Source organism: Rhipicephalus microplus, chromosome 10, assembly GCF_043290135.1.
Source record: "Rhipicephalus microplus isolate Deutch F79 chromosome 10, USDA_Rmic, whole genome shotgun sequence".
Taxonomy (NCBI): Eukaryota; Metazoa; Arthropoda; class Arachnida; order Ixodida; family Ixodidae; genus Rhipicephalus; species Rhipicephalus microplus.
In genome coordinates this window covers 103,862,708-104,006,886 of record NC_134709.1, presented here as the reverse complement: position 1 = coordinate 104,006,886, position 144,179 = coordinate 103,862,708, and the positions used below count along the sequence as shown (strand labels likewise).

General features: G+C 45.6%; 1 long non-coding RNA gene and 1 pseudogene across 1 annotated transcript; one reads left to right on the top strand and one right to left on the bottom strand.

The window, feature by feature from the left end:
* Window positions 1-46,078: 46,078 nt before the first annotated feature.
* On the bottom strand, window positions 46,079-92,667 carry LOC142774499 (uncharacterized). The gene is made up of 2 exons (XR_012886419.1): window positions 92,348-92,667; window positions 46,079-46,196 (listed from the first exon to the last, which is right to left on the bottom strand). It is a non-coding gene; the product is annotated as an uncharacterized LOC142774499 (long non-coding RNA).
* Window positions 92,668-143,711: 51,044 nt separating this feature from the next.
* Window positions 143,712-144,179, top strand: part of LOC142774352 (uncharacterized) — a 1,594-nt pseudogene continuing 1,126 nt past the window's right edge.

The following is a 144,179-nucleotide window of genomic DNA, read 5'->3' as shown; positions in this document are numbered from 1 at the left end:
GGTCATGTCCACCTGAGAGGCAGTTTATATGATGAGCCATTGAAGGTACAGGATTACAAGATGGGTACATTATACGTAATGCAGAGGAATATTTTTCCACCACACAAGGTTCCGCCTATATCACAGGTTATAAGTGCCCATGACCCATATTTAGGCATTTTGTCAAGGTTTATGAGATCTTATGTTTGCAAACGGGAGCTTTATTCAAAAGAAACAAATGTAACTCTTTAGCAGAAGTGGCTACATTTGCATACGCAATTTGTTTATGCTAGCTGTGTCAACTTGTGGCCAGAATAGAACAAAATACATAGTTCGTTAGATGAACTGAACATTCTTCCTAATCAATATGTCCTGACTTGACAATATTCTGCTGCATACGGCCGTAGCCGATCACTTCACTGAAGGAACTGCTATATTTGATGGTTTGTTTGAGTTGTGTTCTAGAACCCACGTTAAGTGTTGCTTTTCTTCTATCAGAATTATTCAATAAAGAGTAATTGTGCAGACATCAGGAGCTTATGATTTCATTTTTTATATAGAAACTAAACATAATTTACAACAAGATGAAGCATTTAGTGTCATAGAAATTGTAAAGGCTTTCTAACGCTCACACAAAAAAGCATATCATTTTCTTCCTTGGAAAGTAATATTCAGTGCCTTCTGATTGTGCTATACCAATGTGACACATTTATTGATAGTACACCATAGTTTCCACCTGAAGGGGCTACGAATACAGTGAGTGTTATTAGTACTCATCACATCTGATTTGCCAGTAAATGAAAGGAGAGGCCTAGTTTCTCGAGCTAGTAATACATACTGAGCACATCACCGCTGCAAAAATACACCAGCCGCAACCAAGACAAGGCACATCTGTAGTGATTAGTCTATACTTTTAGAATTTTCTGCTGTGCCAAAAGGGCTGGCACAGTGAGCACTGTATCAAGCACCAGGACGCAGCCACGACAAAAGTCTACTTACAAAACAATCACCGGCTAAGAAAAGCACTGACATGTCACCCATTCAAAACCTAAGACTAGAGAAAGGAGCGGCGATTACATTTAGATTGCATAAAAACCTGCTTAGGTTTCAAAGTTGTTATGCTGCTAATTTTCGAGTCAGAAAAGAAGGTAAGCTGTGAAAAATTGCTGAAGACATGCCACCAGCTAATGGCAAAGCAAGAACCTACAGAGGTTTATCTTCATCAAAAGAACAGTCTTCAACTGATAAGACGAGTAAATAACTGGCAAAAAGCGACTACATGAAAGAGAACTCTCACATGAAGTCTTAGCAATCAAATGACACATGCAGAAATCAGGGGTCATGCCAGCTGTAGGCACAGAGAGGCTGCAGCCCCCCTTCAAACTTTTACCTGTCCACCATGTTGTCTTATGACTAGGAGTTATGACTATTTTTTTCCAGAGGGAACGTGGTCATAACACAATTGTAAACTTCCCCTTCTCTTTGCTTCCCAGAAGGACCTCGCTTATCGTGGGTTCACCCCCAGTATAGAAGAATTGGCACCGGCCCTGGCTAAAATAAAGTAAGAACAACAGAAAACTCAAAGCAAATGTTACAACCAAACTTTGACTCTTTGCTTTGTGTGCAAATTCAACTGGCGAGAAGTAGGTGGAACTTCAGATGAAATCACCACAATCAACGCCTGCTAGTACCTGGTTTTATGATACCACGAACCACAGAAGAAGCATACAAAGAGCAATCCTACGAAGAGCAATATTATAACGCTACAGGAGGCTGTGTGACCATGACTGAGACAACAACACAACAAAAAGGAAAGCCTTTCGGCTATGTGAGCAGTTTATTTAGAGCACTGAAAAGTCATAAAAATTTATTTTCAATGCTTTTCTTGTGTATCCGCTACCACACATCAATGAGACTGTTTCTTTTTTGCACTCGGCCGCATATGTTTTGTCCGTCCACTTAAGGTCTGGATACTGGCAAATATAAATGCTTCTGTCTGACAGAGAGAAGACTCCTTTTTTCACGCCTGATGGGTTATTTGAATTTAAGTTAGACCGTTTGGCTTATGTAATGCCCCAGCGACCTTCAAAGGATTCATGGACTCCATCTTTCGTGGTCTCTAATGAGATATATGCATTTGTTGTCTCGATGATGTAATTATTTTTGATGACATTTTACGAGCATAACCATCATCTTAGCGTTGTTCTATATTGCGTCAAAGAAGCTGGCCTCATTTTAAACGCAAAGAAGTGTCATTTTGGCGAACGTCAAGGCCGTGTGCTCGGATATCTTGTCCACAGGGACGGTATACGGCCAGACTCGCCAAAGATCATTGCTGTGTGAGACTTCAAGCAACCAATGTCTGTGAAGGATCTCAGTAAATTTGTGGGCCTGTGTTCTTATTTTCGCCGGTTTATCAGACTTCGCCCAGCTTGCTCATTTTCTGACCGATTCACTCCCCGAAAACTCCCCATCCCGATAGACCTTTGAGTGTGAGGCTGCTTCAGAGAAGCTGAAGTATTTGGCTACTTGCAGGCCCCTCTTGCACCATTTCGACCCGCAGGCACTGACGGAACTGCTTACATATGCTAGTAGTATCGGTGTAGGTGCCGTGCTAGTTCATTAACGCGACAGCCGCCAGCACAACGTGGCGTATGCAAGTCGTACTTTGACTATAGCGGAGAGGAGCTGTATGGTCTCCGAACTAGACTATCTTGCGGTTCTTCTCGCCGCCCAAATTTCAGACTTTTTCAGCCGGCAACTTAGGATTGTCAAAGATCATCATTCTTTTTGTTGGCTCATCAGACTACTTAACTCAGCTGGCCGGTTGGCCTGTTTTGCCTTACGGCTTCAAGAATATAATTTTTCTGTGACCTAAAACAGCGGTCGATGTCACGCAGATGCCGATTGCTTATCTTGTCTTCCGTCGCCGACTGTGCTTGCTGATTGTAATGATTTCGATAACTACCTGGCTGCGAATCCCCTCACTTCCGAAATATGTACGTCTTCCGTCACGAGCAACAGCGTGAACCTTCGCTGAAAGCAATGATAGATATGGCTCGTAGCTCTAAACGCGCCACGCCATTCGTGATTCATGACGCCCTTATATGACAAATGAATTACTCCAGTCATGGTTCTACACTACTCCTCGTCGTGCCAGAATGCCTGCGTCTTGAGGTATTTGAAGCCATGCACGAAGATATCACGTCTGGGCACCTTAAATATGCTCGTGCGCTTTATCGTATTCGATAACAGTTTTAGTGTCCTCGACACTGCAAGACCACCCAGCACTATGTCGCAAGTTGTGATGTCCGCCGACGCCACAAACAGCCTACGATGTCATCGGACGGCCCACTGCAACCGCTGAAGCCACCGACATCAAGTTTTGAAAAAGTCGGCATAGAATTACTGGGCCCTTTCCCTATGTCTACCACCGACCGCCGCTGGATGATTGTGTGCTTACATTGCCTGATCCGGTATACTGAAACGATAGTGGTCGCTTCAGCCATATCATCTGATGTGTCATGGTTTCTTCCGTACTCGATTATATTCCATCACGGGAACCCTCGTTTTGTGATGAGTAATCGCAGCCGGCAGTTTACCACTGACGTTGTCGAATAGTTGCTACGGCTTTGTGGGTGCCAGTATCGGCATTTTACGCCATACCATCCTCAGACCAATTCCCTCACTGAGCGCACCAGTTGTACCACAATAAACGTGCTTTCAATGTACGTCGCGGCGGATCACAAGAATTGGGATGCCGTATTACCTTTTGTTACATACCCCTTTAACACTGCGAAACACGAGGTCACACGTTATACGTCCTTCTTTCTTCCCTAAGCTCATCATCCCCGAAGTTTTCATGACACCACACTTCCTTTTTCGACGAACGAAAACGCCAAAGATACGCAGATTTTATGTCGCGCACAAAAAGCTCGTCGACTTGCTCGGCTCCAAACTCTTTCGGCCCGCGCTCGCGTGAAAGACCATTAGGACGCAAAACACCCACCTTTGATTTTTGCTACGGGTGATTTCGTGAGGCTGTGAACGCCCTTTCAGAAGAAGTGACTTTGCAAGAAGCCTATTGAGACTACTCAGGACCATTTGTCATTACTCAGTGCCTGGGTGATGTCACTTACGTTGTTGTGGAAGTGAGAGCTCAGAACCGCCGTTCGCATAAGGCGCAAATTGTGCACATTGCCCGATTGAAGCCCTACAACAAACGATTGCTTTTACTCACTTGGTGAGCTTCATCTTGCCCAGAGGAAAATGTACCGCAGACTGAAAGAGCGAGAAAGCAGAATAGGTAGGATGCTCTCGAGCAATGGTTATTCAGCAGTGATGGTTCAGCACTGGCATTTTCAGTGTAAATAAATCCATCACATCCGTAACAATAATTTATTGAGCTTGAGCTCATGCGAATCTGGTTTAGGAAAATTTGTTGGGTCGGAATGAGGCACAGGCAAAATATGTCTCAGTGAGTTGCAGTGAGCTATAATTTTTTGCAAACTGATGTTTTACATGAACCGAAATTTGCATGACAGGATAAAGTATGTTATAAAAGTGTTTCATTAGACAGTTTGCTAAATTTTGGTTTCTACTTTATGCGAGATGTTTATTTACACTATTTGCAACTACGTTAGAAAGCCAAGAATCTGTGATTGACAATTTTCGGAAGGTCTCTTCTCGCTGTCTCTTCGACAACTGAGCCACCTTGCACCAGCCACTTCTCTACTGCTTGCTCAACCATTCAGTGTACCGAGGGCCGGTCATCTACTTCTCCTTACATATTGGGTGTGAGGCCCACCGCTAGAGGCGCGAATGCTGCAATCACTGTGCCGTGCAGGATCGGATCACGTGAACTTCCCTCGATTTGGCGTAGGGAAGCAGGCAGTTCATGCGTTGTTCATACCGTAGCTTTGTAGTGTTTTCAATTTTGAACAGCGCTGTTTTTCTCTGGCTTCATGTATGCGGACTAATGCAGACAACACAGTCCGGAAATTTGCAGCACCAGCGGCCGGCCACATTGCGCTATGTACGTGAGGGCGCTGTCACGGCCGCTGGCTTTGCCGCTGTCCCCTCTCTCTTTTCTGTTGTAGTTGTTGTTGGAGACTACGGGCATAAAACGAAAACCCACCATGAATACGGACATAAATGCCGAACGTTTCAGTTTCTGCGTGGGAGCCGCATTCACAACGCAAAATGACTGTGCCAGCTTCGAATTGTACAATCCCATATTTTAAAGTAAGATGTAAATGCGTACATCTAGAAGAAGTTGCTGTCATTATATGTAAGAACTTGCGCCGTTGCCTGAATTGTCAGAGAGCCCGAAAGTTCAATTATTTTCCCCTTATTTTCGACGATTTCGCGCTATTCTGGCCTATTTCGTGGCCAGTTACTTGTGCGTGTTAGGCCAGCACGTTGGACGAAACCTTCTTTCGTACATCATACATATGCAATTCTAGTCTGCTACTTCTCTCGCCAAGGTAACCTAATCTCCGTCTATGCCACTCCTAACTTCTTCACCAGCTCTCCTTCACCATTTGTGTATCCGACCACATGGGCTTTCTTCCAACAGTAGCGAAACCAGGGGTTGACACACCTAGCCCATGCCCTCCCCCTCCCCAAATTTTTCCGTGGTTTGTAGCGAAGAAACTTAAGCTTTACCACTTCTGCTTCCTCAGGCCCCATTCTAATCAATGTGGTGCCACTTTGGAAAAAAATTGCTGCCAATGCCTCTGCCGCCTGCGCCTTCAGTTCACAGGGTTTTTAGGTTATGCATAGCCACTGTCACTTCCCCACATGTTGTTTTGGTCTACAGGCAAAAACAAGGTCAGCTTTGAAGACTAATTGATCTTCTAAGAGCGACCATAAATTATCACACAGCATTTCATTGAAGCTTTAAAGAAAAGCTAGTCACCGGCAATTTCACCATTTTTTATGTCTTGAAGTTGTGCCGTCCCGGCCACAATCCTGGCAATGCACATCCGGTACCATCACCAGGACAACGAGTTCGCGCCATTGCTACTTTACCTGCCGAACTCGCCTTGCAAGAGAGAGCCGGAGCAGTACCTAACACAACGGTGAGAGAAAAAAAAACAAGGCGGGTAGTTTGGGGGGGGGGGTGAGGGATGTACAGTGGTTAGAAAATTCCTTGGCTTGGGATTCCAATCCGTGCAGAGAATACTGCGTAGGCCACTTTCACGATAATACAAGGTAGTTCAGCAAAAAAGTGTACTGAGATTTCGAAGGAGCTCTTCTCGATAGTCACAGGATACTGCACAATTTGTTCAGTTACTTATGCCTTTGTTCGCCGCCTAATTTTGAGTACCAGTATAATCACTGATATGTAAATATGCTACTGGCAATAATTCGTAACAGTGTATAACATTTTTGCTTCCCCGAAAGAACAAATTGTTGGCCAGTTTTTTTTAGCAGTCGTAAGTAAGTTTCACAAATCTGGCAAGTTTCATGGTCGTGAGCTTGGCAGATCTATATTGAAATTTGCACAGTCTGTCAATGATTTCACAGGCGCCGCAAATGCTAGAATTGACTTTCTCATTGTAGGCTCAGTGGGGCGGTTAAAAATAGCACTTTTATTGAAATAACAGTGCTCATGTTTACACTGCTCGATTTAGGTGATATCGAACGGTTTTCACACATTTTCGTTCCTAAATAAACCTCTTTTTACACTGCTCTAAATTTGGAAACTAGTGATAAAAAATGCACATTTTTTCTTCGTAACCTGCTAAACATTTTCATTTTGCTGCTCTAAAAAATGCTCCAACTGGTATTTCGGCTCTTGCACCCCCGATCTTGGTAAACAGTAGATTCTATTGACGTTCTGGACGATGAGCAAAGAAGTATGATTGTCGACCATTTTTTTCCATTTCTTCTGGTGCTCCGGTAATTTAACATTTACGCACGACAGAGTAATCTTGCACACCACCCCTGTAACACAAGGAAAGAAGGATCTTCCATGCTTCTGACCACATTAGCCTTCATTTTTTGCTTGGTATTTCGCACTGAGCTTAACCAGTGTGCAAGTGCTGCCCAGCTTCTTGAAAGCCGTACAAATCACTGCCACATCATATCTAAAGGCGACACCCTTAATTGTGCTCTGTGGTTTGGACATATGGCAGGAGGCTCAAGCGGCTTTTATTATCTTTCTCACAGACTGTGCGTTTCTTCAAATCTCTAATTCAACTCACCACCTTTTCGAAGGATACAGTGACCACACAATCTAGAAACCGTGCTCTTGGCAATCTTTGAATCTGAGCATGAACACTGCTTTGTACCGTGCGCACATTACCTACACACAGCCTCTGTAACAAAGATGCTGACAATTCATCTTTGATCACTTTGGAAATCGTTCATGTGTAAAGCAAAAGATGCTTTAGCTACCTGGGCTTGTACTGCCAACACACATGCTTTGGGCAGGGCTGAGACAGCTGCGCATCTTGCGCACTCTTGATACATTTCCGTTTTCTTGTGCCAAGTTGTTTCAAAAGCATAAAAATCAAAAAAATTGTGACAAGGTGCTCCGAAACAGACCCGAAAGTTAGAATTTTGATGTCAACCTTTGCTTCAGTGTGGAAAAAAAGAGAAATTTGAGTAACCAAACGCACCCAATTCTGTTTTTTACATGGCATCGACCTAGTGATAAAGGCTCCCATGGCTCCGCCGTAATCCTCACACCTTTGCAAATATGTGTGACTCCACAAAAATGTGCTGCCATCCATCGAGTGTGCTGCTTCTACTAGCAAGGCTATGTGTTCTGGTGCAACTCTCGGATAGCGAAAACAAGCCAGTCGAGTGGCAAGCGTAGCGGGATTCACCTTCACGCTCTATCTTGTGCGTAGCCCGTTCCTCCAGTCCCCATGGCTTTCATGTCAACGCTGCTGTGCACGGTCACCTACGAGTACGTGTTTGCCGTAAGCGAGTAACTGTAAAAGTGGAGTCATGAACCTGCATCCGACGCGTCTCCTGATTGCTCTGGCCCATGCAATTGTGTTCTCAAATAGGGTTCTTGTGTGGCAGAACGTGTGGAACCTTTTCCCAGTTTACACCTTCTTGCTAATAAGTTATTTACACAAGCGAGTTCTTTGAATTTTGCATTTAAAAGTCATCGCACATGAAATTCGCACATTGGTGTCTGCATATAGAGAGAAACATTTGGTTACATGCAAAGCCATGGTGACAAAACGACAGTTCAAACCATCATAAACGATATTACTGGCACCTCGTTGCTTTATTCGTGACTCATCACGCATCGGCAAACACTTGGCACAGTTTTCATTATTGGCGATTTGTCACTGCTCTGTTTTTAAATCGAAACTCGCAACAAGTGCTTAAATAGGCGTCACTGCATGCGTGCTGCCCTGTGCTACACGAGCGTTAGGCTCATCTTAATCAATGTTTCGGTCGGTGGCTCTGTTACTTAGTATTTTTTTTCATCTTTCTTGCAATAAAATCTGCCTCCCTACGCTCATCGGTTTGTTTGCGGGGACACGGATGTTTTTTTTTTACCTGCGCTGCGGGACCACTTTACGCGAGTCTTGGAGCGGCGTGGGCAGCAATGACAAGTCGATGCATTATCGAGAGTTCTACATCAACGATGATGACCTATAGAATAATAAACAAATATAGAACTGGCTAACTTGAGCTGTCCAGCTGCGGTGGCCTAATAGCTAAGGTACTCGGCTGCTGACCCGCAGTTCGCGGTATCAAACCCCGACTGCGGCGGCTGCATTTTCAATACAGGCGCAAATGTTGCAGACCAGTGTGCTCATCTTTGGGTGCACGTAAACAAGCCCAGATGGTCGAAATTACCGAAGCCTTCCACTTCAACGTCACTTATAATCATATGGTCGTTTAGGAGCCTTAAATCCCACAAGAAAAATCAAATTTTGCTGTATCATTGGCGCATGGTTGCCCGTGTGGAGAGCTGTTTTTAGTATTAGTCGCTGATCACTTAATGACATACGCACGCGCTTTAGAGTATAGTCGATGCAGGAAGGCTTTTAGGCTCTCGCGCTGCACTCTTAATGATGGTTTTGCACAATGTGGCTGCGAACGGCAGTGCAGTGTGCTTTTGTTGTCTGTTAAATGCTCTTGACGCTATCATGTCAGGCTTTTGTTTAAGCGAAAGACCAGTGTTTCACCACTAAGATACTTTTGCGATCACAATTTTCAAATTTCTTTTTGAGTGTGATGCGTTTTTAGGTCTTTTTGGGGAACCATGCTTCGACAAAATCTTTTTTAAATATTATTTCACGTGTTACGAGGGCTTGATTGGTCGGAAGGTATGTGAAAACGTAGTGCAGTTCATACCTAGCGATTATATTGTTAGGGGATTACAAACCCACGGAAGAAAAAAATGAGTGTATTACAATATTTACAAGTAGGTGAGAACCACCAGGGCTGCCAGCCTTTCGTGCGCTCAGTCCGCTTCTTCCTCTTCAATTAGTCTACGACGGTGGGGCCGTGCCCACTGCCTTGTGACATCACCCCCGGTGGACGACGCGCCGTCACGGCACCGCTAAGTCAATCAGGACTGGCAGTATAGTACAGTTTTAGTCGTGACACATGAACAACATAAGTAGGTGGTGTGGCAGAAGACGAGTGTGGTTGAACGGGAGTGATGAGGTAATCGACGTCGGTGACATTGCGGAGAACTTTGTAGGGCTCTGTGTATCGTGGGAGGAGCTTCTCGCACAAGCCTTCACGTCAATTAGGCGTCCAAAGTAGGACAAGAAAGTCAGCAGGATAGTCAACGTCACGGTGCCAGTTATCATTGCGTACATTTTGTGAGGCCTGAGAAGTAGTGAGCCTAGTGTGCGTGATTTGGCGAGTGAAGCGGGCTCGAGAAGTAACGTCCTGAGCATACACCGTTGGTTCGGTGGTATCTGAAGGAAGGAGTGTGCCGAATGGCAACGCAGGGTTGCGGCCGTACGGAAGAAAAAACAGATAATAGCTGGCGGTGTCATGCCTTGACGAATTGTATGCAAAGGTAACGTAGAGGAGCGTTGCGTCCCAGTCACGGTGGTCATAAGAGACGTACATGAACAACATGTCTGTAACAGTTCGGTTGAGGCGCTCCGTGAGACCCTTGGTCTGCGGATGGTAGGCAGTTGTAAGATGATGTTCGGTGGAGCAGCTACGGAGGATTTCGCCGATAACTATTGCGAGGAAGCAGTGGCCGCGATCCACCAGAAGCTGACGCGGAGCCCCATGCCGCAGAAGGACGTGATTAAGTACAAAGTCTGCGACGTCTGTAGCGCAGCTACTTGGCAAGGCACGAGTTATAGTGTATCTGGTCGCATAGTCAGTTCCGATAGCGATCCATTTGTTGCCTCACACGGACGTCGGGAAAGAATCGAGCAAGTCGAGACCGACGCGGAAGAATGGTTTCGGGGGATATGTCAATAGGTTGGAGCAGGCCAACCATTCGGAGAGCAGGACGTTTGCAACGCTGGCAGCGCTAGCAAGCAGCAATATAGCGGCGCACAAATTTATACAGGCCAGGCCAAAAGAACCGTTGCCGCACACAGTGATAGGTGCGTGAAAACCCCAGATGTCCGGCCGTTGGAGTATCATGCAGATGATAAAGAATGGTCGCACGTAGGTGTCGAGGAATAACTAGCGAAAATTCCGGGCCATCAGGCTTCATGTTGCGGCGATACAAAATTTCGTTACGTAGGACGCATTGATGGAGCAAAGGGTTGGAATATCATGAAGATATTTCGTCAATGACCGTCTTGAGTGTTGCGTCCCGGCGCTGCTCTGTACCGATGTCGCGCAAATCAAATATGGCGAGCACACAAGAATCGCTCTCATGGACAGCGAGGCTAGCAGGGTCCACCGGATAGCCCGAGAGATAATTGGCATCTTGGCGGAACCTGCCAGACTTATAAATTACGTCGAAGTTGTACTCCTGAAGACGTACAGCCCGGCGACCTAGGCAACCAGTTGGATCGTTGAGCGACAACAAGCACCACAGAGCGTGGTGGTCCGTAATAACTGAAAGCTCCCGGCCATACATGTAGGGGCAAAATTTCGCTACAACCCCGACCAGCGCAAGATACTGGCGCTGCGCGTTATCGAATAGTTTCACTCAGATGTGGAGAGAAGGTGGCTGGCATACGCAATAACACGCGTTTGGCCTCCCTGGTGTTGAGCGAGGACGGCGCCCATGCCGTGAGCACTGGCGTTTGTGTGAACTTCAGTCGTCGCAGAAGGGTCGAAGTGAGCCAGTATTGGTGGTAAAGTGAGCAGGTCGATCAGCGAGGCAAACGCAGCTGCTTGGTCTTGGCCTCACAAGAATGGCGCGTTCTTTTTGAGAAGATAATTTAGTGGTCATGTAACTGTAATGAAATTGCGTGTAATACGTCGAAAGTACGAGCATAAGCCCACAAAACAACGAACATCTTTGGTCGAAGAAGGCAGAGAAAAGTTATTCACAGCGCTAATCTTGTCAGGGTCCGGCTGGACTCGAGCACCACTCACGCGATGACCAAGAACCGTGATTTTTTGTCGGCCAAAATTGCACTTTTTCGAGTTCAGCTGGGGCCCCGCACGACAGAAAATAGGCTATATTGGCCGACAAACAAGTTAGGTGGCTTTCAAATGTTGGGGAAAACTATCACATTGTTGAGGTAGCAATGGCAGATGGACCATTTATAACCACGGAGAAGAGAGTCCATCATGTGTTCGAACGTTGCCGGGGCGTTGCACTGTCCAAAAGGCATGACCTTGAACTGATAAAGGCCATCCGGTGTGAAGAAAGCAGTCTTTTCTTGGTGTAAGTCGTCGACAGAAATTCGCCAATAGCCCGAACGCAGATCTATACAGCAAAAGTATCGCGTGCCATGAGGGCAGTCGAGGGCGTCGTCGATTTGTGGCAGCGAATATACGTCGTTGCAGGTTATCTTGTTCAAAGCACGGTAGTCAACGCAAAATCTCCAACTGCCAGCCTTCTTTTTGACTAAAACAACAAGTGACGCCCCAGGGCTGGAAGAGGCCTCTATGACTCCTTTGGAAAACATCTTCACGACTTCTCGTTGTATGACGTGGCGTTCGCACTGGGAAACATGATATGGTCGCCACCTAACAGGACTGGCATAGCCGGTATGTACTTGATGAAGCACGACGGACGTTTTACCGAAAGGGCAGTCATCGATGTCGAAAATATTTCGGTAGACGGTCAGAACGTCGTAGAGTTGCGCAGCTTGACAGGGCAGAAGATCAGGGGCAATCATCATTGTGATTTTGTTGGTAGGTGCCTTTGTTGGGCTGGCTGCAATAGAGGACGAGGAATCTTCAGGGTCTCATGCCACGATGCTACAAGCATCAAGTGGGGAAACATGGGCTAATGAAATACCTTGCGGGAGAACTTGGCTCAAACTACTAAAGTTGAGGAGCGGAATACTCACAATGGTATGCGGCACAGCAACACTTCAGGCCAAGAGTACATCCACTAATGGAGACACTATGTAGTCGCTGTCAGGAAGAGCTGGTGATATCGTTAAGGCCACAAACGTGGTGGCTTGCGGTGTAGGCCAAACATAATCAACATCGCACAAGCGGTGTGATGGTGAGGACGGCACAACCCTAATTCGAGGAAGTTCAAGGTGGAGAACGCTGGTTGCACAGTCGATGAGAGCGGCATGAGTGGACAAGAAATACAATCCAAGAATCAGGGCACTGCTCAATAACTGCAAAAAGAGCAGATGTGTGGTGATAGGCGATTGTGATGCGTGCGGTGCACATTCCTGTGATGGCAAGACTTCTTCCGTTGGCGACACGTATGATGCCAGGAGAAGCCTGTGTAAAATCTTTCTTCAGGCGGCGACGAAGTCGGACACTCATCACAGAAATATGCGCCCCGGTGTCAACAAGTGCAAAAACAGTCAGGCCGTCAACGTCTACGTCGACCAAATTTCGTCGTGTCGGCAGTACGAGGAGAGGATTTCAGGTCGGTGTCGAGGATGCAGCTTCATCTCTAAGAGCTGCACCGCTTAGTTTTCCTTGTGGGAATTGAGCGGGGAGTTCTGGCGTCGTCGTAGAGGATAAGTGGACGACGGGCGACGTCCAGGTGGCGAACTAGAGTGGTGACGTCGAGGTGACGGTGAGCGGGTGTGCTGCGTACCAGGGGCATCGAATGCGTAGGGTGGAGGGCGGCGGTAGTTCTTGATTGATTGATTGATATGTGGGGTTTAACGTCCCAAAACCACTATATGATTATGAGAGACGGCGTAGTGGAGGGCTCCGGAAATTTAGACCACCTGGGGTTCTTTAACGTGCACCCAAATCTGAGCACACGGGCCTACAACATTTCCGCCTCTATCGGAAATGCAGCCGCCGCAGCCGGGATTCGAACCCGCGCCCTGCGGGTCAGCAGCCGAGTACCTTAGGCACTAGACCACCGCGGCGGGGCCGGCGGTAGTTGTCGGCGATCGGCTCAGGGGGCTGGAAAAGGCAGTAACTGTTGGCGCGGCGAGCAGTGTTATAAGACCGATAGTTGTGGCAATACCGTGCGGCAATACTTATTCGGCGGCAGTTATAGCAGTTCGAACGATCGCCCGCAGTTATGTTATTCATTCGGCCGGATTGCGAGAGCGTGGATAAGACCGTTCCTGGGGCGGTGACTTGGGACGAGGCGGCGAGCTTGAGCGGAAGCTATTTGGTCGAGACAGAGCAACCGCGCACACATCGAAGCCCAAATTGCTGAGTTCTTCCCGCCCAATAGACTGTACCAAGCAAACCTGAAGTACTTGCGAATCGATGTGGCCGTTGGCGAGAAGAGCAGGTGTAATTGCTTCGATTTCCCGCCGGACGATTCGCGTAATTTCCGACGCCGGTGATGACTGCTGACGAGAGTTCAATCCATCTTCCCAGGAGGACATCGCAGCGGTGTTAGGCAGTCGAGTGAATGATCGTCAAATGCGCCTGCGTTTAGCCAGCCCAAAACGCCGGCATTCCTGAATAATTTCCTCGAAGGTCACCCAGTTCTGGCACATTAGTGGTTGAACACATCGTCCGCTATCCGCTCGAGGACATGGTCAACCTTATTAGACTTTGACATGTCGTTGTCGACTTTATGACATCGAGCCAGCACGTCCTGTATGTACAAAAAATACGGCTTTGCGGACGTCTGAGCACGTATAGGCATTTCCTTCTTCGCAGCCGCCTTTTGACCGATGGGCTTCCCAAATAGGTCGTGAAGCTTCTCCTTGAAGGCGTCCCAACTGCCGATCTTGTCCTCATGGTTCTCGTACCAGACTTTGGCGGTGCTTTTCAGGTAAAACAGCACGTTCACGTTAGCCATCATGAGAGTTGGGTCATACCGGTTGAGCACACTGGTACGTTCGTAGTCGGCTAAGCAGTCGTCGACATCAACTTCGTCCGTACCACAGAACGTTCCTGGATGCTTAGAATGCGTGAGCACGTAAGTGCGTGGGGGTGGGGCCGGTGGAGGCATCGCCGTGTACGGTGCAGGCGCTGCTGAGGCCAATGAAGAGGTGGCCGTGTTATCAGTCTCGTGTTTCTTCACGGAAACTCCAATTTGACGACCACTGCGGAGCTCCGTTGTATGGCGCTTTGTAACCCAGCACGTCCACTAATTTCTTACGGGGATTACAAACACACGGAAGAAAGAAATGAGTGTGTTACCAATATTTACAAGTAGGTGAGATCCACCAGGGCTGCCAACCTTTCACGCGCTCAGTCCGCTTTTTCCTCTCCAATTCATCTACGACGGTGGGGCCATGCCCACTGCCTCGTAACAATATGTTCAAAAACTTCATTAAAACAGTTTCATGGTTTTATATTATATTAGTCAAGTGAAATATGCACTGATGCTGCTGTTGTGAAAACTGGAATTTATAAGGTCACAGGACAATATAATAAATGCTTCTAACTACTCCAAAGCAAGATTCGGCTCCAAGAATGAAATTTTTTGCTCCAAAAACTGCTCCCGCTTTAGTTTCAACCGTCTCGCTCCTGTTTAAGTAAAACGTTAGCTTTAGGACTACAAAGTGAAGGTTTAATCCTTGCGGCAGTTCTGTCGTAGAGTCAAATACGCATTCAATCTCTTTAAAGGAACCCTAAAGAGTAAAACGATTATTCGCATACTTGTAACTGTAACTTCACGATCCCACAAACACCTTTCTTAAAGCGGCAGGATGCTTGGAAACGGAGAAAACATTGAAGAAGTAAATTCGGTTCGAGATTCAACTGAGCTTCCCGCGCGAAAAACAGTAACCTAAAAAACATTGAAGGCGTCTGCTGGGTCCTACATAGCTTCTACTCAATAAAAATGAAGTGCATTGCCTTCTGTGGGTGCCCTAGACCTAGCACACGAAGGTTTGGAAAATTTCATCGAGCCGATGCTGTGAAAATACTAAACGACATTTTCAAATTTCCTATGTGATGCCCAAATGCAGGGGTACAACAGCTGCGTCAATTCTCACAATTGGATGAAATTCCTTGTTTGTGCGCCAAGCTGCGCCTATATATTGAAATTTGCCAAAATTGCGCCGCCCTGCACTAAAATGCCCGCCCAGCCTAAATATCTTCTAAATTGCCCTAGTTTGAGTGAGAAATGGAGGCCACTTTGGCCACCTGTAGTTTGCATCATCTATCTATGCAAGCAGATTTTAACTCTAATTTACAATGTAAGATAGCTGCTCATTAGGCCAAGACACTCGTGAAATACCATCGACCCGATGAGGTAACAATGCCGCGCGCTCGTTGGTCCGCTGAACACACCAGATATTTACGGGAGGGCTGACGCAACTTCAAGACAAAAGTGTGTTATTGTAGCCAGCAGCGCTTCGAGGGAAATGTTATTTCCTAGTCAGCAAGCTTGGCGTTGGCATAATAATAACCATCAAGAACTAAAGCTGGAAGTGTAAAAACTCTGAGCACGTCGTGTTTGTACGCTTCCAGCTTTAAATCATGCTGTGACCACGTCAGTTAACATACCAACGCCACATGCTACAGATATCCGGTACTGCTGCCAGGCCGACGAGCCCATGCCGTTATTACTTTATGTGGTCCAACGCGCTTCCTAAGCAAGCCCAAAGTTGTGCCGTAAACTTATTCCTTTCAAAAAAAAACTGAGGGAAAGGGGTTGTGGTTCAAAAACTTCTTGGTCTTGTTCTAACCCGTGCAGAAACACCACTAAACCGTCTTCGTCACAGTACACTTGTCACCTGCGGAAATCATTAAAAGATTTGGAAAGGGCTCTTTGTAGTAGTCGTTAGACACACCACAGCTTGTTCAATGACTGACGTGTGTATGCACCAAACAATTGTGAGTACCAATATTCTCGCCAACGTCTAAACAGTTACTGACAAAATGATATGGAGTACAATATGACATTTCTGCAGCCGTAAAAATTCAAACCGTTTTTTACTTCAGTCTTACGAGTCTCGTGGTCACCATCTTGGGGAATCCACATTTGAATCCATAGACTTTGTCAAGCAGTTTTAAGGCGTGGCGACTTGTAATTTGGACCTCATCGTTGTTTGCTGAGTGGGGTGAGAAAGAAAGTACCTTTTGTTTAAATAACACTGCTCATATTCACTGTGCACCATTGAGGGAATGCTGAATGGCTTACACATATATTTTGTTTTCTAAATCTAGACATTCTTTCTCAAGCTGCTCGAAATTCAGTGTTTGGTGATGAAAAACTAATGTTTTTTGTAGCCTGCTCCAAAAATATATTTTGACGACTTTGGCATTGCTCCAAATTCTGTTTCGCGTGTTGCACCCGTGGCAAATTTTTCAGCATAAAATTAACATTGAAACTTTGATCTTGATTTTATCAACAATAATAAATTTATGACAGTGATACTTAAAGCATTAGAGTTCTCACACCTCAGTTTGTCAATCTAAACTAAGTCATTGTATCTCTTTATTCTCCCGAGTGTACATATTTGCGGCCGCGCTGCAGGTGCACGCTCGCTTCCTTTACAACATGGTACAGGAGGCTGCGCTTCTACCTAACGCTGCAGTCTAGCTCCAAGCCAATTGGGCACCATCCGTTGCAAAGAAAGGCCCACACGCTCAAACAATGCTCAGTTTCATTTCAGCTATTACACTTCCTGGTGGTACCAATGCAATATAAACGTGGTAGGAAGCATATGTGACAGCTCTTTTTGTAACTTTATGAAATGAGTAAATTGAAAAGTATGCCATTTTGCAACCATGTACCATCGTGGGTCGTGTTCAGAAGTTTCGGCCACATGATCCATAAATAACTGGCGGAGTATACTACAGAAAACGTAATCTCTGTCTCTTTTCTTAAAAAAAATAGTTTCGGAAACGTTTACTTCGAATCAATATTCCGGCAGCCACTGCCTTTGAAAATGATAACTTTGCACATTTTTGTTCAAGGTATCACATTTTGTGTTTATTAAAATTGTGCATGTGTCATTTATTATATTTTGCAATTCCTAGCCTTCGAGACACGCAAATGCTTTATCATGCAGCACAATCGTAGCTCGGCTAACGCAGTCACGTGCCCTCCTTCGGCTGTGGTAAGATTCTACTATCCCACCTGTTAACAGATCCTTGTGTTCAAATGCTATATCTGTTTCTTTAAACACAGGGTAACATCGCGTTTTTACAGTGATATGCAAGACGACTGTTGCCCGATGCCTTAACAGATGCCCCCTGAGTGTTTAGTTGTACACTTCAGGACCAAGAAAGTTTCCAAGCGTCCATTCATTTGACCACCACCGCCAAACTCCATCTGATGCCACCGCGTGAAGTGAACGATACTATAGGCAGGTAGTCGTTTTTTGTAAACAGTTGCGTCTAAGGGAAGCTGTCTTGTACAAGAGACCTGTGTGGGGCCACGTTAGTATGCCTATGAGCTGTTATAAAAGATGATCTCGTGGTGAGGACTCGACGCCGAGGTGCCTCTTTTTAACTAAATTTGTACAAAAGACAGGGTTCTTGTTGTGAACAAAGCAGGAGAATACTCGAAGGTTAGCTTCATTGAGCCAGCCGATGCGGTAAGAATTTTCCTCACTGGCTGTCGTGGCAAGTACCATCGAATATTATGTGTTGCCAGAGAAGGCATGCTGTACCGTGGGGATTATGAGTAACTGTGACTGCTTGGAATATTTCAATACGCTCATATATCTCCTTTTACAGTTGTTCTTTGTATTTAGCCCTTATCTAAATGCAGCCACAATTGTTGGAGACTTATCTCGCACAATGAAGGATGAAGCGCGACACCACCCGAGCAGTGCTGTCACGATAGGTAGGTTGATCAACAGTCACGTACATAATTACTGCAGGCAGGGCGTACATATGGCGCCGGGAAAACAGTGATGCAGCAGCTAATACTTCCTCCGTCTTTTTACGACAGAAGTGTGCAGTGTGGTATGGTAATCGCTCGGGCATATCAGCCGGTTCTGCCTTAGCACAAAATCTAGCATGCAACCAGAAATGATGCCGAGGGAGTCGCCATCATGACACGGCAACGTCCCTTTGATACTATATGCATAGACGAGTTCGTTGTGCAGAGGTTCTCCATTTTTGAGTGCTATTTATGTGAAAGTAGCCTTCGGTCAATTTTTATACGCCAGTGCAGTATTACTGGCGCAATCGCTTTTAGAGTTGTTAGTTCCAAAATTAGGCACAGCAGCAGCGCACGTGCGTGCTGTCCGTGCAGCTGGTCGTCTGGATGCGAGCGGCTGAGTTGTGTTGCGACTCTCAGCCAGTTGCTGTTTTTCGGCGAGCCACCTATGTAGTCCTGGTCTCCTATGAAACCAACACTTCGGATTGACGCAGGTCCTAAAATGCGCGTGAAACTCTTGAAGTTTACTTATTGCGAAAAGAATAACATTGCGCACCACATCAACACTACTTTCATACCATTTTAAAATTATCAGGGGAGCCTTGCAATAATCCACAAGTGTCAGTGATGAAATTTGATTTGCATAGTTACTTTTATCTTTTTTTTGTCTCTCTGGTGGTCAGACATTCTCTCGTGTAGTATTTTTGAGGTGTGCTCAACAATGCTCCAGAGTCGGAAGTTCGTGCGGTCGTGGGTCTTGCTATCCTGTTATAAATTTATACAGCCTTGGGGTTAAAGCTGCAGACTAGTACACCTGGCTTGCAACGCTGTAATTGTGTTTGGAAATCATTATTTACCTTATGTTTATTTGTAAACTAGTTAAACAAGCTTGTTTTTGAATACACTCTATTAAAACCTATTCCTAAATATTTTCGTCTACGGCAGGTTTTCTGTGCACAATGACTGTTGAAGTATTTGTTCGTTTCTTTTCGTAACGCTCATATTATATTTGATCTGGATAGTACAACTTAACGTTTTTTGTCATTGTTTTAGCTTGCATATTTTTTATACTTCAGTGCTTAGAAGTTATTTCGTGGTGTTTATTTCTATTCACGTATGCAGGTATCTGAAAAAGCTCAGTATTTCATCAAGACATGGCTGTTGGAGTTTGTTGACCTCAATGAAGGTCAGGAGGGGCAGTTAACAGATTGTTTAGAGTTTTGCAGCATGATCGGCACTGCCCCTCAGAGCAACATAGCCATGATCTGCGACAGCCCATGAACGGTAATTGCCTGCCCAATTGCTCCTTTCAGGACCCTGGGCAACCCACTGTTATCGCCTCATCTCCGGCTGCAGCCTCTAAATCATCACCACACCTCTGCTGCGCTTTGCAGCTCAATGCCCATAAAGTGTTGCTGTACTCGCCTCCTAGTTTGGGCTGTATTACTGAACAGTAGTAATTTGGAAAACTGAAATAAAAATAAATAACTTGACTTGGTATAGTTAAAAATAAAGGTATAAAATTTGGGCTCTTGTAGTGTTATATATAGTTTGCTTCTGTGCAGGATATTTGCGTCAAACAGATATTTTAGTTAGTGTTTTAGTTAATACACGATGGAACAGCCCAGAATACTATTTCTCGCAAAACTGAGAAGAAGTGTCAGGAGAAAACTCAACAGTAATTACACTTGTGCAGTCTTACGCCCTACACATGCGGAAAGTGATAGGCTGTTGAAGAATCATCAATGTTCAGAATCAACCAAATCTGCCAACTTTGCAACAGCCAAGAGCACAGCATTGCTCCCTGAGCAGCGAATAAGTCAGCGGACGAAATGCGAGTAGGGCTACGGAATACCAACCTAAGTTTTCACTGTGGTACTCGCAACCACATCGCAAGGGCATGCAAAAAGGCCACCAGTCTCACGTGCGGCTCCTGTCCTCGCCGCCACCTGACCGTTAAGTGTGACCTCTCCAGACCCTTCGTCCAAGACCCAGTGTCTGCTGCGGAATCTGTTGCATTGGGGAGACCCCTTTCGCCATGTCTTCGAGCCATTACAACCGCCCAAAGCACGCAGGTCGGATGCACAGCTGTACTATTGCAGACGGGGCGCATATGGGCAAGGTCGGGAAATAGACGCCTTGTTGTTCGGGTCCTATTGGACAGCGGTAGCCAGCGCAGGTATATTCGCGCAGACGCGCCCAGAATCCTTCAGTGTTCTGTCATTGGAAGGGAAGAACTTTCAGTAATGACATTTGGAAGCTCCAAGGCTCAGAAGTGATTTTGCGCTGACTGTTCGTCTGTGCGACTGCGCAGTCGATTTAGCGATGCTCAAGTGAAGTAAGAAGCCTCCACAATTCCAAAGATCTGCTCCGACACGAGTCCACCGCTAAAGCATCATATCTTGCAGGCGCTCCTCGAGAAAGAGTACCATGTGACTTACGCATTACAATCGAATACGTGGCAAGAAGGCGACATCACAATGCTGATAGGATCTGACGCCTATTTGAAGGTGACCACCGGCAATATTAACCGCATAAACAAGACGCTAACAGCAATTGAAACAACGTTTGGCTGGATGGTACAAGGTCCCTTGTCGTCTGAGAGCATCCAGCGCCCGTCTAGCACAATGTTGGTCTTAAGCCGCGATTCTTCTGCGACGCACACACATATCTTAGATGTGACGTTTGGGTACCACAAGGAGCGATATAGAGTCTTCACAAACCTTAAACAAGGACCACGATCTATCTGTAGGGGAGTAAGGTATCTCCTCAGGAAAGAAGGACCATCAGCCAGACTACGTGGTTCTGGCGGCAGGAACTTGGAAGACGCGGAGCCGCCAAGCAAGCACGTCAATTCTGGTCACTTCATGTGCGTCGATGTCGTCAGTGCTAGTGTGTCCATAATGACGTCATACTTGAATGACTAATCTCGGACCAGCCACATTTTGGGCAATGACCACGAGAGGCATCGCGTCTTCGTAATTCTGCATGCCAAGCACGTCAGCCTAACGTACATTAAGAACACCCTGCGTCTCATTAGCGTCGGTTCTGGAGACAGCAAGGGTGAAACAGCCACGAATCAATGGCAGTAGTGCACAAGCACTCCCAGTAGCAAAGCAATTGTATTTCAACACAAACTGCGTTTTCGGTGAGTTCGATTCTCCTTGGCCCCCCTGGGATGATGTTGAATAATATTCCCGGATCGGAGAAACCTGAAGTGGTCCAGACTTCATCGAAGCGTGCGAATCATCTTTCCGCACCCCCCCCCCCCCCCCCCCGAGAGGATGTTGCAGAATATTCTCTTGGAGCGAGCCAGACTATCGACGAGGACGACACGGGGACATGCACGCGCTAGAAGGGATGGCAAAACAGATAGTTCGCCATGACCACAGAATGAAGTCACGTTTTCTCTTACGGTTTAGGAGCCAGCCGCTTGGTAACAAGGCAGTGCAAAAATGACAGCAATGGACAATATAGTGAAATCGTGTAGTGTTTCTCTACTACTTCATCCAGTGGTGAGTCGCCTTGAAGCTGCTAGGTGAAGTTCTGGGGGTGTAATGTAAAGTCTACAAGCTAAGGATCGCCAGTTGTAAAAAGCCCATGTTAAGAATGGTGGGACATTAGAAAGCCAGTGGTAGTCAATATTCTTCGAAAAGGAAATGTCGGCGTAATAATGGTATTTCATTGGCAAAAACGTGGCCTGATAATGGTTTTGTGTGGGATGTATGTCAGCAAATAAGTAGGTGAAAGTACGGGCCTTCATTGGCATGTGTCCAGTGAGCCGGCGTTGGCTGAGTATAGTCAAATGCAACGTCAGAGCGTCATGCGCAGCTTGGCTTGAAAATTGCATCGACATCGGAAGAAGTTGCACTTGACCGAAAAGCCTACATCAGGTCGATATCGGTCCCGACGTTAATCGACATGCATCCAAGATTGGTTGAACGCCGGTGTGCTGCCTAGGAACCATAGAATATAGGGGCGAAGCTCTTTCGGGTGTGGGTTCATTCTTCCTCCATTTGTGTATGTAGCCACCTTGCAAACACCCCACTACAACCTATCACCAATCCACCACTTCAACGACCATAAAGCCAATACGGTTGAGAAGTAGACAATATGAAATGCAGGATGACCATGTACTACTTCTATCCAGGCGCGCGTTAAATATACATACAGTTTTCTACTGTGTCCAAGGCTTGTTTCTACGTGGCCGCCTGTAATTTCACTTTTGAAAACTGCCAATTTCTTTGTCCTCGCAAACATCCCTTTATGCCCCATCGTCGTCACTTCACCGATCATAAAGCTATTATACTGAAGGGAGAACAAAAGCGACACATAGCTATTACTTACCAATATAAAACTCTTGTATAAATATCTACAGTGTTTCTCATGTTTTTGATGATGTAGTGGGCCATATTCGCCGATGGTTCAAAGTTTATCGATGAAACCCTGCAGAACTTCGCCCCACTCATCATCGTTTACTCCGTTGATATGCTGTGTTTTCTTTCTCGCTTACAGTGCAATTATGACATAAAACGAATGTAAAGGCTGTTAACGCCGACCCACTGTTCGCTTTCAGCAGAGTGTTGGAAAAGATGCCTATTGCACTGTAGCATGCGAATGATTTGCGTGCCTTTGCTTTATTTATCTCTTTGCTTATTGCACAGTGCACTGTAGCAGGCCAGCCAGCACTTCATCGGACCTACTACCTATCTTCTTTCTGGTAAATGCCAGAAAATATAGTTAAATTCATTGCCTATGTGCCTGGATTGGTATGCGAAAATACCAGCAGTTCCGCAAGTGTGCTGTTCCGAAACTGTTCATATTGTTGATACAGTCACCTTCATTTGTGCTCTTAACCAGATATCATGCATACCAAAAAACTGGTGCATTACAAAACGATGCTTTTCTATACACCTTTTAAATGCTCAGCATTTCTTAGGGAACTTCGGACACTTTCATTCTATCTATCTATCTATCTATCTATCTGTCTATCTATCTATCTATCTATCTATCTATCTATCTATCTGTCTATCTATCTATGTACCTATCTATCTATCTATCTATCTATCTGTCCAGCTATTTATCAGTCAATCAATCTATCTATCTTTCTATCTGTCTGCCTGTCTGTTTGTCTGTCTGTCTAGCCACCTACGACATTTAGTTCTCCTGGCTGTTTCGATAATGGTATCAATACCAAAATTGGTGTGGTATAAGACGACTGTATGGCGAGCATAATTGACTAGGCATTACATACAAGTTTGGTTGTATATCATAATTGTTATGATTCACATTTGGTGGTCTTACTGCGCAAGCAGTGGTTGTGTGAACATGACATTTTGCGAAATTGGTATTGTATGTTATGACTGCAAAGTGCATATATGTATGCGTTAGGGTCGCTCACCTATAGGCAAAGGCAAAGCGCATATAGGCGCATACAGGTGACACCCTAACATGGAAATTAAGACATGCAGGCCATGATTTCTATGTTATGACTAGTCATGACTGCACGCCATGCTCAGGGTGCGCTCATGATCATTTCGCTAGCTTCACAATGATAAACTTAATATTAGAGGCCGTTAATAGGGATAAAGCTACAATTCTAGTGCAAACATCATAATCATAATATGCGGGTCAGGTAAAAGAACATGACGACAAACCAAACTTTTAATGTGCTCGCGGCCCTTTCGCCTGCTTCACATAAGCCAAATTTGATATTACGTGACATGAATGGATGACCAAGGCAAATGACACGTACATATAAGATAATCATGAAATGCGTGTCATATAAAAGATGACCACTTGTTATGTTTATAGCGCACTCGAAGCCATTTCGCTAGCTCCACATACACCAAATCTGGCATCAGATGACGTAAATGGTCGATAAAGGTAAATGGCACGTCTAAACAGGTTAATCACGATATGCGTATAATGTGAAACATCATTCCATAATACGCTCATAGCCGTTTCAGTAGCTCTACTTATACCAAATTTTGTATCAGATGATGTTAATTTACGACAAAGGTAAATTACACGTCCAAGCAAGACATTCATGACATACGTGTGATTTAAAACATTACTACATGCTACGCTCATAGCATGCTGGCATCCGCTTCGCTAAATCCATATACGAAGTCAACTGATATAAATCATATTTCACATGACGTTGATAGACAAACGCATATTGGATCTTGGGAGTCTTTTTGGGCCAAAAATTTCACATCCCACCTGCGCACTCACTGGGCTCTCATGAATGCGACGGTAGACCTGTAAAAAATCTGATCAGTTTGCGCACATGGTGCTGCAGATATTTTCACTTCAGTTTCAGAACAGAGAACAGTGGTGTGATATACGATGTGATCACACGAAACAACTGCTTCATTAGTGCTCACCTAAGTGAGTTCTCATAGCACTAGCATGTGATATTGTTATCGCGAAAACTTACACACAGTCTTTTTTTCAAGGTTCCATTACTTTTGTTTTAAACTTGAAATTGCCTTCTCCCCCTCCCAACCCCTTTGTGCTTTTACAATCTTGAGTGTCTGGACAGCACGCTAGCCCATTGGGACCCTTCGCTTAGTGAGTGGAAGCTGCAAAACCAGTCCAGGTATTGCATTTGTCATTTGGGAGGTACAGAGGAATAGGCGGCTCACACATTTCAGGCTGTACCCAGTGACCACTCGAAAAAGTTCATCGGAAAAATGCGCTTGAGTGCGTCTATGTTTTGTGCGAACCTCTCATTTTCTAGGTGTCTATGGTGGCCGATGCTGAGAGTAAATGCGTTATGTCCCGCTTTGGTCAGTGAAGGCAGGGTACCTAGAAAGTAAGATATAACATGACCTACATGAGCGAACAGATTATTTGCCAAAGATTAGTTTTGCTATAGGTGAATGGCAACCGGCTTGTCTATTTCGTGCAGTTCAAGCTTTATTCCTGCTACCTCTCTGCTGGACAAGCAGCTGCCCACTACAGCGCGCAGATGGCATCACATCAATAATCTTCGAGGACAAAAGGATCATACGCAATACATGTGTTACCGTGATGTGAGAGTAAGTATTATGCTAGCAAACACAATTTTATCAAGGAGTTGGCATACTGAAAACAGTATTTCCAAACTTCCGAGGCGTAAAGACTTTTGATGTTTCTTTTGCTGCGTGTGGCTGGGAAAGCTGTAGAGCTCACGCAGACATCCGCACATTTTGCTGCAGTCAGGGAAATATGGCTTTTTAACTCATAGTTTATAGTATGTTTACTGTGCACATGCAAGTTTCTTTCCACCGACTTGCCCACAAACTATCCACAAACTTGGGAATAGGCACTTCTCTAGTCTGAAAAGCCCCTCCATGGAGGTGACCAAAATCGAAACTGGGGTCCGTAGCCTCTGAAGTTTTTCGCAACGCACTGGTAAAAAAACTCGGTGGCTTAGTACTTTTCAGGAATCATTTGCAGTCCACTCAAGCTACCTTTCAATTAGCAACTGCCGCCACTCTGTGCAACGTTTATAAAGGCTGCTTGCCCTTGTGACCTCTCCTCCTCTCCTCAAAAAAACGTGATGCGCGTCATGTCACCCTTCCTTCACTTGTGCAGGCTAGTTTCTCAAGAAATGGTTTATTGTTTTACTACCCTTGAGCCAGTGTCACGTGGAACACACACTGCCAAACGTTTCTCAACTCTGGCGAAGGAAAGACCACCAGGTAATGTTTTACGAGTCTAGAAAATAAGAGAAGGCAAAATGGAATTTTCTGTGTACTTCAGAAATGCTTCTGCAGTCCCCTGCCTACAAAGGCAAGCAGCCAAGCAGGTTCTGAAATCCTCGGCACAATTGCCAAACCACCTGGTCAGGAATGGGGCCCGCTTTGTTCCCTTCTTTCTTTTTGTAACTCAGTCTCTTTCTTTCTTTTTAGCAGCCTCTTGGGGTTACATTGTGCATTGGAGATGTAGCGACAAAATTTACCCAGTGGGCTAGACATGAAGTCTGAAATCTAGACAAACGTCTGCACTGACAAGAGACAACTTCATAGTTCTTTCCACAGATAATGCAGCTACCATAAAATGTTTGCAATATTTATTATATGTAGAAACTGTCTTGAGTCAAGCACTGCTACACAAAGTTGGTGAGCACTGGTAACTACAAAACGTGACATTGTCTGCCAATGTGATATAATTGTTAAATAAAAATAAAAAAAAGTAAATTTGCGCAAACCTGGGAAGCAGAAAAAAGAGCTAATTAACTTTGTCTTACATTTTTCTAAATATCTTATGACAGTTTTTTCTGCAAGGAAAGGTTTGCTGCTTCTATATTGAAAATTTCAGATTTTTATCTTGGACAGTTTTTTCACCTCGTTGGTAATGCCTGAAGTGATTCTATAAATTTGTGAAATAAAGCAGCTAATATTTATGAACTATTAGCCACAACGCAAAACAGCTTCGCATAGACATTACGTACATTGTAGCCTGGAAACCCATTTAATACTGTTGTTTCACACAAAAAAGAAAAAAAAAACTTATTCACTCATAAACTTACAATGTTCTGCCCATTTAGATTGAAGCCTTCATGTCTTTTTTATTGCTTTACTGGCTAAATTTTTTCGTAAACCTTGCCTGATACCTATAAAGAGGCTCAGGAAATTTTATTTGATTATGTTGATCAGTTTTGCAGTACTGCCCTTTGCTCGCACTGTTTTGAGTGCTATGCAATATTGCTTCAGCCTAGGCGACAACACTAGCTGTCATTAAAAAGTGAAGCATGTAAGCTTTCTATTTCAATGCAATGCACGTCAATAGGCTGAATGTAGAACGTCAGAAAACAGTGAATAATGTGCAGAGCGGGCGCTGCCGAAGTGGGACCGCAACCTTGATAAATTATTCAGCTGGGCTAGTTGGTACATGCATACTTAATTCTGAAAAGATGCATGCTATCGGGAAAGAAAACCGAGAACAGAATAGAAAGGGTGCCACTCGCAACTAACTTTATTCTCGGTAAATCAGCAAAATATATAAGCATAGCAACCTGGTGCACGCACACTACCTCTCTTGCTAGGCAAAAACACGTGACAAGATTGCAAAAAGAATTATGACAAAAAGCCACTAAACAAAAGGAATTATAAAATGACATTCCCCACCACGCAGAGCAACAAATGCAGTACTAACATGCATAACTCTCTTTTTTTTAATGTAGTACGCTTTCATTATTTTGCGTGCTAAGGTGTCAATACTCTTTCAAAGGACGGATGCGATAAAAAACGTAGCCACACTTGCAATAACCGCATTGTGCAAGCAAATGTGCCGGTACATAAAATACAGAATTAGAGAGCAAGAACCTGCTGTAAAAAATGAACTTTCGGCATATTTGCCAATACATTTTGGTCCTTGCAAGTGTGATGCCAGGTTTTCCAGTGTATCCTTCCTTGAAAACAGTGATGCTACCTTGGCGCGTGAACGTATGGAAGAATGCTACATAAAAAGAAGAGTTTTACGCATGTTAGTATTACATCTGTTGCTCTGCGTGGCGGGGAATTTTCGTTTTTTGAAATTTGTTGTCGTTTAGTTGCTTTTTTTGTCATCACTGGTTTATTGTCAATCTCATTGCATGTTTTTTGACTAGCATAGGAGGCAATGTGCATGTGCTTGTTTGCTGCGCTTATAGATTTCTCTGATTTTCCGCGAATAAAGTTAGCTGCGAGTGACGCTTTTCTCTTCTCTCCTCAAATTTGTTTCCCGATGTTATGCATCATTCCATATTTCAGTAAGTACTGTGTTATTTTCTAATAACAAAATTTTTGCAACATCCAAATTTCTCTGCTCACTAGTCCATCTAGTTACAGCAAGGGTAAGCTGTACACAGATACAAATACGAGAAATAAAAGCATCAAACCATGCACCAGAATAAAAATATCAGGATAAGTGAAACAATAAAGATTCAGCCTAACTGCTCGCATCCCTAATTCCCACCAAAAGATAATGCTGTTTATCTCAAAGGTGCAACGATAGCATGCCTATACATGCGGCAATTGACCTTGCAATCTCCTCCACCTCTATTATCTCCCTGACCCTTTGACCTGTACTACGTGCCAGAAACACACTGTCTTCAAAAAAGAAACCTAACCCATCAACCCACGCAAGGACTCAGAGAAACCTTTAAACTGCTGTTTATAGACTGCAATGGCGCCCACAGAGTGTGTAATTATGTAAGGTTCCTGTCTGAGCCACTGACCTTCCGGCATGTCACAGAACAAAAGGAGCATTTAAGGGCTCGATTATCTTTCATAGACACAGCCTAAGCACTCACACAAAATTTTTGCATAGTGATTTTTCTGTGACATAAAGTAGTTTATAACACACTCACGTGGATGGAACAATTAGTTACCTAGAAAAAGGTTGTAGAGGGCTCAGTCACGATTTTGGTTTCAGGGGGCATAAAATAGTGAGATGGGACGTAATGTGGTTTTCATGCGAACATAGCTGGCTACATGAACACAAAATCGCATGAAGATGGTCACCGCACACACCACTTTCTTTAATTAAGGCTTTCTGGTTGTAGCGATAATTGATTCTGCCTAGTGAAACGCCAAAAAATCATCCACAAAGCAGGAGGATCTCACAGCACTAGAAGTCATCAACCTTTTATTAATATTTTACCTTTCAGCACAGGGCCAGTATGTCATTAAAAATCCATGCTATGATTAACCAAATATAAATAGCCTGCCAGCGCAAAGGATCTACTGCTCTGCGTCAAAGATGCTATCAAAATTTTTTGAGCAGTATATTTCCCTGGAAAGTGTTGAATGTTGAATGGCAGGTGTTTAGAAGTGTTCCTCACGCTGTTACTCGAGTCCATCTTTCCTGGCTAGGTCACGCAGGTGCATTTGTGATGGCAGGGTATTAGTATTGAATCAAGCACTGTATCAATTGTTAGAGACCTGCACTTGAGCAGTATTTGAAGGAATACTAATAATATATTCCTAGGTTTCTGTGCTGTAAATTTCCTGCTATGCGAATAATGTATTATTGTTTATTTCGGCTGAATCTGTCGACTGCAAGTAGGTGGTCAAGCCCAGTCTAAAGGTTTTGCCGCACAAGCTCCAGCAACTTGTGGCCACACATGCGATTTCCAAATGTTTCTCAATCGAATCCCTGTGCTTATTACCGCTTGTTACAAACTGGTACATAATTTGGCGGTATAAGTCTCGACCATGGAAGCCACTGCTGCCTTTCTTGTTGAGGCACACAAAAGGGGCCAAGAGGGCGGCCATGCACATGGCCTTGCAGAGTGCTCTGTGTGGATCACATTAACACAAGGTGGCAGAAGTAATTTCCATGTAAGTGCCTAGACTTCATATTGCATATTTCACTCAAGAAGAGTTGCCTCTAGCCGAGGATTTGCTTAGGCATGTGAGGTATTCAGGGCGTAGAAAGGAGCACAGATAATTTGAATGGTTGCAAGAAAAGAAGACAGCTGTCGCACTTAGCATGCACAGTTTGTCTCACAAACTCTACTAGAAAATATGGAGAAAGTGCTGGAGTTGAAGTAGCCCTTTTGGCCCCCAATACTTCCTAACCTACGCTGATTTATTGATCAGATGAAAGTAAGGAAACGCTGCAGCACTAATCATAGGCTGAAGTATGTAACCTGTGTTAAAGCACGATATGCACAATCACTGCCATGCAGCAGGAGGTACATGGATCAGATGAAACGCTGTCATCATTATAGACTCCGTGAAACCTTTATAGCATACAAACAACAGTGCAACGCATTTGCGAACTCATAGGTGGGATTGTAGGTCTTTGAAGACTGTGTATTACTTTCAAGTAGTGTTTATCAGGGGGTCATTCCACTCAGTTAATTTTTAAACATTAAATCATTCAGGTTATGGTGAACATTTGAGTGGATAGCATTCGAGTGTGGAGATTGGTTACCTGTAGACAAAGTGTAATTTTTAAAGATCAATACACAATTATTAACAAAGTTACATTCATTCATTCTTTTTAATTATTTACAAGTGGTTAGAGCAAATAAAAAGTTGTGCCGCATATCACCACGTCGATAGGCTTACGCTTTACAGGCTGCGATTGTATCGGCTGCCATAATAAAATCATACTTGTTCTCCTCACAAAATAATTGCAGTAAAATTATAATAAGGCTATAAAACGAAGAAATGTGTACAAATATAGTAACGCTCACTTTAGCCCAACGCAGATATCAGACGCAACGGAAGTGATTGCGGCAAAACTTGGGGTCCGGGAAAACATGGTAAAACTGTTATTTAAATGAACAAGGGGCTGGTAATCATTTAAAGAGTCAATTTTTTGTAGACATAATCACACAGAGCAACCTGACAATGATTCTCAGAATAGAATAGTTGATATTACTTTTACTTCATTTAGTGCATACATCGTTTACATAAATCGTGCACAGAGCGGGATATTCAAAGTCAGTGTACGCAAAAATGACAGATTTATTATTTTCGGTTGCATACAGTAGATTGCATCGGTGTCACACGAGCACTTTTGCTCGTCAAAAGGGTTGATTTGGAAGTGTGGCAGTTCGGACTAGTTATTATGACATGACGATAGGCATAGCGCGAGAACAGAACGACTACGGGTCTGATTTCTTGATCGCTATCAACAATGATCGTTGCTAAGCGATGCAAATATTTTGGATCAAGTTTGGCTGAAACGAGAGTCAAATCGCAATTCTAGAGCCTGATTCTGATCAAAAGTGCCCCTGTGACACCATCAGTGAACGTGACTTACGTCACAATTAGCGTGACGTTACATGTGATGGCAAAAAAGGCTACAAAAGAGAATACCCGCTACTTACCCGATCATGGAGCGTGAGGAGTGGCCAGGTGAAAGCCGTTGCCGCCACCGAACGCCTTGCTTAGTTGTACACGGACAGGAGGGGGCACCGGAGAACACAACGCCGATAAATGCAGCCACGCAGACTCTATATAAACTAAAATTTCATATTGGTAACTACTGATGAAAAGACCACGGCTGAACCCTCCATTATTTTGAGCGCTAAATGCTATCATATCACTATAACAGCCCATGATGCAAGGCGGGACGTGATGTTGACAATGTATAGCCTCCAAGACAAATAAAACCAGTGCTCATTTTAAAGGCTATTGCTTGTTTTGAACTAGGTAATTTTAGGTATTCTACGTGTATAATGTTTATTTTTATCTTGACTACATGAGTGCAACGTAGAAACCATCGTGAAAACACTTCATGAGGGAGAAAAAAAAAGCGAGTCACGAGTGCGTAAGTGAAACTTTTATTGCGCTGTACAATGCTGAATTCCACTTTTTTTCTGGTCTGGTTGAAATTTTTAAATTTTCGTGGTTTTTGCGGTGGGGCCTCTGCACAGGGTATTGATATACAAAGATGTGGATGTTTTTTGAATAAAGCCAATTAGTAGTTTGTGCCTGTCCTCGTGAGTCTCTTCCTGTTTGTTGTGTGTAGGTGCGCCCTTACGATGATTTTATTGGTCAAAGTACGAACTCCCCCGACAGCCAACTCTTATGATGAACGCGAATTTGAACGAATGAACGAATGTCTTGTGAAACAGGGTCAGCTGTAGAATATTAACAAGTAGCCATATTGTGACCATATGTTCTAGGTACATATATTTGCGGTGCGATTTCAAACAGGCTTTGTCGCTGTGAGCTTCCTTTTGTGCACTTTTCGGGGTATTCGGAATAGGACCCTCTCCGAAGCCCGCAGGTACAAATTTAGGCAACAATTGAGGTCAGTGAGAACGTGCACAGGGTCGGCAAACTCATTTGAGAGTCGACGAGGTTCAGAGTGAACTAGGGTGTGAGTCCGGGGGAATGGTATTCTTGCGAGTTTGAATCCGAGTCCGTCCAGTTAAAGAAAGTTTTCGCGAGGGTGAGATCAAAGTGCAAAACATATTTCTTGAGTGGTCCTATCGCTTTTTTTGCCCACCCCTATCGACTGATCCTTAGAATTACTGCCAGCCTTCTTTAGATTACCGTTTACAATCACCGTGACTCACGTCTACTAAACAGTATCGTTAACTTAAACCCGTAATAGAGGGTACAGTATCAAAAGGTGCCAAGAAGAGCACCAATGACGTGAGATATTCGTGTTAAAGAGCACCAACGCCTTGGTAGACTCATATTAGTCATGAGTCGATTAATTCTCTCAATTTCAGATCGAGCCGTGAGTGTGCGTATGAATGACTACGGTTGAGTAATATTTTGGGAAGATTGAGTCTGACTTATTCTGATTGAAGAATACTTTTGAGAGTGTGAGCCCGGCTCAGGAAAGTTTTGTTGAGTCCGAGTCCGAATGAGAGCTAAGCGCAAGGTATATTGCAGGGGTGAGTGTGAGCGAGCTTCTAAATTTTCGTGAACCTATGGTGAGGTAGATGACATATCAAAGAATACGCTAACAGCGCGCAATCTTGCTGCAGTTCAATCAACCGAGTTTAACACACTGCATTACACAGGCGTGCAAAGTCAACCACTTGCCTGCTAAACAATCCTCATTAAGTCATAGCGTTGTCCTTCGGATATTTTAGTGTATACAGTAATTCGGTCCTTTGCAAACAGCATTTGTCTCACTCTTTTATGCTGCCTTGACTATCTCTTTTTACTGTTACAAAACCACATTAAATATGAAGCGGAAATCAAAACTTGTGCAATTTCGATTTCGACTCTCTACTATCATCATCATTATCGTAACACAGTAGCATGGAGCGTCTTATTTTTATGTGTTTTTGTTCTGCATTCTCGGTCATCAGCGTCAAATTAGGGTGGCCTAGTCAAGCGTGAGGAGTCGTTCAAAAGTGACCAATAACGACAACCTCTAGTGAAAAAGCAGAGTACCTCCATGCAACAGCTAATCATCATAAGTGAGCTCACTTGATGAGAACCTTTCTACACAAAATAACGACTACAGCAGAGACATTTGAGTGCTTAAGTGCATGAGCGGCAATTTGTGGGCGAACTAGATGCTGTTCACACAGCGATTTCAGCTTTATTTCACTGTTGCAAGTCAAGAAACTGGATCTATCGCATGGATGGTGATCCTCCGTTTTAACGTAGCCGGTGTACCTGTTGCCCTTATCTACAACAGTTTAGATTTCAGTCCTCTAACGGAGGCGACTACGCAACCAGAAATAGACACTTCATGCACACTCTACGACGACACACAAAAAAAGGGTATAACCACTACACCCTTAGCTTCTTAAAGCGGCAAGCTAAATATCGTTTCGAATCTTCCCCCGCTGGCTCAATCCTAGAAGTGCATGAATGCAACAATCAGCAGCAGCACGACAAGATGATCAGACAATAGACACTCCCAGGTAAGAATCTCCATTTGTGCGAACTAGAGGCAATAGTCCACAATTGTCATGTACAGAGCCTGCCACGTTCACAAAGCAGTAACGGCCCGCACACGACTTCCAGCTCAAACAACCCTAGTTTAATTTAATGGTTGACAGTATGATAAATGCAGCTAAGCTTTCGTTGTGTTGGGACCAACTAGAAAAACGCTGCCATTGACCAAATGCATTAGTTGCCAGGCAGCTGCATAAACGTGGTGCTACTTATGCATGTACATCACGCTGGAACAGAAAGGGAAGCTCACCTAACTGCTGACAGGTTACCATACCAACGCCGTCGACAACAAACATGCTGCTTAAAACCCACTCTGCACTAGCAGACATAGTAGGAAAAATGGAATTAATAAGGAACTACTACAGAGACAAAACATCAAAGCTTCCTCTACTGAAGGAAGAAGACATCATTAAGACTGCAACCGTTCACGCCTCGAATTACATAAGAAAAAGATGTTGTTGCGGGACCAGGAATATCCAGAACTTAGAGCATTTAAGTTTGCGGTAGCATGTTAAGGAGAAAGGAACGCACCTGTTACATATACCCCAGCCGCTTGTGTAGATGGCCAAAACCTACAGCATTGAAGGGCGCGATAGCATGTTAAGGAGAAAGGAACACACCTGTTACATATGTCTCAGCCGTTTGTGTTGTGACCAACTAGAAAAACACTACAGTTGCCAAAATGTAACAGTCGTCTAGACAGCTGCATAAACGTGGTGCTACTGCTACATCTACTACATAGAACTTTGCGTGAAGTCATGTGAAGAAAGAATGGCATCTCATTAGCAGCTTTGCCTCAGATGTGTGTCTTCTCGCTCGACCTACTTGAGCAAGGGAATCACAATCGGTAGGTGCCTTTGTTCAAGCTGACATAATAAGCCTTACAGTCAAAGCCAAGCTGACGCCAGGCCTGGGACAAATGGAAAGATGAGTGCAGTGGTCTGGTGTTATTTGTGTGCTGCATAGCGTGTTGTGTAGCCTTGGCGTCTCCTTGTTGGCGTCTCCGAGATTTCCTGCGGGTGATATTGTTTGCATATTGATATTGTTTGCATATAATGATTGGTAATAATTGATTTGATTGATATTGTTTGCATATACTTATTGTTGCGCTAACCGAACAGCACACGTGTAGCATTTCCAGCTTGCAAATCTGTTAATTTCTTGTGTATTTCGTTGCTGCAGCCTTGTATTGGAACTATTCTTACCTTTTTGATGAACTTGTTTCTTTGGTTTATTTCTTCTTCTTGTTACTACAGCTTGTAATATAGGCGTGTTTATGCGTAAAGTTGTGCAATTATTCTGTCTTTGTGTGCATATGTTCTTTTTTGTTCTTCCTCATGAATCAAGCCTGCAGATTCACATGTTTCTTGTACACACATTCGTATGCCCTCCTGCTACGCTCTCGAATGAGAGTGGCAGTATTGTAAATAAATAAATAAATAAATATTACTGTGCACGCTTTCACGATACTGCAATTTGTGGTTTAGTTTTCCAACCAACAATATTGTGTTTTCAGCAGGCGTGCTTTCTCTATGTTGTTGTCTACTGTGTTTGTTGTGAGTGATCGTCCTTCTGTATTAGTGTGGCTTTTCATCGCAAAGCAATTCGATGTTTATATTTGCTTGCAGACAGTGTGTTCTGCAGGCCTGGTGTTTGCTGTCTGTGCCGCCAATGATAGCTTCGGCAGTAACAAATTAACACAATTTTTTACGATTGCTTAACTTTTAGTTGATGTTTACGTACACGCAGTTTTTAAGAAGTCATGAAATGCTTTCCTAACGATGCGAGTTCCCAACAAAGCTGTAAGAGCAGAGCACGTGAAATAGCAGCTCTATCGCATTTTGATCAGTCACAGACACTACCAGATACTTGAGTACTGCAAACAGTTGTCGAGGCAGTTTCTAATCAGAATGGGCACTCTTTTTTGTCCAAAAGCTAAGCATGCCTATACAATCATTGTGACTTCGACCATTCTCCTAAGATTTCGGCGATCGACCTGCCTCGTCGAATGTTTGTGACATTCCAGTGCGTGTGTGTGTTTTCGCTTCCTCCCGCTCTCTTTTTCTCGCTCATTCCATTTTTCTTACCTTTCTGTTCCCTTCCCAAGTGCAGGGTAGCAAACCAGATACTTGCTTTCCGGTGAACTTCCCTGCCTTTCTTCATATCATGCCTCTCTCTCTCTCTCACTCTGCCGTAATTTTATTTATTGCTATATACAGTTACTGATTTTCCTGTTTGCGTCTTGCTGAAAAAATTGCAATTATTTTTATGTTCGTTCCACAAGAGTAAGGGCTCTGTGACACAGCTGTTTTTCTAGCATCATGGTTCCTATTGGTTCCACTTCCATAATCCTTGCCAATAGTAGGGTTTGTTGTGGGTGTTACCTTGCATCATGCAAGCATATAGGTCCCGTTTTAGTAGATCTGTTTTTTGAGTGTGTAATCTGAAAGCAATCTTTGAAACATAATTGTGGTGATGCATCATATTGGAGCCACAGTTTTATTTGACTACTGCTTGCTCACCTAATAATGTAATAGTTCCCGTGCTATTTTCACAACCACACAATAATTACAATAGACAGGTAATTTATTTTTCAAGTCTGTTAAGATGTTAAGATGAAACCTGCCCACAGCAGGCTTATTGTAGCCTTGAAGCTTGGTGTCCTAAAAAGCCTGCTCTTGTACACATCTTTCTCACATATCCATTTACTGTGTTTACTGTATCTAGCTACAGATGTAGGAAGGCAACGCAATTGTATCCACAATGGGATTGCGTTCTCGTGTTTCTTTTTTATTTGTAAATGCAGTCACTTCGTGTGAAGAAAGTATGGTGTGGAGGTATAGAGTCCTAGCCAGGTGACTCATGATGGTGTTTTTTGTCTCCTGCACTACGGCAATCGTGTATTGTCAAATAAATAAATAAATAAATAAATACTCGGAGTGTAGCTGTATAAGAAAATCAGATTCATAGAATGATTATTGTGAAGAAGATAGGTGAACTAGTGTCTGTATTGTTCATGCTTCTTATATTGCTTACTCAACCACAATAACTAGCCACTGTCAGCCATCAATCAAATGGGTACACGAAGTTGAAAAGGTTGCCATGCGTGTTATTGAATGTTTCAGCGATTATCTGCTCTTTCTTGTGTCTACGTTTACTGTTAAACATGTGTCTTGATGTCTATATACAACGTTGCTGCAATGTGATTATTTGAATGTTGTTGCCCCAATAATACCATCATGTAAGGGCAACATGATAATTTGAATGTTGTTGCCTCGCTAAAAACAACACGTTAGGACTACGTCATTATTTGAACGTTGCTGCTGTTTGAAAACACTGTGTTATGGCAACGTAATACTATTGTGAGCGCTGATTGTGTTGCTCATCATTTTCACTTTCACCTGCGCATACAAAGCACCGTGATCATCATCATCGTAGCGGCTCGCTGCTTGTTCGGTTGCTGGCTCGCGCGTCTGGGTTGACAATAAAACGGTCGCTCCTTCGTACCTGACGTCGTCTCACAAGTGGTGGAGCGTGCTGTGATTCCCAAGTCCTCGTGCACTACCGGTCACCCCTGGAGCTCCGATCAGGTCGACGGCTGTGCTTGCCAACAGTGATGGCGCAAAACGACCCACCCCCTACCGCCTTCTTCGCACCACCCGCTCAGCCTGCTGGGCCTCACCACACCGTGAGTACCTCGCAACGAGACCCTCCAGTGTTTTCTGGCCTTCGCGGTGAGGACGTGGAAGAATGGCTGGACAGTTACGACCGTACCAGTGCTTGCAATTACTGGGATGAGGCACATAAGCTGCGCTATGTACCCTTTTATCTGAAGGAGGTTGCTAAGACGTGGTATCATAACCACGAACGCGACTTTCCTGATTGGTCAGCATTCACGGTGCAGCTGCGTCAAATATTCGGCACTTCTACAGGACGCTCTGAGGTAGCTAAACAGAAGCTCGCTACCCGCATCCAGGGGCCTGACGAATCGTACACATCGTACATTGAAGACGTTCTGGCCCTCTGCCGCCGCGCCCAAAAGGACATGCCGGAGGCCGATCGTATTCGGCAAGTAATGAAAGGCATCAACTCCGTCGCCTTTAATGCTCTTGTCATGCAGAGCCCGACAACAGTTCAGGACATTATTACCACCTGCCAGCGCCTGGACGCACTTTACTCAATGCGCCTTCCACACGCCTCCTATGACACTCGTCTTACTGGCGAGCATGAGCTGCGAGCCCTAATTCGTACCATAGTGAGAGAGGAACTTCACAGCCTTGTTCCTGCCAGCGCACCGACTTCACCTGCCCGCTCACCCCCTCCTAACCTGCGGGAAATTATAAAGGACGAATTGGCGTCGATGACGAGCGTCGCACGTGCCCCGCCTCCTGTGCCCTTACATGTGCCTACGTATGCCGAAGTCGTGTCACGGCCTCCTCCACCTACTCCACCTGTAACTACGGACGTCGTATACGACCATTTGGCTGCGATGGCAGCCAAGGCACCACCACAACCACACTTCCCTGCCTGGCGCCCTACGCGCCCCGTCTGTTACTACTGTGGCATAAGAGGACATATCTCCCGCTTTTGCCGTCGGCGCCAGCAAGATGAACGACGAGGTTATTCTTCGTACGAGAGTGACCGGGCTGCGAGGTCTGACCCCTACGTTCCAGGAACCTACATTCCCTCGTCACGACGTTCGCCTTCGCCTCCTTTGTCCCACGGTGAACCTCGTTCTTCCCGCTCACCCCGCCGTCGTTCACCATCGCCCTTCCGCCGTACTACTTCGCCTTTACGTTCTGCCCTGATGCCCCTCGACAGCCACTCGGAAAACTAGCAGCTGCAGTTTTTGGAGGAGAAACTGCCTGTCGTCGAAGTGTCCCAATTCCTCCTGCGCGCCCTGCAAATTTACTAACTGTTTGTGTAGAAGGCATTTCGGTTGACGCACTCGTGGACACTGGAGCAGCCATTTCGGTCATTGATCGCGAACTATGTCATCGTCTACGAAAAGTGCAAACTCCATATGTTGGTCCGGTGTTATGTGGTGCTAATGAAAATAGAATTTACCCTATTGGACAATGCACTGTTCGTGTTCTGATCGACGGAATTCGTCACCATATACAATTGGCTGTGCTTTCTTCATGTGCTCATCCGATTATATTGGGCTGGGACTTCCTGTCAGCCGCTTCCGCTGTCATTTCGTGTGGTCCGCCCGTTATTCGCATTACGGACACTGAAAATTCTAGTGCTTACGATTTTTCGTCGCCTCACCTTGTTGCAGCTGCAGACTTTGTACTGCCCCCGGCCCAAGAACGTATCCTCACCATTAGATCCAGCGATACCATTGACGGTGACGCAGTGGTTGTCCCCGATCAGCGCTGCATTTTCCGAGGAATCGCCATCGCATGTTGTCTAGTGCGGTTTTCGCGTGGTCATGCCAGTCTCACCGCCTACAACACGACAACAGAGCCACAACTACTGCCAGAGGGGTCCACTGTTGCCAGCCTTATCGACATAGCACCGGTATGTGTCGTCACTGTATCGTCTCCGCCGTCAGTCGCTAAGTCTACGCCACCAGGAGGCTCATCTAATGCGCTTAAAGCCACTTTGAGTCCATCTCTCACTCCAACACAAACTAATGACTTAATGGCCCTTTTAACAAAACACAAGACTTGTTTTGACGTTTGTTCGGATGGCTTAGGTCAAACTACGGTGACCTCTCATCACATCGCCACAGACGGTTCTCGTATTATCCGCCGTCGCCCTTACCGCGTGTCGTCTTCAGAACGCAAGGTCATCGAGGAACAAGTCAATGACATGCTCGCACGCAACGTTATCAGACCTTCCACAAGCCCTTGGTCTTCTCCTGTTGTCCTAGTTAAGAAAAGGGACGGATCAGTGCGATTTTGCGTTGATTACAGGGCACTAAACAAAATTACGCGCAAGGATGTATATCCTATGCCTCGAATTGACGATGCACTTGACACCTTACAGGGTGCAGAATATTTCTCAAGTCTCGACCTACGATCTGGGTATTGGCAGATCCCGATGCATGAGTCTGATAAAGAGAAGACAGCGTTTGCTACTCCTGATGGTCTCTTCGAATTCAATGTGATGCCTTTTGGGCTCTGCAATGCCCCAGCCACATTTGAGCGGATGATCGATACGGTGCTGCGTGGCCTAAAATGGAAGACCTGTCTTTGTTACCTGGATGACATCGTCATCTTTTCATCCAGCTTCTCGCAACACCTAGAACGTCTAGACGAGGTGCTCACATGTCTAGCCAAAGCCGGTCTCCAGCTAAATACCAAGAAGTGTCGGTTTGCGAGCCGCAGCATCAAAGTGTTAGGCCACGTTGTCAGCAAGCTTGGCATCGAACCTGATCCCGACAAAGTGGCCGCTGTGCTGCACTTTCCTAAGCCCACCACGCTCAAAGACCTTCGCAGCTTCCTCGGCTTAGCCTCTTACTTCCGCCGTTTTGTCCGTGATTTTGCCACTATCGCGGCTCCTCTTCACAAACTCCTGACCACAAGTGCATCATTTCTTTGGACAGATGACTGTGAAGCTGCTTTCCAGACCCTGAAGCGATGCCTCACGTCAGGGCCAGTTCTTCGCCATTTTGATCCCACAGCCCCTACTATATTACACACTGACGCAAGTGGGCACGGAATCGGCGCTGTTCTGCTGCAGCGTGACCAGGCTTCACAAGAGCAAGTCGTGGCTTACGCGAGCCGTACTCTCTCCCCAGCGGAACGCAATTACAGCATCACTGAACAGGAATGTCTCGCTATCGTATGGTCCGTGCAAAAATTTCGCCCCTATTTGTATGGCCGCCGCTTCACGATCGTCACGGATCATCATGCGCTCTGTTGGTTGTCATCATTAAAAAACTTGTCAGGACGCCTCGGTCGTTGGGTGCTCCGACTGCAGGAGTATGACTACAGTGTCACATACCGGTCGGGCCGCAAACACCAAGATGCCGACGCTTTGTCACGCTGTCCGCTGTTGCAAAATCATGACGCATCTACCTGCTGCGCAGCACCTCCCAGCCAAGAGACCACGCAGATGACCAGTCTTAGTCCCATCGAGCCCACTGCACCGGATGACTTCCTTCAATCCGCAGACCTCACCTCGCTCCAACGTGCAGACACATACTGCCGTACAATCATCGATCGGCTCACCGGCTCATCTCGTGCTCCCAACAGCCGCTTGCGACGACAACTCACGCGTTTCAAACTTCATGACGGAACGCTACTTCGACAAACTTACCATCCTCTCGGTAGCCGATGGGTCCCGGTCATACCTCGCTCACTTCGACTCCAAGTCTTAGAAGCCTTTCATGACGACCCGACGGCTGGCCACTTGGGTTTTCATAAAACCTACGATCGCATTAAGACTCGCTGCTTCTGGCCTGGCCTCTCCACTAGTGTTTCCAGGTACGTCACTTCCTGTTCATCATGTCAACACCGAAAACGTTCGACATCTCTTCCCGCCGGCCCTCTACAGCCTCTCCCGTGCCCATCCGCTCCCTTCGAGTTCGTCGGCATAGACTTATACGGACCCCTTCCGCTTACCGCCGCCGGTCACCGCTGGATTGTTACTGCCGTAGACCATCTTACTCGCTACGCTGAGACGGCAGCTCTTCCTACTGGAGCTGCCAGCGAAGTAGCCGACTTTGTTCTGCGTGCCATTATCCTGCGCCACGGCGCCCCTCGTGTTCTCCTGAGTGACCGTGGCAAGACATTTCTTTCTCGTGTGCTCGCTGAAGTTTTACAGGCCTCTGACACAATCCATAAGACCACCTCGGCATATCATCCGCAAACCAATGGTCTTACTGAGCGTTTTCATAGAACTTTGTCAGACATGATCTCTATGTATGTCCAACCCGATCACAAGAACTGGGACACAATACTACCTTTCGTCACGTTTGCCTATAACACTGCCATACAACGCACTACAAGTTACAGCCCGTTTTTTCTTGTGTATGGCCGTGCACCATCTTTTGTTCTAGACACCAGCTTTTTGTCCACGCCTTCTGTCCCATCTGCGTCCCTTCCGGAAGAATTCGCTGCCCGTGTCAACCACTGCCGCACAATCGCCCGCGCCAACACCTCTACCATTCAGGCCCAGCGAAAAGTTCGTTGTGATGCGACACGTCGAGTTGTGTCATTCTACCCAGGCGACGAAGTGCTCCTCTGGACACCTGTTCGCACACCCGGCCTCTGTGAAAAATTCATTCACAGATACCTGGGTCCTTACACCGTGCTTGAACGAACATCGGCCGTAAATTATCGCGTCGCGCCGGTTACTTCGGCTTCTGATCGCCGTCGTCGCGGGACCGTGATCGTCCATGTGTCTCGCCTGAAACCTTATATCCAGCGCTCATACACTTACTAAATGAACGTCTTGCAGACCGCTTTCGTGTAGGGGGGAAATAGTGTGAGCGCTGATTGTGTTGCTCATCATTTTCACTTTCACCTGCGCATACAAAGCACCGTGATCATCATCATCGTAGCGGCTCGCTGCTTGTTCGGTTGCTGGCTCGCGCGTCTGGGTTGACAATAAAACGGTCGCTCCTTCGTACCTGACGTCGTCTCACACTATAAACACCGCTGCAATGTTATATTTTACCGTCTAACGTTGCTTCATATTCGTTACATTCAAACCACGTTGACTCAGCGTTCTGAGTTACCTGAGTTCGGTGTTTTCTGGACTTCCCAGGTTGTGGCTTGGGTGTTGTTTGTGAAAAAAATGAAAAAAAAAATATTTTAAAAAGTTCTGCTTTTCACTAAATTTGGTCGAGATATTAAGTAAAGGTGCTGGTGCATATAGTGCTTGAATCTCAGTAAAATTAGCTATATTTTTTTGCCGCATCGAAAGCAAAAATGCAGTCCTCTTTATGTGTCAAGTTATGTCATCACAGTTTTTGTTTTAAAAAAGAAAATAATTTTTCAAGTTTTCCACTGATGGCTGTTTTCGCATTCGGTGTATACAGCTCCTCTCTGAAAGTTCCCCATGGCTATCAGTAAGAAACTTCAAAAATCATTTTCTTCATTGAAATAAAATGGTAATGATAAAATTCGCCATATCATAAGAAGTGTTTCTGTGGTTTCAACTTATGCATAAAAGTAGTTTCCAATTAAATGAACACATAGTGCAAAATGCATCTCAATATGCACAAAAATGATCATGAAGGGAGATTTGTGATCTGGATCTAAGAATACATTTTTCGCAAAATATATATTCTGTGGAGTAAGTATTTATTGTTCAAATATTGATAAAGTGCAGTATTGCCATAGAAAGTCGCTAACAATGAATAGTTTGGCTGAATTTTCCAAAGTCTGTGTGGCTAAAAAATGCACTAATATAGTCAGCTTCGAATACTTTACAAAAGCACCTCTACCTTATATGTATATCAAATTTATTATGACAAAAAAGTGCTACATTCAAAATTTTCTCTCAAGCAACATCCACACGACATTTTGCGAAGTTCTGAAGACACCCATGGAGCGAAAAATTTTTATCTTCAAAATATTTTAGCGATTAACTGTATTAAAAAGAGTAAATAGCACTATATTTTATACTATAAATCTGTGATAGTCGCCAGGCAGTATGGTCTCGATGTTTGGTGTAAAATGGCCTAGTGAGAAAAACAACAAATGCCCGCAAATCCTTTGACGCCCGAGCAATTTCAAAAGCATTTCATTGTTAGCAGCAATTGAACCATGCTTTTTTCTTCATGCTTAGGCCTATAAACAAACCAGAAGCAACCAAAGTAGTCTTAAGAGTCGTAATGTTTCGCTGTTCTAAGGCTTGTGCAGCCTAGTTTAGTGCAAGCTTCACCATTCTTTATTTATATTCTACCAACAGGTCTTGGAGGCACCTTGCAGTTTCTGCTAAATTGTTGCACACCAGTTACCAAGGTAAAGAGCGGCAAGTAGAGATAAAAATACCATTACAAAGGCAATGCAGATATTAATAAAGATGTCTATTTTCCTTTTCTTGTGGTGCTTTGCCTGAATGCTGTGCTTTTTATGGTATACTTCCTTGTCTATTCAACATAGGCCTTAAAAACTAACATTAGCCATGTTGAGCCCGATTATTTGGTTATAATCAAGGTAGCCATATTAAAAATTCTGAATTCAAACTTGATTGTTCTCTTAAAGATATTCTCTTGCCTAATGATATTTCAGAGTCTTAGTCGCTTTGCTTATACGAAAAGAGATGTCATCATAGGTCACTTTTTATAGAGTCCTTCAGTTTTACGCACCTTTACCATCCTTAATAGAGCAGTTATTTTCAATATCGGTATTTACAATACAATGAGCTTCCTGTTTGTACCAAGGTGTAAGCACTTGGAGATATCACATGTACCCAGCTCTTCGGTTGGCAGTTCATTTCTGATACTCTTGCTCCCCTATTTCTGTGCGCGTGGGCTATAGTAGTCTGGCTTGCACAGATTTGTAATGGCAGCTGCACAATCCTGCTTGCTTTCATGGTGATTTTCAACCCTCGTAAGTTGCATAGTTTCACGTCAAGAATTGTTCAATATGCCATTATTGCTCACAAACTGTGTAATTTAAAGGCAGCAAATGTACAAGTACGCAGTTATATGTACATCAAGGAAATGTACTCGCAGTTTCTAAAGCTTTAGTGTGCGGGAAGCATTTAAATTACGATTTTATACTGACATTTCAATGTATTAACTCTACCGTTGAAAATTGTTAGACCAATCGAGTTATTTTCACTTTGATATGCATGCTGAATTCTTGCATGTGGCAGAACTAATTTGTACACTTCATTTTTCTAATACCCACACATGCATAACATCAAATATTCTGTGCCTTTCTTTTCAGTTTAATGTGTGCGTTATAAATCTTGTGCTAGTGAAATAAGGTTTTACATGTGTGTCGGGCATCATTTGCTCCAATCATCACATTTTCAGGTGCCTATGAAGGACACATCAAGGTCTATAGCAGTGACCTACCATGCCCACAGTGGTGCCTGAGCCTCAACCAGCATTTCATTGATCTCCACAGGGTGTTGAAGAGATAAACACAGCAATACACTTTCATAGTGCTATGATTATTATTTATTTTTAAAAGTTTCGTTCAAAAATTGATGTTGTTACATTGTTTTGTGCACCACCCTGTGACATAAATGCAGCTCGTGAATTGACGGTGCAGTCACCTCATTTTCAAACCATCAACACTGCGATGTGGCTATTCACAGCTGGAGCATACAGACAAATAAGAAAAATTATTCGTTGTAGCAGGGATGCTTTTGATGTGCATATATATGAGCGTTTTTCTCAAGCAATTATTAACTTTATAGGTTTTTTTCAAGTCTTGCATAAAACACTGCATTATTTTGTTGCAATGTACCCACCAATTATGATCACCAGATTGTTAGACCATTAGCTTCATAACATAAGTTATTTTTGCTTCCGCATAGTGTGCACGACTTTTGCAAAGATACCGATGATCCATTCCCTCATCATGCTTCTTTAAGAAATATTGAAATTTGTACACAGTATTACATCTACACAAGATGTGAAGGTCTATTCAGTTTACAAATTATATTACTTTGCACCAGATTCAAGAGGTCAATTTATTTCTGCGTCATGGGGCTTTCCTTCTCTGCGGACCTTTCCGTATCATGCGGCTTTTCTTATCTGGAGACCTTTGCGCATTATGTGCCTGTCCTTATGTGTAGACCTTTTCGAAGCTTGTGCTTTCCTTATCTGCTGACCATTCCGTATTATACGGCTTTCCATAGTCCAATAATTACGTATGTGCGGAAGCCATAGATACGAAACGTTTCAGTAGGGTTCGGACAATTCTGAGTAGCCTCTACATCATTGTCTGATGAATTGATGCCGTCGAATAATCTACTAATAAAATACTAAAGGTAACAGCACAATTAGCGTGAACGCGTTGTGCGAACTTTTGAACTGCTTGCATATATTTGGCATTCGTCAATCAGGGTGATTAAACGTGAAGCTCAGGTTCATATATAGAAACGACTTCCGAGCAAAGATGACCTTCGGTAAGAGGAACCTCCATTAAAGTGCAATCCCAACGACCAGTTCCGGCGGAACAGGAGACGGAAAATAGAGTCCAGCCAGATTTTTTCCGACCGCAAATGGAACCAGTTCTCGCCGGGAATAGAAATAATTCTCGTTCAGAAATAATTAATAGTTCAGTTCTGTCCGGAAATAGGAGCCATTCTAGCTGAATACAGAAATCCTTTCAGCCAGAAACGAAAGTGGTTCTTGCTAGAAAGGGAAGTTGATCCATCCGGAAACATAAAATTTACATGTAAGAAATCACAGTTCTGGCAAGAAATTGCAGCAATCGATATCGGAAAGGATGATGTTTATAAAAACAAGGTGCCAGTTGTGACGCAATAAGAGGCCATGTTTAGCAAAATATTTATTGTCTTCGATATTAGTTTTCCGCCTGCTTCGTCTTCTGTAGCCGAGAGGCAGCCACCGTAACATTTCAGTGTTTCGTATTGCTCCACTAGGCCAGGGATTCCTCGAAAAGAGAAAGAAAGAACACGAAATCTCAAAAAAAAAACAAAACAAGATAAGAATGCACAAGATTCACTCAGAAATGAAAAAACTCAACCGCGGACATACGCAGAAATTATTTTTGAAGGAAGGGGGGTACCTCGTTCACTAAAAACGGAGGTGGGGCCTGATGACGTGGCTGAGTGTTATTTTGTGTCCTATATACCATGGCAAAACAAAAAAACGGGAGAGATGAAAGGGGCAAGAAGCACACCCTGGATACTACTGATGTTCGATGTTCCAAACTTGAATTTATTGTGGGTATCAGGCAAATAATGTATCGTGCCTAAACTATTCCGAATAGATGTCAAATAAATTCACTCTAAAATATGTATTTACTGGCATTTGTCGCGTAAATGCATGCATATTATAGGAATACTGCAGAAAAAGTCTACTTACACAAACCGATCGCTTATATCAAGAATGCGTACACTCTGGTAGCATGACAGCCCGTTTAATGAATCCCATAAATATTCATGCGTATTCCACTTATACTTGGAATATCTCAGTGCGACACCCTATCGAAAATACGTCTACCTTAGGAATGATGTATTCCACTATCCACCAATTTGGTGGATTATGGTGCTGGAAATGTTAGTGGCACATGGTTTATAGTGGCGTATGGTGAAGCGGAAGGTAGATAGCATGATCCAGCCGGCCGGCACTTCTGGAGCACGAAGCGGCTTCAGAACCACCGTGGCGAGCTTCCACTAAACAATAGTAAAAATAATTGTATAAAATTTAATGTAGAAAGCACTCGTGAAAAAAAGTGCGACAGCGTGGAATCAAATTCTCAAATTTCGGGTTTCTAACACAGCACACTAACCACTAAGCCACACCAAGAGATGGAAACCACGGTGTTAAAGAAATGGTCAACACACATACTTACTGTTTACCTTCAGTTCTGTTTGTCACTTACTCAAAATGGACGAAATCTGCACCTTCTACTAAAATTCGCACATGTCTTAAACACGAAACACTGCTGCCTGTAACAATTTCCACCGCGATAATGGCAACAGCGCTATGTTTTTGTTACATTTTACAACCGCAAGAAGAAAACACATCTCAGTGAACTGAGGAACCAATAGAGATTATCGGCGGTTACTGCGAACTTTATTATCCGTTTCTCGCTCCTTCCAAAAGGCGATATCTGTTCAGGATTTATTCCGCTTCTATGCTCATTCAATAGATACGCCCACACAATTGATTGTGGTGTTTTTCGCGCAACGCTGAGTGCAGTCGTGCCAGCGCACCACTGTTGCTCTGTCGTAATGAGCGACTACATAACGGCAAGGCCAAAACGAATACAGTGTGCCAGGGACATTATGCGGTCACATTGGTTCCGTAAGCACACGAATCGACGAGTCCATGTTCTCGCACAAGAGTCAGTGAAGTGTCCACTAGTGCGACCGGCGGCTGCCGGTGAGGGGAGGCGTACATTTGGTGGAAGTGCTGCAAGTGCGTCGCATCGATGTTTGTCTCTTTTTGCGTGGACACCGTAACAATAAATAGGCTTCATTTCGGTCAAATGATGCCACAGCTGTGCTGTATTGTCATTTTTACTCGTATAAATTGTGTATTCTGAAACCCAGAAGCGCCGACGACACTTGTAGGAACTTCGTCGGTAGGACTAAGCTTTGGTGGAAATCATGGTGGTAGAACAGAAGGGTGAAAGTCAAATTTGCTCTTGCTCGTCTCCATGCATGTCGAAAGTCAAAGTTTATGCAAGCTCGCACGCACTTTCTTAACTTAAAAATACGGCTCAAGGAATAAAGTGTGCAATATGTGCCAGAGTTGCGTTTCTATAGCGTGGCAACATCACGTCACTGCTCTGTTCTGCTCTCACATTGAAAGGAGCAATTGCGAACTGGAGCTTATTTATTTCTCGACAACTGCTCGCCGATGCCAAACATTTATTGTCACTGTTCACAGTGACATCTCTAGTCTTCTAAACATCACAACGAAAATGCACATCGTGGATGTCAAACTGATGTAAGTACGTGCGCGAAATGTAAAAAGATTCACGGCTGCATATTCTACTCTCCGAAAAAATAAGTGCGTAATTCATGGCAGATATGCGTAATTCAAGCAATGCGTAATTCATGCAGCGTCATCGGCGAAAGCAAGCTAGCAAATGCAGTGCTTATCGGCCATGGCAATGAATGCCAAACCTTGAAATAATTGAAGCTCTATTTCACGAAAAATTAACTGCTATTTCGAACAGAGTTGAGGAAATTACCATCTTGACGATCCACTTCCTGTTTGAAACATGGCTGCAAACTCTATTTTGAGCAGTATACTTAGGATCTTTAGAAAATTCGCCCGAGGACGCTTTAAGGGCACCTTGCAGAAGGCTACATTTTGTGTGCGACCACAGCCTGGTTTAACAATTATGGAAACGAAGGGACGTATGTTTTTGGGCTGGAATTAATCACCCATTTTTGTGCGTGTAGCTTTTTCCTAAACAAAACGGTAAAGTAACTGTGAATTTAGACCAGCTCCCTCCCCCCAAACACTAAAACCCGAGCCGGACTAGTGCCAGACAAAAAGTTCTCGCATTGCCGAGTTGCTGAACTTGAACTAAACTTTTTTTACGGCTCGACACAAGCTGTCACATAATGATGTTTGCCAAACTTCACGTCATTGCACTTGTCCACAAATGATGCCTATGATTGGGATAGGCTTTGTTCGGTACATTTAAATTTATGAGTGAAATATCAGTGAAAGACGTTGCGAACAGTCCCCGCCTTTAGTCTGAGAGCCTAGTAGTTGTTGTCATGCCTCGGAGTCCTAACGGAACGTTAATAATTCTGCAAAGGCAACTAGTGTCAAGGCCAGCGAGCGAGCGCGCCTGACGCCACCCTCTCAATGACGTCGTCTAGCCCGGCGGCGTCAGTGTTTCTTGTGCAACCCATGGCGAGCCTTCAACCCACGGGCCTGCTAGCAGCCCGATAATGTAATCGACACCATTCAGTCTGGCGATTATTACGCAATGCGTGGCAAAATTACTCGCCCATGGGTGCAACTCAGCGCGGCAGTTGCTGATTGGAGAATTCTGAAGCCACGGCAGCAGTGGTTCTTGTTGGGCGTTGCTGAAATAAAGGTTCACCAGGGGTCTATAAAGAACCAAGCGGCGCGCTGCCAAGGAGCCGACCGAGAAGACGACAGCATTAGAGCGTCCAAAGACACCTAAGCTCTTTGAGTCCCAAAGTTCTCGGCGGAAGCGCAAAATAAGTAACGCCCTTTTTCTAATCTGTACATAAACCTTGCCTTAACTCACCATCGTCTTGAAAGCTCGTCTATCAGATCGGCACAAAAGCAGTCGGGAGCTGAGAAACGTGTTATGGAAAAACGTTGGCGGCCCGCGACCTCTGTTCACTACGCAATAGTGTCGGCGGTGGTGGAATTCGTGACAGTAGATGGCAGCTGTGTCGATGCGGTGAGTGCCTGATGTTTCCCCTCAGTTGCCAGACTGCTCTAGCACAGGTTATAGTGAAGGGCTGTGGCAAGCAGTAGAGTGAGCTTTGTTTGTTTCAAGCGAAGTCGGGGTGCTTTGAAACCGAAGTTGATGCGGAGGTTGTAAACGCAGTAGTGTTGGAAAAGGATTGCGCGTATTGCCAGTAAATTTTCTAGTAGAGAGTGGGTCCGGCAAGTAGAGTCTTAACAAGGGCAAACAGGAAGAGGCTAGAGTATACGATAGAGAAACGTGAGGTGAAGGATATCATCGAAATTTGTGAGGAACTTGGCCTTACTTTGGGCCGTGCGAAACGAAAGCAAGGAATCCTTGAGATCATGAAGGATTAAGCAGTTACGGGCTAAGGAAGCGGATGAGGCATGGACGTATATCAAAGCATGCCGCGAGGTGGCTGAAATGCGAAAAGTTCGTGAACGCGAAGAAGCAGAAAAGCGCGAACGTCGCGAGCGTGAGGAGGCCGAGAGACAGGAGTACCTAAAGTTTAAAAGAATAGCATTGGCAATCCTATAGTGTTGGCAGGCGCCTAGCCTAGCTTCTGCGATGGTTCAGGTCAGTGGTCAGAGCATCCGGGAGCAACTGCTACCGTTCGTAGTTGGCAAGGGCATGGTTAAATATTTCGTGAAGTTCAAACACGTCTGTGAGCGAAATGCTTTATAGCGGTCTCTTTGAACGCGGCAGCTGTTAGCTCTTCTTCCCGGCGAAGTGTCCGACGCGAAAAGTTGCTTGTTGAGGGAAGCGTTTGAGAGCTATGACGAGGTTAAGGAGGTGTTCTTCAAAGGTTATACGTTGTCACGCGAGGTTTTCCGGCAAAGGTTCCGGTATTCAAATAAGGAGACTGAGTCACACGTTTACTTCGCGTTTCGTCTTGAAGGCAATTTATTTGAATAGCTCAAGGGCGAAGATGTTTATTACGATCGCGATAAAGTGGTAGAATGCATTGCATTGGAGCAATTCTATCGCTGCATCGAGGAAGACCTCAAGCTTTAGCTGCAGGAAAAATTTGGCGAATTGCAGCTAAAAAAGGCTGCAGAGTCAGCTGAGGAGTATTATATTCTTACATGCAATGTATATTGATATTCTAGGGGCGACGCGCGTGTGTAACTGACCAAGAAGACAAAGAGTTGTGTCCACTCGATTGCTGGTGAAGTGGTTACGCCATTACCGCTGGTTTTGAATATATTGAATCCCTAGCCTCATCGTTAAGGCGTCTCTTTTTTTCCGTAACATAATTGGTGAAGGTGGAACGTTCCCCGTCTTCACCATGAAGCTTCGCAGTGGCCGCGCCGTTCAGTCTCCGGCCATGGCTACCAATGACAACAGCCCGTCAGCGTCCACATGTGTAGCTCCAGCCACTACATACCTGACAATGCCCACCCCCCGAGATCTCGGTACATTCTCCACACAACCTGGGCTTGACGTTGACTACTGACTCTATATGTTTCAGTTTTCCGTTTCAGTTTTCAGTTTTATTGAGCATTTTCTTCAGAGTTGCGAAAAAGAAAACGCAAGGATAAGCGCAAAAAGCTGCTATGTTAGCAGCTTGACGAGGCTTCTACCCCTTTTCACTTGGCATGTGACGAGGCTTCTACCCCTTTTCACTTGGCAGCCAGAGACGCCGATGGGACTTTACCATGATGCTCGCCAATGTCAAATTTTACTTGGACGGCACCCCATGGGTCTGGATTGACGCCAATGAGACCGAGCTCACCAGCTGGGATACATTCAAGAAGCGAGTACCCTACATTTTCGGGGACCCATTCAGTTGCCAAAGGGAAGTGCGAAAAGAACGCGCCACTCGCTTGCAGTCCTCAACAGAGTCGTATGTCTCGTACATACAGGACGTGCTCGCGTTGTGCCGAAAAGTCGACGAGAAAATGACAGAGAGTGACAAGGTGGGCCACATACTAAAGGACATCATGAATGACGCCTTCAATTTGCTCGTCTACACTAACGTCACGCACGTAGATATGAATATCAAGGAATGCCGCCGTTTCGAAATGGCCAAAAGCCGCCGTGTTCTGCCTCAATTTCCGCGGCTACCAAACGCGGCTGTTACATCCACCTGCACCGATCTCGGTGCCGCACCACCTATGCAGGACAGTGTGACACGAATAGTTCGACGGGAGCTTGAGGCGTCAAGTCCGGCCCCATTTCCTCCACATCCGCTCGACCATGGCGCCGAACAAACGCTTCCAGTGGTCTCTAATAATCAAGCCGCCGTGAGGCGGGAAATTGCAAAGCTCAGTTTTCCCGTGGCCTGCTCTGTCTTCCGACCCATCTCCAACCAATGACAACAAATGCACCACGCCATAACTTACATTTTATTCGGCGATCCCGCAATCCGGCGGAATGGAGAACTGCAGATGACAAGCTGATCTGCTTCCACTGCCACCAAGTTGGCCATATATATCCCGCTGCTGCCGAAGCAATTGGACGCCCTTCAACTGGAGACCATTTTTCCCTACTTGACCATACGAGGATTCCCGTCGGTATTCGCCCAGTCGTGTGTACCCTTCTTCCGACGTGTCTAACAGCCACTTCACTGCTCGTTCGCCATCACCCACACGCTGCTGTTCGCCATCGCCCCAGCAACGCCACTATACGTCGCCGGTCAACTACGAATCCTCTCCGATGGAAAACTAGATTTTGTAGCTCTGGGAGGTAGTGCTGCATTACTTGCGACTGATCCAAATCCTCCGTAGACGCTACCCACTAATACTAACTTGATTGAGGCGTATGTGGACGGCATTTTTTTGACGGCGGTAGTCTATACCAGAGCTCAAGTGTCCATAATAACTGCTCATCCGTGTCGCCTGCTCAAAGACGTCCTCACGCCTGCAGCAAATAAAGCCCTCCGTGTCGCTGATGGTGGAACTGTGGCCATCACTAGAATGTGTACCGCTCGTGTTAGTATTGCCGGCCGCCATGTCCCCGTTTTATTTACGGAGCTAGAAAATTGCCCACACGACCTAATCTTCGGCATGGACTTCCTATTGACACATTCTGCCCGGATAGATTGTGCCGCCGGTACTCTCTGCCTAGAACTTCCTCTTCTCCCGGATTCTTACCCTGAACTGCCGAACAGCCTCTGTATCACTGACGTCTTCCGGATACCGCCTAAAGCTCTCACATCCGTGGCATTGGCAACACCCTCTCTCGAGCTCAACGTTGATTATATCGTGACGCTGATTACTGATGTTCTCCTGGCGCGTGACATTACTGTCCCACACTCCGTCGTAATCATGGCCTTTAACCGAACATAATTACCTGTTATCAATTTCGGTTTCATAAAACAAGTGCTACCCCAAGGAATTTCGGTCGCCACGCTAAGGCCCTTAATTGGCGACCACGTCACCTGTTTTACGGCAGACGTATGTCCCGAGCACCCACACCAATCGCAGGATGCCACGTCCCTCGATGGAATCTTATGCTCCAAGATCGCCCCGAACCTTAAACCTGAGAAGTCAACGGCGCTATGCCACCTTCTGGCTTCATACCGCGACATATTCGACATCGACAGCCGTCCACTCGGCCAGATTTCACTCGTCAAGCACCGCAATAACACAGGTGATTCTCATCCCATTCATCGGCGACCGTACCGGGTGTCTGCCGCCGAGCGTAAAGTAAGTCAACAAGAAGTCACCAAGCCGTTAGCCAAAGGAATTATGGAACCCTCTTCGAGCCCTTGGGCGTCCTCCGTTGTTCTCGTCAAAAAGAAAGATGGCACGTGGCGCTTCTGCGTGGATTATTGTCATCTGAATAGAATCACGAAAAAGGACGTTTACACTTTACCCCGTATCAATGACGCTCTCGATTGTCTCCACGGTGCCCGATACTTTTCTACAATAGACCTACGTTCTGGCTAATGGCAGATTGATGTCAACGAAAAAGACCAAGAGAAGACTGCATTTGTATCTCCGGACGCGCTATATCAGCTCAAGGTCATGCCATTTCGGCTATGCAACGCCCCAGCCACGTTCGAGTGCATGATGTACTTTCTGCTACAAGGGTTCAAATGTTCAACATGTCTTTATATTGACGATGTCGTTGTATATTCCCCAACATTTGAGACCCAGCTTCAGCGTTTGTCAGCTATTCTCGAGATGTTCCGCACTGCAGGCCTCCAATCGAACTCGTCGAAGTGCCGCTCCGGACGCCGGCAAATTGCAGTGTTGGACCACCTTGTCGACGCCTGGGGTGTGGAGCCGGACCCCGAGAAAATTCGTGCAGTCACTGGATTCCCTGTACGCCAGTCAGCCAAAGACGTCCGAAGTTTTGAAGGACTTTGCTCCTACTTTAGAATGTTTGTGAAAGATTTCGCAACCATCGCTCGACCGTCACATTTGCCTACAATTCTTCCCGCCATGACACTGCTGGTTACTCTTCATGTTTTCTGCTGTTTGGCCGAGAATCAACATTGCCTCTAGACACCGCCATACTGTCCCCTGGACTACCGACCAGTGAATATGCCATGGACGCTATCACTCGGTCCGCTCACGCACGCGAAATCACCCGTACTCGCCTTCTGACCTCTCAAAAGAAGCAACAGCGCTTGTATGACCAACGACACCGTCACGTACACTTTCCGCCCGGTTCTTTGATCCTGCTCTGGTCTCCGATCCATCAAGTTGGCTTGTCAGGAAAACTGCTTACTCGCTACACAGGCCCATACCGAGTCCTTCGTGTGGTTACTCCTGTAACATATGAAGTTGGTCTTGCCACCCCGTCGCCTTCATGCGCCCTACAGGCTACCGATATTTTACATGTTGCGCACTTGAAGCCCTACAAATCTCTTAGTAACGTTGACATTTAGATGCGCCAAGACGGCACTTGTACCGCCGGGTGTTATGCTACATCCATGTATATTGATATTCTAGGGGGCGACGCGCGTGTGTAGGAAGACAAAGAGTCTTCCTAGGGGGCGACGCGCGTGTGTAGGAAGACGAGGAAGACAAAGAGTTGTGTCCGCTCGATCGCTGGTGAACCGGTTACGCCATTACCGCTGGTTTTGAATATATCTAATCCCCAGCCTAGTCGTTACGGCGTCTCTTCTTTTCCGTAACAAAATTCGCCGAAAGTTGCAAAGCAGGTCAGTGCGCGTTAAAAGAGTGAATAAAAAGAGAGTTTTCCGAGCAAACTTGACAGACGCAAACCCACTCAGGACCTTAATTTCAGAAAGGACCCGTCTCTTGCGAAGGGCACTTTAGGAAAACAGCAAACGAAAGCGCAGAAATCACGTGAGGTTCCAAACAAACAGCGCACGGATACCACTCGGCGTTTGAGCAACAGAAGCTGCTAATCTGTTAAAACTGCAAAGAAGTCACTGCATACCCACGGAGTGAATAATAATTGGTGGGGCGAAGCGTTTGACAGTCTGTCTGTGCTTTGGTCCGTTCATTGGTTCTTGCTTCCGTCCATCCATGCGTCCACTCGTGCGTCCATGCGTGTGTTCGTCCATTTGTGTGACCGTTGGTACTTGCGTCCGTACGTCTCTATCAGAAAACACAGGGTTTTCAATGTCTCCTAGTGCGTTTCAGCACGCTGGATGACACTGGAAACGCTCTGCAGTGTTTTCCAGTGTACTACAGTGCACTGGGTGGCGCTGGAACACACTGTAGAGCGTGGACAGTGTCGCTCAGTGCGCTGAAACGCACTGCTCCTTACTGTTCAGCGTAGACCAGTGTCTTGAAGCGCGCTGCAAGGCACTTATCACGCTGTACAGTCTCTACCGCACACTGAGAATATTAGCGGCATGTTGCCACGCTGTGTTGGTGGCAGAAGACGAGAGCGAAGAAGTGAATGGCAGCTGTGGCTGAGTAAACAGTCCTCCAATTCAAGTTCCTGCCAATCGTTTCCTCTCGCGACAGACTGGTGGAAGTGCTGGGTACTGTACTGCAACGTCTTATGCCTGCTAATCTATAACCAGAAGCAACCACCGCCAGTGCACCAGGGTCTGCTGATATCTACCGAAACAGCCACCGCCTTCCAGGACTGCCACCACAGTACGGCCCCTTGGCAAGTTCCGTGAGGACAATGTTTGCCACATCCGCAACCCAAACCAAGCATGACCCACTCGCTAGCATACCCTGTGTCATCAACACGCCTCGCACACCCAACTCATTCCATGGTGATGCCGTTGAGGATGTCGAAGACTGGCTCGACCATTTCGACCGGTGTCGCTGCCATCAACGACTGGGACAATCGCTGTAAGTTGAAGAACGTGTATATCTCCCTCTTCAACGCGGTGAAAGTGTGGTATGAGAACCACGAAACTTCATTCACAAGATGGCAGGAATTCCATCGGCAGCGTCGCGAGACGTTCAGTAACCCCGAATGCAAAGAGAGATTGGAGCAGGCACTTTCTTCGTGATTTCAAATGCCGAACGAGAGCGTCGCCATATTTGTCGAATAAATGCCGCGATTGTTTCGGCGGGCTGACCCCCACATGCCAGAAGACAATAAAGTGCGCCTGCTAATGCGAGGCGTAAAGGAGCAACTTTTCGCGGGCCTTGTGCGCAACCCTCCTACGACTTTGTCCGACTTCATACGTGAGGCCACAATTATGAAGCGCATGCTTCGGCAGCGGGTGTCACAGTTTGAGCGTCAGACGGCCATGTCCGCTGCGTGCTCGCTTGTACCAGGAGGTGATAACAGGGAGGTCCTCACAGAACTCATACGGCAAGTTGTACGCGAAGAACTTCGGAAATTTCATGCAGCGTCCGATGATATGTGGGGTTTAACGTCCCACATGCAGCGTCCCCTCCCGGTAGGGCTGCTCGTACGGACGTCGTTCGTAACGAAATCAGGCCGTTCGTTAACCCCTCACCACCATCGCAAGTCGAACCTGCCGCGCTTTCCTACGCGGATGCCCTACGCGCCTCTACGCCGTCGGCGGCACATTTTGCTCATCAACTTACTGGAACCCCCAGACGCTTTCCCAGTCCAGCCCATCGCCTGCCTTCTCAGGCCGATTTTCGTCCTGGCCCGTGGAAGTCCACCGTGTGGCGTGCACTCGACAATTGTCCTTTGTGCTACCATTGGGGCGAAGTTGAACACATGTACCGCGACTGTTACTACCGACGAATAGGCCTACGCGGATTCCACCCAGGTGCACGTTGTCCCCACTATGGTGAGCGCCCACAAGAAATTGCGGATTACTTGGAATGTAGTCATCGCGCTCCTTTCCCGCCGCGACGACCATCATGGTCACCATCACCCCGTCCGTCCACATCAACGCATCGCGCCCGACCCGCCTTTTTGTCCCCTGGTGTCAGTGGCACAAGCCCACGCCTGGGAAACTGCAAACGGCGACCTCCGGAGGTGAGGCCGCTGTCACGCGAACCGACAAATACCCTCCGCTGCTGTCTTACGATGTGCCGTTAAAGCCTGTTTGTGAAACCGCCAACAGAACGTCCGTTGCCATTACCGTTTCCGTGAACTGTTATCCGGTGACTGCGCTTGTCGACACGGGAGCTGATTACTCGGTGATGAGTGCTTCATTGGCCCCCCGTCTACACAAGGTGCTGACAACGTGGGATGGCCCTCAACTAATCACCACTGGAGGACACCTCGCATCCCTTATAGGAAGGTGCACCGCCAGGCTTGAGATTTGTGCGTCGGCTTTTGTAGCATCATTCCTTGTACTGCCCAATTATTCTCGGCCGGTCATTTCGGGCATGGATTTTCTGCAAGAGTATGGAGCGATAATTAATCTGCGTGATTTGTTCGTCAGTTTTGGTAACTGTGTTTCTCCAGATTCCGACATCGAGAATGAACATTGTGGCGTGGCCTTACGCGTAGTCGATTATTGCGTCACGTTGCCACCTCGCAGTAGTATCTTCATGCTTGTTGAGTGTCCACGGGAGCAGTCGATTACGGGCATCGCCGAAAGTAACCTGACGTTATTGCTTGATCGGGAAGTGGCCATTGCTCGAAATCTCGTTCAACTGCGAAATGGCCAGACTACAGTTTTAGTTACGAACTTCGGTGGTGAACACAGGCATTTTGCGAAACGCACAACCATAGCTTACTTGGAGGCATTGGATGATTTGGACGCCTTCCCTTTGATTACGACGATCTCGACTAAGAACAGCTGCGATACTGACGTGACTTGTCGCCACAACGTCAATCGCCAGTTGGAAGAACCTAAGAGGGCAAGGCTCCTCCGTCTCCTCTCATCCTTTAGTGACTGTTTTGCCAATACTTTGAAAATCCGGCAGACTCCTCTAATGAAGCACAGAATTATCACTGAGCCCAACGTGCAACCCGTGCGCCAACATGCTCACCGCGTGTCGCAGAAGGAGGAAGATGCTATCCGTCATCAAGTGAAACAAACGCTCCACGATGACGTAATTCCACCATCGACTAGTCCTTGGGCGTCACCAGTTGTTCTGGTTTAAAAGAAAGATGGTTCATTGCAATTCTGCGTCGACTACCACAAACTGAACAAGATAACGAAAAAAGACGTATATCCTCTTCTTCGTATTGATGACTCCTTGGATCGCCTGCGACACCCCGTTACTTCTCTTCCATGGATCTCCGTAGCGGATATTGGCAGATTGAAGTAGATGAACGGGATCGAGAAAAAACAGCGTTTATTACACCGGACGGTATCTATGAATTTAAAGTTCTCCCTTTTGGCCTGTGCTCCGCTCAAACCACGTTCCAACAAATGATGAACACAGTTTTATGTGGCTTGAAGTGGTACTCTTGTTTAGTGTATTTAGACAACGTAGTCGTTTTTCTGCGACGTTTGAACAGCACATTGAGCGGCTTGAGGCGGTTCATCTGGCTATTCGCACTGCCAGCCTCTCTCTGAAACTGGAAAAGTATTACTTTGCACATGAGGAACTCATATTCCTTGGCCACATTGTCAGCAACAGTGGTGCTCGCCCCGATCCTGACAAGGCTATGGCAGTTGTTTTGTTCCCTATACTGAAAACAAAGCATGATGTACGCCGCTTTCTGGGACTTTGTGCTTATTACCACTGCGAAGTCATTGAGTGAGAGCGAGAGCGGTGCTTCGCTCTCACCTGTAGCGGAACGGGCGAGTGAGCTGTCGAGGTTTAATTGGGAAGAGCTCATTCGAAAGCAGCGTGGGGACCTGTCAAGTAAAGCGCTCAATGAAAAGTGTAAAATTGGGAACAAAGAACAAAAATGTTGCCTTTTTGAGAAGACAGGGCTCTTTTATTGTAGCTATGCAGATATCCAAGGTCGCAAGTATGAGCAGCTCTTGCTACCACAAAAGTATTGTCGCCAACTATTGGAACTAGCGCAAGAAAACGTGTGGCCAGGAGATCTCGGCATAAAGAAGACCGATGCTAGAATTTCCCTTGAGTTTTTTGGCCTAATTGCTGGAAGAAAATTGGAGACCTTGTACGCTCATGCAACAGTTGTCAGAGAGCGGAGAAATGCACGGAAAAACGAAAGGCAACCATGAAGCTTGTGCTTATTGGCACAAAACCTATTGCCGCCTAGTATTTGATATTGTCAGGTCATTGCCAGTCTCAAGGCAAGGTTGTAGGTACATCCTGATGGTCCTCTGTGTAGCCACGAAATTCTCAGAGGCGATCCCGTTTAAGGAGCTCTATTCTCCTCATGTCGTGGATGCTCTGCTCTCTTTAATTGCATTCGTCGGATTTCTATCTCAAAATCCAATGCGACAACGGAAGTGTCCTCACCAGCTGCCTTACCTCTACCTTTTTTAAAATAAATGCGGAAGAAAAAAGTGCACAGCTCGAACGATCACCCTCAATCTAATCCGGTAGAGCGTATGGATTCCGTTCTGAAACGGGTACTGAGAACTCTTCGCTACGAGCGCAAATGCGCACAAATGCACAAATGCGCTTTTGTGCACAAATGCACAAAAAATAAATTTGCCAACATCCAGGGAAATTTTTCGCTTTCACGTGAACCAAGCCAATCGACAGAGAGACCTCCCGCCCACAATCTGTTTTTGTTATTTCTTCCACCTTTTCTTTTTTATAACCCTCTACCCTCACCCAAATGCACTGTGTTATGCCGAGTAGTTGTTCCAAGTTGTGCAATGGGGTGACAGGGCCGGTTTCCACCCCCAACGCTGTGTCAGCGCTCTCCTCTTCCCCACTTTATTGCGGTTTATTCTGTACCTTTCATGTTCCACGTCGATAGCCTGAATCACAATTCGCACCAAAGAGAAGTGCAGAAATGTGCTTTTGTGCACAAATGCCCAAAAGCGTGTTTTTCTCCTGCTATGTTCGCTTTGAGATAAGCTCCTCAAAAGAGCACTGGATTCAGCCCTGCAGTGCTTGTATATTGTCAGAGTTTGAAAACACCATCACGAAGGCTACCCGAATCCTGTAAGCAATTTCATGAGGACCCTGATGTAGTTCCATATGTTCTTGACCTTCTTCAGAGGCTTGGAAAAACACCAAATTTTGTGGGAAGCCACATGGCGGCTGGACAAGTGTTGTCGAAGGAATACTACAACAAATCAGCGACGAAACGCACCTTTGAAGCGCAAAGTCAAGTAATGCTGCTGCGACCTTCCGAAAATAACAAGATTGAGGTTTATGGCAAAGGGCCTGCAAAAATAAAATTGAAGCTTCCCGATATCAGTTATTACGCGAAATCAGGAAGGCGGCCGAAGAAAGTTTTATGATTTATCTCACTAAGTTGCTGAAACCATACGTTCAAAGTCAAGTGGTCGTAAATCTGCATTTGAGTGCTTTAGAGAAAAAGGGAGAAGAAATTTTGACCTCTAGTGATGGAATCAAAAGTAGATTAGAGGTCATCTTGGAGCAGTTAAATATGTAGCTTAGGTAAAAAGAAGTCAAGAAGGAGGACTTCATAAGGATTGTTTTGGAGTTTAAAGAAGTGTTTTTGGACAGTTCCAAAAACACGACGGTGATTGAACACGATGTCGACCTATCTCGTGAGGATCCATTCAATAGCTAGCGTATCGATGTTCCCCTGTCTAAGCAGACTACGAAAGAGCACATCAATAAAATTCTGGATTTGGGAGTCATAGTACCGGGCAAGAGTAACTATACGTCTCCTCTAATATTGGTTCAAGTGCAGTGAGAAAATCCGAGGCCATGCATCAATTCTCAGCATATTAACGCCACAAATCTAGACCAAACTTATTCGATACCAAATCTAGAGGAGCGGTTAGAAAATACGTTACAGTCCAACTACATTTTCACGTTAGACCTCATGCGAAGGCATCGGCAGGTACTTCTTACGAAGTGTGCTAGCCGCTATGACGCATTTGTTTCTCCATTCGGAACGTATCGTCCACTTAAGAGGAGCTTTCAATTGAAAGTGCCTCTTTTGTTTTTCTGGCCTAATGGTCCACGTTTCTAATGGCCTCTCCGAGTTCGCTCTGTCGTATCTTGACGATGTCGTCATCGTTTCGAACCGCTGGGAAGAACACTTAGATCCTTCACGAGTCGAGCCGCACAAGTTTAAAGAAGCTTGTTTTACTTCGAAACCAGCTAAATGCCACCTAGTGTGCAGCAAGGTGTCTTACCTGGGACACGTTGTGTGGCGCGGCCGGTGTAGGCCTTCAGAAAAATAACGTAGCCTCCGTCGCGAACTACCCACGACCAACCACAATATCTCAGATAAGGACATTCTTCGGCCTAGCTGAATAGTATGAGCATTACGTGCCGAACTACTTGAGCATTGCTAGCCCTCTAACTGACGCCCCTCGAAAGTCCAAGCCAGGTAAAGTGGTTTTGGACTCAGAAAAAGAGAATGCGTTTTGCAAACTGAAATGAGCTCAAAGCGAAAACCCCGTTATTATGGCACCCGACTTTTCTAAGCTCTTTGCCATGCGATGTGAGTGATCACGGCATGGGAGCTATATTGTCACGTTTCTTAAGAGAAACTTGGTGTAATGAGTTCGTTGAGTCGACTAGCCAAGCAGCAGCTCAGTTAGACCATCTTTGACTTCTTACACTGCTGGATCTCACCCAAGCATACCATATGGCAAAGGTCCTCCCTTGAAAGCATCGACTCGATGCTCGTAAAGAAAAAAATGAAGGCATACGCACGCAGATATAGAGAACCAAAAGAGGGAGAGTGACAGTACTCACAGCGCAAATGAGGAAGTCTCGCCAATGCCTGCACCAAGTGCAAAAAGAAAAGGCATAAAAACGCAGGAGAACACAAACACCAGCAGCAGCGCAATGTCACGGCCTGTCGCAACACGTGAACCACAAGGGCTACTGTGTGAAGTTGGGCTTCAGCCGAACGACATGCATGGTTTCGGGCCGAAGCTGTCGACGAGAAGATGCTGCGCCGTCCGGAAATACCTCGTAGGTAATATCTGTGACACGTCTAAGAACCTTGCACGGTCCAAAATAACGGCTTAGGAGTTTTTTGATAAGCAAGGTCGCCGGACAGGGATCCACACCCACACTCGGTCCGCAGGGTGGTAGGTGACGTTTCGATGGCGGAAGTTGTAACATCGTGCGTCTGCATCTTGTTGGTGACTGGTGTTTATGCGAGCTAGCTGACGAGCTATTTCGGCGTATTTAGTGTATTGCTCAGCGTCTGGAGCGACTTCATTGCTTTGGTCGCACGGAAGCATAGCGTCGAGCATAGTTCGCACGTTGCGTCCGTAAACAAGTCGGTAAGGCGGAAATAGCGTTGTTTCTTGCGTTGCCGTACTGTATGAAACGTGATGTATGGAAGAATCTCGTTCCAGGTTTTGTGTTGTACGCCCGCGTACATTGACAGCATGTCCGCTATGGTCTTGTTAAGCCTCTCTGTCAGTCCATTTGATTGCGGGTGATAAGCCGTTGTTTTGCGATGACTTGTGCAGCTCAATTGAAAAATTTCCTCCATTATTCGTGCTGTATATGACGTCCCTCTGTCCGTAATAACACATGATGGGGCATCATGCCGTTGGACAATTTGGTGCACGAAAAACTGCGCGACTTCAGAGGACGTGCCACGGGGTAACGCTTTTGTTTCAGCATAACGAGTAAGATAATCTGTCGCAACTATAATTCATTTGTTCCCAGAGGACGACAAAGGGAAGGGTCCAATAAGGTCCATTCCCACAAGGTCAAATGGTGTCTGTGGTGATGCGATCGGCTGGGGCATGCCTGCGGGTCTCACAGGCTTAGTCTTGCGACGCTTGCACACACGGCAGCCTTTCACATATCGATGTACACTAGTTGATAGTCGCGGCCAGTGATACTGTTGGCGTACTCTGGCGAGAGTTCACGAACAGCCCAAATGTCCTGACGTTGGCTCGTCGTGGCACGCAAGGAGAATATCGTCACGCAAGGATCTCGTCAGGCATTTCTACTGAAATGCGTGACGAGATCCTTGTGACGAACAATTAGAAAGACTTTGTCGCTACCATGGGCGTTTTTCTTGTAAAGAATGCCTCTTGTTAGACTAAAAGAGGACAGTTCACGAGCAATGCGTTGAGGGACCTGAGAGTTTCGGCCTTCCAGAGAATCAATAGCTGGGCGTAATTCGGCGTCTACCCGCTGTTTTGACATAAATTCGGAATCGCTGACTGCGCCGAGAAAGGCATCTTCATCCTCGGAGCCCTTGACAGCGTGCCGCACAGGCGCTCGAGAAGACGCGCCGGCATCTTCGTGTTTGCGCCCTGACCTGCACACAATCGTTATATTGAACCCCTGCAAACGCAAACTCTACCGAGCGAGATGGCCGGATGGATCTCTGAGATTTGCAAGCCAGCAGAGCGAGTGGTGCTCAGTCACCACTTTGAAGGGATGACCGTAGAGGTAAGGCAAAAATTTGGTCGTCACCCACACGACTGCGAGGCATTTTTTTTTCGATGTAGAATAGTTGGTCTCGGCTCGAGAAAGAGTATGACTGGCGTAAGCTATTACATGTTTAACACCACTGTGTCGTTGTACAAGGACAGCGCCAAGTCCGACGTTGCTGGCATCTGTATGAATTCCTGTAGCAGCGTCCTCATCAAAATGGGCAAGAACAGGGGCTCTTTGCCTTCTCTGTCGTAGCTCTGTGAACGCTGCATCTTGTTCTGCGCTCCAAGTAACAGGCACGTCATCTCGGATGAGTCGCGTAAGAAATTCAGGTATCTTCGAGAAGTTGGCGATAAATCGGCGATAATACGCGCACAAGCCGAGGAAACGGCGTACTGCTCTTTTATCTGATGAAAAAGGGAAGGTGGCGACAGCAGCAGTTTTGTCTAGATCAGGTCGCACTCCATCCGCAGAAATTTCAGCTCTTCATAGCCGAAATGGCATTTTTAATATTTAAGCGTGAGTTTAGCTGTGCGAATGGCTTCCACAACCTTTCTCAGATCCTTCAGATGTTCTTCAAAACTCTCGAAAAAGATGACCACATCATCGAGGTAGACAAAGCAGCTTTGCCACTTCAACCCAGCGAGAACTGTGTCCATCATCCTCTGAAAAGTGGCTGGGGCTGAACAGAGGCCGAAGGGAAGAACTCGGAATTCGTAAAGTCTGTCTGGTGTCACAAACGCGGTTTTTTCTCGGTCTAGTTCATCCACTTCAATTTGCCAATAGCCACTCTTTAGATCGATGGAAGAAAAATACTTCGCGCGTCGTAACCTGACGAGAAGGTCGTCGACCCGTGGAAGCGGGTAAACGTCTTTTTTCGTGACACTATTAAGCTTCCGGTAGTCAATACAAAACCGCAGCGTTCCGTCTTTTTTCTTCATTAGAATGACTGGCGAGGACCAAGGGCTGCTGGATGGTTGAATAATCCCGTCATCGAGCACATATTTTACTTGTGTCTGAATAGCCGCACGTTCTTTGGAAGGAACGCGATAAGGCTGCTGCCAGATGGGGCGGACGTCATCATCGGTAATAATTCGATGCTTGGCGAGGTGTGTTTGACGGACTTTGGAAGAAGAGGCGAAGCAAGACAGACGCTCTCTTAAAAGGTCATGAAGTGCAGCCTTTCTCTCGCATGACAGCGTCGAATCAATGTCGATGTGTTCTAGAAATTCCTTATCGTCATGCGTTTCCTCGGACGCGAAGCACTCCGTGATGTCGGCATTAGGGTCTCCGTAGGCTACGGTGGTTCCGCGAAAAGATGCCGGTGCTCATAGTTGAAGTTCGTAACTAGTACTTGTGACTGTCCGTTAAGGACATGCACAACACTTCGGGCGGCGCATACACCCTGGAGTAGCAGAAGTGATAGGTCGCTTTCAGCCATCACGTCACCGTCCCGGAGGTCTTCAAAAGCGACTTCGATGGGAACAGTCGCTCGAGGCGACTGCGTCACACTGTCGTTAGCAACACGCAGCGCAGATCTACGGCAGTTATCAGCGTCTCGATTTGTTGCGCCTTGAGTCGAGAAGGTCACGCTGCACTCACGGAGATTTATGATCGCACCGTATTCCCGAAGGAAGTTCATGTCGATACTCATCTGTCGTGAACAGTCGCGAAGATCGAGGCAGGTGAGCACAAACGTTGACGCACGAACTTTCACTCTTGCCGTACAGCGACCCAGTGGTGTTACAACGTGTCCTCGAGCAGTTTGAATTCGCGTTCCATTCCACGGTGTAATCACTTTCCTGAGATCTTTTGCTAGCCTCCCGCTGATAATCGAATAGTCTGCACTAGTGTCTACTAATGCATTGACCTGAAAATCATCAATCAGCACAGGTATGTCAAGTGACACGCGGTCACTGGGTTCAGATGTGGATTTCGGCGTTTCTGCGGTACTGCGATTATTGTCTGATGAAATGTCTTCTGCGTTGCGTGCAAGCGTCGATGGGGGGTCTTCCGCACTTTGAGTCCCAGCGACCTTGCCCTCGAAGGCCGCTGCCTTCAGTTTTCCCGACGAGGGCTCGGAGAGCGTTCCCGTGCCGTCACCTCGAAACGTGACCCAGTGGCTGCGGGTCTCCTCGGAGATGGTGACCGCGATTGCCGTCGTGTAAAGGGTGCACGCTGTTGCGCGAGATGCTCTTCGATATCCCTCGGCATTTGACCAATTTGGGGACGAGGTGAACTGACGGAAAATCCCCGCATGCCAAGTTGCTGGTTTGGGCATTCGCGGTAAATGTGACCAGCCTCACCGCAATGATAGCAGAGGGGTCGTCTGTCCGACGTACGCCAGAGATCAGACTTGCGCGTCGGTAAACGACGACCATCGATATTCAAATGAGCGTGTGCTGACTGAATCGTGACTGACGGCATCATTGCCTGGATCGGGACGCATAGCATTGTCTGCATCGGGACGTGCGGCACTGTCTGCGTCGGGACTCCTTGACCAGAAAGAGACGTGGCAGATCGCAAGGCTTCCGCGTACGTACGGCGGCGACTGTCAGTAGACACAGGAGCAGTTTCCGGATCAACTGACAGCGGTGGAAAACGATGGGCGTGCAGCACCTGCTGGACCTTGTCACAGATGACACTGGTGATAGAACCGACATCGATTTGCCTTGTCCCGTACATCTTTTCCATTTCTTCCCGTACGACAGATCGGATGATCTCGCGAATCCATTCGGGGCTCTTGCTCCCAGGGGTGGCGAAAGTTTCGGGAGTTGAGGCAGCATTCACTTGACGGTCAAACAGGGTAGACCGTTGGTGCAGTACTTGCTATATTGTTGCCGCTTCAGTAAAGAACTCAGCAACACTCTTGGAGGGACTACGCACCAAACCAGCAAAAAGTTGTTCCTTCACATCACGCATGAGGTGGCGCAACTTTTTTCTTCAGCTATAGCAGAATCCACTCGCTTGAAAAGCCGTGTCTTGTCCTCGACGTACGTCGAGGCGGTCTCGTTAGGCATCTGGATGCGTGATTGTAGTCCACGCTCTACCCGTTCGCGGTGGTCGGAACTCCTGTAGGTCTCCAGAAGGCGACGCTGTAACTCGTGCCAAGATGTCAGAACATAACCCCTGTTCAAAAACAACGTCTTGGCACCGTCCTTTAGGCAAGTGTTCACGTTCCGGAGCTTTGCGGCATCATTCCAGTAATTTATTGCTGCGACACGTTCAAACTCAATCAGCCAGTCGTCAACATTTTAATGCTGCTCTCAGTGAAAGGGGCTAGGCATGAGTGTGTTCTGGACGGTGCAGTAGATCGGCGTGGAAGGTGTCGGAGCTTGCAAGGGATCCTGTGTCAAAGTCGTAGTGGCTGCGTCAGTGGTTGGTGTCTCAGGTGGTAGGCCTCATTGACAGCTGCTTACTGTGTGAACAGGAGTTTCCACGGGTGCAGGGCTTGTGTTCCGGCTGCTGGACGGGGTCTTGGGCATCGGGTGGACCGTGAGACGTTGTACTCAGCACCTCCACCAGTCTTGTCAAGTTTCTTAAGACAAACTTGGTATAATGGGATCGATGAGTCGATTAACCAAGCAGCAGCTCTGACAGATCGTCTTTGTCTTCTTTCACTTTTGGATCTCACCCAAGCATATCATGTGGCAATATTATGTCAGGAAAGCAGCGCTGGTGGCGAATGGTCAATTTTGTTTTAAGTTAGAAACTAACTTTTAGGAAAGAGGCATACAGTATCTCTGAAAAAGAACGCGCTTGCCTTGTGAGGGCCTTTCACAAGGTAGCCTGTTATGCCTCCAGTTCAAGGTGTGTGGTCGAAACGTACCAATGTCCTCTAACCTGAATAAATATCATGTCACCTAATGGTGGCCTGTTATTGTGGTGGAGCATGATAATCCAACAGCAACACTCAGACGTTCGCTACAAGAGAGGAAAGCTAATAGCTCATGCAGACGCATTGAAGCGTGTGTTTTAGTTAGTACCTTCTCTACCTGTCGGTATTTTTTAGGCGAGTCGAGGCAAAATCTTCTCCTCACCGCAGCCTTAGCTGAGCGCTTTCGTCAAGAGTGATCTCAAGGGCCAACTATATGTTTTATTTTGATTTCATTGCGTTTTTGTACGTATAGTATGTAGAGTTCTTATTCTAAAAATTTTGTTTCCAACATGAGCCTCTTGATGTAAAGGGAACGAAATTTGGGTAGACACGTAGATAGGTATATGTGGTACTACAATGTGTCTGGTATTCTGTCAGGCAACAGAGTGCACTTGCTTGTGTCGTGTGTGGTCTGTTGTCGAACAGTTCTTTACAAGTTGCAGAAGCATCGACCAGTGTTGAAACCGAAAATCTTCAAAAAAGACGAGCGGAGCTAGTCGAAAAGTTTTGGAGACAAGGCGGTGGAGCCGGAACGGGATCTCAAGAATGAGATTTGTTCACGCCACTGAGACGGATACCAGACTCTCCTCATGGCATTCCAGGTGAACCTGTAAGAACCTGGCAAACGAGCACCCCCAACATCCGAGCCACGTGGAAGAAGCCCGTCTCTCCGGCGCATTCTCTGACGGTGGGGGTGCTCTTATGCCTGGGAGTCCAGAATGAACGTCATTGCTTCTGCAAAAACAATGTGTGGCAAGGCCAGTGAGCAAGCGCGCCTGACCCTATCACTTCAACGACGTCATCTTGCCCGGCGGCACCAATGTGTCTCACGCTACACACGCGAGCTCCCTCAACCTATGGGCCCGATAGCAGCCCAATGATGCACTCCACGCCATCCAGTCTGGCGATTCTTACGCAACGCGTAGCAATACCACTCACTCATGGGTGCAACCCAGCGCGGCGGTTTCTTATTGAAGGATTCTGACGCCACGGTTAGCGGTGGTTCTTTTTTACGTTGCTGACTAAGGCTCACCCGAGGCCTATAAAGAACAAAGCGGTGCGATGCCAAGCAGCCACCCTATGCGTCATAAGGAAGACGACCGCGTTAGAGCGCCAGAAGACATCTTGACTCTTAGAGTTCCTAAGCTGTCGGCCCAAGTGCTGGATATGTAACGCCTCTATTCTACGCTGTACATAAATCTTGCCACTTATCTATCAGCAAGGCGCAAAAGCAGCCGTGAGAAAAAAACGTGCTACCGAACAACCTTGGTGGTCCATGACCTCGGCGCACTACACAGCATTGTCGGCGGCAGTGCGAGTCGTAACAGTTCATACCTATTTGGCCAGGGCCGAGTAGGGGGTGGGGGATCGCACAAGGCTGAATTCTAGTGCGTTCGCATGCGTTGTGTTATGTTGCCTTTTTCTAGTGGGTGACAAAAGACTGACAGCGTTACAGAAACGAACAGTGTTTGTGAACCCAAGTGAATGCACGTGAACTATTTGTGTCCGTGTTGTAAATGCTGCCTTCTTCTGAATGGGTTCTACTCTAGTTCGTTTTTATTCTAATAAAGTTGTATGGTTGGCGTATTTCCGTGTGTGTGTTTAGTTAGGCCTGTGTTAGCACTTTCGCAGTTGCGTCTACTCACTGGGGTAACAACTTAGGGCGTTCTGCGAATATTTGAAAGAAACGAGAAGGCTGACCAAACGCAAGAAGTCCTTGCGATAGGTGAGACGTGATCTAGTATCTTGATGCTTTCGAGTATTGAAGATTGCAATAATTTTTAAGCGCTGAGGCTCCTTGATATTTGTTCAAATATGTCTTAATTGTGCCTTCGTCGTGCGCTTGCCACGCGTGATATTTTACTTTGATGAAATACGACAAGTGTGATCACTGAAATATTGCTTCGGAGCTAGGTCTGGCTTTGGTGTAGCAGTTGCCTCGTTCATTGGTCTGGAAGTAAAATTCTCACTTACATTTTCATTGCATAAAAATACCATTATATGCGCGCTGAGAATCACTGCGAACTGTATTTTATTTTGAAAGCTGTGTTACAGCAAATCAGACATTTTATCGAATGATACGTACTTCAGTGCATAACAAATACAGCAGATCTGAAAGCAGTGATAAGCAGCAACGTACGTGCCCATCGAAGCACGCTTCTCATCATGTTTTATTATTACACTTGATACACCCATTCAGTACATCTCTACGTTTGCTACTATCCACCTAGTTTTCCCACCGAATCCCCCACCAAAAAAACGAAGTGTTCCTTCATCCACCCAGCACGCCCACTGCATCTCCCGGCATCCTTCATTTGTGCGTCTCAACCATCCAACCACTTTGGCCACCATATGTCCAACTACCTACCCACTTCCCCACAATGAACACAGCACTCCCACCAAGTGTCTCCGATTGGCCATCATTATTTCTAATTCCTACACCACACTTTCCGACACACCAACCTGAAAATCAACGATTTACGTCATAAGATTCGTGGTTGGCCACGCTGAGATTCATTAGGATTGTCTGACTATTGGGGGTGCTAACACCTCCTCTAAAGTCGTTTCCGCCACGTGGTGCACATTTTTCGGGCATAAGCCGCATTTAGCGGTCACATCTATAGAGCAGTACGTGGCGTTGTCCCCACGAGCGTGTATCACAGCCATCATCATCATGGTTAGAACTGTAGTGCTGGCGGTGGCGTCTTACGAAGGCATGGGTGGTGGCAGATGAGAGAAAAGTAGGTCTCTGGATCATGGCCTTGGCGCTAACGGTTTTTTCTCGCGGTGGGTCCCCGGTGTACAGCACCGGCACCGTGCGTTGCGTGCCGGGGGCCCTTGTGGTAGGTCAAGCGTTGGCGAAGCCAGCTTGTGTGTGTTCCTGTGTTTCTTACTTGTGGTGTAATTTTGTGTAAGGTTGTTTCAGCGTGTTCAGCTGACGATATTGTCGTTCTAAAAGTAGATAAATAAATGTGCGTAGTTTGGCGTGGTCCGACCACGTCTTCTGTGTCCACTCACTCTCTGAGAGTGATGCTCTTTCAATTTCGAGTGCCCACACTGGCGCGCAACGTTGGGCATTTGGGGCATCTGACGTCAGTTTTCGCGGTTTGGAACAGCGAGTTTTCGAGAAGCGGAAGAGTAGGCCTAGAGAGACTTCCGTTGCTAGTGTCAGTGGTGTGCTCTGTTGAAAGCGAAGATATCGGTTGCTCTGACGTGTTTGAACTTGTCGGCACGTTGATTTTTCGCTGCTCGAGAGTGTTTTTTTTTTGTGGTTGGTTTCATAGGCGTTGTTCAGTTAGGACGTGAGCCGTGCCGTCTGAACATTGGCGTGAGCAAAGCTTGCAGCACGTGGATTGTAGGCCAAGCCCGAAGTGAGTCAGTAAACAAGCCTCGTGGTGGGTTCGATTTTCTGCAAATAGCTTCTTCTATATATATGGGCTCAGGGAGCTGGGCGTCACTGCTGTTTTGTCTTGCGGCTCCACGCCGGGGCTTCGTGACACCATTCGGGACGGTAGGCACCGATCACTCGGTAAGCTGCTGTGTGCGGCGAGCGAGTAGGACCACCTTACAGAGTGGACATCTGCTTGCGGGGCTGCCTCTTCTACCCCTTGGCTGGGTGCGGGGTGAATGCTAGTTGTTGTCAAGTGACTGATTAGGCCTAAGGTTGCGTGCAGCCACCTGTCACACATGGCACCACTAGGAACATTGTGACAATAAGGTGTCGCACTGTGCTTTCCTCACTTTTTTATCTTGCAATGCACGGGTTAAGAAAAGCGACTTTTCTTTATATTTTAGCTGGGCATCTTCACCACCAACAATGTACTTGCTAGCAGTACTCACTATCGTACTTCGTGAACAAGGAGCCAGAAACTCCCTTCCCTTTGGCCTACTGCATTGTTCTTCCGAGTGCTTTGAATATATGAAGCGGCTGTGTTGTAACCCGTGGCTGGCTCTCTTCTGCCCACCGTGAGTGCCACTAGCCATGCATGCTATTTGAGGCATCGGGCAATGGAGAGGCCTGGGACTTGCCCAACTGACTGCAGTTCGGCGTCTTCATGGGTGCTGGTCACAACCAGAAGTTATGTCAGCACTAGTGATCGTTTTCCGCGCCGACGGAGACATTGCCGTTGCGGGATCTGTATTTAGGTGAAGTCGTCGAGCCAAACAGTGCCGCAGCATCGACCGGCGGTGGTGTCGACATGCACGGACATTCTTTAGAGAAATAAGTTGTTATATTTTGTTAGAGCTTGTAGCGGATTTCTTTGTTATTTTAGAGATATGATTTGAATTAGGGTCGGTGTGCAAACACCCGCTGTAAAGTCGTTTGCCACTCGTAGCACACGTATTGCGCGCATGGCTGCATTTATGGGTAACAACCCTGCTGAAAAGTTCCGTATAAAATCTTACGCAAAACATACGAACTCCGTAAGATTTCTTTATGTGCTATACGGAAAAAATATGGATTTTTGGAAGCTTTCGGAAGTTGTAAGGCATATACGGAAGAATTTTTAAGGAAAATATGGTAGGATACAGAAATTATATGGAACATACGGAAAATTTTTTATGGAAGATAAGGTAAGATACGGAAGTCATGTGGTATATACGGAAAATTACTTACGGAAAATAAGGAAAGATGTGGAAATATGGAAAGCTTTACGGAGTATAAGGAAACTTCCTTAAGGAAGTTATATGGAGCATACGGAAGTTTTCTTACGGAAATATGGAAGAATAAGGTGTGCGAGCAGACTAACAAGACTGGAGATGTTAATGTCACTAGATTCAAATGGCAGTCTGAGCTACGATTACCTATCGATCCGTGGTGGTGCTACACCACAGCCAGAAAAAAGTAATGTCATTGTGATTCTAGGTGATGTCAATGTCGACAATTCCGAAAGACATTGCCGCAAAAATGAAAAAGGAAAATGTGGAGTGATAAAAAAAGTGAAGATATGCAGAAATAATTAGTCCTGTGCCAAAATGACAAGCATATAAACGAAAAAAAAACGTCGACAGGACAAGCGCTCACTTGCAAAGTTTATTCCTTGAGTTATTCCTCTTAAAAACATGCTATTTTGCTAAATAAATACGCATAAAAATTTTATATCACAGAATGATGGGTCACCATGAGCCAAGACGACCCGCTCAACCAGTATACACACATCCGGTAAAATAACCACAAGCAAAACGTCGTGCGCGGCGTGACAAAAAACTGAACGGCAAAATGAACGTCTCAGGTCTATTCAGGTTTTCTAGAATGCGAAGTAACAGATGAACACCTCGTAACTTGTGGTGCGACCGCACACATGTCGAGCTACTTGGTTATTATCTTTCATGCAAATTTAAAATACAGCTGCATGAAAGAAAATTGCCTTTCTCCTTTACTTTACGATAGGCAGTGAATCTTCATGGACATGAATAATGCCTCTGTGAAGTACACAGGAAAGTGAAATAGAACAGCAAAAAAAGAGAGGAAGAAGACAGAAGAAACGCAGGTAGCTCAACGAGGTTGACGATTTGCTGCCCTACAGCGTAGATAGGGGTAGAGGGAGTGGTCAGAAAAATAAATAGGTATGAGAGCCCAACTGATATGTACGAACACATAATGGTGCTTATCATTGATGCTCGGTTAATCGTGTATAGAGCTAGGTCGTTTTGAGATTATCAAAAGCATAGTTTCTGACCACCATGCAGATTATGCTTTAATTGTAGTGCTATATAAGACACAAATTATGGGCCAGCTTTAATTAATAAGAAGATTATAGATGAAACGAATGCTTTAAAGTATACCATGGCTGCATGGACGCATACAAGCAATGTAAACTGCAATAAAGTGAGGACGCATGAGCTTCTCTTGACGCTTAGGTTCTACATGGATGCTTCAACTGTGCTGAAGAGAAAATCACTCAATGTCTGTGTGTGAAACATTGTCCATTTCAAACTATCTATATGTATACCTAGAATTCGTACTGCGAGTGAAGCGACGTAGTGCTCCACAACTTTTCCTTTTATTAAAGGCAATTTTTCAAACAATGAACATTGTTCGTTTTCTGTCTCTTGAATTTGTGCCCGCAATGCTTGGTTTATCTCGATCACAATTGTGCAGCCCTAATTTCGGAGGAATCAAAAAACGTCAACCAAAATATATTGTAGAACTGCTTCTCGGTGATACTACTTCCTTCAACTGCCACAGCTTGCGATGAGTCATAGCAAGTCTCGCGCATACCTAGGGCCTACCCTTGAAGAAGAAGCTGGTCCGGCTGTGAAATGCTCAGTTTTTTTTCTGAAATAAACTTTTGTTTGAGTTCTCTCACTTCTCGAGTCCATTCACAATCAAACAGACCCCATTTTCCCCTTGGAGTCCTTAATTTTGTTATAATATGAAATAAATAAAAAAATGTATTAAAAAACACAGTCCCACATACGTACTTGAACGCAATATTGCTGTTATTTGGTTTTAGTACCTAACTCAATAGAAAAGATACTAGTACATAAAAATATTGATAAAAACTCGAAAAAATTGAGACTTGGCGGGATTCGAACCTGCGCCACTGAGTCGTGCTCGCGTACGTGAAGGTAGTGCGTTAGCTTGCTAAGCAATGCGCGCCGAAGGGCGCGGACATGTTTAAGATATATATACAAATTTGCTGTTTCCACGCTATGTGTTGGCATATTCGTGTATAATATGCGATCGCATTTATTGTTGTGTGCATGTTTTCTGGTTGTATATACGTCACATGCTTTTCGCATGTCTTTCAACTATAGATTGCCGCTCCGTCGCGGATGAAAACAAGTATTTTTTGCCCACACACAATCTTGAGCAGTTGAAGATTGTTTCCCGGGGCTCGCTTGCGATTGAATCAGCCACCACAGGAAATTAAAGTGATACGCCATTAATCCCTGCATCTAGCTGTATTCCACTTAGTAGCTGTCTCGCTCGATGACAAATCGAGCACGGGGCGCGACGCTAATGCGCACGACCATGCCTCGCGTAGCGGCGAAATCACCTGATTGCGCCGGCTGGCTTGCTTCGATTTGCTACAGAGCAAAGAAATTTTATGCCTTCAAAGATTGCGTACTGCACTATGTCAAAATGTTACCGCTTTGTAGTCATCCTATGATTCATAGAGAATTGATAACTCTGATACGACTACTATAGAGCTTTGCGTCGGCGGCAAGCACCGAACGTAAAACCACACTATACGTCTGTCGTAGAAGCAGTTGGAGGGTGTCGTACGCTAGAACAAAAAACAAAACAAAAGACTTGCGAACATATTCATAACTTGTAACTTGTTTCTTGGAGAACCTTTTATCACTTTTAAAGTCATTTTGCCAGATAACATACGCTTTTTCAGTTTATTGCAGCGACAGATGTTTTTTTATTTTTCTCACACAGATATTAAAGTTAAACTCATCCAGAGCTAAAGCCACATTTTGCTGGTCTTTTTGGTTCACGTGGTCATGCCGTTTCGATGCGTCTCTCATGTGATCGCGCTGCTACACACTAGAGCACGAAATGGTAAATTTACGCAAGGAAGCGCCGTTCCTCGTTCGTGCAATGTACAAAGATTGCGCGCTATTCCCGCGGTTTTTCGAGTGCGGATCAAGTGCGAGTCGTCCAAAGAATCGGCGGGTTGTGCGGGCACTCGAAGGACTCCGAGGTGACGGCTGACGCCTGTGGTCGCTTCCCTCAGGACAGTGCGAAAGAAACTAAAGGTAAGGGGGACATTTCTTTATGTAGACTAAGTATGCCACTCACTGCAAGTGTGTGTTGCCGCACTCGGACGAGGCTTCGTAAAACGGCAGCCTTACGCGCCTTTGCGAGTGCGGTTACCGATTCGCTTTGACAGCGCTAACGCCAGCCGAGCCAAGGCGCATTGGCGCGGCCTTACTGAAGCTGATTCGCGACAACCGCGGCAACATGCATGTGTATGGTGATCGATTTTTTCATATGTGCAATGTAGTGAGGAGGACGCACACGGCGCTTGCTACGTTGTTGATTAAACGAAGCCTGCTGTGCCATTTGATGCAAAGCAGTATTTTCTTTACGTTCGCGGGCGATACAATTTGTAACTTGGCTCGATTCACCTAGCCAACCGCCTAAATGGTTTGATAAGCATACGTTCACGGTAGAGCGTTATTATGCCCCCTAAACAGTGGCGTATTCTCATTAATAGATATAATGTGTGTGCCTAGTGTAGAGAGAGAGAGAGAGGTGTTCGTGCAATCTGTATGTGTACCTGCAAGACGACTTTGCTTGTAACTAATAATGTACCGGCCAGCACCTACATTTACGCCTGAATTTGAAGAAAACTTGCATGCACAATGTGAGATTTTGTAACTGCCAGAGTTGCTTTTTATAAAATAATACATGCCAGCATGCTCAAAATATATTTCGCTGCTGTGTGGCAGGGGTGCGGTTATCACACTGTTGTGTAGTTGCTGATGCAAGCACTTATAGTTTTGATGCATTAATATTTCTCATCTAACTCATCAGGTGTTTTGGTATTTCAGCAGAAACAAGGCAAAGAGAGAAGGAAGACGGGTAATGACAGGACCAGTGCCGACTTTTCTTTGCAGGAGAATACACATGTTGGTGTACTTATTGTGACAGCCTTTCTGTGCTGCTCTTTTGCCCAATTTATGCAACAACGCAGTTGTTAGCAATATGAGAGAGAACACTAAAATTAGCATTTAAAGATCATGGTGACTAAATGCATAGTAATTCACAGCACAATGTAAGAACAAAAGACATCAGTATCATCATTGTGGAACGAGTACAGTCTGTCATCTAAAAAATTGCATTATGCAAAATGTTGCTTAAGTAAGAAACCTCTTTATGTTTGCAAACAGTGTGACGTCATTTCGAGCACCGTTCCAGCCATTCTCTTCCTCGGTGCAAGGACTGGTTGGAAAGGAAGTTGTTGGTGGCGTTTCTGATAGCCCACTGAGATGTATCTGATTTTAAACCTGTACAAGGTATTATTTACTGGATTCCTGTGGTATAGCCTACCTGTTATATCTAACACGTGCAAAACGAACCTGCGCATAGTCCAAAATATTCAAGCCCAAGCGCTTAGGATATGCCTTGGTTTGCCCCGCTGCGCATCGACAGCTGAAACAATTGCCATTGCACAGGACTACTCGATCATGACGCACATCACCATTGAAACGATGCGTACGTACCTCAGGCAACATGCTAGGGGTCCTTCCCACCACTTGGCAACCCTCGCTACTGAGAGGCCCCGCACAAAATTTAGTGCAATTGTCTGTGCTCATCGTGCGTCGTTTACGTCAGCTTTTACGCCTGCTGAGAAACTGGTGTATCCTCCGTGGTGTCTGACACTTCCACAAGTACGTGTTTCAATTCCAGGAATACAGAAAAAGTCAAATTTGCCTTCATCAGCCCTAAAACAATTGAGCTTGAGCCATCTGATTGATTGATATGTGGGGTTTAACGTCCCAAAATCACTATATGATTATGAGAGACGCCGTAGTGGAGGGCTCCGGAAATTTAAACCACCTGGGGTTCTTTAACGTGCACCCAAATCTGAGCACACGGGCCTGCAACATTTCCGCCTCCATCGAAAATGCAGCCGCCGCAGCCGGGATGAGCTTGAGCCATCTGCACGAAATGTACAACAACCACGTGCACATATACACCGATGCTTCAACCACAGCGTCTGGTTCTGGTGGTTTGGTAGTGATTCCAGCTAGAGGAATCACTCTGCGAATCAAACTGTCACATGTCACTACATCCACAGCGGCCGAACTTGCGGCTTTGCGTGGCGCCTTAGAGTACATCAAATCCCAAATACCGAGTAAATGGGTTGTGTTTTCCGACTCAAAACCAGCCCTACAGAGCATGCAGTCAGTCCTTCGACGAGGTTCCCATGAAAAATTAACTTACTAAGTTGTCAAGCTTGTTCACTACGTCACAGAAACAGGCCACGATATCAAGTTTAAATGGCTTCCTGGCCATTGTGGGATCAGTGGCAATGATTCCGCAGACAACGCGGCTCGCACATCGCACCAAGAAGAACACACTCTTGCAATTCTTTTGTCAAGGACCGACGCTGCAAAGCAACTTCGTCACCTGGCACGTAGTCTGAGTCTGCAGGAGTGGAACACCCCAAGCATAAGACATACGAGACTACACCAAATAAACCCTCGACTGGAACTACGACCTCCATCCGGACTTCGTCGACGTGAAGCTTCTTTGTCGCCTTTGGTTGGGGGGTTGCCTTCACAAAAGCATATAGAACCCTCATCGGATTGACCGATAATGCGGAATGCGACGTCTGCTGCACCAAAGAAGACATCGACCGTCTGATATGCTATTGCCCTCGATTTGCCTCTGAAAGACAGAAGCTTTCGGACGCATTGGGACAATTGGACGATCGGCCACTCTCTGTGCAGATGCTACTGGAACACCGTCATCGCCTTTCGTCGGCTCAAAAAGCAGTCAAAGCTGTCTTGTGCTTTTTGAGGACTACAGGCCTGTGTGACCACCTTTAACTTTTGTGTAGTGCCACCGCTGCATACGCGCCAGCCGATTGACTGACAATCCTCCTTCTTTCTCTCTCTCTCTTTCTCTTCTTTCCTCTCTCTCTCATCTTTATGCCTCCTTCCTATTCCCCCAGCGTAGGGTAGCAAACCGGGCATGTGCCCGGTTAACCTCCCTGCCTTCCCTCTTATTGTGTACCCTCCTCCTAAACCTGTAGCCAAATATATATGAAATCTTTCGTGCAGTTACATCACTGCATCTGATACCTACAACTTATTTGCATTTTTACTTTGCTGCCTTAGGACCTAACACACAAACTTGTAGTGTGTATTGTCGCTTCATGAATATCGAGCGCTAAAGGTACCGAGTATATGTCAAACAAGAATCTCTGCTTATAACATGAAGACATATGAGGCCTTCGATATAACGAGTTATATCTTTATTGGGCTTGCGTTCTCATCGGGGCGATGCATACATGCAGCTCCAGCAAAAGGTATCTTCTAGCCCGGTGACCATTCAATTTTTTTTCTGCACACAGCGCAAACACCGAGATGTATCCACTCGCAGAGGATCGCGTCAAGTGCATATTTACTTTGACTAAAATGTCCAATCAAGTTTTTTGAACAACCCGTGGCTGCCACGAGTGCTAACGTCTTCGCAAAGAAGACACATTTTTATGCACACTGCACAGACCACACACAATATTCTAAGTTAAACCGATATTCTCAATACCTTTCAATGCACACTACATGCCGCAATCAACAGTGCACACTTTTGAAGACTATGCCGCTGTTCCTCGCACAGGCCACCACGTGTGTTCACTTCTTCAAGATAAACAGACAGCGTGGCAAATATTTTACCACACAGATTACCACACAGCTAGATGTTTGCTGAGACATACTACAGCTAATCTCGACATTGTAACGTAAAGTGTAGGCTTTGAAAAATAAAACTTGCCCCAAACACCGCACGACTGTACCAGGCTGAGCCACTAGCGGGAGTGTTTTTCCATCCACACCTTTTACGTGTGCCAGTGACATCATGCTTCGACATACCTTGATAGGGGCCTATCGCTGCATACTTTATGTGAATGAGGGTCTTGTTAGAGAAAGAAGGCATTGTTGATTTTGTAATTTGTTCAATTCCAACTGGACCTTCATTTACACGAGTTGTCTGACTGATATTCAGGCGAACTTTTGTGCAATAAATTACACAGTTGGCAGTCTGTGCTTGCCCCATACTGTTGTTACTGGTGTTTCTCGTTGTAACTTTGCACTGTTCACTACTGCTCACCTACATAAATTAGCCTAGCTTGCCGCTGTTTTGGACAAGATGCAGCTGGCAAGTGCGATAGTGTTCATAACTCGAAATGCTCAAGCAAAAATTATCGTTTCATTTTCAGTTAGTTGCATATTGCTTAGCCAATATGAATGGTGGAATCCTTGGACATGTGTTAAACCGTGCTGCATCCACTGCTTGGTGTTTTCACGCCATCTTTACAGATGTGTTGGGTGAGTAAAGCAAGCTAGTTTCAACACAGGGAAAAATATAAAAAGGCTGCACCTCTAGTGCTTGCCTTACATCCCAAGTATATCAAATATTTATTTCGCACCTTGTGGCCTATAATTTTTAAAGAGACACTTCTTTTTGCTTTATAATTGAGTCTTCATGCTTCGACAGCAATGTATTTGTGTTTAACAGCAAGTGTTCTTGAACAAATAACTGATCTCAATAATGAAAAAACACCCTACATACTTAGTCCTTGGCTTAAGCTTGCATATATCTATAGCAGATTTAATTGTTCATTTTTTGCTGTGATGATAACGGGCAAGTAGCAAAGGTAAGTTCAGATTGGAGTGGTCGGTGACGTCAGTTTAGGTTGTGCCATATTGCTTTGCAACCAGAGTTACTTGTGGTCACATATACAATAAAGTCATATGGCGTGCATTATAAATGAGATTACCATATCACAATTCACTGCATCTTAATATGTGTCGAACAAATGCAGATATTTTTAGCTTGCCACTATAAAGGGATCCTGAACCAACACAAGGTTGAAGTTTAGTTGTGGTGTTGCAGCTGTGTATGACTCTACAATGGATGCATAGCCTTGATAATTTTTCTAAGTGTTGTCGCAATAGTAATGTTACACACAATGGTTGATCCAAAAAGGATCCTCGCTTATTTCGCTTTTTTCGCTATGCTTCTTTCTTGTTTCTTTTTGCTATGTGCTCCTCCTCACTGTGCAAGGAGCAACAGCAGTGGGCACACAAACACGTATTTAAAAAATGTTTTAAGGTGAGCACTGAGGGGCTGAACACTTTCAAAAGGCTCGAAAAGGAAAAGGTATTGTTTCTAGCTACTTTTCAGGCACCCATAGCTAGTTGTGCTGCTTCAGTTGTCATTGTTGATCAGGACACTATTCTGAAGTCGTTGCACACATTTGCTCTAAATGTTAAAAAAATAATTGGAGGTGGTTTTGCACTCTTTATTGCAGTTACATACAGAACTAGATTTCAATGTGTAAGCAAAATCTGTTCAATCTAAATCGATTCTAATGATATCTGAAATTTGGGAAATATTCAAAAAAAAGCTCAGAAAAAGGCTAAGTGGTTGCCCCTTGAACGTGAAAGAGACACCCTTCTTCTAAAAGGTCAATAGATAGTCTAGTAGTCTCGATATTACATGCACTATGGAATATTCTGGTGTGGTGCTTTTCATGCATGTTTTAATGAGAGGGGTTTTTAATAGAACTGCTGTCACTTTGCCCTGTGTTGCTGATACATGAATCGCTTTATGCCTTTCGATTTTATGCAAATGGTTTGCTCACCCAGTCAGTATAACTTGACTTGGATAATATCGTGAATGCTCTAAAATTTTTTACTATACAGCAGGTTTATTTTTAAAATACGCGACTATAGATGTGAACGCAGTTGGTGGCGTGTTTGATTACTGATTCACTATCATCACTACAGCTGGTACAGTTCGTAGTGTGACAAAAAAATTGGTACCTAACATTACTGGCAGCATACACTTTATGTCTCAAATTGTGTTAGAAAGCCTGGTGAAAATGTCTGTACTTTTTTTTCGCTCCAACTGAATATTCTGGTCTACTCAAAGAAGCTTCCGCTCTTTTAAGGTCCTCAAACTATTTGGTGTTCAAAAGACCTATCAATGCCATATCTTTCCTTTGTCGGCCTACTAACCACTCTAATAATAAGAATTCCCCGACAACATTAGCCAGGAAAGTATAGGGATGTTATAAAAAGTAATGTCAATTCAATTGCCAAAAAATGTCAACCCATTAGTAACTTGTCGCCATGTTACGTTTTCGTTCACTTTTCTTTTCACAATTTTGTTAAAGTTATTTTTGATAACATCCTCTATAGTTTGTATGGCATCATTTTCTGTTACTTCTCATTATAATGTGTTCAGCAAAAACAACGAACCGTTAAATTAATAGTTCTATCCTGTACAGAATTATTAGTTCTGTACAGTGAATCTCAGTAATCTTAGCGGTGTGTGACTTGTTTTTTTGATCAGTTGTGCGTGTGTTCGTGTACGTGTATTTAGGTGGGAGGGTGAGCCATTGCCACCTCCTGTGACTAGCGGGTTTTCTGAGAACTAACAGATGCATAATGCTGCCAAAGAAGTATAGAGATATTGGAAATAATCGTAATATAATTGTCAAGAAAGAAAAGTGGAAGCAAAGATAACTTGCCATCGTGAGGGACTGAAGCAGCCACCTACGAATAAAGCGTGTGGTGCTCTACCAACTGTGCTACGTACCACAGCAGCTATTGCCCCTTCCACTTGGCAAGGTATATATGTGTACCTAATCGTCGGAGAGACAGTCAGCCCCGCTTGTTGCCATCATGGCTAGTTTGGGACACTTTTTCTTTTCTATTGGCATCATGTAGCATGTGATGTTATTACAAGCTGGCAGCCTGACTAACGCTCCTGTGCTTAATGCACATATATATCCCATAAGTGGACGGGTAGATAACTGTCATAGTTAGTAGTAGGGCATCAGATGCATTATTGAAAGGTTTCCAGATGCGGTTATTGCAGACAACAAGTTACCTTTTCTTCCACGTTACTTTCTTCTCAATTACATTACAAATACTTCCATTATTATCCCTAGTACTTTTTCTGGCAGCATTGTCAGTTCTCGATATTGCCGTTTCTAACAAAAAAACGAGCCCTTATTTTCTTCATTCGTAGTGAGAAACTTGTCATGGCAGGCTTGGTGTCATGAGGTTGTATGTGAGGGATAATTGGTCGGCTGTTAGCTCATGTAATAACAGCGCTTGCTGCGTGCCACCAGTAGGCAAAAAAGGTGTCCCGCACTCGCCATAATGGTAACAGGCAACGCTGACAGACTCTTCCGTGATTAAATGCACATATATACCGTACAAAGTGGAAGTTAAATAGCCGTCATGGTAGCTCAGTTGATTCGAAGGTCGCAGGCTCGGTCCCTGTCCAGGGCAGGTTATCTTTTCTCCTTCTACTTTTCCTTCTTCACATTTACAACACTTCTATTCTTCTTGCAGAATTTCTGGTGTAAAAAAGGTACCTTATAATCTGAAGAGGCAAACAGAATGTGCCAGTGTACGAGTTAGTTCTTGTAATGATTACAAGTAAGATATGGTTTAAAAAATAAATCATTCTGCCACTTGCCTAAAGAATGGCTACAGGACATGGTGCTTGATGCACTTTGTTATTTTTGAACCGAGCTATCTCTAATTCTATTTTTATAAATTACATGGGCTACACATGACGGTATCACGCACTTTAATGCCACAAAGAATATGCAGTGAGCAATGTTATAAATGCGAAATCGCATAAGGATAAGGTAGAAACTGCAACCTCAACGAGAATGTACAGGGAGCACAAGGTGAAGGCGTCATTCCTTCTGCCCGTTCTTTTCATGTGTGAGCTGTTTTCACCTCGTTCTGATAAACTAACTAGATTGAGATGTGTTGTTATGGTGCAAAAGGATGCTCCACGGGAAACTAGGTTTGTCTCAAACTCTGTGTGTGTTTTTCAGCCTATATGGTGCCCCATTCAAGAGTTCACGTAGACCAGATCGTGCAAAACAGGACACCCATTTAACATAATAGCATGGCTTAAAGCATAAAGCAGTTAAAGAGACCGAATATCAATTTTTATAGTAGCTGTTTTTTTGCAATAGAAAGCTTACTGGTCTGGGCGTATAATTTTGCAGTGAAGGAAGGAAATTTTCGGGGCTTGTTTCTTTTTGTTTTACATGGCTTTCTTGATTACATGTATTGGTAACACAGAATGTGCTGGAAACATTTTAAGGATTTTCGGGTCTCTGACTGCTATGAAGTGTCACACAACACAGGCTGCCAACAGTGGGAGGTCAGCATAACACCTTTATATGTTTGTGCATTGCAGTTTGCTACGAAAGCATGCAATTCACGTGCGTGTGAAATGCACATATTTCGCACTGTTTGCCACGATAGCGGTGCTGCTTTTTGAGGGTTGACTCATCTGCGTAGGCAGCACAGAATAATGTTGGCACAGGTAATATGGATATATGCTGTAACTTTGAGCACTAATCTTTTTGCATATGAAAACATCAAATAATTTGCAGTAAACATACAAGCTGCGCGACATACTGATTTTCAGTCTTTTTAAGTGCAATTTTAAAAGAAAATGTCACTTAAAATGTGAAAAGAATGCAGTTCAATACACGGATTTATTTCCACCCTCAATCACACATTCTGGCGACTTGTCAGTCTCTTTAATGAAGAAATCATAATCACAATATTTAGCTGAATGGGCTGGTACTGATGTTGAATGTTGTGCATTGCTCATGAATAGAGTGATAGATTCGTGCCCTACCCTTCAGTACTGCCTGAAATTGATTAGCAACCTTTGCATATCTTTAGTATCGTTGCACGATCAATGTCAGCTTAACCTATGCCATGAAAGTGGCCCACAGCATCCAGCTATAGTTGTTTTCGTGAGCAACTGTAGTTGTGGTTGTGCTGATGGACCTTTTTTATATACACTACATAACAAACTTGCTCCTTTAGAGTCAAATGCATCTTCGGATTGATTGTATATATTTGCATATGCGAGGCCTTAAGTTTTATAAGAAAGTCCTCAGTATGCCACGAGGAAATGTGTGTTTTGCAAAAATTTGTATATCATTATATTCAACTCTTAAAGCCTCGTCTACAACTTTGTGCAGGTTCACCTTGAGCAGAAAACGAGGAGCGGCAGCAGCCCCCAGAAAAAACCAAGAACCGTCCAAGCTCCCCAAGTTCTCTTCGACAGGAACAGCAATGTCACTGTGTGGCATTGAAAACCATTGAAAGGAGTGCCTTATCAGTATACTGTGCTGCTCTTTCATCGCGAAAGACGAAGTCGACCACTCCAGAGGAACTTCCCGCTGTGTATTGTGAGTGCTTCAGTGATTTTGGTGTTGTCAAGCCAGCAGTCAAGAAATCATATGTCAGATTCAGTCGGGATGGCTAGAGGGAGTTGGGCAGGCATGTTTGGACATTTGTCTAGTCAAGTAGTGCCAATTTTTGCACTGGCCCTGTTGGAGTTACTGCCACCAATGACAGAAGCTTCATCACCTCTGTAAATGTACAGATGTGTCGGGGAATATTAACTGCATTAGTTTTTTTTCTATAACTGATAGCTTCCAACATCTTCATTGTACAGGAGTTGTTTTTCCTCACTTATGGGTGTAAAGCCCTCAACACAAAAAATGCTACACGTCCACTTACGGAAGTCCCCAAGGCGCTACTTGTAGGTTTTTTCGGCTTGTAATCATAAGCACCTCGTTTGGGTGAACATGAACATATTGAACATGTACAGCGAATAATTTGGGTGGCTGGTTGTTTTGTCGTTATCATCTTTCTCGCAATATTCTTAAGCATGTTGTGCATTACGTTGTCAATCTGGTTCATGTGCATAGCAGACATTACGCAGTTTCAGGCTACTTCAAGCATCGTATTGTAGAAAAAAAGCCTGAAAGCAACCTATCAACAATTTTTTAACACAGTTGCTTAATCTGATGCATCATACATCACTAAATTTCGTGTGTATTCATCAATGTATGCTCAACTTAGTGTTATCCGAAATGAAGATGCGAGTCGACAGATGAAAGCATCTAGTGGGGTAATCAGGGTGAAGTGTGGAAGTGCCTCAGACAGGCTGGCCGATGTTGCGATAGGAGGACCTGTTTTTAGAAGTCGCATTGTCCTTCTTGGCGTGTTAGTTTAAATGGGGTTATTATAGACATCGTCTTTTGGTGTAGTCGTGTGTGCCTGTTGAAAATGTTTGTCTAAAAAACCTATAACGGACAAAAGTGCAGACCTCGCTTCCTTTCAAGTTAGGTTGCGATAATACAAAGTGTTTTCCAGTCGGAGGTTGGGAGTAAGGGAAGCAAAAAAAGGTGAAAGAAAGAAAATAAGAAAAAAGAAGAAAGAAAGGAAGGATGCAAAATAAAAGTAGTGTGCTACACTGCTCCTACTTTGCATCCCTCTTTTTTCTTTTTTTTCTTCTTTTCTTTTTTTACCTTTTTTTACATTTGCATTGTCGCATCAATGACACATGAGTGAATCATGAATCATTGCATGAATCAATGACACATGGCGTTGCTATAGCAAAGATGCCGATGTGGTGTTGGATTGAACAGTGCATTGTACTTCATTCAGTTTAAATATAGGCTGATCAGTCTTGCAATAAGTGCTTCCTGTCTATCACCACACATGATCAAATGAAAAGTTTGCGCTTGGCTCTTACTGTACTGGTATATAGCTTGTGTCTTGGACTACTCAAAATGATTGTTATTTTGCTGCTGTTTATGGTAATAAATTTATCCAACATTAAATATCTTGCCTTGTAAACTTTGTCAGACCTGCCTTTCTTATTCTTTCCTATGCAAGCATTGTATGTAAGGATGGCAGTAACAGAGAGGTGATAGCTTGAGCTTCGGAAGAATAAATAGTGGCAGTGAGGCAATCTCACATCAAACATTCCAGCCATTTTGCCAATCATCCTAAGTGTGTTTTGAAAAAAAAATGTGTTGTGCTCGTTTACTGTATTAAAAACAGCAAAAGGCTAAAATATATTGCAGAGAACAAAATATTAGGCCACCTTGGTGCCTTTTGGACTTCCCAGGATGTCGTCTGGGTGTTGTTTGTAAAAAAAACGTATTTCAAAAATACCACCTCTTCTACACTTAATTTGGTCTAGGTATTAAGTAAAGGTGAATGTGTGTAGTGCATGAAGCTCAGTAAAGTTAGTGCAATTTTTTGCCACATCAAAAGCAAGAAAGCAATTCTCTTGATATGGCAAGTTATGTGATTACACTTTTTGTTTTAAAGAGGAAAATAATTTTTGAGGTTTCCTAATGATGGCTGTTTTCGCATTTGATATATGACAGCTTCCGTTCCAAAGTTTCCCATGGCCCTCAATAGGAAACTTCAAAAATCATTTTCTTCATTGAAACAAGAATTGTAATGATGACACTTGCCATATAACAAGAACTGTTTATTGGCTAACAACTTACACATGAAAGTAGTTTTCAATTATACAAACACAGTGAAAATTGCATCCCAATGTACACAAAAACGATTATATAGTGATATTTGTAATCTGTCATTATTCTTTTTCGTGAAATATACCTTCTGTGGAGTGAGTATTTATGGCTCAAATATTCATACAAAGTGCAGTATTGCCATACAAGAAATGCAAACCATAAACTGTTTGGCTTAGTTCTTCAAAGCCTATGCTGCGGAAAAATTGCACTAATTTTACTTGGCTTCAGATACCTTAAAGAAGCGCTTTAAATAATATGTATATCAAATTTGATTTGGCAAGAAAAAGCGGTACTTTTAAATTTTTCTCACAGACAACACCCCCACGACATTCTGCGAAATTCGGAAGGCACCTACGTGACCACTACTTTTTTCTCTTCAAAATATTTCAGCAAATAACTGTTTTCAAAAGAGTAAATTACCACCATTTTTCAAACTATATATCGGTGATGGTCACCAGGCAGTATGGTTTGGACGTTTGGTGTAGAATGGGCCAGTGGGAAAAACAACAAATGTCTGAGCATTCTTTGATGCTCGGGCAATTTTGAAAACATTTTTTGTTAGCAGCAATTCAATTAAGCCTTTGTCTTCATGCTTTGGCCCAGAAACAAACACAAGTAACCCAAGTAGTCCTAAGAGTCATGCAGTCTCGCTGTTGCAAAGCTTGGGGAGCCTAATTAAGTGCAAGCTTCACCATTTTTTAAAAATTCAGATTCAGGCAACAGGTTTAGGAGGCACAGTGCATTTTCAGCTAAATTTTTTCACACCAGTTACTTAGATGAAAAGCGGCAAGTAAAGGTAAAAATACCATTTTAAAGGCATTGTAGGTAATAACAAAAACTCTGCTTTCTTTTTTTGTGTGGTGCTTTGCCTGAACGCTGTGCTTTTTGTGGTATAGTTCATTGTCTAGTGAACATAGACCTTAAAGACAAACATTAGCCTTGTTGAGCTCGATTTCTTGGTTGTAGTCATAGTAGCGATATTAAAAACTTTGACTTCAAACTTGATTAATCTTTTGAAGATTTTTTCTTGCGTAATAATATTTCAGAGTCTTAGTCACTTTTGTTATAAGAAAACCTGATGTCATAATAGGGTCACTTTTTAGAGAGTTGTTCAGTTTTACTTCACCTTTTACATTCCTAATAGAGCAGTTATTTTCAATATCGGTATTTAAAATGAAATGAGTAGGCTTGATGTAGTAATGTGTAGGCACTTACAGATAGCACATGCACCCAACTTTTCTGTTGGCAGTTTATTTCTGTCATTAATGATTGACATGTGGGGTTTCAGGTCCCAAAACCACTATGTGATTATGAGAGATACCGTAGTGGAGGGTTCTGGAAACTTCGATGACTTGGGGTTCTTTAACATGAACCCAAATCTGAGCACATGTGCCTACAGCATTTCTGCCTCCATCGAAAATGCAGCCGCTGCAGCTGAGATTTTATACCGCGACCTACGTGTCAGCAGCCGAATTTTTGTTACCCTTGCTCTCCTATTTCTGGGCAGTTCGGTTATAGTAGTCTGGTTTGCACGGATTTTTAATGGCACCTGCCTGATCCTGCTTGCTTTCATGGTGATTTTAACCTTCATAAGTGTCATAGTTTTACGTCGCAAAATTGTTCAAGATGCCAATTTTGTGCACAAACTGTATAGTTTAAAGGCAGCAAATGTACATGTACGCACTAATTAATGTACATTGAGAGGTTTCACTGGCAGTTCCTAAAGTTTTAGTGTGCAGAAAGAATTCAAACCATAATTTTATAAGAACATAACAGTAGATGATCTCTACCACTGAAAATTGTGACAACAACCTAGTTATTTTCACACTGATAAGGATGCTGTTTTCATGTGGAAGAACTAAATTGTACACTTCTTTCTATTATTCACATATGCATAACATAAAGGATTGTGTGCCTTACTTTTTAGTTTCATTCTGTGTGTTATTATTCTTTTGCATGTGAACTAATTAAGGTGCTAACATATGTCTCAGACATAATTTGTGCCAAATATTTACATTTTCAGGTGCCTATGAAGAACACATATGTTCTATGGCAGTGACCTCCCAAATCTAAAGTGGTGCCGGAGCCCCAAGCAGCATTTCGCCGATCTCCACAAGGCGTTCATGAGATAAACACAGCGCCACACTTTCACAGTGCTATGATTATTATTTATATTTAAAGATTTCGCTCCAAAATTGCTGTTACATTGTGTTTTGTGCCACCCTCCTGTGGCTTAGGTGGAGCTCATGAAATTACGGTGCAGTCCCCTCATTTACGTACCATCAACACTTCAATGTCGCTATTTACAGCTGGAGCATCCAGAAAAATAAAAAGTATATTGATTGTAGCAGGGCTGTTGTGTTTGATACTGACTTTATAAGTTTTTGAAGTCTTGCATAGAACACTGCATTATTGTGTTGCAAGGTAACCACCATTTATGATCGCTAGCATGTTAATTTAGTAGCTTTGTAACGTATTTTATTTAAAAGCTAATTTTGCTTCCGCATCACGACAATTGGAAAAATGCCGATGATTCAATCCCTCATCCTGCATCTTTAAGAAATATTGTGATTTGTACACAGTATTGGATGTGTGGACGTCTATTCCATATACACATCATATTGTTTTGCACTAGATTCGGACGGTCATTTAATTTCCGCATGATTCATACGGCTTTGCTTATCTGCGGAGCTTTCCGCATCATGCGGCTTTCCTTATCTGCGGACCTTTCCGCATCCTGGGCTTTCCTTATCAGCGGAACTTTCCGTATTATACGGCTTTCCGTAGTGCCATAAAGGCGTATGTGGGGAGCCGCACACGGAAATTTTCAGTAGGGAAATATTGAGCGGTAGATGACCTTGTGTTCGACTGCATGTGTAATCCCCATGATCATCATGATCAGAACGGTAGCGCCGGTGGTGACGCCTGGCGTGAAGCTTGGGTGGTGGCATGTGGGAGAGGAGCGGGTCTTTTCAGCACGCGGTGGTTTGCGCGAATGGTTGTCTCTCGCATTGGTTCCCCGGTGCATGACACCGCGGGTCTCGTGGTGAGTGAAACATTGCCAAAGCCAGCTTGTGTGTGTCCTCGTGTTTGTTATAGGTGATGTAATTTTGTGTAAGCTTGTTTTAGCGGGTTGATCACAATTATTCTACTATAATTCGAATGACGATATCGTCGTTCTAAAAAAAACGCCAGGCCTGCGTGGAAGACACATCACAGTCACTGGCAAAGCTAGAAGAGCATCCTTTCAGAGCATTATTCAGAGCACCAACATTCTTTACAAAGAGTGTTGTTGTTGCAACACTCTTTGTAAAACTGCTGCAACAACACTTGCTTGATACCCACTACAGCAAGTATAATAAATTTTTTGTGTTGTAAGCTGGCATTCGCTATGCTATTTTTCACCATTATTCTGAGTAGCGTGGTATACGCAAAAGACATTGAAGAAATTTTGTGGAAATTGTTGATGCAGTGGCTGATGGCGATGAAGAATTGTGCCTGAAATGTGCATGCGCAATAGTTATAGGTGATACAGAACAAGCTTTTGTAATGCGTTGGAACATTGGAAGACCCACTCGTTACGCTGTTCGCATTGTGCGACGACTAGCTGTTCTTTCGGTATTTCAATCGCTTTATAAGTCGCGTTAATACGATTGCTTTCCCGACATCAAGCATGCATAAGGAAAGTTTGACAACAACTACCTAGCACAGGCTTGGCTCAGTGGTAGAAAAATAGGCTGGCACCGATCCGAATCGGGTTCTGGCCCCACTGTGGCATTGGTATTAGGTTATTTTTTTAATTTCGTGCGTTGTGGTTACTGACACCGGTGTTGGCGGCGGCGGACCAACTCCGAAGAGCGTGACCCGAGTTTTGGACTCATGACAGCTTTCGCTGTGAAATGATAAATAAATGTGTGTTGCTTTGTTCCATTCGACCGCATCTGGTGTCTTCATTCACTGCAAGAGCTTGTCCCTCTCTCCACTGCCAGATCCCACATACTTTAGGATGTACAGCAGTCGAGTTGGGCCAGTATTTGCATGCTGCATATAACTGAGTAGCTGTGCAAACCGGTTCCTAGACCGAATAATGCCACTGAAGAAGAGTACATCGATAGATACAGCAAAACTTTCTCCCAAATATATATGCTATTTTCAATGCGTTTTGAAACGCCAAGACAGAGGTATAGTCTTCTTGAATCCCGTTCTTATTGGTGTGCAAAAATTTGTGGCGACACCAATTGAGTGATCTAACCGACATGAAATTGGTGGCTTTTTCCGAAGTCTATAAAATACGCTGAAGCCGGAAATTGCGTAAACTTTGTGTAGATCATCATTTTAGTGGACGTGTAGGTTCACTCTAAACATAGAGCGCAATCTAAGCAAAACAAGCCAAGCCTACGCGGAAGGCGCAGGACAGTCCCACCAGAGCTAAAAAAAGCGGCCTTTCAGAGCGTTTTCTTAACGCTCATTTGGTAACTGTGGCAAACACACTTGCTAAGGCCCACTAAGACATTATTTATAATAATTTTTTATAGTAGACCAGCATTCTCTATGCTATTCTTCGTCATTATTCTGAGAAGCGTGGTATCTGCTAAACACTTGCGAAAATTTCGAGCCCATTGATCATGCATTGGCTGATGATGATGTGAAATTATACCTGAAGTGGGTATGCGCCACAGCTATTAGGAGATCAAAAACAAGCTTTCGTAATGGGTTGGAGCATTGAATAACCCACTCGTCACGCTATCCGCATTGTGTGACGCTTGGTTATTCTTTTGATGATCTGACACACTTTATTACTCATATAAGGTGATTATATTCACGACATTAAGCCTGCCTAAGGCATGTTTGCGAACAAGTCCCAAGCACCAGCGTGGCTCGTTGCTACAATACTGGGTGAGCACGCAGCAGACATTGGTTCAAACCCCACTGTGTCTTCGGGGCTAGGTTCCCTTGTTTTCGTGCGGTAGTAATTAAGGGCACAGGTGGCAGCGGTGGCGGCGGAAAACTATGGCATTGTGCGTTACCCAACCTTCACTGCAAAAGATATGTAAGAGCGGCTAAAGTGGCCCTCAAATTAAAGCATACCTGTGTGTGCGAGGCAAGGACACAGAAAGAGCAGACAGGCAGAGGCACAACTGTCCATGTAAGGTCTTTTTGTGCCTATGTTTTCATTTGTGGCCACCACACTACCATGATGTACAAAGCGATTGGCCCAGACGGACAGACAGACAGAGAGACAGACGGACAGACAGACAGACAGACAGACAGACAGGCAATGAACTTTGTTGAGGTACGGATGAGCCAGCCAGTGAAGTCCTACAGAGGACCCCAACTGGCCCATCTGCAATTTTTCTTTCCTAACAATGCCCCGCCGAAGTAGTCTAGTGACTATTGTACTCTGCTGCTGACCCGCAGGTTGCGGGATCGAATCCTCTCTGTGGCGGCTGCATTTTCGATGGCGGCGAAAATGCGGTAGTCCCGTAGGCTCAGATTTGCGTACTTGTTCAAGAACCACATGTGGTCTACATTTCCGGAGCCTTCTATTACGACGTCTCTTATATTCATATGTTGGTTTTAGGACATTAAAACTCACATATCAACAAACCAATCAATAGCCCATAATTGTGAACTTTCTTAGGGCATACAGTCATTTTGAAAAATGAAGTGGTACTGCAGAGTCTGTTTATTCTAAACAGCTGCATACACGACGGTCAATTCATATTCAGCGTGTTCCGAGCTCTTCTGAATAGAGCTAGGTAAAATTTTTGCAGTAGTCTTACGTTACCACAAAAGTGATGGCTCTCGTAATTCAAAATGATTGCGTTCTGAATATATGCGCTTCATTAAAGTGAGTGATTCTCAATTTTTTAATGGAACTACTGTTCTATTCCAGTGCATCTTCATGCACTGATATTCAGGAGGATAATGGCTACTTACCAATGAAAATGCACGGAAATTCTTCACCCGCAGATGCTGTTCAATTTATTCTTCTGATCTTTCTGAGGATTCGTGAGCCTTCTGCTATAATCACTGTACGCGTTATTCGGCCTCTGTGTCGATCTAGTAGTCGTAGGTGTGCGATGCTGGTATGAATTGCTGGATTTGCTGGAACCCCACATCGGACTTGGCAATGGGGCCGGGATTCCGAATACAGGCGACAAACAACCATCATAAACTATGTAAAGTACAAGTGCAATTGCACCAAATAGAACACCAACTTTCTGGGACCGAGATGTACTCATTTTCTAAAAATGACCACTTCCTGCAGTCACTGCCACCTTGTCGGGCGAGCGCATTTATTTATCCAAAATCAGTGAGAAAAAGAAAATAAAGTTTTGCAAGAGTGTGACACATTGTCTACTTTAACAAATGATCAGCATTTATTGTTTTTGTGAAATATATAGCTCCAACCTTTCTGTTGCCGCCTCCGTAGTATTGTCTACCTGGTTATTCCAATGCTCCTTCAAATGCTACGTGGCTTATGCGCATAATAGGAGTCATGTAAGAATGTAATATTGGTGCCTAAACCTTTTGTTTTCTCATGGTAAGCCAAGCTTGTCCACCATGACAAAAAAGCAAGCGTATTCGAGTGCCACATTTAGGCTGCTTTATTCATTTTACAGTAAAAAGATTGTAAACGAGCTCAAAGTAAACCGTTTGTTATAAGAACGGCGAGATTTTTGTTTTTGGATTTTTAAAACGGCACCTTCCTTTGTGTGCAAGGGGTGCGCGCGTGCTTGAACAGGTATGTTAAAAATAAAAAAATGCCGAATTGAATGGAATACAAAAATTTGCCCGTTATCTGCATGTTACTCTGCAAATGTCATCAAAAGACAATGGTCTTGCATGTGGAGAATGTGAACAAACATTTATTTGAAGTTATGCGCAAGAACATCGGCGAATGGCATTCTGGAGGCGCTACGTTAGACTGCCTCGAGCGTGCAACATAAGCGAACGAGCGGATCAAGTCACGTCACACGTGGGACATTAGCGCTATCTGGCAGTTTTCTTGGAAAACGAAGTGCGTGGGTCTCAGACGGGCCTGTGCACCCGTGCGCGCCCGTCTCAGAGGTGATAAGGAGTAGAACGCAAGGCAACGGGTACATGTCGCCACCGGGTCGTCTTAGCAAAGTGCTAGAAACACTGGCATTTTCGTGCAATTTTCATAATTTTAATGGAATACGAAAATTTCAACGCCTCTGGGATTGCGGCTGCTACTACAGAAATGGTAAACGTTCTTAAAGTCACGATACTGTTCCAGCGCCATACCTGATTACTGGATCAGTTACGCCGCACACTGGGACAGCCGTTATCAGCTGAACCAGGCTTTGGAAATGTTTTCAAAAGTTTTGATCGTGCACACATTGTAATTACAACTTAAACACGAGCACAACGGAAAAAACATGAAACAAAGATATAAGTAAGCAGGTGTCAAACTTTCCACCTAAAGGCATTCCACATCAGCGAGTCCCACAGGCTGCCGTATACGCTACAGTAAAAGACGAGAACACAAGTATCTTTTCTCCATCCTAAAGCTGCTACCGGTATACTATATTTTGTTTTCGTCGCTTAGCACCGCAGAGTTTCGTCTCTGCGTGCTCACGCCAACATAACAGGTGATTTTTAGCTCATTTGATATGGGTTGCCTTGGGTCACAACTCTGTGGCACGTTTTGCCGCAATACTTATTAGCGTAATGGAAGATGGGTTACGGCTATCGCAGTCAGTCGCTAAGCGGTTAGTCATACCTATGCAGAAAACAGCATGCATCTGCACTGCTCGCTGAACACTTTAAATTTCGTCACTTTTTAGAAAGTATTTTCTGTCCGCCTCCTTACGTGTCGCGTAGGACAGCCGTGGCAGTTTACTCAAGCTGGAGTGACTATTTGGTTTATGAAATAGATTGACGAGTATCGATCAGACTCCAAGGAATGCGCACCCGCGCCAGGGTGGCTAATGGTCGGCTTAAAATTTTACGCGAAATTTTCGCTAGCCCCCCCCCCCCCCCCCGCTTTTGCACTCCACAACAGCAAGCATAGACAAAGAGGACGCATAGGTTCTGTGCCTCCCTGCCCCCCTGGAGAAACAGAATTGTCGTCGGGGCTCTCCCCTCCACGAAAAAAAAAAACTCTGCAGCTCACAGACTAGAATACCATCATATTCGATAAATTTTACGCTCTACGTCTCGCGTTTCAGTGTGAAGTGTACAGAAAGTGCACCAATTGCTCCCCGTTTCCCATAATGAGCCGCTAATAGTCCCATTAGGCGGCAGAGACTGTACAGTTTGGTCAGTGCCTCTCGATGCGCTTTAAGAAATTGGGCCACGTTGTACAGTGTGTTTCAGTGGCGACCAGCACTCTGTAGTACACTGGGACAGATTCTACAGCGTTTCCAGGGTCACCCAGCGCCCTGGAACGCAGTAGGATACACTGGAAACGCTGTCTTTTTTTCTTCTTTATTGTATAAATGACAACCAAGGCCCCCGTTTTGTATGGTGGGTGCCCTTAAGTATGAGCTAACATCCCTGGTTCCTTCCAGATTTCAATTCATTGATTCTTTTCGCTGCACAATTATACTTTGATTTCAAGAACATTTTCTGCACATAATACTTCAGAGGCTTCGGAACTCTCTATGGTTCTGCACAGGGTTCTATACTTCTGTAGTCGCGGCCATGCTAAGCACATCTTCAAGAAACAACAGCGAAAAAAAAAACGTTTTTAACGCAAACCTAGCAAATAATGCGTGCTAAATTTATTTTTCAGTTTTTTAAGTATCGTAAAATGGAAAGGGCACACGTTTTTATCAATTTTGAAGAAGAGTTAAAACGTTTCTATACTGTGAAATGATTAGACTATAATTATTGGTATTTATTGATAATTGATTTCTTACGACCTGAAGAGACGCTTTGGCAAGGGTAATTGTACTTGAAAATATTTTCCGTACGCGTGTGCGAGCCCTGATTTTCAAGCAAGTGACACACTCACTACACTCTAAGGCAAAATGGTGTTAAAAGGGTGTGTGGTTCGTCCTTTTGGGGACTAATGGTGCTGTCACAACCATCAGTCGTTTAAGGACTAACGGCACCGGATCTAACAGCTAGTCTCTTCAATGAACTAACATTTAGTCCTCACATTTACACCTTAGTCAGTAACCATTATACCCACAGTTCACCCCAAAGGACTAATATTTAGTTGTTACATTTGCACCTTATAGAGCAACTGTTAATCCCTACATTTACATCTTACCGGGCAACTGTTAGTCCTCAGAGTTAGACCTTGCCAGACGAACGGTTGATCCACTCAAATACTCCAATTGGATGAACTTTTTGTCCCCAGTTCAAACATAGTTTTTTTCTTTTTTTTTCGCCAGGCCTAATATTTTTTTGCCTGTTTTTCTGCGCAGTGAACAACCAATTGCGCAGAAAACTCGCAAAAATGTAGTTGGCCATCTATGTGTGACTGGTTTCGCAGTCACGGCAACAACGAAAAACAAAAGTGATACATCGAAATCTTTTATTTCTCTACATACACATAGAGTTCTTCATTCTTTTAGGTGAGTTTATGGTGAAGTGTACAACTCCAGTCTCGTTGCCAAATCTTGTTCACTCCTTGGGTGGCTCCTCCGAAGGAAGTGATAGATGACAGGCATTGCACACGCAAGCGCATGCAGCCTTCTGCCTGTTGTGTTCCCACCGCTGTACGTACAATAAGATAGTCTAAATAGTTAAACTATAATAAACACAAGCGTTAAATAATGACACACAAAGAACTTTACCTTCGCATGTCGCACAGTCCTTCTGAAGCTGCTCTGATGAAAGAGATGGATGGTAGGCATCACAGATTGCCAGCGCACACAGTCTTCAGCACGGTGTGCGCCGACGGCTGCCCAACAAGTATGTAAAATAGTAAGTCGCACTTGACAGAGGATGATTACAAATACATATGCGCAATACGTGAAAAGTGAAATGAAAAGATACGTGATATGTGACATGCTAATAATTTCACCGTGATGTCACACATCGTGAAAGACTCATTTCGATCCCCGTAGCGCAACAGCTTACGAATGGTGGCTGAAGCCACAGCTCCGCGAACTACCGTGCCGCTAATAAGTCGGCGAGACCTAAGCGAGTGACGTCGTTCAGCTCGAGAAAGCCAACGCGAGACCAAACACGGCACTGAACGCGGAGCGTCTGCCGCCAGCGAACTTCGAACAGGAGAGCGAGCGTACGCTTGCCGCCGCCACGAACAGCGCCGAGCTGGTTTGGAGCTAGCGCCGAAGAAATCTACGGTAAAGCCCAAACTTCATAAGCGCAAAAATGCACGCGACAGCGACGAGCGACGTGACGTAGATCGTCTTCGCGTGATCAGTCGCTAGCGCAGGCAAACCTCATTCACGCGACGGCTCCGGCGAGCCAACTTCACTGTTGCTGGCATGAGGCCGTCTACTCGCACCAACAAAACCACGTAGTGAGTGGTATGCAATTTAAAAATACGATATATCGTTGTGTAATGGAACGGAAGGTGTTTATGAATGCCTTGCAGCATTTTTTTTATATGCACATGCGTGAAAATTGCGCTATTTCTTGTTGCGCATACGTGACTCGGGCAGAATCACGTGCACCTATGTAGTCTGTCTTTTCCGGTTTTTCGGTATTTGCTGCTTGAGCCCAGCACTTGCGGGCGATGGGCGATGGTTTTCAAATCTGGAGAACCAAGCGATCGCGCGAAAACGAGCACGTGACACTTCGCGAGAACGCCTTGTTTTGTCGCTCATAGCATCGCTCGTCGCTGTCACATGCGTTTTCGCGCTTATGAGGTTGTTCTTCATTCGGCCCTTTTCCACAAACTCGAGCGAGTGTAGCGCGGAAACGCGTGTCCGTCGCCGCGGCCAACAGACGGTGCCGAGCCGGCCGAGCTGCTTGCGACCGGCTGACGGGAAAGCGAACTGTAATAGCGACCAATTATCAGTGAGTTCCGACGCTAGCGAAAGCCCCGCCAGCCCGTTCTGGTGCACTTAGAGCGCGCGACATTCTACAACCAAGCTCTTTACGAGAACCCGCAACGTGTTTTCGACGACTCTCAACACAGCGATGAAGACTCAGGCCGATATCGTCAGCCCGGAGCTCATCGCGGCTGCGAAGACAGCCGAGCACTCGATGAGCGAGCGTGCGAGAGGCCGACGGCAATGGCGGCCAATTTCCAGGCGGTCGCAAAGCACAGGCGAATTGCAGACGCCGAAGCTGACCGTGATGCATTTCGTTCGAGCGATATACAACACGACCGAACCCGTTGCCAGCAAGCGCGATCGGTATCGCACACGCGACAAGTAGAGTAGAATAAAGAATGATAACCTGCTTGCCTTAGAATCCAGCGCTGTTTTCTGCCCTGAGTCGGACTGAAGTATATATCCGATAGGCCTATTGTGCTCTCAGCCGCCATATTGGCCTTCCCAACTGTTGCTGTCGTGTGTTGGTAGTGACTATCTTGAAGCCTGAGATATACAGCGCGGCGTGGTGACGTGTCGAGACTAGCTCCAGACTTCATGGGTGCAGCGAAACGCAACAGCAGCAGCCCACGCTTATCCAAGCGTACACACAAGCACCACGTCGTAATTCTTAGATCGTCGAATCCAGGCGGCCGTGGTCGAGCACTCCGAGCGAGACGCAACACACCAACCGTCACCGACAGAATACGGAGAAATACTGAGCCAGCAGTGGAGAAGAGAGGAGGACAGCTGGGCACCTTGGCAACGCTTTTCGCGCTGCCTGCAATCCGAAGAATTAGGCACTGCACCGTACTCTCGACCGGATTGCAGAAATTAGGTGCCTTTTCTTATCTTCTAAACACTACCACCACCAATCGGCGGGCGGTTCATCCCTTCGGCGCGTGTGATTTCGCGCGTCACGTATTCCCTATGTGGTAGCTCCTCAACGATCTATCCATTCATGGCGCACTTCTATTGGGCTCCGTTACTCCTTTTTCGGGTAATTTTGCCTTAGAGTGTATACCCCTTTTGAACTTCAAAATTGTTTAAGAAGCATCAGACGATAAGTGGTACTTCCAAAACAATACAAGCAGTGGGCATTAAATGGTTACCGAAACACTGCCCGGTATTTACCCGTGATTTTTAACGCTACTTTCATGTGCTAATTTGCCGTTTGTGTTTCACAGTGCACGTTGTGGTTAACTCTTAGGAACGCTTCATTTTGTGAACCTCGACACAAGTGGGCAGTTTGCCTACTGTAAGGGAATTATTTAAGGAACCGTAGAGCTTCTCATATTAGGCCTTGTCACCTGTTTGCGAAACATTATCCCACGTATACTCTCTACCGTGGGTAACAATTATTACAGGTACAAAAATTCCATCAATGCCTTACTTTATAATTGATACTTTGCAAAGGAAGCTTTAGGTTCAGAAGAAATTAAACTACGAGGTAACCCATAGAGTATAATCTACATTGCAACCTGTAAATGTTGATGTTATTTAGTTTACGTGCTAGCCTTTCATTTTTAAAACGGAATGTATTTTCTCAAATGGGTTACAATGAAAATAAGTTCTGGTAATGGTAGACATCTTTACGCTACGACTAAACGGCATATTTGCCGCCAACTAATACGTTTGCTATATAAATGCTATACACAAACATGCACAATTATGTGGTTAGACATAATCTTTTTTTCTAAAATGAAGCCAGAAACGCCATATCCGCCAGTTATTGCGTTAATTCTCGAAAATCCTTATGAAGCAATTTCATCTGACAGTGAAAGAAGGACCACGCATGTCAAGACATTTCAGTAACACATTAAAAAGCCCACATCAATTAGTCATGCTGTCATACCGCTGTTTTTTCGTGCTATATTTTGAAGTGAAATCAGTAGGCAAGAATGAGAACGCTCACCGAAGTCTCAAGCAAAATACTGTAAAGTGAGACAGTGTGTGTGCATTTCAAGAGCAAACTCAAATCGAACAAGACATCCTCATTAGTAAGCAATCTAACATCCCAACATAGCACGTTTCTGTGTGCGGTTGTGGCTTGTCACCCAATAATGAGCGTTTACAAATTTACCGGTACTTAATGAAGCTTTCCTTCATTGTGTATGTAGATATTTACGAACGCATTTATGCATGCTTTGATGAATTTGTAGGGTTTAACGTCCCAAAACCACCATATGGTTATGGGAGACGCCGTAGCGGAGGGCTCCAGAAACTTCAATTTCCTGGGGTTCTTTAACGTGCGCCCAAATCTGGACACACGGGCCTACAGCATTTTGGCCTCCATCGGAAATGCATCCGCCACAGCCGGAATTTGATCCCGCGACCTGCGGGTCAGCAGCCGAGTACCTTGGAAATGCAGCCGCCACAGCCGGAATTTGATCCCGCGACCTGCGGGTCAGCAGCCGAGTACCTTGGAAATGCAGCCGCCACAGCCGGAATTTGATCCCGCGACCTGCGGGTCAGCAGCCGAGTACCTTAGCCACTAGACCACCGCGGTGGGGCCACATTTATGTATGTATGTATGTATGTATGTATGTATGTATGTATGTATGTATGTATGTATGTATGTATGTATGTATGTATGTATGTATGTATGTATGTATGTATGTGTATCTAGGTATGTATGTATGTATGTATGTATATATGTATGTATGTATGTATGTATGTACGTATGTATGTATGTATGTATGTATGCATGCATGCATGTATTAGGTATGCATGAATAAATGTACGTAATGTAAATAAGAAGATGCACCACCTTCTAGCAGCGTGGTTCAGTCGGCTATGCTTCAGTTCGCTTTTGTCCGGCCTCTAGACAGTTCTGCACGCTGCCTCGCCATTGACAACTATAACATCCTATACGGTTGCGGCTGGTTACCCAATAACGGGCGTTAACAAATGTACCGGCGCTTACTGAAACATTTAGCCATTGCGTACGTAGGTATGTAAGAACACATTCATGCATGCGTGCGTATGTGCATGCTTGTACGTATGCATGAATGTATGTATGTATCCATGCATGCATAAATGTACGTATATATTGTGAAGCAGAAGATGCGCAACCTACGAGCAGCGTGGCTCACTCGGCTATGCTTCAGTTCTCTCCGACCTCCGGACGGTTCTTCACGTTGCCTCGCGCCTGACCACTATAACATCCTTAGACGACAATAAACTTTTTACAATTGGTGGAGGGTGCTGTACATTCCCGTAGATACACCCTGGAGGTGCGAAGCCGAATGCTCCCACCCGTCATAACTGTCAACGCTAGCCCATGGATGCTTTCACCCCTGTTCAGTCACCTACCCCGGGCAACCTCGGCGACGCGACCCGAAAGTCTCCAGCGGTGCCGATGGAGCCAATGCGAAAGACTGGATTGACTACTGTGGACCTGTGAGCACTAATGTTAAAGTTGAAGCTTATTGAAGGGTAAGCATGCATATAAATGAACAGATGAACGGAGTAGATGGGGAGGTCTCAGAGTAAAAACTGTCGGGGGGACCTCCTAACACATTGTGAATAAGATGATGGATAGTATGCAGCAGGCAATTGGCATTGTGACAAAGCTGTAAATACAATGTGTAGCGTGAACAAAATAAACGAGAACACTTTACTCTATTTTCAAAAATACGAAGATAAACAACAAGTCTACAATGATAAGATAAGCAGAATAAAACGATACATAAAAATACGTTTTCATTAGAGGCGGTGTACATCTGCAATTACACTATAGGAGTGGCGACACTGTTATCACATATATAACGTACAGTTCATCAAGGCAGTGCAAAACACGCGGAAATAAAAAAATGAACCAATTTAAATTTTCTAATTGCACCTATATCTAATATGTTTTAGTTAGTTCGTGTATTTTAGTTCATCGGCAAAGTGAGCTTGTCGTGAAAGATTGTTTAATTTCAGCAGGAATTTAGTTCCACACGGACACACCAGCAAATTAAGCAGTCATTTTCCCATAGTTAGTGCGAGCTTTAGGTAAAAGGAAATTCTCACGCACAGAGAACCCAGTTCTAACAATATTAGTCAAAAATTCAGGTAAAAACGTTCTATGCGCACATCGTGACGAATAAGGCGAAACATGATGCCTCCTAGTTTTAAAGTAAATATTTGGTTAAGGGGAAGTATGTTTAGGTCAACGTAAATGGGGATGTAGTGACAAGTTACGGACTGAACGTCATTAGCCACACCGTTTGGTTTTAGAACCGTCGTAGACTATATAAATGTGCGTTGTACGTGTTTCCCCAAGGTGATAAGAAATATGAAAGGTGGCTGTGAAAGTAAGAATACTATAGGGACAGGATAGCATGTTGTGGAATGTGTGGTCGTGATTTCAGAATAACATGAATACTGAAAGAAACATTTTTAAGAAGAGACTGCGTATGAGCATAGAAGTTCAGTGGTGCAATTATGTACAGATTCCGAATCCGGATGGAGGTGTTCGGTCGGTGACGTCAAAAAGTGGGTGGTCCGCAGCGGTCGTGACGACGAGGGGAAGCAAACAGCCAATGAGGGAAATAAAGGTCTGCGTCAGCATTTAGACGTCAGCTTGGGGACCGTATAGCAAAGTGAAAAGTGTTTGTAACATGTTGAAAAATGTTTAACTATTATTGCTCCCCAATAAAGTGTGTTGGCACTAGTTTTCAAGCGTTGAATAAGAATTACGGCACAATCCAAATGTATTTTTTCCGTTAGTGTTTTGAAATGAAGTTAAATTGAGAGAGACGGTAAGTAGTGGCGCTAAATAAAACCCCGTTTCAAGCAGTTACTGTTCTTATATCTCCACCTAAAGCCTTATTCTTATTCTTTATTCAAACCTAAACAGCGCAGGTGTTCTATGGCGCAACTTTTGAAGCCGTTAGCTCAGTCGAGCGCAATCATGGTGGAGGGCAACAGCACAAGTACCCAACAGCACCAGCGGCTTGTCCGCCGTTCGAAGGTTCAGCGAGCGCTGGTGCTCGCCTTTATGGACGAACATCCCCAGCTCACGGCGAAAGCCCTCGAGCTGCGGCATGGCGTCGCCATCGCCGACCGGTGGCGGCTGTGGCAAGAGCTTAGCGACGTGCTGAACCATAAAGGGCCTGCGCAAAAAAAAATGCGAAGGAATGGCAGGACTGGTGTGCAGGTGGGTGTACAAGGCCCGCCTAGACACCACCGCTGCTGCTGCCGCGCAGGTGAGACGAAAAACCTTGGCAGCGGGAAACGCCATGTTGTCTAAGTGCCCGCATGCTGAAAAGTCGTGAAGCCCTTGCATATCAATCTAATCCATGCCACCTTACAGCCATTTCGATTCATCTGGTTGCTTTCGGATGGTCTTTCCAACTGTCCTTTCACCTTGGTCCGAAAACCGGAGAAAAGCAATCACGTGACACCTTGATCCACGTCACAAAGAACGTCAAAGCATTCATCACGGCTAGAAAGGGACAATGGCGTGAGATTCAATGCAACAGACCGCCTTCGTTCAGATTTGGAATTTGTACATAATTGCACCACAGATGTTTATCCAAGATGACGCCTAGAAACCGAGGGCTATTAGAAGCACGTCTTCCAAGGCGTAATAGTGCACCGGTCCGTCCAAAGATACTTCCAGCCCTTTTCTTTTTTTGTGTGTGCGAGCGGCTGCGCAAACAGTGTCTTGTTTTCTGGTGTGAGGTGGTCGTTTACAAACACAGGTTCATCAGAGTTTTTTTTTAACCAATCATCCGCGCCGTCATCCTGGCCTTCTTTGCTTTACTAGCAAACTGTTTTTTTTTTGGACCACGAGCAAAACCTAGCGATGATGTGGGTTGTTTGGTTTTTTGCCGGGACGTGGTGCACAATGTAAATGTCAAAAGCATTGATAGGGACAGCCAACTTTGTTTCCCGTATCTTGAACGATATGAAGGTAGCTTTCGCCGTCAGTTCATGGGACTCCTCTGATTTCAACGTTGTTCAAACGCGAGTACTGTTTTTGCTCACCAATGCGCATATTGAACTGCTTATTAGCTTCGTGAAGTGATTTGTTGTCATTGGTCAAGGTTTCATTCTGATTATTCATGTCCTCGTAGAGTTCATTGAACATTTTCATGCTTTCACGCACGTCAGCTACTTCGGCACGAAGTGCATTGACTTCTTTAGCTAGTTCGGCAATTCAAGGCATATTATACACCCAACCAAGCGTAGCAGCGCTTTCGAAAAAAGTCTAAGATGCAAAGTACCCAGAAAATTTACACAACCTGCAAAAGTGGCACCGAAGCTTAGCAGCGTCTCCTCTCTGTCGCAACCACTGCTGCCAATTGATGCGTGAACGCTGGGGCCGTGGCTTTATGTTCCTGGGAGCTGCCGATCACCTTTCCGATTCGAGACGCGCAGTGGGTCTATGCAGGTTACACGCGTAGTCGGGATGCCTGTCAATGACCGAGGCAGTCAGGGCCACCCGGCAAAGGATTATTGGTGCGTTAATGGCTCCCCGGTGACGCCACGAAGATTCACTTCAGCCGTGAGCACAGGCCACCAGGTTTGTACTTCTTTGATATAGCCGCCACGTCACGTTAACGTCAATTGTCACGTTAACGCCATTAAGGAGCATGACCCAGACAAGCCGGCCACGTCATATTGCGAAAAATGGTTGCGAAAAAGGCCTAAGATGCAAAGTACCCAGAAAATTCCACCAACCTGCAAAAATGACACCGAAGCTTAGCAGCGTGTTCCCTCTGTCGCAACCGCTGCTGCCAGGGGATGCGTGAACCCTGGGGCCGTGGCTTTATGTTCCTGGAAGCTGCCGATCTCCTTTCTGACTCGAGGCGCGCAGATGTCTGCGCAGTGGGTCTGCAGAGGTTACACGCGTAGTCGGGCCGTCTGCCGATGACCTAGGTAGTCAGGGTCACCCAGCAAGGGAGTATTGGTGCGTGAAGGGCTCCCCGTTGACGCCACGAGGATTCACTTACGCCGTTAGCGCAGGCCACCAGGCTCGTACTCCTTTTATATAGCCGTTACGTCACGTTAACGTCAATTGTCACGTTAACGCCATTAAGGGGCTTGACCCAGACAAGCCGGCCCATGTTATATTTTACCTCGCTAGTGTCGCGCACAGTGGTACAATAACTACAAACACAACATTCCCACATAGCGCGTCTTCCAGACGTTCTGTTCTGTAGTATTAGGTAGCCCGACCTACCGTATAAGCGCGCAGAAGAGCGCTTCAACTTCCGCTTGCAGCAGACTGGTGAAAGCTTCACAAGAAATATTGAGCACGTCGTCTACCTTTGTAGACCGGCGTGTGAACGACACCAAGCTCGAAGGTGACGAAATCAAACACATCCAGAAGTATATTGACAATGGCGTACTCCAAATGCCTTTGACTAGGAATCCCATCACAGTTTCAGAAGTCGTAAGCTTGTGTCAAAGCTACGACGAGTTGAAAAAGCAAGGCGCCTTGACATGGCAGCCTAAGCGGGGTGGCGAGGAGCTGTGCAGTCTTCATACTGTGCCTGATCAATCGCTGTTTCTTCAGAAACTTCAAAACTTTGGCTAGGAGGAAGCAGCCCGCCAACTTTCCTTATACTATTCGCTCACCTTTCCACCACCTGTCTGCCAGCCTTGCTCGAAACTGCTTTTTTGGAAGACAATGTCCAAGCTGTTAGCATTGCGCACCAAGAACCGCCTGTACCCAGCCCTGTTCACTCAATGCATGCCGCGCATCCGGTGAGCGCTCCGGTCTATCTGCCTACGAGCCGCCTGTGGCCATGCTCCTGACAATTGCAGCAATGTTGTTGGGCACTCATGTCGCCAATCTGCAAGCCACGAAGCCTGTGGTTGTGCCCCTCTCATATGCGAGAGAGCTAAGGGCCGTTTCCCACAGCTGCCGTAGCTCATGTCGGCTCCGTGAACTTTCCGTGCTCACGCCAGTTCTTCAGGCCAGATCTAGATCATTTTTATGAGTGGGTAGAGGAAATCGGGATTATTTCGACACCAATTTTGCGGCACCCTGACATGCCTACTCAAGCCTAGCTCGATGGCGGGCTCCGCCACTTCATCACCGCCCTTCTTTTGGCTGCCTGCTATAGTGGAGTACGTTGTTGACGAATAGGACCTGGCAGTGGCCGTATCTTTGCGCCCATAAGTGACGCCACGCCACATTGCACCACGCCGCTGCCACAATAACCCAGCCCAACTACATGTCAGCCATCCGTCAAATTTTTATTCGCCATCGAAGCAGACCAGTGTTTAGCTACCATGCCCTCACCGTCGCGCTCCTATTCCTTGTATTCCGGCTAAAACCACGCATTTCGTTGGTCGTCCTGAAGCTTCCGTCGACCTGAATAAGCTTCAGCTTTTGCACTCATACCTCGCCTTACTGCAAGCAGTGAAGTGGCGCGGTCTCCTACTAGCTTCATCTGACACGGTGCGAATACATCTAGTCAACAATATTTTTATTAGGACAATGGCGTTCCAGACACTATTATCAGACTGAACTCTGTCGTCAAGGCACTCGGCAAAAGATACTTTTTTTTAATGAGCGGCGCTCGGAAGCACTCTGCCTTCACTTGAGCGTCCCCGCGTCTCTTCTCTTCTCGCGCTATTTTTCTTCTTCGGTTCCTTGTCCCAGGCAGGAACGAGCAAAATAAACAACATTCCCGGCCACGCAAACTTGAACACACACTTCAAGTTGGTACAGACTTTTTATTCACTTGATTGCAACACCTCCACCTTGAAATTTGCGCTTGCTGGAACGAATGAGGCCATCGGCTCTGCGGTACACTTCCGTGACCCTTGCAAGCTTCCATAGCTGGCGCGACTTGTTGTCCGCACGCACGAGAACGACGTCTCCTTGCTTCAACACTGTATTTGATATCGTGTCGGCAAAGTGTGCAGATCATAGTAGCAACAGGCTCTGTTTTTTCCAACGCTTCCAAAAGCTCAACCAGTAGCTTTCTGTAGTTGTGTCTGCGTATGGCGTCAGCTCGCTTGAAATTACAGTTGACTTCGTCAGTGGTTGCATATGGTATAGAAGTCAACCTTCGTCCAAGGAGAAGTTTGGCTGGTGTTAAAGTACAAGAATCTCCTGCATCCATCTCGATGAACATCAGAGGCCTAGAGTTTGCAACTGCTTCAACCTCAGCGAGAACTGTCGATATTTCTTCGTAGTTCAGACGAGCTTTGCAGATAATTTTTCCCAGCGCAAGCTTCAGCGATCGTACGAGGCGCTCTCACCATCTACCCCACCAAGGAGCATTTGGTGCAACAAACTTGCACGAAATGCCGTTGGTGCGGAGGTGACTTGCGACGTCCTTTTTAATGATCATTCAGTGTAGTCGCCTTATGTCTGCCGATGTCTTCTGAAAGGTCCGTGCGTTGTAAGAATAAATCATCCTAGGTAATCCTCTCCCAGCTGTAAATCGTCAAAGGCACAGCAGCAAAGCCTCAGATATCATTTTCAAGACAAGCTCAAGATGCACTGCTTTAGCCACGGCGCACGTAAAAAGTGCAACGTAGCACGTGTATCCTTTCTCTGTACGTGCATGAAGAGGGCCGCGAAGCCAGGTCCTACAATTTCGAACGGGTTCGTTGGTGACACTAGTTGACTTGCTTACACAGCAGTCTCAGCACCTCCTGGGCCCACACTGAAAGGCATGCGTGCATATATTGCAGCCATGCAGCACTCTCTGTACCGAAGTGCGAGCTCGACAAATCCAGTAGTGTTCTCGAAGCTGTAAAGTGTATCTTTGACTTCTGCTAGTGGGACTTGAAGATGAGCCCTGTTTGCCAAAAGTGCCGAAAAGTGGTGTCTTGACGGCATTATGATTGGGTGCTGGACATCTTGTGTGGAATGCATGAGCGATCAATTAACTCCAACCCAAAAAATTGTGTATTTTTCTATGTAAGGGCGTAGTTCAGCAATTCGAGATGTAGACTCGGCTGTTTGGCGGTTGGTCAAAGCGGTGAGCTTTGGAAGAAAGCCTTGCTCTTGAATACACCTTATCCAATACTGTTCAGCGTTCAGGATTTCTGTTGCCACGAGATATCCTGTGTAATTCGTTCTTTTTCTGCTTCGATCAGTAAATCTGAAAACCCACGCAGTGACTCTGATGAGGCGTTGAAATCTTCTGTGCCATCGATCGCCGATTATCGGAATTGAGAAGCGTATCACTAGCGCGACGTGGACTGTTGCAACTTCACCTTGAATGGCTTCCGCTATGTCTAGTTCACTGAAATGCAGGGACCATTGAGACATCTGTCAAGCTAGCAACTCAAGACCATGTAACCATTTAAAGCTGCACAGCAGTTTCTCAAGCGTAACACCATACGTGAGTAGATCAGCCAGGTTGTGAAGTCCAGGGCAGTATCTGCACTTTGATGAATCTGATGTGCACCCGATTTCATTGACTCTGTTGGCTATGAAATGTTTCTACTTTTTGACGTCATCTTTTATTCGTGACAGCACATTGGCGGAATCTATCTACATCCCGTAGCCATCTTGAACGTTTTTCAAACCGCCTTTCACGTATTCCAACATTATTGAGCCGATTAAGGCAGCCAAAAGCTTAATCACGGCAGCATTGTCTCCTTAATGGGTGCTACACGTGACATTGCAATCAACAGTTTCGGGTCTTAAGGACTTGGCACGACTTGTATTGCTGCTCAATATGCCATGGGACTGGCATTACGAAAACATCTACTTGAAGCGTATTGGGCTTCCTTTCTCTGCCACACAGATAGCGAGGAACAATCACGTCTAGCAGTTGTGGCAGCGGAATAACCCAATCATTCCATTATTTTTCAAGTCATTAGGCAGTTTTTCTTCTCAGCGAAAACAAAATTCATATGGCAATAGTACGTGGTCCTATTAGTCCCAACGGGTCAAATATTCTTGATGCTGACTGCAAGAAAAATAGTTTCTGGTCCTTCTGCGCTGTCAAAAGCCGGAGTAGATTTTCAACCGAACCGAAAAGCTGAATTTGTTCTTCGCAAGATTCTACGCCGAACCCAGGACCTTAACAGAAGTTTCGTGAAGAAAGACTATCTCATTACTAGTAGACTCTTCTTGATGTTGAAGTGTTCGCATCAAGTTTTTGAATTTGTTGTCCAATTTCGCAATGTCGCGCTGGCCGATTTCAATTCCAACCGTTAATCAGGAATTTCTCGCACTAAGGCGGGTAAAAAGATAGAAGTATAACAATTACGACCATGTCATGAAAAGTATGTGGTGCTAATGAATTAGGAAGGTTTTTCGTGATAAAAACCATGGTAAACATGTATTGCATTAGCAAAAATGCCTCTAGCGTCCACACCCTTGAGTCCAAGGGCCGTGAGACAAGTGCTTCGCTCAGTGTAGCCACTGCAGCAGAGACCTCTCTGGAGAGGTTGGGCTACGCAATCTCCGGACATATTACGTGAAAAGTACGGACGTCTCTCAAAAAAGCCCACAACGATTTATGTGCGAAAAGTGGTTCCCTACCAACGAACAATACAAGGCAAAGTTATATCTGTTGTCGGTAGGATAACGGAAAGTGTTGTCTTCTCTGCGTGTCTAATTCTTTACACTGAATCAGAGTGTGAAGTACGTTGAGCGCTTCTCCACATCTATCACACAATTGTGGATCGCCACGAGACAAAAGAATTGAATGCATGGTATATGTATGTCCTGTTCTTAACCTTGTAAGTATTACTTCTGTGTAGCGTGATTCTGATACTGGCGGCCAATGACCAAGTTGCGGCTTCATGAGATGCAATTGATTACCTGTGTGTGTGTCCCATGTGCTCTGCTAATAACCTCTGAGCATTAGTTTTAGAAAAGGTTTCAAGTCGAGTGCACGAAGTGGTATTGATGTATTGGTAAAGGTTTTGTTGGTGGATCCAGCTAGCTGGTTCACCAGAACGTTGCCTTGTATTTCGCTGTGTCCTGGCAACGAGCAGACTACAACATGCTGCTTGTATGAATAGACTGCGCATAAAAGTGAATAAAGCGAGACAAGGACAGGGTTTTTGTGCTTTTCAAGAGTCTTCGGAGCTTTTACTGCGCTTAGGTTATCTGTATATATTAATGCCTCTTGTATTTTTATTTGTTTTATGTATTTACGGCCGCAAGTATCGCACAAACTTTGCCGGTGAAAATGCATGAATGAAAGTGCAGAACGCCGGTTTCTGAAAAGTATGTGCCGACGGCTGCATACGAGACAGAAGTGTTGGATTTTGAAGAATCCGTAAAGAATTCAGAATATGTCTATTTACGTTGTAGTTCTAGGAAGTATGTCTGAAGAAGTTCGCGTGCTTCGTAAACTCTAAGAAAGACACGTCCCAATTTGTTGCCTGCCACTGCCAAGGTGGCAGACATATTGTTAGGGCCATCAAACGTTGTTCAAGTGGCACACCGGTTTTTTTGGCTAGGCCCCTCACACGTAGTGAGTAGGGCTGTCTCATAGAAGGCCGTTTCTCAAACACAGCAAGGCTTGACATGTCATCAATTACGGAATGTGATGGATGATCCTTGTCTGCATTTACATTAAGATAATATTTAAAAAAATGTAATATATCTGTAGGTGAAGCGACCATTCGTTTGATTTCATGTACAGGTTTTCCACGGGGCTAGTGCGAAAAGCCCCTGTAGAGAGACGCATGCCTAGATGATGAACAGGGTCAAGCATTTTGAGGGGAGTAGGCATCGCAGACCGATATGCTATTGCCCATAGTCAAGGCGGATACGTATGAGGCTTTTATACAAATTCATTAAACACTTGTCACTTCCTCACGTAGTGCGTGACAGCACTTTCAGAACGTTCATTGCTTTACGCACTTGTTTTTTAGATACTTGACGCGTGGTACGAAGGTTTGCTTGGTGTCCAGACTTAAGCCTATGAATTTGTATTCGAAATTAACAGACAGGCATGCACCATGCAATCGAATGTCAGGGTCAGGATGAGTGCCTCGTTTTCTAGAGAACATGACACACGTGCTTTTTGGGGGCTTAATCAGAATCCGTTTCTCTCAGCCCACTTGGATACTTTCTTCAAACAATTCTGAACCTGCCGCTCACACATGGCCAGATTACAAGATTTCAAACCAAGCTGCACGTCGTCTACGTATGTGCAAGAAAGCATACTGTGAGGGATAGATGAGCGCGAAGAATTTATTTTGATAATAAGAAGCCTGCAACTAAGTACACCACATTGCGGCACTCCTGTTTTTTGAACAAATGTTTTGGAAAATACACTGTCCACTCGGACACGGAATGTGCGGTTTAACAAGTGACTTTCTAATATGGTAAGTATTCTGCCACGCACGCCAAGGTGGGACAAGTCTCTCGAAATTCCAAAGCTCCATGTTGTATCATATGCCCTCTCCAAATCTAGGAACACAGAAAGAGAGTATTGTTTGTGGAGGAAAGCGTCTCTGATCTGTGCCAGGATACAAACGAGCTGGTCGGTGGTTGATCTACCCTCTCGAAATCCACACTATAATGGGTCGAGCAAGTTAATTGCTTCAAGGAAATGTACAAGTCGGCAGTTTATCATTTTTTCAATGAGTTTGCACAAGCAGCCTATAAGTGCATTAGGCCTATAACTCACGACTGAACAAGGGTCCTTGCCCTCTTTCGAAGTAGGAATGATAAAAGCTTCTTTCCTGAACGCAGCGATAGTGCCAGAAAATCAGATAGCATTGTTTAAACAAAGTCATGTTTTTTGTGTTTCATTTGGGAGGTATTTTAGCATTTGATGCAACACACGGTCGGAACCTGGGGTGGAACTTCCGCAGAAGTTTAGTGATGTTTGGAGCTCCGCTAAGCTTAAAGCTTGGTTGTATGCCTCGTGTTTTGTACATTTGTGTTCTACTTTCTGCTTTTGCAATCTTGTTTTGTATTTTTTGAAAGCCTCAGTATAGTGCGACGAGCTAGGCTTCTGTTCGAAGTGTGCGCTCAGGAAATTCGCCTGATCTTCCAAGCTGGCACCATCTGTGTTTACGAGTGGGAGTGAGTGTACTTGTCTTTCTGCTATTCAACCAACCATGTTCCAGACTTTAGCTTCCTGTGCATATGAAATGATCCCTGATAAGAACTTCTGCCAGCTTTCTCTTCCGGCTTGCCGACACGTTCACCTACCTTGCGACTCAATTTTCTTAAAGCTGTCAAGATTGTCGGCTGTTGGTTAGTTCCAAAGCAACCTCCATTCCCTGTTCTCTTCTTTTCGCGCATTCCGACACTCAGTGTTTCACCATGGAACACGTCGCTTGCCAGGCATTTCAGGCGTTTTTGTGGTATGCACTTGGCTGCTGCATCAGTAGGAAAATCTGGGAAGTAGTGCAAAGTTTCATTTATATTTAAAGTACATATGTAAGTTCAACCTAAACGAGTCGTTTTGTGAAACTGTTCGCATTCTGCTTTGTTTATGAGCCATTTGGGAACATGTGGAGGACATTCATATGTTGACGGGGAACTCAGCACTACAGGAAAATGGTCTCTTCTATATGGATTATTTATTACTTCCCACTTCAGCAGAGGTAGAAGTGAAGGAGATGCTCTATGGACGAGTAAGTTTTGTTGGCGACGCTATAGTATGTTGGCTCTTTCCTATTCAATAGACAGGCACCAGAAGAGAAAAGAAATTGTGCAATGAGGCGACCTCGAGCATCACAGCGAGAATTGTCCCACAGGCCACTAGGTGCATTAAAATACCCAAGTAGCAGATAAGGTAATTCGTCTCTAAAGACTGGAATTCGCGTCCTTCAAGATGGTGGTGCGGAGGTATGTTCAGTGAGCAGACAGTGACGACTTTGTTTAGAAGTACTGCTCGGACAGCCAACGCCTCAAGAGTTGTCTGGAGTGGTAAGCGTGTACACGCTACTCCTTGAATAACCATTATGGCCACGCCACCGAATGGCGCCACAGCATCATTTCGGTTATTTCGAAATACAAGCACGTAAAAAATTTGCATTGGAGGATTTCAGGTATGTTTCCTGTACGCACAGCACTTTTGGTGAGTGTTTGTGTAAAAGCTCTTGGACGTCGTCGAGGTTTTTGAGCAGTCCTTTGGCGTTCCAATGCATAATTTGTGTTTCCGGATTAGAAGTAAAATAATGCTGTGTGTACGTTAAGGGAGTGACTTGTTTAAACCGGAAGTTCCAGCTCAAGTATTAGGACTGTCATTAGGCCCTGTTATGAGTTATGCTAGATGAACCTGCGACTTACTCTAGCCCTGCTCCCTAACTGGCCGCTCACGCAAGCCGTACCAACCGCTGGAAGTAGCAACGTAAGAACCGCCGTCTTCGACGCCGCGTCGCGTATCTCGACCACGATATCAAAATGCTCACCACTGCCCTTCTTCGCCGGCAATGGAAACAGCGATGCTCGAGACTTTCCTGACAGCTGGCTTCTAAGCACTCATGGCATCTTCTACGCCATCTTCTACGCCATCTTCTACGCCATCTTCTCGACCTTACGTCTACGAAGTCTGTTACCCGGTAGCAGCTGCAGCACGCCATTCGGGCCAATCCTGATGACACGTCATCGCTCATGGGAGACATAGCTGCCACGTACCTCTAACTCCTGCCACCTGATGCTCCTTCCACCCCCCATGTGTGCTATCTTGGGACCTCCATCTCCCAACAATACGCCGGCATCTCAAAAGCGGAGGTTTATGTAGCTCTACTCACGCTTCATGCCAACTATGCCCCTGGCCCTGACACAGTCCCTAATAGACTTCTTTGTAATAGCGAAGACACTTCAGCCACTGCACTTACTTCTTTCCTCCATTATTGCTGGCACTCCGGCAATGTCTCCAAGTATGGAAGTATGCGTGCGTAGCTATGATTCTGAAATCCAGCCAAAAGCTCAAGATGGAAAATTTTCAGCCCACATCGTTTACCTTGTGCATCAGCGAGATCATAAACCACGTCATTTATGCTCGCTCACAAACTCACGCTGAGGCCAAAAGGCTCTTTTCCAAAATTCTTCGTTTTCGCGCTGGCGTCTCATCCAAAGACGTCCTCCTGCAGCATAACCACGACCTGCTGAGCTCATGCACTTTCTCAGACACGAAGGCTCTCCTCAGCTTCGACCTTCATAAGGTGTTTGACTAGGTCTCTTATTTCACTATCCTCTTGGAACTTGGAACACTGAACCCCGATGCTCAACTCTTCAGATATGTTCGCTCCTTCCTTACTGATCATACTGCCAACTCATTATCTAAGATCTGTCTCTAACGTACGCTCTCAGCTCTCGTGGTACACCACAAGGCTCAGTCTTGTCACATTTTAGGGGCGAAGCTCCTTAAGCCGTGGGTCGTGGGTCTGCAATGCATGTAGCAGTAGCATTAGTAGTAGTGCGTCACAGTAGTAGGTAGCCACCTCCGTGGCCGGACTAGAGAATCGGCACTCTTTCCCTCATTTGAATTGAGGAGGAAACACGAACCCATTAATCATAAATCAAAAAGTGGTTTCTCATAACAAATTGGCAAAGCCCACATACAGTGGGATTTACCAGAGGAAATCGATGATACGCGAAGCACGAATGAGAAACGTTAACAAGTCCTTCTAAAATCAGCACCACGCCACGAGGTGGAGGCAAATGATGTCGTACATGGCTTGCGTGTCATGATTTTCATGTTCGAATGTGCCTTTTACCTTCGTCATCTATTCACGTCACGTGATACCAACTTTGGTATATGTGGAGGTAGTGAAACGACCAAAAGCACGCTTTGAGCATGGTTTGTTGTCATGTTCTTTCAAGACATGCGCGTGAGGATTATCATGTATGCACGAGTCATATAATTTCGTAATCCACTGACGTCACTTAACACCACATTTGGTATAAGTGGAGCTAGGAAAACGGCTGCGAGCGCATCAAGGTCTTGGCACGTAGTCATGTTGTTAGATGACACGCGTGTCATGATTTTCATGTTAGGGTCTGTCGCTTGTGTTCGCCATTCAATTTTGTCACACCACACCAGTTTCGCTAAATTCCATGTGAACGAAACCACCGCAAGAGCTGCAGGACTATGCAATGTAAACCATGACATTCATCACATTCATTTCATAATTTTAATGTTATGACTAGTCCAATATGTTCTTCATACAGTCATGTTATGCCATACCAAGCTTGGTATCGATACCATTATCACAATGGCAAGGAGAGCTAAAAGCCGTAGGCGGCTAGATAGATAGATAGATAGATAGATAGATAGATAGATAGATAGATAGATAGATAGATAGATAGATAGATAGATAGATAGATAGATAGATGGATAGATAGATAGATAGATAGATAGATAGATAGATAGATAGATAGATAGATAGATAGATAGATATGCTCAAAGTCACCGAAATTTGCTAACAAATGGTTCTCATTTAAAATAACCTACAGAGACAAGTATCGGTGAGCTAATCTGCGATAAAATTTTCCTTGAATATGTTGCTTACTAAATCAAACTTGTTTCAGAACGACGCAGTCTCAGTATCAGAAGGACGAAGTTTTAGCACTATGTGACCAGAAAGGGTTTTTTTTAAGTTTGAAGTTTATTTTATATCTTTCTAATACAGAAAGAGGAGTAAAAGCTAAAGGCCGTATTGCATGACAGAGGCTCCTACTCCCATGCACAATCGGCATGCGTGTACATGTTTGAATGAAATGCGAGTACTCAAACAATAGAGCAACCAGAAAAATCAAAACATGCATGTACATAATTGTCACTGCAAATAAAGCATTACAGGTAGATATCATACATGAAAACTCTTCATGAAAACAAACATATCATACAGACACTCCAAGAATATATACCTATACGCATTAAATTGTTAACTCTGAAATTGTAGCACAAACTGTATATGCGGTACACGTAGAAAATTAGACAAACAAATCTTATTGATAAGTTATTGTGGAATGTAACAAAGAGTGCTTTATAAATTTTTTATAAATTTTTAACAAAAAATTGTCGCGTTGAACTAGCTAGGCCTAGCCTTCTTGCTTTTAGCAACGTTTAGCGAGGATTCAGCCGTAGTGCCAGGAATTAGAGGCGGTGAAAGGTGCAAACTAGACACGGAGAACAGTCCGTAATAAAGTGCGTTCGTGCCGCTCCTATAGGCCGGCCATGCCACCTCTCGTTTAGGCCTTGGAATGTCCGCTGGATGGCAGTACTACAACATAATGAATGTGTGACGAAAACTTGTGAGATGCCGGTACTTGGAGAGTTCACTAGAAGAACGGAAGGATCGAAAGACGCACGGACGGAGCGACAGACAGATGCAAGGACGAGCAACGGATGAATGGATCGACATATGGATTAACGAACGCGACGCACGGATGTACGCATGAACGGACGCACGGACGGTCACACAGATGGACGCATGGAAGCAACAACGAGTGGATGGGTGGAAGCACCGACGGACTGACGGTTGCTTCGCCCCACTCATCATCATGCACTCCGTGAATATGCTGTGATTTTTAAGGAGCGAAGCTCCCTATAGCGGCACCCGTTCATCCCACGTAGCAGTAGTAGTAGTGTGTAATTATATAACATTTTGACCTCCAAGGTGGTGCCGGTGAGACATTTCTTCTGTGTGTTGTTTAACAATAAAAGATAATGCTCAATGTACATGTCAATGGCTGCTAAAGGAGAATGAGAGACAGGAGAATTCAACATTTAGTTAACGCGCACGCTGCAAATTTTTTATTCAATGACGCACAGAAGACAAGAAAGGGTTGCTACGTTATACTCGCTGGGAGTAACCTCCTAGGTTTTAGAAACGTTTAGCGAGCGTTGGGCCGCAGTGCCATGAATACAGTGAACTTGTATATATTATGAACTCGAGGTGCTTAAAGGTGGGAAGTAGACACGAAGCGCAAGCCGTAAGAAAATGTGCGTGTGCCTCCTCTCATTCAGTCCTTGGAATGTCCGCTGGATGTCGGTGCTTCTTTAGGAGGAATATATGATGAAAAAATGCCAGATGGTGGCACTTGTAGTGTTGAATAGGTGCACGAAGAGACACACAGACAGATGCATGAGCGGACGCACGGATGGCTGCACGGACGAATGGACGGATGAACGGACGCAGGAGTGGATGCACGGACGAAAGCAGGGACGGACGCACAGATGAACGTGCGGACGCACGAACAGACGCACGCACAGACGGGCGAATGGACGCACGGGCGGCCACACAGACGCACGCATGAATGGACGGAAGCAAAAACGAATGGATGGACGGAAGCCTCGCCTCACTATCCATCATTCACTCCATGGATATGTTGCCAATTTTTTATTATAACCTCACCCTCCAATTTCTACCGGAAAAGCTTGACCACGTTCCTGGCCTAAAGGACGCCCTGTATGGGGATGACACGAATTTTAGGCATTCACAATAGATTCCGAAGGACACACTGAACAAACCTTGCTTTGCACCACCAACGTTGAGTTTAGCTGGGTACACGAGACTGGTTCTCTTGATCGGCCATCAAATAAACTGTTCCCCTCAATCAGCCCCCAGACCGCCGCCGCCACAAGACACCCCTCACCACCACCATCCTGGTTTATGCCAACCGCACTTCCGTTCCCATCGTCTCACATCTCGGCATACTGGGTTTGGTCTTGCATTCCAACCGTCGAAACACTCACACTATTGACCAGCTGTCGCTTTCTGCTCTGCATAATTCGGCGTGCTAGCTCGTGTTTCAGCGTGGCACGAAGGTATGCGCGAACGCTATCTACAACACCTAATTGACGCTTTCGTCATTATTCATCCCGCCTACGGCCTGCCTTACACTCACCTCTACAAGTCCAAACGCATCAAGATTAACGTGTTCATCCATCGAGCATACAAGACAGCTCTTGGTTTTCATCCTCAGTGCATTAACAAAACGCCTTTTCCGCCCAAGAGTACATAGCACCATCGACAAATTGATAGAAGCTCACCGTGCTGTTGAAGTACAATGATTTTGTTGTTCACCGACTTGTCGTTTAATCCTCTTTTCCATCGGCCACAACACTTCTCATTCATTAGACCTGGTTTCACTACCGCTATTTGGGCAATCTTTTGCGTCAAGCCGCTACCCAAGAACATGCTCGCAGGACACCATTACACCTGCTTTCAAGTGCGCGTCATCATTCTTCGAAGCAAATACGCCAACCACCCAGCCTTCGTTTGCGTGGACGCAGCTTGTTACACCTCACCCGACAGCATCTTTGCCATCATCTTCGTGTTGCCCTCCTCGCCACCGCACGGACAGGGGAAGGTCACCATGAATATGTGATAGCTGCTACCATGCGCACATCAGCCATTGTGGTGGAGGAGGCGCCTATGGCTTTGGCTGCCATCTCCACTGATGCCGGTGTGGTACTTAGTGATTCTAAGCCTGCCTTTTTGAAACTCACACGGGGCCTTGTTCGCTTACCACACTGCGGCACCTTTCCCTTACCCCCACTTGCTACGGGATGAACCACGCCACATCGAAATGGTCTGGGTCCCCGCCCGCTCGGGTCACTCCAATAAGAAGTCCGCTCACCAACACAATCAAGGATTCACCTACCGAGCGGTGGGCGCCTCTGAATCAGGTGCCCTGGTACCGGAACGCCTGGTCTCAAACCATCACATCGCCCAACACTATCACCTTGAATGTTGCACCTACCCAACCCATCAGAATAGCTTTCCTGAGAGGTCGCAGATCGCCTGGAAACGACTGCAGACCCACAAATCTTCATGCCCTTAAGTATATTCCTAGGTCCACCCGGGCATCACCTATTCCCGCTCCTGTCTTTGTGGAGCTGTTGCCTCGTTCAACCACATCCTTTGGGCTTGTGCGGAGGACCTGCTTTTACCGACTTCATGTCGCCACCCCTCTTCAAGAAGCACTAGGAGGTCCTTCCTTCTTTGCAGCACCGACGAAGGTGCCAGACACGGGCTCTGGCAAGAGCTGAGTATAACATCAAAAAGCACGGCCTGGCATCATACATAACCTGCAGAATCACCCTCTACCCCCACTATCTTGAAGAATAGCGTTGTAACTCACTCGCATATGTGGACGCTTTGCGTAAGTTTCCGCAGAAACCTTACACCATGCACCCACAGCCACACAACCACCTGCTTATAGTGCACCTTGGGCAGCACTAACAAGGCCTCATAACTGACAGATTTGCTACGCCTGCTCCACTCCCGGATAAGCCGTGCACTATTGCCGCCATGGACCTTAAAAATTCGGCGGCTATGTAGAGTCGTCGCAAACCAGCAGCCAACCGTTAATCCAAAGCGCGGCCGGGCACACCTCCACGCTAAGCTCTTACTCACCACCTTGACTTTGAGCCATGATGCGCTCCCTCTCATCGCCGGCGATCGTACTCCCCCATGTGTCGTCAGCCCGAACCTCTAAACCGGGTAAACCAATAACCGCAACTTATCAGGCAATATTTGCGCCATTTTCGAACTGCCTATGCCCTCACTCCCCAGCTTACAGTTGCGTGAGTGGAATAACATTCCTGCAGCGTGTGAATACATAACAAAAAGAAAAACTGTCGTTGCGCCAGAAGTAAAACCCTGCACGAAACAGTTGTGTTCGGCTAAAACTCAAACAAGAACAAAAAATATCCCACTTCCTCAAAGAAATTGCGAAGAAATATAAATGCATTTCTTGCGCCAAGACACACGGCGTAGTAATTTGAATGGTGTAAATTAGGGACGAGACGACCATTTGTAACGTAACCATTTATTTACGCATTCTTTAGCTACTGAGCGGTCGAACGATTCCGGGCTTCTATTTTCACCGCTTACGTTCAGAAGCTCCTTAAACAGCCTTCGCTTGGCCAGGCGCAGACTAATGTTACTGGGTTCGTCACGCTTTTAGGGGAGTCTTGTCGCGCTTCTCGCACTTGTCACTGATCCTGAAACACTCGATGTCTTGTTTTTTCTGGCACTTTTAATTCCCGCTGGTGATAGGAAATATTGGATAATAAATTTTTTTACAAAGCAACGTTGTTAGCGGCTTTCATACCTCGAATCAGTATTCTACCTGCAAGAGTGAACATGACTGTCACATGACTCCTGCAATGCAGGCTATCTTTGTGCAACAGCCCCATAGGACATGTGTTTTACTTAAAAAGTTTAAAATGCTTTGAAATTGTGTTCAATATGGAAAAGAATATACAGGAGCCACAGAAGTGGAGTGTGGATCTACTTCTAAAAATGCTGAAGGCCTGACACCTGTCAATAACACTTAAAAATATCGCACGTAAAATTGACCATTGCGTTCACTCGTTCAAAGTATACAATTTCTTTAGTACAGACTGTCCTGTATGGTTGAAAACTACGTCAGATGAGCAAGAATAGACGCACATGCGCTTTTGTGCTCATTCCCGGCTTGATTGTCTTTACAGCTACTTCACGTGTATCAGCGATTGCCGCAACACAAGGAAATTAGCCTACACCAACTGATTTTATGATAACAGTGCATTTACTCTCTTGCTTGGAGGCAACGAGATCGAGAAACACATGGCTTTGGAATAGATGGTGCTATCGGCAACAATGTACAAGAAAAACACTAGGGAGCACTGCAGAGCATAATTTATACCCCGACACTGTGTACTTCACCTACGGCGACCGAGCCTTTTGCTTTTTTTTTTTTGAACTCCACAGTTGCTTTGCCACCACTGCCTCTGGCATGCACTCTAAACAGAACGGCAGACAGCAATGGTTTGAAGAAATACAAATGATGAAAAAAAGAATGGGCGCTCGCGCCATGTCTTTCATTATCTGCGTTTCTTTAAACTACTAAACTACCTTCGATATTAAAAAAACACATTTTTCTAATTAGTTTCTCGAGAAGTTTGACCTGTGGAGTAAAAGTTTGGTGACGTTTACCTTATGGAGATAAAGACCATGTGTTTTGCCAAAAAACAGATCTTTCATATAGATACGAGAATGGGCGTTAGACACATCTCTTGGTTCGAGGTGAATGATGTTTTGAATCGCAAAACGAAAACAATTCATTGAAGGTTCTTAGACTTTTGGGGCACACTATAATGGCACTTATTAAGCCCGACATGTGCTGCCATCTAATCTGAACCACCTAAGGAGGACAGTAAAATAGAAAATCTTATTTGATGCACGAGGAAGGTCTTGCCTTGGATGTATCACAACGAAGCTTATTTCCATTTTGATAAAGAATGATGTCCTTGTATTTGTAAAGAATACGCGGTACCCTTCTCTTCATCATCTCGTGGCAGCACCAGTGGTGCCGTTAGCTATAGACATGTATATACATGTATTATACTTCTACTTTGTAACGGTGCAATTGTTGCCCGCTTTCAATTGTTCTGATATATGATAAGAGTTGCCGAAGAGCACAACCAACCCCAATTAACGCATACACAATTACTGCAACAAAGCTGCAGTGACCTTCGGTGACATGAAACACTAAGCATTATGCGCGTTGTCTCCATCGAGCCGAATGATGCCACTTTTGAGATTTAAATATAAAGGTAGACACATACTGGATCGCTCATGACGTAGACATGTGCAAGGTATCATACCAGTCACTGTGACTGCGTTGTAAATAGACATTCTACTGAGTCGAAAATCTCATCACATGGCGGCTTCATAAAACTGTAAGAACAGTTTCACTATCCGTATATACAATATTTTTATATCAGTTTTTTTCAATAACAAGCCCAAAGCGATATTACTGGCTGAATCGGGCATATACAAGCAAATGTTACGTGTGTTGTCAAAGAATATGCGCAAATAATGTTTATACGTTGATTTTAAAAGCGTCTACAGACCAAGTGGCTCTGTTTGTTATGATAAAAAAACACGGAAAAGCTTAACGTAAGGAGTAAAAGGAAAAAACGGGGGACCTACTAGGACAATTTGAGCCTTTTTGAGAAACTATCGTAGTGTCATGTATCCATGCCTATTTTTTTATACTTCTTTTTTATGAATGATAAGCAGGAATACTCGATTTTTTCATATCGCTGTCTTATCGATTAAGCGAAAGGTAGGCAGATGAGAAAGCAATACGTTGTGTCACCCGAAATTTTGGGGCATTTGTTTAGGAAAAACTTATTAAGGGTTCTTTTTTCGGCCTTTTCGAAGCAACTGAAGATCCGAAATAAACTCACCTATGTATTGATAGCTTGCAAAACATATAATAAGGTATGAACAGAAAGCTAGTATGGAGTCTTGCGATTGTATGATGATGATGATTATGAGTGCTTTTTAACGGCCCAAGGGCCAATTTATGGCCAAAGAGCGCCATTTCAATAGTCCAGAAATATGAACAATGATATGATGCGTGGCTGTAAAGGGGCTCAAAATTCCTCGCGCTAACGCGGGTTAAAACATGGAAGTGATAAAAGCATGGCAGTGGTGGTAAATATGTGCTGTGAAAGTGGATGGCAAAATGTCATGATATTAATATCATGGAGGAGATGTAGTCACAGCAACCCCGATCACGGTACAGCGGTCGTGCTACGGATGACCTCGAATTATCAGGTGAAAGCTATGCACATCTTTTAAAAACGTGAGAAGTGTATGCTCTTTAAAAAGCAGATCCCTACGATGAGCATCCCAGGTTGTAGTGGGAGCTGCTGTCGGTAGGGCAGTAAAAAATGCTTTTTGCTTAGAGCATCAAGCTCACTGCATTAGACGAAAATGTGGAGAACCGTAAGTGGTTCTCCACATCTCTCACAATACGGCGGATTGCCGGTAGACAAAAGATATGAATGCGTAGAGTATGTATGTCCTGTTCTAAGCCTTGTTAGTGTTACTTCTGTGTGTCGTGATTTGGATAGTAGCGGCCAATAACCTAGTTGCGGCTTAATAGCATGGAGTTTATTGTCTGTGTGCATATTCCACGCGCTCTGCCAATACCCCCTGAGCTTTCGTTGTAGATAATGTTTTAGGTGAAGTGCAGGGATTGGTATTCATGCATTGGGAGTGGTGTCGTTGGCGGAAACAGCCAACTTGTCGGCCATTACGTTCCTTTATCTCACGATGCCCTGGAGCCGAGCAGACAACGACGTGCTGTTTCGATCAGAACAGTGTGCACAGAAGTGAGTAAAGTGACACCAGCACATGATTCTTGTGTTTTTAGGAGTTTTCAGGGCTTTTAATACACTTAGCGAATCTGTTTATAATACCTCTTTTTGTAATTATATCTGTTTGATGTGTTTTACAACCGCCAGTATTCCGTAAGCTTCTCCTGTGAAAATGCTTGCATCAGGATGAAGAACGCCGGCCTCGAAAAAAGATTGGCCTACCGCTGCATATGAAAGAGAAGCGTTTGACTTTGACGCGTCGGTAAAGAACTCAGGACATGTGTATTTATGTTGTACTTCTAGGAAAAATGTATGTATGTGTGCAAGTGGTGCGTGCTTTGTGACTTCAACGAAAGAGATCACAGTCTATACGCTGCCACTGCCACTGTGGCAGATATGTTGCAGGAGCCATCAAACTGTGTTCGAGAAGAGGCACACCTGTTTCTTCGGCCAGGCCCCTTACACGGAGCGCGTAGGGCTGCCTAAATAAAGGACGGTTCGCGAACAAGCCAGAACAAGAGAAATCATTATTGTGAAATGGGAAGGGTGTTTTTTTTCTGCCCTCTCCTTCAAAAAGTACAAAAAAGACAGGAAACACCTTTGTAGGTGGAGCGACACTTCATTTGAACCACGTACAAGCTCTCCACAGGGCTAGTTCGGAAAGCACCCGTAGAGAGGCGAATGCCTATATGGTGAACGGGGTCGAGAATCTTCAAGGCTGGTGGTGTTAACGACTGATAGATTATAGCACCGTAATCTAGGCGTGTGCGTATGAGACTTTTGTATAAGTTCATTGTATATTTCGTGTCACTACCCCAAATAGTGCGTGACAACACTTTCAGATTGTTCATTGTTTTTAGGCACCTGTCCTTTATATACTTGATGTGTGGGATGAAGGTTAGTTTAGTGTCTAACATGAGACCAAGAAACTTGTGCTCAGTCTTCACTGACAGAGGTTGACCATGCAGGTCAATGTCGGGGTCAGGATGGAGGCCCCTCTTTCGGCTGAAAAAGACACAAAGGCTCTTTTGCGCGTTGAGTATAAAACCATTCTCATTTGCCCATTGAGATACCTTGTTCAATCCTAATTGAACTTCGTTGGCACATTGAGATGTTGCACGATTTGTAACCAATCTGCACATCATCGACATATAAGCAGTAAAAAATATTACGTGGAAGGGACAGATGCAAGGAATTCATTTTAACTATGAAAAGTGTGCAGCTCAATACACCTCCTTGTGGCACTCCTGTTTCTTGGACAAATACTCAAGATAGGACAGTGCCAACTCGCACACGAAATGTACGGTTGGACAGGTAGCTTTCAATAATTGTCAGCCTTCTACCCCGCACACTTAAATGTGACAGGTCTCGCAATGTGCCAAAGCGCCACGTATTGTCGTATGCCTTTTCCATATCAAGGAACACAGAAAGAAAAAAAACTGCATATGAACAAAAGCTTGGTGAATTTGTGCCTCGATACGGACAAGGTAGTCGGTGGTGGACCGAGCCTCTCGAATACCCACGCTGGTATGAGTCAAGTAGGCCATTAATTTCAAGGAACTGTATCAGGCGCCTGTTAATCATTTTCTCAAAGACCTTGGAAAGACAGCTGGTTAACGCTATAGACATGTAGCTCAAAACTGAGGCCTGGTCCATGCCTTGTTTTGAAATTGGGGTAATGATAGCTTCCTTCTAGGCTGAGGGTAGCTCACCGGAAGACCATATCGCAATGTATCGAGAGAGGAGAGCTTTCTGGGTTTCAGTGAGCAGGTGTTTCAACATTTCATATGCCACACTGTCCGGGCCTGGGTAGATTATTGCAGCAGGTAAATGAGGCTTCTAGTTCAGCCAAACAGAAATGTTCATCGCATGTCTCATGTGTTGGTAGTTCGCACTCTAATCTCTGTTTTTCTATTTTGGTTTTGTATAGTTGGAACGCTTTACTATAGTGTGATGAGCTGGAGAACTGCTGGAAGTGCGCCCCAATAGGGTTTGCCTGGTCTTCCAAGCTCTCCCTTTGGGTGTTCACTAGAGGAAGTCTGTGTACTTGTCGTCCTGCTACCTTACTAACCATGCTCCAGACTCTCGCCTCATCTGTGTATGAATTAATGCCTGATAAGAATTTATGCCAACTTTCTCTTCTCGCCTGTCGGCGCACCGTCCTTTCTTGCGGCTTGATCTTCTTAATGTTTATAAGATTCTCGGCTGTAAGCGAGTCTCTAAGCAACTTCCTTGCATTACTTTGTTCTTTGCATGAATTACGGCACTCATTATTCTACCATGGAACTCGTCGTTTGCCTGACGGTCCACATGTTTGTGATATACATTTCGTTGCAGCATCAATCAAAAATGCTGTCAGGTAGCTCACAGCAGCTTCTACGCTTAACCCCTCCAAGTCAGTTCAAGTAAGGAGAGTAATTTTTTGATACTGTTGCCAATCGGCTTTGTCGGTGAGCCATTTGGGAACCTGTGCAAGGCATATATTTGTTATTGATGTGCTGATAACGATAGAAAAATGGTCACTGCCGTAGTGATTATTGATGACTTTTCATTTAGGTAGAGGCAGAAGTGATAGGGATGTTATGCTGAGGTCTATGGCTGAGTACGTATTGTTAGCGATGTAGTAATATGTTGACTCTTTCCGATTCAGGAGGCACGCACCGGAAGAAAAAAGAAACTGTTCAATCAGGTGACCTCGCGCATCGCAGCGAGAGTTACCGCATAGGCTACTATGAGCATTAAAGTCCCCTAGGACAAGATACGGTTCTCGAACTCCAGCTATCAGCTACTGAAACTCGTGTTTAGTCACTTGATGTTGTGGTCGTATGTATATACTGCAAATTGTTACCAATTTGTTGAAGATGACAGCTCGGACAGCTACTGCTTCCAGGGATGTCTGAAAGGGTAAAAGTGTACAGGCTGTTCCTTGATTACCGATTATGGCAACACCACCAGATGAGGCGACAGCTTCATTTCGGTCTTTCCGAAAGATAACGTAATTTCGAAGAAAGTTATTGTGTCTTGATGTTAAGTGTGTTTCTTGCACACACAGCACTTTTGGTGTACGTTTGTGTAAAAGTTTTTGAATATTGTCGAGGTTCCTCAGTAGGCCTCTGACGTTCCACTGTATCATATGTGTCATTTTAAATATGTGTGGTGCTGTGTGTACAAGAAGTGCCACTTCAGGTTACAAGGCGATTTGGGGCCCCGTAAGTCGACGTTTTTCTTTCTGGGCGCGCTCCAAAGAGTTGCGCCTATCCTTCGGCGTCTGAGGCGCTGGAGGAGTGGGACTTTTATCTATTACCTCCTGCGAGGTGGCGGATGGTGCCTGATGAGCAGGCACATACACAGAAGCTTCGGATGCAACTGCAGGTGAAGTGGTCTGGGGTCCGGCAGACTCTGAAGTCTGTTGAACCTGTTGGGCAGGAGGCGGAGCAACACAGGCTACTCCAGCCTTGGGCGCAGATGCCGCGACCGCAGTCACACTTCGTGTGACATTCGCAGACTTGGAAAGATGTGGCGCGGCGCCCTGGCACGTCACATCTGCAAAAAAAAGGAAAGGGCTTGTTATGGAGAGAGAAGCGCAGGCGTGTCTCTCGAAAAGACAGATTGAATTAACTTTGAGTTGAAAAATTTCTTGTTTCTTTTGCCAGGATGGGCACGTTCGTGAGTGGGCGGGATGGTCTCCTTCGCAATTTGCACAGTGGGCTGCAGCAGTACAATTGTCTGATGGGTGGTCGTTGGAGCTACAGTTTTCGCAAGTCGCACGCCTTCTGCAGTTTTGCGACCCGTGTCCAAAGCGCTGACATTTGAAACACCTACGAGGTTTTGGTATGTAGGGCCTGACTAGAAGCTTGCAGTAGCCGGTTTCGATTGAATCGGGTAAATCGCCAGTACCAAAGGTGATAATTCTATGTTTCGTTGGTATTTCTTTTTAGTGTCGTCGTATTACTATTCTTTGAACTTCCAATACGTCCTGGTTTTGCCAGCCTTCCAATAATTCATTTTCTGATAATTCAAGAAGGTCGTCATCAGAGATGACACCGCGAACTGTGTTCAAGGACCTGTGGAAGCCTACAGAAACTGGGACATCCCCAAATGCTACCAGTTTAGGTAAATTGTCATATTGCAGCTTATCGTGAACTTGGTTACAGGATATCGTGGCCGGATTGGTTCTGTGAGTGTATTTGAGACAAGAAAGGGTGAGATTGCTCGAACTGTTTTGTTTCCTTTCTGGCTATGTATCACATGAAACTTGGGGAAAGACTGCTTTGGCTTTAAAAGGAGGAACTGGTCTTCGGTGCGAAACATTTTCGGGCGGCGGTCAAGGAGAGGAGGGAAAAAGGTTAGCCATACAGATTGTTTAAAGTTCGGCGGCGATAAGTTCGGCGGCGATGGTGGCTGCCCACCACCGAGCCCAACAAGGCGACGCTACAAGGTTGAATAGTAAACACTTAAAGACGCCGGCCATGCATCGCCGCTATAACCGAATATAACTACCCAAGGTTGGGTAACTACACAAGGTTAACCCTTGCCGCCTGGAGGATGGAAGTAAACAGAAGTGAGGAGATGACAGGAGAAATTGAAAGAGATAAAAAAACGAATATCAGGGGAGAGAGAGAGAGACAGGAAAAGGTGACTACCGATTTCCCCTTGGTGGGTCAGCCCAGGGTTGCCGCCTACGTGAAGCCGGGGCCAAAGAGGTGTGCTGCCTCTGCCGGGGGGGCCTTAAAGGTCCAATCACCCAGCGTCAGCACAACCCCCAGGATATTCTTTTCCCCAGACGCGACAAAGCCACGCACGGCTAGGCGTGGGAGGGGGTCGAAACCCCCCATTAGCTCAGGTCCATGGTGTCGCTACACACCAAACGCCTACTTACACAGACACCTCTGCGGGGGCTTGCGATTGTATACCATATTGTTTTAGCCGCGATGACGGAATGCCGATGATAGTTTGATTAGAGTTGTTGCCCATCAGACATCGTAAGAAAACAAAAGTTTTTTCTACATTTCTTTAAAATATTGTTCAATGGTCAATGAAACGTTTTCCGCGAAAAAAAAGCACAATGAAACATAAAAAATGCAATTTTCAATTGGTACCCGTTGCTTCGGCTGTTTAGTTGTGCAAGCTGGACTATTTGTTCAATGCATTTATGATAGCTACGCAGAATGTCTAGCAGTTCTGTTATACTTTCTCAATTCAGAACAGCCAGGATATTTAATCATATATAAACGTTATTATTTAAACTCTCTATATATAAATTTCTGCAGAGCGTCACAAAAGCAGCGATAACTAGGGCCATTTTGTTTTCTCTGATAACTTTAGCGTATATGGTAGTACCAGGCATATCAGGTAACTTGATCCCACCAACCTTCTTTAGAAAATATATTTCCTTTAGGAGCAAGCTCATACTCTTACAAAGTTAGTTATGAGAGGAGTACTGAAGCCTGCATAAGATTATATGTCAGGAGATGGCTTTTCATCGCTCAATAACCATGATCCCAGGCAACGCTGCTCTTTTGTCAAGCTAAAACACAGGCGATGGCTACAACTGCTTCCACCGAGAGTAATCCTAGCATCAACGCTCCTATATAGTTCTGTGCTGAAAAAAGCCGGTCCCCACAAGCTTTACCATTTTGACGCTTCACTCTTTCCTATAATTAGCTCTACTGTGGTGGTACTCTTCAGTGCGGAAGTAAAAAGAAAAGTTGAATAGGTGAACTTCGGATGAGCTCCCTTTTGCTATGACTAACGAAGCATAATGTTGGTTTCATGCATGCTTTAAGACAAACATCGGCGAATACCTCAAACTCAAAGCGCTTGCACTGCAAAATTATGAAAATATGAATGCTTGTAGTGGAGTTATGGATGTGACACGGAATTTATGATATCGAATGAGAAGTTTTCGTCGACATTTAAGGGCACTGGCAGTCCTCGCACGAGTAACGAGCACACTGCTTTGCCGTAATTTTTCATTGCTGCAATACTTTTAGTACTCCCACATAAAGACGTTTAGCTCAAGATCTGACAAACCAAGTGTAGCATTAAACTCCAGATATCAAACCTACGTCATGGCCCCAAAAAAGTCATTTCCAATAGCCAGCAGAGCACACCACGAATGTTTAGTATCCCTGGAGAGGCCCGGGGCTTCCGCAAGTTACACTGGAGTGTATTTCAAATTTATGACAGCTAAGAAATGTAACCTACGCTTAGCCGTGATGCTTCTTTATGCTGTTATGATGACATAATTATATACCATATCGCTGGGGAGTGTGTTTCAAATTTGAAGAATTTAGTCAAGTTTAGGTAACAGCAGTGTAGGCAGTTTGGAGCCGTAGGAAGCACAAAATGCCAGTTCTGAGCCAGAAGTGTGATTTGAGCTTCAAAATTTTGCATAGTAGGCGAGAGGCGCCAGCGTGTGGAGCCCTGGACTTGGGCCCCAATCAACATGGTACGAAGTTTTTCCCTTCTACTGCACTTTTCTTTCGGCGTCCACCATTACTTGGGACGATGAGGCAGTGTGTGGGATGCCGCGTCGAAGGAAGGGCGCATCGCAATATGAAACATAAAAACTGTTTATTACTTATGTAGCAGCAGCGTGGCGAGCATGCACACGCTACACGCGAATAGTTACAAAAAATAGGCCCCGTATCTGTTTGTTTTACTGCAAATGTTGTCGTAAAACGATAGTCTTGTGTCTGGAGAGTGTGAACAAAACGCTCATTTGGTGTTCTGCGCGAAAAAAATAGGTGAATGGTATTGTCGAAGCGCTGCGTTAGACTGCCTCGATATGTGCAGTGGAGGTGAATGAGCACACCGAGGCATGCGAGACGTGAACGCTATCTAGCAGTTATCTTGCAAAACAAAGCACGTGGTGTACGCGCCCGTCTCGGAGGCGATAAGGTGTAGAATGCAAAGCGACAGGCAGACGCCCTCACCGTTTCGTCTTAGCAAAGCATTGGAAACACTTGCCTTTTTGTGCATAGCATTCCATTGTCAGCGCAGCGTGGTAAACTCTAGGGTCCTTAGAATTACTCGTGTATGCCTTTTCTGGTGTGAAAACAAATATTCAGAATATTGACGTGTGTATATTGTGCCTCATATAAGCGCAATAATCGCTTTTAATTGAGAATCCCACAAGTATAAACGCCACAACTTGAGCAATATTGGTTGGCGCTGCGTATGGGGTTGAATTTTTGCCATTTGAGTATCTTTTCAGGGGGCAAACTGACAAGTGCAACGACAGACAGACAGCAAGACACACCAAAATTTCGGTGTTGAAGGTCCCTAAGAAAGACTATTCGTCTTTCAAAAACAGCAATCTTCTCCGCCTGGCAGCTTGGGTTACCGGTGATGACTTGAGCCCTCGGTGGTGCTGTCCCTTATCGGGCACGTGTTACAACATGCCGCCGAGTTTGTGCACAGTGTGCCACCACATTAACCCTTTTCCCCACGCGTAGAGATCAGAGCTCTCAGTATCTGTAGTTATCGGTGAAGCTTACCAGACGTTCAGAGCCTGTTGCGATAGACGTCCGACTCTGGGGTTTTACAGACACGTAGCGCCGCCTGTCGACGCAGTTTAGAAGAGTGCAAAGCCCGACTCCCTTGCTCAGTTGGCTGCGCAACCAGGTGCAACTACCGCGTAATAAACAGCGATTGAGCTCAATATTAGGTGCATTCACACATTGAGCACGTGGAAAGATAGCTACGAATTTATCCGCGCTAATCAAACGGGTCACGAAATCGCCGTGAAGTGCTTGCTGGTTCACTCTCCAGAGCGACGGTGGAAGCAAGAGCAGACGCAACAGCTCTGCGCTCTACAAAAAAAGACCCCAGCTGACGCTACAGTTGTGTTGTGAATCGCTACGAAAATTAAAGACTTTGTTTCACTATTTTCCACAGCTTTCGCGAAGCAGGATGGCGAGAGCACTGGAATTGGGCAGTCGTAATGGGTAAGTGAATCACTCGCGTTGTCTACAGCTGTTCAAGTGAGAAAGTGTGATAATTTAGCTAGGTCACTTGTTATTGTATTGAGTAGCACTTATATCAAAGGGAACCGTAGTAACTTTCATTATGAAGCTTAACAGGGCCTCTGACTGCAGTGCGCACCGTGCAGCAGTAGGCAGGTGACGAAAAGCATCGCACATGACCCCCGATAACCTGAAGCTTCACAGGAATACGTCTGATAGCTTTCAAGGCTCTAAGTTCCGGCTTTATCTATGAAATGCGAACATTCACGCCATACAGGTACATCCTAAGTTGAACGTGAGTACTACTTTTTTTTTCTTGCCGTGGGTCTCCGCGATAGCCGAAGCTCTCTCGGAGGCCTCGGTTTTGCATTTTCTTGTACACCGAGAAAGTGAATACACCCCGTTTGCAGTATATACAAACGACTGACAACCATCAACACGAAATTCTAATAAGATGGAAAGGTGTGCTAGTTGGTAATTCATGATGGTTCAGCGAACTGGAAGCGCGGGGGTAAACACAGACACAACGCAAAGAGGAGGCACACAGCACGACCACTCAACTAACAACAGGTTTATTCTCACGATCGAAGGACATATAAGTACACAAGGGTGCGCATGTCAACAGGAATAAGATGATAGTGTGAGTAGCAAGCATAGCGTTCATTCGAAGCACTTGTTTACGGATTATTAATATAGTTAAACTAACTGTCAAGTAGTGATAATGACGGCCGGCTGGTACCTTGATTCTTATTTCTAAATATATAATATGCTTTGGAAATTTAACGCGTGGTTTGAAGCGGATGCAGGAAAAGTACCCTTGTTTTTTCCGAGAATGTTTGATACTTGCAGGAATCGCTATGTGAATCTAAAACAAAAAAGGACTAATTTTTAAGGAACTCCAGTGCTCTATGAGGCGTATATTCAAACATCGCCCGGTCTGGCCGATGTACATGTGACCGCGCGTTAGCGGTATGCCATACACCACTCTTAAAAAAAACACTTAACAAATTCTTTTGCATGTTTCTGCAAACATCCTCTGCTTTTGGCACGCCCTCTGCCCTCCTATGCACCATGGCACATATACGGCCCAATTTATTAGGTACAGAGAAAACAACGCGCACACCAAACCAGTTCCCCACACTTTTCAGACCATGCGCCAATTTATGAATGAGAGGAATGACGGCCACGCGTTTGTTTCCTTTATTGCATTCTGCAGAAACACACGCACGTTTATCACTGTTTATCACAATGCGCCGAAGTCTCTCACACAGCGCTGCGACTAGATACGGCAGGTACAAAGCCCCGAATGCCCGCGCTAAGAAACCATAGTGCACCATTCGGATACAGCTTTTTTCTAGCGCTGAGCGTTGGAATGACAGAACAATTCCTTTTTTCATAAGCTTGGAATGGCCGGACGAGTAAATTAAAGGAGGTTTCGCGGATCGAGGGTTATATTGCCAGCAAAGATGATTGCTTCCAAATAATAGAGAAAGGTGTCGATATTGCAATTTATGATTACTCGGAACCGCCGATGTAAACCAGAGGCCCATGCCCTCCATCTCGAAGCTTGCCAAAATAGCGTTATAGATCACTGCAGAACATTTCTTTACAAAAATCAGATAATCATCACCGTATCTGAAGATTTTGGTGCCTTACGGTAGTTTCATGCTTAAGGCGCTGTCGAACTTTCCTAGGAATATGCTGCCTAAGGCAGAAGCCACACTGAAGCCTATACACACCCGCTTTCTGCATGTACAGGTTTCCAAGCCAAACTATGAAGGTCAACTTTAGGTAAAGCCTCAAAATTTCTAAAAAGAACTCGCTTGACACTCCTGTACGATTTCTGGATGATAGTTCGTCATTGTCTTCCACATTGCACTGCTCAACGTAGTTTAGCAACCGATCATGCGGCAAGGAATATTATAGTTCGACTACATCAACACTAAACGCTATTACCACTTAAAGCTCACTGGTGTTCAAGTATTCAACCAAAACATCCGAGTTTTTAACGTAGAATGCGTTAAAAATGGTCTAAAAGGAATGGGTCTAAAAGGACTCGGTTGACAATCCTGTATGATTCCTATCATTCAGGAATCATACAGGATTGTAAACCGAGTCCTTTTTAGAAATTTGGACGTTTTACCTAAAGTCGACCTTCTTCGTACACTTTAAGGCAACAGGGTGTTAAAAGGGTGTGTGGTCCGTCCCTTTCGGGACTAATGGGGCTGTTACAACCATTAATTCCTTTAAAAACTAACACCACTGGGTCTAACAGTTAGTCCCCTCAAGGAACTAACATTTAGTCTTCACATTTACACCTTGGCGAGTAACTGTTAGTCCCACTGTTCACCCCAAAGGACAAACATTTAGTCCTCACATTTGCACCTTGTAGAGCCACTTTTAATCCCCACATTTAAACCTTACTGGGCAACCGTTATTCTTCATAGTTGCACCTTGCCGGATGAACGGTTGACCCACTCAAATGCTCCAATTGGATGAACTTTCTGTCCCCAGTTCAAAAATTGTTTTTTGTTTATTCCCCGCCAGGCCTAATACTTTTATCGACTGTTTTTCTGTGCAGTGAGCAACAAACTCCGCAGAAAAGAACACGTGAAAAAGTAGTTAGCCACCTATGAATAACTCCTTTCACAGTCACGGCAGCAATGAAAGACAAAAGTGAGACATCGCAATCTTTTATTTTTCTACGTACACATGAAGTTTCCCCATTTTTTATGTGAATTGATGGCGAAGTGTACAAGTCCAGTCTCGTTGCCAAATCTTGTTCACTCCTTGTTCACTCCTCCAACGGAAGCGATAGATGACAGGCATAGCAGGCGCCAGCGCACGCACCTTTCTGCCTGTTGTGTTCCCACAGCTGCATGTACAATAGTATAGTAAAAAATAGTTAGGCACACGTCACGGAAGATGAGGATGCACGCATATGACAAGTACGTACACGTTAATATAGAAACAAGTGTTAACATATGACACACAAACAACTTTACATTCACATCTCGCACAGTCCTTCTGAAGCTGCTCTGACGAAAGAGATGGATGACGGGCATCGCAGACGCCAGCGCACGGTTTTCAGCACAGTTTGTGCCCACGGCTGCACACTGAGTATGTAAAATGGTGAGTCACACGTGACAGAAAATGAATACAAATACATATGAGAAATACGTGCAAGGTGAAATGAAAACATATGTGAGATATGACGTGCTAATAATTTCACCGTGGTGTCACAAATCATCAAAGACTCATTTCGCCCCCGTAGAGCATCAGTTTAGGAGCGGTGGCTGCAGTCACAACTCCGCGAACCTCCGTGCCGTTAACAAGTCGGCGACTCCTAAGCCAGCGACGTCGTTGAGCTCGAGCAAGGGAACACGGACCAAACACGGCACTGCACGTGGAGTGTCTGCCGCCAGCGAACTTCGAACGTTGCGGTGGCCAAGCGTATGCTTGGCCACCGCAACGAACACCGCTGAGCTAATTTGGAGCTAGCGCCACAGAAATCGACAGTAATGCGGCTCTTTCCCACAAAATTGAGTGAGTGCAGCACGCAAATGCGAGTCGGCCGCCGCGGACAACGGACTGCGCCGAGCGGCTTGCAACCTACTGACGGGGAAGCCAGCTGTAATGGCAACCAATTTTCAGTGAGTTCCGACGCTAACAAAAGCCCCGCTAGCCCGTGCTGGTGCACTTAGAGCGCGCGACACACTACAGCCAAGCTCTTTACGAGAACCCGCAACGTATTTTCGATGACTCCCAACACAGCGATGAGGCCTCAGCCCAATATCGTCAGCACGGAGCTCATCACAGTGACGAAGACAGGCGAGCACTCGATGAGCGAGCGTACGGGAGGCCGACGATAATGGCGGCCAATTTCCAGGCAGTCGCAAAGCACAGGCAAACTGCAGACGCCGAAGCTGACCTTTGCGATGCATTTCGTGGTTGCGATATGCAACACGACCAAGCCCGTTGCCGGCAAGCGCGATCCGTATCGCACACGCGACAAATAGAGTAGAATAAAGAATAATAAAATACATGCTTTAAATCCAGCGCTGTTTGCTGCCCTGAGTCGGACTGAAGTGTATATACGATAGGCCTGTTCTTCTCGGCCGCCATATTGGCCTTCCCAACTGTTGCTGTCTTGTGTTGGTCGTGACTATCTTGAAGCCAAAGATATACAGCGTGGAGTGGTGACCTGTCTAGGCTTGCTTCAGACTTCATGGATGCAGCGAAACGCTAAAGCAGCCGCCCACGCTCATCCAGGCGTACGCACAAGCACCACGTCGTAATTCCTAAATCATCGCATCCAGGCGGCCGTGGTCGAGCACCCCGAGGGCGACACTACTCAACCGCCGCTGGCAAAATACTGGAAAAGACTGAGCCAGCAGAGGAGGAGAAGGACATGTGTTCTGTGGAGAAGGAAGTATGGTCACCTTGGCAATGCTTTTCGCACTGCCAGAACTGCCCGGGTGGTTCATCTGTAGTGGAGAGTAGGTGGTTTCGCGCCGCTCGCTTCCCTCTGTGGTTGCTCCTCAACGATCTATCCGTTCATCGCGCGCACGTATTGAGCTCCAATTGTCCTTTTTCGGGTAATTTTGCATTAGAGTGTATGGCTTGGAAACCTGTACATGCAGAAATCAGGTGTGCGTATAGGCTCCAGTGTGGCTCCTCCATTAAGCAACATTTTTCTAGGGAAGGTGGACAGCGCCTTAAGCACTAAACTACCGTAAGGCACCAAAACTTTCAGATACGTTGATGATTATCTGATTTTTGTAAAGAAATGTTCTGCAGTGAACTATCACGCTATTTTGGCAATTCGAGACGGAGGGCCTGGGCCTCCGGTTTACATCGGAGGTTCCCATTAATCATAAATTGAAATTTCTAGACCTTGCTGTATTCTTTGGAAGCAATCATCGATGCTGGCAATATAACTCTCGATCCGCGTAACCTGTTTTCAATTACTCGTCCGGCCATTCCAAGCTTATAAAACAAGAATTTGTTCTGTCGTGCCAAAGTTTATAGCTAGAAGAAAGCTGTATCTACATGGTGCACTATGGTTTCTTAGTGCAGCTAGAACGGTTATTCGGGGCTGGGTAACTGCCGTATCTAATCGCATCGGTGTGTGGGAGAGTTTTGCAGATGGTGAGAAATGGTGATAAACGTGCGTGTGTTTCTGTAGAATGCAATAAAGGAAAGAAACGCGTGGCCATCATCCCTTACATTCATAAATTGGCGCATGAACTGAAAAGTGTGTGGAACCGGTTTGGTGTGCATCGTTGTTTTCTCTGCACCCGATAAATGGGGCCGTCTATGCGCCATGATCCATAGGAGGGCGCAGGGTGCGCCAAAAAGCAGAGGATGTTTGCACGAAAATGGAAAAGAGTTTGTTGTGTTTTTAGGAGTGGTGTATAGCACACCGCTAACGGGTGGTCGCATGTACATCGGCACGACCGGGCGATGTTTGAATATACGCCTCATAGAGAATTGGAGTTCCTTAAAAAATAGTCCTTTTTCCGTTTTAGATTCAGATTGCATTTCCTGCAAGTGCCAACCATTGTTTGGAAAAAGAAGTGCACTTTTCCTGCATCCGCTTGAAACCACGCGTGAAATTCCCGAAGCATATCTTATTTCTAGAAATAAGAATAAATGTATCAGCCAACCGTCATTATCACTACTTAACAGTGAGTTTAACTATATTGATCATTCGTAGACAAGTGCTTCAAATGAACGCCATTCTTTCTGCTCACACTATTATCGTATTTTTGTTGACATGCGCACCCTTGTGTACTTATGTGTCCTTCGAACGTGAGAATAAGCCAGTTGTAGTTGAGCGCTCGTGCTGTGTGCCTCCTTGTGATGGTTAACGGACGTTCGTCACTATGTTTGTTGATAGCGGACGAGAAATCATTAACATGAACCTTTTATTTCATGGCATGGGTGGAACGGCTGACGACGCACGGATACGCTACCGTGTGCAGCGCCGTTGAGTCGGACGTCGCGGCCAACCCAGCAGTCAGGGTCGCAACTCCGGAGGTCCCGGATCAGGCCCCGGCTCACGAGGACCACACCCGGTAGGCCTCGCCCACGAACCTGCTCCCGGCCACTGCACTCAGGCAGGAGCCGTTCGGCAGGTCTCGGCCTTGGACCTTGAACAGACACACCGGAGCTCGACCTGGCCGACACGTACGGGTCTCATGTCCGGCTCAGGAACGCTGCCAGGAACTCGTCCTCTCGAGCGGCACACCGTTTCGTCTACCTTCGTGGCCTCAACTCTCGAGCTGCAGTGGCGGAGATGCCTTGACCAGCGCGACCTCGGACCTCGTTTCCAAGCTTTTGATCACCTTCAGGGCGTAGCGGTTCCACGTGCGGGTTCTGGCCAGCACAGCACCGTCTGTGCCGTGCTGAAATGCTGCTCGCTACAGCTGCGGTGCGGCAGCTCACTCACCGGCGTTCGTCGCCTTGGCCAGGGCACAGCCAGGTACCCTCGGGTGCGCACCTCGTGAGCTCGCGGCCCACTTCCGAGGCTGGTGCGTCGCTCGGTACGGCTCGGCACCACTCGGCGATCCTTGATTCAGGCAGCAACTCCCCTGGCATCTGAATCCTCGGCCACCCTGAACCTCGCCCGGCTCCATGGTCCTCCGTACACACGCCCGCGTCTCGCCCGGCAGAACATCTCGCTCGTCCCTTGCCGAAGTGCGACGCTCTGGTGACACTGGCGCTTGATGGCATGGGTGCGGCCACGGAGCAGTCAACCCGCATCGGAGACGCGATGCTCCATGCGGGGCATGGCCAGCCCGTCCAGCGAAGAGCGTGCGCCGAGACGCGATGCTCGACGCAACCGTGACCATTAGCCAGGCCACGTTCATCGCTGTGTCGAACGGCTGACCGTGGAGACGCCTCGCCGAGATCCGCGATGCCCTCGGCAAGGAAGAGAACAGCAGGCCAGGCCGCGCCCCGAGATGCAGTACTCGTGCCGGCAACGCCGCCCCAGCTGGTAGTTGGACGGCAGTAGCATGGACGGCCGCGTTCCCTGGCCGGAACCTGGATCGCCTGCGTCCGACGCTTCGGCCCGCTGTCTCCCGTCTGCCGCTGCTCCGGCTCGTCCCCCAGCCACAAAGCCTACTGCCACGTAATGGTCGCACGTGGCCCAATCGTGGCACGCCACCTCTATGGGCCACCACTGGTCATGAGCTGATTGGCGCACAGTTGACTCGTAATCGCACGTGCCTTCTTCTTCTCTTCTTCATTTCTTGTTGTCGCCTTCGTGCCACCTGCTCTCCGCTCGTCTTCTTCAGTTCTGGTTTGATGCTCCTCAGCGTCTTCAAGTCCTTTCCTTACAATATCCCCCTGCTCAAGAAAGTTGTTTAGGGGGAAAACAACTTTTCTCACACAACAATGAACAGACGCCGCTCTTCGAGGAGGAGCCTTTCAGCCTCCATGCGAGCTATTTCACGCTCATGCTCTGCCTGTGCTGCTAGACGTGCCTCCTCTCGATCTTTCGCTATCTGGTTCCTCATTTCTTTTTTTTTTGCTCAGTGCTCACCCATGCCAGCAAAGCCTCTCCACTCAGTTCCATCTCCTTCCCTAGCTCAACTAGCTTTCTCTTGTCGTCCATCCTCGTCCGCAACACACAAACAACGTGAGGCTCTCAGATGTAACGCGAGAGCTTAATCCTGGCAGGCTCGCCATTTATTGCGATGGTTAAGGGACGTTCGTCACTATGTTTGTTGATAGCGGACGAGAAATCATTAACATGAACCTTTTATTTCATGGCATGGGTGGAACGGCTGACGACGCACGGATACGCTACCGTGTGCAGCGCCGTTGAGTCGGACGTCGCGGCCAACCCAGCAGTCAGGGTCGCAACTCCGGAGGTCCCGGATCAGGCCCCGGCTCACGAGGACCACACCCGGTAGGCCTCGCCCACGAACCTGCTCCCGGCCACTGCACTCAGGCAGGAGCCGTTCGGCAGGTCTCGGCCTTGGACCTTGAACAGACACACCGGAGCTCGACCTGGCCGACACGTACGGGTCTCACGTCCGGCTCAGGAACGCTGCCAGGAACTCGTCCTCTCGAGCGGCACACCGTTTCGTCTACCTTCGTGGCCTCAACTCTCGAGCTGCAGTGGCGGAGATGCCTTGACCAGCGCGACCTCGGACCTCGTTTCCAAGCTTTTGATCACCTTCAGGGCGTAGCGGTTCCACGTGCGGGTTCTGGCCAGCACAGCACCGTCTGTGCCGTGCTGAAATGCTGCTCGCTACAGCTGCGGTGCGGAAGCTCACTCACCGGCGTTCGTCGCCTTGGCCAGGGCACAGCCAGGTACCCTCGGGTGCGCACCTCGTGAGCTCGCGGCCCACTTCCGAGGCTGGTGCGTCGCTCGGTACGGCTCGGCACCACTCGGCGATCCTTGATTCAGGCAGCAACTCCCCTGGCATCTGAATCCTCGGCCACCCTGAACCTCGCCCGGCTCCATGGTCCTCCGTACACACGCCCGCGTCTCGCCCGGCAGAACATCTCGCTCGTCCCTTGCCGAAGTGCGACGCTCTGGTGACACTGGCGCTTGATGGCATGGGTGCGGCCACGGAGCAGTCAACCCGCATCGGAGACGCGATGCTCCATGCGGGGCATGGCCAGCCCGTCCAGCGAAGAGCGTGCGCCGAGACGCGATGCTCGACGCAACCGTGACCATTAGCCAGGCCACGTTCATCGCTGTGTCGAACGGCTGACCGTGGAGACGCCTCGCCGAGATCCGCGATGCCCTCGGCAAGGAAGAGAACAGCAGGCCAGGCCGCGCCCCGAGATGCAGTACTCGTGCCGGCAACGCCGCCCCAGCTGGTAGTTGGACGGCAGTAGCATGGACGGCCGCGTTCCCTGGCCGGAACCTGGATCGCCTGCGTCCGACGCTTCGGCCCGCTGTCTCCCGTCTGCCGCTGCTCCGGCTCGTCCCCCAGCCACAAAGCCTACTGCCACGTAATGGTCGCACGTGGCCCAATCGTGGCACGCCACCTCTATGGGCCACCACTGGTCATGAGCTGATTGGCGCACAGTTGACTCGTAATCGCACGTGCCTTCTTCTTCTCTTCTTCATTTCTTGTTGTCGCCTTCGTGCCACCTGCTCTCCGCTCGTCTTCTTCAGTTCTGGTTTGATGCTCCTCAGCGTCTTCAAGTCCTTTCCTTACACTCCTCTTTCCTTTGTGTCTTTATTTACCCCCGCGCTCCCAGTTTGCTGAACCATCACAAAATTCTAACATGCGTAATACAATGATTCAGGGCACATGAAGCGAGAGATCAATGGAGAGTTTAACTGCAAAGGTGAGAACCGCCAAAGCTATTTGTACCGAATAAAGTGAGCTTCGGTACTATAGATCGCAAGATAGATTGCTCGTGTATGTACTTCATCGCTTTCGCATAATGTGTACGCCCTGGTTTAACGCATTTAGGCGTTACAAAACGAACGTCGGAGTGCTTGCCTGTGACTAGTTGTCATGCGATGCTCGCTCGAACTTAAAGTCACAGTTTCAGTGTGCCAACATAACTAAAACATCTTTCGCATTGTACCAACAGCTCATTTTGATGAGCTTCCTACTTTTCTGAAGCCAGGTTACATTGAAGTAGGAAGCTTGCCAGGCCCTTGATTTTCAGGAAACTGCACCTCAAGGCCAACAAAAAAGGAGGGCCTCTGCACGTTCGCTTGTGGATGGCTCGCTTTGCACTACCCATTTATTGCCGGAGCGTCCATGGGGCGCTGATGGCGGCGTTTTTCACAGCGCCACCTGGGCAGAGTCGGACGTGTTTAGGAATGGGCTGCGACGTCAGCAGCTGGAAATAGATTCTTGTGGATGGAGTGGCACTGCCCGGTTCGTTTGCAGCGGTGTATGTGGGCTTGGGCCAATCAACCGAGATGCGGACGTTGTTCCCACTTAGGCATGTGTGAAGTTTTTTTTTTGTCGGGATGAACGACCGGGTAGGGTCCGCTACAGCGCGGCGAGAAAGACCTGAAGATGGTGCCGTCACGGGGAAAAGTGTGTGTGCGCGTTGCTAACTCCTCACACACAGAAGGTGTATGCTTGCTATAGCGGGCTGCACAAGGCCAGCGTAAGACATCGATGGTGTGTCGGTGGTCTATTGGGATGTCTGAGGTTGTGGAGCTGGTTGAAAAGACTATGGAGTTTAGGCAGGGATACACAGCTACTGCTTCGTCCTGTCGACATGTGACAGCATATTGTTCTTGTCGACCCTGGAATGAGGTTTCATTGCAGCTTTGGTGTGTACGTGCCATTACGAAGTTCCTGTAGTTTGGCGTTCATGGTCTGAGTCTGCACCGGGTAATGACTGCTTGGCGGGAAAGTGCGTCGACGATGACGTTGTCTTTCCCACTGATATTTGTCATATTTGTGGTGAACTGTGCAATTGTTGAGAGCTAGTTTTGTAGAAGACGCAGCACTTTGCCGCGATGTTGAAAGGACACGTAGGTAAGAGGCTTATGTTCGGTATAGATGACACAGTTTTGTGCTTCGAGGATGTGGTGAAAGTGTTGCACTGCCTCGTATTACTTAAGATGTGGTGCGCAGTGTGCTGGCGAATTTGTTGTGGTGGTGATTGTAGTTTCGTCAATGGAAATGTTGGTTGAAGGGGAAGTTTTCAGAGTTGCGAGTGTCTTGGAGAAAAAGGCCAAGGAATGCCAGGTGTTGCCCACGCGTCGCATGAGGGCGGCGCAGACGGCGAAGCAAGATGCGTTCGTGCTGAGTCCCAAGGGAGCGCCTGGCACAGGATAAACGAGGAGCATGGTGGTGCAGTGGTGCAGAGGGCGGCTTAGAAATCTTTGAAGGTATTCGCTAACGTCGGTGTCCACTTGACGGTTGGTTTTATCGTAGCCTAGTGAAAGCATTGTGAAAAGAATCCTGGTTTTCGGCAACGTGTGGCAAAAAGCACCTGTGAAAGTTCAGCATGCCGACTAAATGCTGAAGATTTTAAGCGGTGGTGGGTTGAGGGTAATTTTGCAGACCCAATGTGCGCTGGGAAAAGGGCCGAATTACGCCAGCGGCGCCACTCTAGGCGCAGTGTGTCGCCACAAGTTCCTCGGGCGCCCGAACTCTAGACATCAGTTTTCGTAGTAGAATTGAAATCGATAAACGTTGGAGTGATTTAAATAGGACTTACGGTAAATAAAAAGAAAAAAGCTTAGAGCGGTTCACAAGACGTAGAGTTGTGTCAGATGTGAGGTACCCAGAAGTACAAAATGGTGAAATGCACCAAGTCCTCTTGAAGCGAAATATTAACTTCGAAGTATCAAGTATCCATTGTGGCTTGATACTTCTCTCTAAAGTCCTTCTCTCTAATGTCCAGGTATTTTGCACTATAAGTCACGATGAATCTTCACCAACTAGCCAAGACTCTCATATTTCTTATCAAGGGTATTTATGAAATTACAAAACATTACTATCCGAGTTCGCATAAAAGTTACTACTTGTTTGTCAAGTGAAAGACGTTCACATGCTGCTGTAAGCACTGATGTAATTGCTTTGCACGCTCTTGCGTTAGCGTCTCCTAGTGCTCCTGAACATGGATCACAGCCTGGTTTTGAGGGTGTTTTACCTTTGTAACAAGTGCCTTTCTTGTTTTTTTCACAGCGGACTAGTGTAGGACATTCGTAATTTGAACGACAAAAAAAAATATGGTGGATAAATCTAACAGTGCTCTCTGAGTAACGGGAAAACGAAACGTGCCCTTACAAAGTAGTTGAATATTTACTGTACATTCATTTGAAAACCTTGTAGATTCTTTATTGGTGTTTGACATATATAGCACCAATTCATAGGAATGCAGCCAAGTTTACGCTTGGTGGTACATCTCCATTCTGATGCCTAACGTTAATGTTGAAGGATTAAACAAACCTTTGTGGTCATACATGCTTGTCGTATAGCTGTAGTAGTTAACAGTAAGAGCATAATCAGAGAAAGCGGTGTGGCAGCCTCATGTGCAATACTAATCGGACGCGCAACTTTACACACCACTTCTCTACTTGCAAAATACAAGAATACTTTCTGTATTCTTGTATTTTGTTTTGTTTTTTGTGTCGCTAGAATTTGTGTAACTACTTGTAATCTTTTAGAAATGTACTTGGGAATCGTTGTCAGTTCTTCTATACATTTTTCTTTTGTCTTGTGATCTTTTTTTTTTAACTTTTACCTCCAATTTTCTGTATTTTTGCCCCACCCCCTCTGTAATGCCATTGGCCCTGAGGGTATTCTAAATAAATAAATAATAGAAGGAAACGCAACGTCCGTCGAGTCAAGCGCGTTTGGCCAACCACGTTTTTCTTTGTGGGGCGACCATAAGTTGTCAATACGGTTGATCTCATAATCATATGGTGGTTTTGGGACGTTAAACGCCACAAATCAATCAATCAATGGTTGATTGGGCGAGTTGGTGATGCATGATTGTTGTCAAATGAGAGCGCACTACATAAACCCGTATTCATAAACGCGACATGACTAGAAACCTCGACTCGGTAAAGTTCACCTCAAAACAGAGCGGCACTTAAATGTAGCCAGGACAGCCATTACATTTCATAGATGTTCCGAGCATCTTGCTTTAAGAAGTCGAGCTTGTTTGCGATGCGACCCATCGGGGTGTGGGATTATCATGCTAAATTGAATGAAATATGTTTCTTTTTCGAAAAAAAAATAAGGCATTTCTGAAACTCACGGAAAGCTGCTTTCTGACCTTTGATAATATGGAAACGTAAAAAATAGCTATGAACTCTGTGTAAGCCAGCATGACCAAACAGACCGCAATGCCCAAGCCAATCCGTAGCCACGCAGTGATCAAAGAAGAAAAAACTCCCAAGCATTTCCCCGAGGGTGAACATGGTTAAGTGCGAATACACGGGGTGATGGTATGAGGGGTATTTATTAATTCGCACTATTTTATTTATTAATCACACTATGGTGCCTTTATGGTTTAATGGTTCCTGGGAATCGCAATTTGATCACACGGGGGAGTTTACGTTACCTCACTGGCGAATGCCAACGGATTTTAACTTTACTCCCCCCTCACGACCCGCTCTCAACGGGAGACAGAAAGAGAAGGCGGGCGCGCGAGAGACAGGGGTGCGTGCGCAGCTGCAGCGAGCGAGGAGAGCGGAGGAGCGAGCGAAGGAGGAGGGGGTATAAGGCGCGTTACTGACACCCATATCAGCGTCGCGTCCGTGGCTTTTCGGTAGAGCGTCGCACTGCGGCCCGCCAAGTCCTCTTTCTTTTAAAGATAGAGAGAAGACTGCGGACGCCACCGACGGCGGTGGATGGTTTGGGGTCGCTTATACACTTAAAACATGAAGTCGGATGCCACTGACGCGTTGTTCAGGGAACCGCCGCCACGATTTACAAATGAAGAAAAGGAAGTCCCCGTCAGCCTTGTGAACAAATATACTAAGGCCATCGAATGCAAAGAAAAAACTAACAAAACTGATGAGTCGTCGCTGAACGCGAAGATAGGCGCATTGAAAAAGCTATGCGTCGAGTTCAACGCGCAGCATCGCGTGACACCCCGTGATTTCAAGCAGCTCAAGGAATGCAGGTCAAATCTGAAACAAAAAACAAAAATGGAAAAAAGAGAAGGCTGATGAAAAGCGAAAGATCTTCAAAACAGGTAAGCACTGTGTCTGTGTCGATAGCCAGTAGATGTGAACGCAGCAGGAACGTAGGCACAATTTTGTTTAGGGGTAATCGGGCCTGCCTTATGTGCATTTATTTGTAAATGTGCGCGCGTGTGTACATAAAAAGTGTGAAAATTTTAAAGG